The 144,179-nt window shown below is 39.2% G+C and overlaps 9 protein-coding genes across 12 annotated transcripts; 4 read left to right on the plus strand and 5 right to left on the minus strand.

The window, feature by feature from the left end:
* The first annotated feature begins 17,452 nt into the window (after window positions 1-17,452).
* LOC123002440 (uncharacterized) lies at window positions 17,453-30,821 on the plus strand. The gene is made up of 4 exons (XM_070214993.1): window positions 17,453-18,022; window positions 25,974-26,744; window positions 27,648-30,042; window positions 30,355-30,821. The coding sequence occupies exons 1-4, from the start codon at window positions 17,453-17,455 to the stop codon at window positions 30,819-30,821; spliced, it is 4,203 nt and encodes a 1,400-aa protein (XP_070071094.1).
* A 17,660-nt stretch (window positions 30,822-48,481) lies between these two features.
* On the minus strand, window positions 48,482-56,577 carry LOC123002441 (uncharacterized). The gene is made up of 4 exons (XM_044392608.2): window positions 56,401-56,577; window positions 55,783-55,973; window positions 49,958-55,714; window positions 48,482-49,902 (listed from the first exon to the last, which is right to left on the minus strand). The coding sequence occupies exons 1-3, from the start codon at window positions 56,575-56,577 to the stop codon at window positions 50,152-50,154; spliced, it is 5,931 nt and encodes a 1,976-aa protein (XP_044248543.1). The 3' UTR covers window positions 48,482-49,902; window positions 49,958-50,151.
* A 1,517-nt stretch (window positions 56,578-58,094) lies between these two features.
* On the minus strand, window positions 58,095-79,999 carry LOC123002442 (uncharacterized). Of its 2 annotated transcripts, XM_070214394.1 has the most exons (3): window positions 74,633-79,999; window positions 58,598-62,804; window positions 58,095-58,522 (listed from the first exon to the last, which is right to left on the minus strand). In XM_070214394.1, the coding sequence occupies exons 2-3, from the start codon at window positions 59,574-59,576 to the stop codon at window positions 58,293-58,295; spliced, it is 1,209 nt and encodes a 402-aa protein (XP_070070495.1). In that variant the 5' UTR covers window positions 59,577-62,804; window positions 74,633-79,999; the 3' UTR covers window positions 58,095-58,292. The 2 variants fall into 2 exon arrangements, with proteins under 2 accessions (XP_070070495.1, XP_070070494.1); XM_070214393.1 differs by having other exon boundaries at window positions 58,095-62,804; window positions 74,633-79,998.
* Window positions 60,538-63,211, minus strand: LOC138912952 (uncharacterized). Its single transcript, XM_070214994.1, has 2 exons — window positions 62,231-63,211; window positions 60,538-60,864 (listed from the first exon to the last, which is right to left on the minus strand). The coding sequence occupies exons 1-2, from the start codon at window positions 63,209-63,211 to the stop codon at window positions 60,538-60,540; spliced, it is 1,308 nt and encodes a 435-aa protein (XP_070071095.1).
* A 4,498-nt stretch (window positions 80,000-84,497) lies between the features above and the next one.
* LOC108065099 (uncharacterized) lies at window positions 84,498-85,445 on the minus strand (the record flags this gene model as incomplete). The annotated part of the gene is made up of 1 exon (XM_044392549.2): window positions 84,498-85,445. A coding segment is annotated over one exon (855 nt), but the record flags the coding sequence as incomplete, so codon positions are not given.
* A 13,584-nt stretch (window positions 85,446-99,029) lies between these two features.
* LOC138913067 (uncharacterized) lies at window positions 99,030-101,150 on the plus strand. 3 transcript variants are annotated; one of them, XM_070215347.1, is made up of 4 exons: window positions 99,030-99,544; window positions 99,599-100,456; window positions 100,518-100,618; window positions 100,682-101,150. In XM_070215347.1, exons 2-4 carry the CDS (start codon window positions 100,141-100,143, stop codon window positions 100,892-100,894), a joined length of 630 nt encoding a protein of 209 aa, XP_070071448.1. In that variant the 5' UTR covers window positions 99,030-99,544; window positions 99,599-100,140; the 3' UTR covers window positions 100,895-101,150. The 3 variants fall into 3 exon arrangements, with proteins under 3 accessions (XP_070071448.1, XP_070071449.1, XP_070071447.1); XM_070215348.1 differs by having other exon boundaries at window positions 99,030-99,521; XM_070215346.1 differs by having other exon boundaries at window positions 99,032-99,514.
* A 6,132-nt stretch (window positions 101,151-107,282) lies between these two features.
* LOC123002416 (uncharacterized) lies at window positions 107,283-109,078 on the minus strand. The gene is made up of 2 exons (XM_070214995.1): window positions 109,038-109,078; window positions 107,283-108,807 (listed from the first exon to the last, which is right to left on the minus strand). Exons 1-2 carry the CDS (start codon window positions 109,076-109,078, stop codon window positions 107,340-107,342), a joined length of 1,509 nt encoding a protein of 502 aa, XP_070071096.1. The 3' UTR covers window positions 107,283-107,339.
* A 12,829-nt stretch (window positions 109,079-121,907) lies between these two features.
* LOC138912953 (uncharacterized) lies at window positions 121,908-122,771 on the plus strand. Its single transcript, XM_070214996.1, has one exon. It carries the CDS (start codon window positions 121,908-121,910, stop codon window positions 122,769-122,771), a length of 864 nt encoding a protein of 287 aa, XP_070071097.1.
* A 92-nt stretch (window positions 122,772-122,863) lies between these two features.
* Window positions 122,864-124,057, plus strand: LOC138912954 (uncharacterized). Its single transcript, XM_070214997.1, has one exon. It carries the CDS (start codon window positions 122,864-122,866, stop codon window positions 124,055-124,057), a length of 1,194 nt encoding a protein of 397 aa, XP_070071098.1.
* The last annotated feature ends 20,122 nt before the right edge of the window (window positions 124,058-144,179 follow it).

Consider the following 144,179-nt stretch of genomic DNA (forward strand, 5'->3'; position numbering starts at 1 on the left):
TTCAACCTGCGGGCCCGCTGGCATAGCGATAGCCGATGGTTATTGATGCCCAGTGTGGCCAGATGGAGGATCGGCGCGGGAAGTTCAAATTGCTGCAGAGATGCCGACTTGCGCCGTAGAAATACTCGGAGTTGATAGTGTCGAGGGAGCGTCGAGGCAGCAACAATGGAGCAACGAGGGAGCGCCGAGGGAGTCAAGAAGATCATCGCAAGGACACAATGGCTAGGATACACTATCAAACGCCGGAGAGTAGAAGGGAGTTTTCTTAAAAACTTCCCGAAGTAAGGGGGGAATGTGAGGAGTTGAATAACTCCCCACAAATAGCAGCAAACCAGAATAACCGATCGCCGGCCGCATACCAGTTACGGAGAATTAGCGTAGTAGCGGCGCGGCGAAGAGAGAGTGGAGACTTCAAATTGAAGAGAGAGTGGAGACTTCAGATGGAGAGAGAAAACTCTAATGGAGAAAGTTTGGAGAGTGAGAGTCAGGAGAGCGAGGGTGCGGACAGAGAGAGAGAGAGTGGAGACTTCTCCGGCAGAGCGAGAGAGCCGGGTTCAAAAGGAATTAACGGAACAGGCACCGGACTTTGGACTCTGCCGGCGGACTAGGAGGTCAAGTGCCACATCTCCGCAACGGAGCAACACACAAGCGTGCCACATGCACCATCGGGAGCAGCGGGATGGCAGCAGCACGTAGAACTAAAAGCGAAGGCCATGTGTGCAGGATAAGCGGGTCAAACAGGGACCACGGACTTTGGACCCGGAGTGGAGAGATGCCGCGGACAGAGTGCAAAGGGGAAATAACGGTACCCGGATGCCCTATATAAAGCCGCCGGGTGCTGGCAGCTAGATCAGTCGATCACAGTCAGTCGATCAAATCAGTCAATCACGATCAGTCCGTCTATCAAGATCAGTCCAGATAACAAAGTGAGCAAGTCAGCAAGTACAGTGAACTACAAATAAACAACAACAAGTCGCATCGCCGGAAGCAGCGCCGTGGGAGCCTACAAGGAGCAAGATCGCTACGTCGAGACGTTCGGAATTGAATCACCAGGAATCTCCGAGTTGAGACACAGGTAGCCGAGGTCCAGAGGGCGTCACACGGCTAGGTCAAGGCGAACAGAGAACTCCAGAAGAGCCCTACGGTTTGAGACGTGTAATCAAATCCTCGCATATAGCCTGGAGTGTCGAACAGAGTTTGAGTGGTGAAAGCCTGCGACACGAAACGTGAAACTCGGGGAGAAACCTATCTAGACCCAGTGTGCCTTGCCTAAGCGGGTCCTGGCGCGATCAGCCAGAAGGGAGATCGGTCAATCGTTTGTGGTCTCAAGTCGAGAACTCCAGAAGAGCCCTACGGTTTGAGTCGTGTAATCATGGAGCCGCGTGTGTCTGAGAGAGTGTTATAAGTTCAAGTCCACTCACTTACAAGTGAGTGGTGCTGGGTCACTTGGTTCACTTGATCACTTGTAAGGAAAAACAAGTGATACAAGTCAGAGTGAGAGTAAGTGAGAGTGATAGAATTATTAAGCAAGTTAAGTGAGTGATTTTTATTTATTTTAGGGCGAACCCCAAATAGTTCTATAAAAAACTTTGAACCAATTATGTAGAAAGTAAATTTACCTTGAACATGGCAATAAAGAAATCGCGGTTCATACAAGACATTTGGGCTTCACTTTAAATGCCCCTTAAAAACTCGCGGTTCTAACCGTAAAAATCCCTGAGGTGAAATTTATCTTTAGCCGCTCCTTAAGAACTCGCGGTCCACCACATTTTTGTTCGCTTGCAGTCACAAAAGTCGGATATATTTCAATTAACTTCTTATGCCTCAAGAACTCGCGATCCACGGAAGTTTATCTAGTTCTTACCCATCAAAGTTCTTACAAACATATATATCCCCTATTAAAGAAAACTCCCTTGCGTGTTTATGTCCCGCTCAAGATTTCGCGGTCCACGAAAAACCCATCCTACCGAAGACCAAGTTCTTACAATGACAAAAGCTTTTAATAATTTGTTTATTTACTGGACACGTATCAGATTGTCTGATAGGTGCAATCTTTTTATACCCGTTACTTGTAGAGTAAAAGGGTATATTGTTAGTCTTTTTCTGTTCATAGGTCTGGATAGTGTGAAATCAAGTCTGTTTCTGTGAGAGTCGAGTCTTATTCTGTAACGGGTGATAGTTTTAGTGATTCATAATAAAGGATTCGAAAAAAAATTTTTTTTATAATATATAACATAATTTGGTTCTCTTTTTGGCTTGATTTTGAAATGGTGTAGGATTGCTTGTCGGTTGGCTTGAAAATGTTTCGGCCCAAAAGTAGGCAACGGAATTTGGCCAGAACGATTTTGGACGGGGATAAAGTCTCTTGAGCCAAAATTCCGAAATTTCACCAAAGTGGTGAGCGAGGTCGTAGTCAGGGTCTCGACCCGAAGTTAATATTCGTTTAGAGTCACACAAAAATTACCAGTGGATGGAAACAGAAGTAGTGGCAAGTGCAGGAAGATCAAAGTTTTAAAAATTAAAAGAAAATCCAAAAGTACCCAAAATTCCCAGCAATCGCCGTTGCAAGTTGCATACAAACAAAAGAAAACAAGTGCTAAAGTGCCAACCCCTAGTGGGTAAGTTTTTGAGTGCGAGAAGGTGATAAAACGGTGTTTGAACGCCCTAATGTTTTTAGGTGGCACCCGGTTACATAACCCCGGTCCGCCAAAAGCCAGGCTCGGACGTAAGAGGCGTCTGAAGAACAAAGGATAAAGAATTTATATACCCATCAACCGATCAACCAGCACCAGCAGCAGCAGCAATATCCGAGATCCAGCAGAACATAGCGCCGAGAATTTTATTTATTTACATCATCTACATATTTTTTCTACTTTCTACATCTACGTTTATATGTTGTAGAGTAGCCCAGTAGCCAGCGAAATTTAGGCTAGGGTCCATTTACCGGCAATACAGTCCGTAAGCCGTAGGGAAATATAGACCAAGAAAAAAATGAAGTAATAATCCCCGGAAATATACAAAACCAACTCTAATCGCATTTAGAAACTAAAAGTTACGGATTTTACGCGTCAGATCGAATTTTACGCGCAGAAACAGATCGAAGCTGAAATTTAGTTTAAGTAGTTTTAAGAGTATAGTTTGAAGGAAGAGAGAAGGTCAATAACAGGAAAAAATATGCATTAGAGCTGAGCAGTCCCGTCTTCCCATGTACATTTCCCTTCCCTCTCCCATATCTTAACGGCAGAGTACCGTACCGCTGTAGGTTACGAGTAAGGCGAGAGTAACTTAATCGATCTCTTAAGTAGTTGAGGTTCTCTTTCACAGGCCCCCTTCGAGAAGCGCTTCATCGTGGGATACAAAGTGAGTCCATTGTAATGAATCTCAACTACCTTTTTTTTAAATAACACAAAAGTCCAAAGAGACAACAAACATTAAAATTTAACCCCTTACTAAATGCCGTAATAAAAAAAAAAAAAATTAAAGAAACTCCAAATTCCAAAAAATTTCCTCCCCATAAAGCCCAAACCAAAACTTCCTGCTCAATAATATAAAATTTTAAGCCACACATATAATGCCATAATTTTACATACCTACACCAATTATACCCGCTCTCTACATTTGTATTGTTTCACGTAAAATCTAGATGTCATATACATGAGCACTGAAATATTCAGCGATCGCTAACTTTAATTTTTATTCATTAAATTCGCATTTTTAGTTTCAATCTAGATGTTAATCATTTCTTAGGTTCCTAATGAACTTGTCTAGAATTAATTTTTGGCATTTAATAGGATTAGTCTATGTTTAAAAATAAAATTTATAATGTTGTCTAAATTTGAGTAGAGTCAATAGGGAAGCCATGCGTCGTCGAATGTTATCTGTCGTGTAAAGTGTAGTCGCCTTTTAGGGATCGCCATATATATATCTGTTCGATGGTGATCATGGTAGGGAGGGCAAGTCAGCACAAACAACCGCTGGCATAAAGGCACTTCATCCTTGTTCGTCCTTGTCTGTCCTTTGCTAGTCAATAGTCCGGTCCATTAGTCCTGCGGAGATCCTCGTACCCTATAGCACGCGAAGTAATAAGATTTTGTTGTTCGTCTATAGAGCAAGTAGCAGCGTTCCTAAAACCTATCCCCGACCCCCTCTACTGGTAACTCATGCCGGAACCAGCGCGTGCTCAACGTAGGCTACAAATTACACCAGCTCTCGAAACGTAGTTCGCTACAGTATTCTAATATATAACAATAAACTTATTTGGCGCCCAAACGTGTGTGGCCCGATTCTGTCATGGCGACAGATCGATCCGGCAAGGCCAGATCCATAAAAAAAAAAAATATATATATATTTAAAACCGTCAGTAACATCAGACGTTAGTCAAGAGAATCTCCACAGCATTCATCCTCTAGATTAGGTGCGGCGAGGAGTGATTTTTGGATCAAAACTCCTTGCATACTATTAGGCTGCTGGAAAAGTTTTAGCTATTTAGCTTTAACGCCGCTACCTAATTAAACTTACGCATAGGGCGTTGTTTATTGGCTTAATAAATTTGCCATCCCGTCTTTTAGCGTGGGAAGTATTAATTGTTTTGTTGTACTGAAGTCTAATATGGAATTGTACAGAACACTTGTTGCCGGTTGCCTGGTGTATCTGGTATAGTCTGTGTTTTATGCGAAGTTCAGTAATTTCATTAATACAAGATGTTAAATGTAAGATTAAGAGTCTGTTTTCGAGAATCTGAACAATAGGAGCCGGATGTTGCCGTTTTGCCATGCGGTGAACCGATTAAGTAGGTATTTTCGTTAATAGATCGTCATCTGAAATTGATATCTTTCACCTTTCTAGTCAAGTTTTTTTGTAATTTATTTTGTTTTGCGTATTAATCTTTTTGTAGTGGAGTTTTAGGCGGAATTGTACAGAACACTTTTGGCCGTTTGTCTGGTGTGTCTGGTATAGTCTGTATATAATACAAGTTGCAAAAAGTTATTTGATACAAGATGTTAAATGTAAGATTAGTGAATCTGTTACATGGAAATCCAGATATTACAGGAGCCTCTTGTTGCCGTTTGCCTTGAGGTGAACCTTTTTATTGTTTTTGTGTAATAGTTCGTCATCTGAAAACGTCATCTTCCACTTGTAATTCCATTTTATTATTAAAAATGTTTAGAGTCAATAGTATTAAATTTCATTACCGACAGGACTTAGCAGGACAAGGAACTTTACAAAAAGATAGCAGAAAACGATTGCATGGCACCCCAAATTTTGAAAGTTTTATTTTTGATTTTTTCGATTATTTATTTATTTATTTATGTTTTGTTTATTTATTATTTTTGCTTACTATTATTTATTTATTTTATTTATTTATTTTTATTATTAGGTAGATATTTTTTCAATTATTATTGCAAGATTCCGGTGCTGTAGGTCTTGTTGAAATGTCCCTAGCACACAGCACAGAAGATCTAAATAAAATAGTAGAGAACGTTTGTCAGATCTGCGCAAAACCTATTTCCTTTCCGATCCAATTGCTACACGCAAGGTGCGGTCACGATTTTCACCGAAATTGCTTCGCTACAAAAGCGGGGAAAACAAAAATCTGTCCTGTCTGCTCTAGCTCACTATCCTTCGCATCAGCGGAGAATTTAGCAGTTGATACTCCAACTAAACCTTCAGGCTCAAGAACCAAAACTCCAATAGTGCCACTTAACGTAGTAACTAGGTCGAAAGCTAATCAAGGCAAACCACCAGCCGAAATCACAATGTCAAATTCTAATAGTTTAGACCAGGCTCTAGTCCAGACTGGACCGCCAAAGGATTTTCAAACTGCTATGGTCCAAAGTATAAGTCAAGCCATTTCACAGGCTATAGCGGAGGCGATGGCCCAGCAAACAAAAGAGCTTGTTAAATTGGTAGACCAAGAGACCGAAAAGATCACTAAAGCTTTTACAGAAGGACTCAAAAAACGAAATCAAAATCAATTCCCCAATCAGATAGTACTAGATCCGATCGAGAACCTGGCTAATATAGCTCAGCAGATACCACAACATGTAGATTCGATCGAGAACCAGGCTTATGCAGATCAGCAAGAACAACAAAACGTAGATCCGATCGAGAACCAGGCTTATGCAGCTCAGCAAACACCACAAAATTTAGATCGAAGTTTGAGTGGCAATCAGTCGCCTGCCTCAGTCCCGAGTCTGATGAGCTCTGATCAAATTGCCCAAATCATGTGTAGCTGGAAGCTACGCTTCTCAGGAAAAGGCCCAATGACCATCGACGACTTTATATACAGAGTCGAAGCGTTAGCGGGACTAACATTGCAGGGTAATCTTGAGATAATGGCTCAAAACGCTAATATTTTGTTTGAGGGAATTGGGAGCGATTGGTACTGGCGGTATCACAAAAGTGTTTCTGAGGTGCGTTGGTATGAGTTGTGCGCAGCTTTAAAGGGCCAATTTAAGGATAATCTAGCTGATCGAAGTATTAGGGCGGAATTGGAGCAGAGGAAACAACGCGAAAATGAATCGTTTGATAACTTTTATACGGTAATTTCATCGCTCTCAGATAGACTGTCGCAGCCCATGACTGGCCAATCAATGGTAGAAATACTACGGCATAACCTTCTTCCGGAAATACAACGCGGGTTACTGTATGAGTCGGCTAACTCTGTATCAGAATTGAGAAGCCTTGTGAGAGCCCGTGAAATATTAATGAAAAATTTAGGAAAATATTCAGGAACCATACAGCAGCCTTCACAAAAGCGCCATTGCTCGGCAAGTCAATACCAAATAGAACCTAAGCCAGATTTCGTAGGCTCGGATAAAGATCAAGAGTTAGCAGCGATGAATAGGTCTTCTTGGTATTACAATGAGAGAGGGCCTCAGGCAGTGGAAATTACCGACAAGCTGGTATCTCCCTTGTGGCAATAGCTCACCCCAAGTGAGATTTTGGTGGGGGGGAACTGTAGGATTGCTTGTCGGTTGGCTTGAAAATGTTTCGGCCCAAAAGTAGGCAACGGAATTTGGCCAGAACGATTTTGGACGGGGATAAAGTCTCTTGAGCCAAAATTCCGAAATTTCACCAAAGTGGTGAGCGAGGTCGTAGTCAGGGTCTCGACCCGAAGTTAATATTCGTTTAGAGTCACACAAAAATTACCAGTGGATGGAAACAGAAGTAGTGGCAAGTGCAGGAAGATCAAAGTTTTAAAAATTAAAAGAAAATCCAAAAGTACCCAAAATTCCCAGCAATCGCCGTTGCAAGTTGCATACAAACAAAAGAAAACAAGTGCTAAAGTGCCAACCCCTAGTGGGTAAGTTTTTGAGTGCGAGAAGGTGATAAAACGGTGTTTGAACGCCCTAATGTTTTTAGGTGGCACCCGGTTACATAACCCCGGTCCGCCAAAAGCCAGGCTCGGACGTAAGAGGCGTCTGAAGAACAAAGGATAAAGAATTTATATACCCATCAACCGATCAACCAGCACCAGCAGCAGCAGCAATATCCGAGATCCAGCAGAACATAGCGCCGAGAATTTTATTTATTTACATCATCTACATATTTTTTCTACTTTCTACATCTACGTTTATATGTTGTAGAGTAGCCCAGTAGCCAGCGAAATTTAGGCTAGGGTCCATTTACCGGCAATACCGTCCGTAAGCCGTAGGGAAATATAGACCAAGAAAAAAATGAAGTAATAATCCCCGGAAATATACAAAACCAACTCTAATCGCATTTAGAAACTAAAAGTTACGGATTTTACGCGTCAGATCGAATTTTACGCGCAGAAACAGATCGAAGCTGAAATTTAGTTTAAGTAGTTTTAAGAGTATAGTTTGAAGGAAGAGAGAAGGTCAATAACAGGAAAAAATATGCATTAGAGCTGAGCAGTCCCGTCTTCCCATGTACATTTCCCTTCCCTCTCCCATATCTTAACGGCAGAGTACCGTACCGCTGTAGGTTACGAGTAAGGCGAGAGTAACTTAATCGATCTCTTAAGTAGTTGAGGTTCTCTTTCACAGGCCCCCTTCGAGAAGCGCTTCATCGTGGGATACAAAGTGAGTCCATTGTAATGAATCTCAACTACCTTTTTTTTAAATAACACAAAAGTCCAAAGAGACAACAAACATTAAAATTTAACCCCTTACTAAATGCCGTAATAAAAAAAAAAAAAATTAAAGAAACTCCAAATTCCAAAAAATTTCCTCCCCATAAAGCCCAAACCAAAACTTCCTGCTCAATAATATAAAATTTTAAGCCACACATATAATGCCATAATTTTACATACCTACACCAATTATACCCGCTCTCTACATTTGTATTGTTTCACGTAAAATCTAGATGTCATATACATGAGCACTGAAATATTCAGCGATCGCTAACTTTAATTTTTATTCATTAAATTCGCATTTTTAGTTTCAATCTAGATGTTAATCATTTCTTAGGTTCCTAATGAACTTGTCTAGAATTAATTTTTGGCATTTAATAGGATTAGTCTATGTTTAAAAATAAAATTTATAATGTTGTCTAAATTTGAGTAGAGTCAATAGGGAAGCCATGCGTCGTCGAATGTTATCTGTCGTGTAAAGTGTAGTCGCCTTTTAGGGATCGCCATATATATATCTGTTCGATGGTGATCATGGTAGGGAGGGCAAGTCAGCACAAACAACCGCTGGCATAAAGGCACTTCATCCTTGTTCGTCCTTGTCTGTCCTTTGCTAGTCAATAGTCCGGTCCATTAGTCCTGCGGAGATCCTCGTACCCTATAGCACGCGAAGTAATAAGATTTTGTTGTTCGTCTATAGAGCAAGTAGCAGCGTTCCTAAAACCTATCCCCGACCCCCTCTACTGGTAACTCATGCCGGAACCAGCGCGTGCTCAACGTAGGCTACAAATTACACCAGCTCTCGAAACGTAGTTCGCTACAATGGTGCTTCTCTTTTCGGATATTAGCAGCCGAGCCTGGGAAAATGATCTCTCTGAGGATGCACTACTTGCCGGAATACAAAAAATTTCGCAACTGACTTTGAACAATAAAGGGTAGTGTTCCTTGTTTGCCTCCCACCATCTTAACACATCAAAATCCTTTCCAAGGGAAAATTTATGGAATTGGTATTCATAAATTTCCTTTTCGATGTCGTTGTCTTCAGTATGTTCTGAATGCTGTATAAAAGTTGAAAAAATTGAAGATGTATTTGGACTGTCGACTATTTCCGTGTTGTTATGGACCGTAGTTGACATGTGTTTTCTCATAAGTTGCTTTCTTTTTGTTCCGTGGTAAATGTAATTAACTTGTTTGTTGGTAAAAAAAGAGAAAGGTAATGATATTTTGTTATGTGTGGTTCTATAACACTCATAAGAAGCTGTTGGAGCTCCATTTTAAGCTCCCTCGTCAAATCAGTGTCGTTTGAATCGACGTTAAAATTCGCTTTTAAGTTTTCGAGGTGTGGTATGACCATATGGATCGTTGGGTACTTTTCGGCCTCTAGCTCATTGGATGCTGTGTTAATTTGTTTTAAAATTTCGCAGAGTCCCTGGAGGCTAGTAAGGCTTATTCCGTTTAACCTGTTTTTCTGCTTTGCTTCCTTTAGGGTCTCGATTATTGTATCACAGTTTTTTGCAAAAGAAGTCATGGTAAAGTAAACGGTATTCCACCTATTTTGGCAGAAGCTTTTTAAAGTTGCGTTCAGTTCTGTGTTCTTTCCTAATTTTTTGAAGTTTGACTTCACCAAAAGTTCGGAAATTTTTTCTGAATTTGCAATTGCTTTTTCAATAACATTGTTCAGCAAATGGTTTACGCAATGGATATGCTCATTGCTCTGAAAAGCGCTGATCATGTTGGATCCCCGGTCTGTTACGATAACAGCGTTATCTAAATCTAAATCTAAATTAAATTTATTAAGCTGCTCGACCACTCTTGCTTTTACATTAACGCCTACGAGATACATAAAATTTATATATATTTATTTTAAGAAGTTAAATATAAGTTTAATTACCTGTCGCTGATACGTCCATTGACTTAATAGCATGTAACCGACATGTCAGGTTACCGTTTAAGACATATTGGATCGTGACTGATACGTATGATCGTTTCAAAAAACTATCCGTCCATATATCCGAGGTTATTGCATATCCGTTAATTCTAGCTAAGGCTAGTTCATCCGTTACATCCAGGCTTTTTTTTCGTAAATCTTGGCTATGTTTCGCGACAATGTCGTCGGATCAGGTATTATTTTATCTATGTCAAGGTTAGCTCCATATCGAGCTCCAATATCCACAAATGAAGAAAATGATTTTTTTAGCCCACTATCGTTAATGGTTCTAAATGATCTGCAATTTTCCACATTCCATTCGGTGGTTGCTTCGGTTATTCTCTTCTTAAATTCATTGTCCACCTCGACATGGTTAATGGACAAATTCAAGCTTGCGCGTGCTGCAGCGATGTGGCATTTGTGGCGAACAAGATTTGAAGTGCAGTTCGTGAACCGAAAAATGGCATTACACATTCTGCACGCTGCAATGCCAGCAATTAACTGTTCGTTACTGTCCTCCACCAACCCGAAAGTTGACCACACTGCGCTGCGCCCACGTTTATTGCAAATTTTATATTCGCCCGCCTTTAATTTATTTTGGGCCTCAGTTGGACATACCAGCTTTAAAAATATGTATTTTTTAATTTATATTTTATTTCATTTTGACAAAAATATAGCTTACGTTTTCCGAGGAAGCCATTTGAAACATGAACACAACTTATAAGGTCGAAATTATTTAACACACTGAATCAGAACTTTAGAATTTTGTTCACTTACATAAGTTCTACTGACTTACAAGTCATAGAGTTCACTTTCCAAGTGAACCGAGTGGATCAAGTTAACTTGAAAGTGGTCTTGTTGTTTCAAGTCATAGAGTGATAGATCACTTTAAATTCATAGACTTGGCTTGCTTCACTTGAACTTGTTTTTATACCCTTGTAGAGGGTATTATAATTTCAGTCAGATGTTTGCAACGCAGTGAAGGAGACGTTTCCGACCACATAAAGTTTATATATTCTTGATCAGCACCAATAGCCGAGTCTATCTAGCCATGTCCGTCTGTCCATCTGTCCGTTTCTATGCGAACTAGTCTCTCAGTTTTAAAGCTATCGCGATGAAACTTTCCCGAAAGTCTTCTGTCTATTGCAGGTAGTACATATGTCGGAGCGAGCCGGATCGGACCACTATATCTTAAGGCTCCCATAGGAATATTCAAACAAATATAAGAAAATTCATTGTAACTTTGTAGGAAGTAGGCGTTTTGATTCTTGACCACTTAAAAACCAAATTTAAATAAATAGAAACGCTAAATCTGGAATCTCTGGAACTGCACCGAGTGAGCATTACTTTATCTGCAAGGGTATATAAGCTTCGGCTGGCCGAAGGTAGCTTCCTTTCTTGATTCAAGTTGGAGTGACTCAAAATTACAAGTTAACTTATAAGTTCTCACTTAAAAGTCAACTTTTGCAGGGCTCTAGTCTGAACCCCGAGTGAACGAGCCAGAAGGGAGATCGGTCGAGCGTTTGTGGCCTCAAGTGGAGAACTCCATAAGAGCCCTGCGGTTGAGTCGTGTAGTCTCGGATCGGCGTACGACCACGATCCCGAGTACCAGAAGCCACGCCTACGTCCAACCGCGCAGCCAGCATATTCAGGAGCAGAGCGAAGGACGTCGTCAGCGGCGAGCCAGCCAACGCATCGCGACAGATCGCGCTACGAGGAAACGTCGCGGGCGATAAGCCAAAGGGTAAAGCTAGGGCGGAACGTTCGTCTGCGCTAGGCGTAGGAGCGAAGTGAAGCGCACGGCAGCATCCCTGCGAAACTTGGACTGCCAGCGCGACCTGAGCGGGACAGAGCAAGGGACAGGTGGTGGCATCGACAGGAGAGATTCCTTGAGATCGCGGCCTCTGTTCACCCTAGTCTGAGAACGGTGACGCTTCCCTAAACCCGCGCAGCTGATCTCCTGGCGAGTCTAGGGCACTACGAGTAGTCGTCGATACCACGCATCAGTGACGAGCATTGCCAAGCGTCTTCAGGCAGCATCAGTGTCTGCAGGGAGCGTCAGTGTGTTAGGGAGCCGCAAGGATCTTCAGGGAGCTTCGAGTGAAAGCGTCGAGGGAGCTACAAGGAGCTACGGAACCGGAGCGCCCCGTCGACGAGGAGAGCTCCGAGTCATCAAGGCGACCAGGAGTCGTCGACGCCCACGAGTGGCGATACCAAGATCACTGTACTATCACGCTCGCAATAAACCCACTAAGAACCCGTGAATTCTGTGCTTTCTCACTGATCTACTGGGCGGTCACGTCTATATAAATTTGGTGGGACGAACACACAACCTTACTGAGCTAGCCGCACGAATCTCGTAGCGAGCAGACCTAAATAATCAGTTCGTTACAGTGTGTATAAATATGGGGCTGCCACACATGGTAGTAATGTGATCGGAAAATTGCAGTTTCGGATCCATATAGACTCCAAGGGCGTCAGCATGCGTTTTTCTATCTAAAACACAACCGCTCAAAGTATAAGTTGAATAGTGAGGGCTGACACGAAAAAAGGTCATTAGTTTACTCTTAGAACCATTTAAATTTAAGTCATTATTCATGCACCATGTTTTAAATGCATTGAGATCGGACTGTAAAGCTAAACTTTGTGCGGGATCATTAAATGGCAGGCACAACTTAACGTCATCTGCGTATATAAGTACACGTGAGTTCGTTAGGACTTGATGAAGGTCATTTATAAATAATGTAAACCAATTTTCTTGTGGTACACCGGACGTAACTCGGCTTAGGGATGAATAAGAGTTTTTAAAAATGACCCTTTGAGTCCTACCATTCAAATAACTTAAGATCCACCTAAGAAGATCATCAAGAAACCCTAAGAGGTCCAATTTTCGTACTTAAATCGGATGGTTTACAAAATCAAACGCCCTACTAAAATCAGTGTAAACCACATCAGCCTGACGATTTTTTCTAAAACCATTTAACACAAATGAAGTAAACTCCAAAAGGTTGGTTGTTGTTGACCTATGTTTTATATACCCGTCACTCGGCTAAAGGGAATGCGAGGGAGATGGATATATAAAATTTGTTTAATTGCGTATAACTTCTTAATGAATGGTCCGACGAAAAATGTCTTCTACATTTATAAATATAAATAGTATAAATATACACAACAAAATTATATTTATACTTCTCCGAAATCTTTAAAGGTGTGGGCAACAGACACATTTTAAAATCGTTAGTGGGCGATTGTGCGCGTTAGAGGGGGCGTGGCGCTCGGCTGAAATAAACTTGCGCTGCGTAGGAAGCCCAAGAATATGTGCGGAAAATATCAACATACTAGCATTTTTAGTTTCCGAGATCTCAGCGTTCATACGGACGGACAGACAGACGAACATGGCTAGATCGACTCGGCTAGTGACCCTGATCAAGAATATATATACCTTATAGGGTCGGAACCGCTCCCTTCTCCCTGTTACATACTTTTGCACGAAAACAATATACTCTTTACTCTACGAGTAACAGGCATAAAAAAACCAATATTTGCACAGTGCAATATAATGCACCAATTGAGCAATTCAATGGAAAAATATAGCGGTCAGTAAAGCAGCGAGAGACAGATATGCAGCCGAGAGCTGAGCAAGGGGAAATGAGAACTTGGTTGGGAACACTTAGGTACGAAAATAAGAACCCGGAAGCACGGAGAAGTCAGTCAGACTTTCAGATACGGCCGGCAATAATACCAATCGAGCCCCAAGAATAAAACTATCAGTTCGACGGGAAGTTCGAGGCACAACATGAAACCTTGTTTCGCTGTTCCAGAAGATTCTGTTTAAGAACCAAACAAAAATGGGATCAAAATTGTCGAAAGCGGAAGGAAACAATGTCGAAGTGGTAGACCACAAGGACAAGATCGTGAAAGTATTTAACGTCTTGTATCTAATCGCCGTGTTACTAGTGCTCCTTATAGTCCTCCGAGGACTTCGAATGTACAAGAAATCAGTACAACGTCGTCGGGATCATGGACACGAACTAGAGAGGATCGTAACCGCCGACTCCACTGGCCTGAAAGAAGTGCAGAACAATAAAATAAAAACCAAAACAAATGCAGTAACGCTAAAAATAACCAGAGGAATTAAACGACATTTTAGTTGGTTTAAAATTAAAGAATCATTTGGATCATACAACCAATTATTTTTATACCCGTTAATCGTAGAGTAAAAGGGTATATTGTATTCGTGCAAAAGTATGGAACAGCTAGGAGGAAGCGTTTCCGACCCCATAAGGTATATATTAAAGATTATTCCCCTTGACAGAGAAAAACACGTTCGACCTGGTTGAGTAAATATCCGTAAGTGATGGACCTTTATTTGATAACGTTAATGATGGTACGTGATACAATATCGTGATATATCGATATAAAGTATAATGTTAAGAGTTTACAGTGCTGTTTCAATACCCTTCCTCAATGTATGAACAACTATTATACATTTAATATAGAGCTCGCCATGCTTTTGTTTTTGCAGATTTTTAGTTAATATGTCTGTAATCATCTGACTAGTTGGAAGATACTGAAGAATAATTTATCCTTCTCTAACAATATCTCGTGCAAAGTGGTACCTGATATGCTTAGATCTTGAATGGTAACAGTATTTTTGGCCAATTTCTGAGCACTTAAATTGTCGGTATGCATGTTTTTGATGTTTTGGAGTCCCCGCAGCCGATCTCCAAGATAAGCCGTCTCAATGAAATCGCCTCCTTGCATGCAGACGACAAAGCCATGTACTCCGCCTCCGTACTGCTGAGTGCCACTTCCAAGATATCGGTCCTCCAGCTAGGTAGAAGACATATCCTGTATGTGATTTCCTATCAGTTTTATCACCGCCCCAGTCTGAGTCCACATATCCAGATAATGGCTCCTTAAAATTCCTGTAATGCAACTTTAAATCATTTGTTGATGCCAAATATCGAAGAACATGCTTCACTCCTGTCCAATGCTCAATGTGGGGATCCATATTACGTTGAGCCAATTTAGATATTGAATGTAATATATTTGGTCTTGTGCACAGATCCAGCCACATGATTTCACCTATGGCCTTTTGGTATCCTGCTCGTTCATCTTTTTGCATCCATCCTTGTCGCATGAAACTTTAAAACCTGCATCAAATGCCGTGCCGATAAATCAAATTTTAAATATTTTGGCTTTGACTCAAAGTAATATCTCCTAATTCGCCTTCTCGTTTAATTTCCATACCAAGGAACATGTGTTACTTTCCTTGGGGGGCACAGTCAAACGATTGAGAGATTTTGCTTTTAATGTTTATCAGATCTTCCTTGTCTTGGCAGGCCATGATCAGATCGTCCACGTATACCAGAATAAGGGATAAATGGGGTCCATCTGTGTTCATATATAGACAAGGCTCGTTTTTACATGAACTAAAACCAATACCACGATGAACTTCATCCAACTTGTAGTTCCACCCTCTTCCCGATTGCTTCAAACCATAAATCACCTTCATAGCAAAAGCACTCCGGCAAAACAAAGTGGACAATGTGCAGAATGTTCTGGAAACAGTCGATGAGGCAAACGAAGAAGCGAACAACGAACCAGAAGGAGGAGCAAGAAGCTGCAAAGTCAAACGAAGAAGCGAACGACGATGAAGAAGCAGAGAAATCAAACGGAGAAGCGAATAACGAAAGATAAGAAGAAGAGTCAAACGAAGCGGCGAACGGCGAGCAAAGGAAAGGGAAATCGAACGAGAAAACAAACGACGAGTCAGAGCAAACAAATGAATCATTCTCGGCGTATTTTAACAGCAAAAACTGTCTAACGGACTTTAGATGTCATAGCGCGAGTTGGTTGATTACAGCATCCACGGTATACCGGATCGTCAAATTCGTACAAGTGCCAACATGACGTGCTTTAAAATGAAGGATGACCTGCTGTCGGCACTACTACACGTAAATTTAGTTGCTCCAAAAATAGAAGGAGTCACTAACAGCGCTGGAAAGGTTGAGAACCAAGTTTTCCGGTGATACAATTGTAATTGCTTGGGGCACATCGCCTCAGATTGCCGTAAGCCAACACGAGAAGTTGGAGCCTGCTTTGTGTGCGGAAAAATGGGTTACCTTGCCGCAGCCTGTGACCAAAAAAAGAAGACATCAGCCCCAGCTATCCGCAAAGATGATTACGTAAGATATTTAAGTATAGAAATAAAGGGTAGCATTAATAAATCGTTTTTTATAGAATGCCTGTTAGACTCGGGAAGTCCAATCAGTTTTATTAAAAGATTTTATGTTCCGGCTAGCGTTAAATTGAAGCCAGCGCCTCCAGCCACGTATATTGGTTTGAACTCCAGTAAATTAATTATGTTTGGAAAGATTTTTGTGTTAATTATAATTTATAATAAAAGACTAATTTATAATAAGACTTGAAATGTTAGTCGTCCAGGATGATTCTATAAATGAATGAGTAATATTGGGTAGGGACTTTTTAAATGCCAGCGGCGCTTCCATTGTCTGGAAGGCAGTTGAGTTAGGCCTAAGAAAGGAAAGCACAAACGAGAGTACATACATGTTAAAAAAAGCTGTTCTTGTATTCGGACGTGTTTTTCGACGCTCCTCCTTCACATCGTGTTTTTCCTGTGAAAACCTATTCCGTTCTAATCAGATTTTGAACATTTTGTCAGTAACCCTGCAATCTTGTTTAATTCGTGCTATTCGGTTAATGTAAATGGACAGTGACTTTACTATTTGCAAAATAAATTTGTAAACAAAATATTTTTGCTACTGCTCTGTTTTGCCAGCGTTACCGCAAAACCCATAGTTTGTGTTGTTGTTGAAACGACTCTCTCTGTGTCTGCCGCGAACATCCACGAGAACCTACTCTGTGTTGCCAGCGGTACCGCTAAGCCTACAGTTTGTGTTGTTGGTTTGTAACCACTCTCCCTGTGTTTACGCGAACGTGCAATCGGTGCATTTCGCTCTGTGCGGTTCTTCAGCGCCTATCAGTCCGCTCTCTGCCCGACTCCCGCGCTGCTCTTCGACTGCTGTATCCGACTGCTCTTTGCTCTGCCCTGTTGCTGCAGCTCTGCTTTGCCCTGCCGCTGCTGCGCTGTTCTGCCCTGCTGTTGCTGTGCTGCTCTGCCTGGCTGCTACGCTGATCTTCGATCGTTTGCATCGGACTGCTCTTTGCCTTGCTGCTGCTATTTACGCTGTTAAATCAAGATGACTTTGTGTTGCGCTTCTTCGTGTGCGTTTAACAACAAAATTACCGCTCGTCAACCGTTGGTTTGTTGCTGGATCTGCGACAACTTGGCGCACCCTATCTGTGTTGAGCTGGGGCGCTCAAGCGGCCAAATCGTAGACAAGCTAAAGCTACGGGTTGGCCTTAACTGGACGTGTCCGAGCTGTAGACACATTGAAGTAGACATGAAATCGTTTATGCGGCAAACCCATCTGGAGTTCCAAGCTCTGTCAACTGGATTTCGTGAGCTTTATGATAAGTTCAATGCCGCGGAATCCCACTTTAAAAATCTTAAAATGCTAAGTGTTCCCCATTGTTCTAACGCGGATAATTGCTCCCTACCTAATAACAATTTAACTGTTCCAGAGTCTGCCGCCCTTAAGCGATTGAGCCCTATTTCAAGGAAATTGATGGACTTCAATCGAGCTGCTCCCCACCTCTCGACCGAGGATGAATCGCTCGATTCAGACGCAATTCCTCACCCCTCTTCCCAGACGGAAGTTCGGGGCGATTTGGATCCAGGCGTTTGCGATCATGCTGATGCTGGCGAGAGGGATGGGGTATCCGCTGATATCGACCATATGGCTGCTGGAACTTCATTGGCTGCACAAACCGTTGCCCCTGTGATGGCTCTGCTGGCTATTCCCCGACGTCCATCCACTGTTCCATCTTCTGCACCCGTTACTCTGGCGGCCTTGGCTCCAAAGAAGTGTATCTTTGTGTCGAGACTGTTAGCTTCTGCAACCGAGAATGATGTGAGACATCATATTGTCACGAGACTCTCCCTTACCGATCCCAGTGCTGTCGGCATCACCAAATTTAATTTTAAACTCAAAAGGGATTACTCTTCCTTTAAAATTCATGTTCCGGATGGGCTGTTTAGTAAAATTATTTGTTCGAGTTTTTGGCCAGAAAATACTATTGTGCATGAGTACTTGAAAAAAGACAATTCCACAGTTAGAACCTCTGCTGCTTCGCGTAATGTTTCAACGGTTTCAAAAAACTAGAATTCTTGATTCACTATCAAAATGTTCGAGGTTTGCTAAGTAAGCTCTCCAAACTATTTCTAGATAGTACTACTTTTTATGCAAATGTTATTGCTTTCTCCGAAACCTGGCTAAACTCGACTGTAAATGATAGTGAAATCTTGTCTAAAAACTACGTTATTTATAGAAATGATCGTCCGTGTCGTCGTGGTGGTGGGGTCCTTATTGCGGTTAAATCCAACTTGACTTCAGAGCTTATTAACTGTCCTAACTCCTCAAGTATTTAGTATTTAGTAATTTATTTCTGTCAAACTCTCCCTTCCAAAGTCTAATATGATAATTACCTGCTCTTACATGCCTCCAGGGTCTGAATTAGACATGTATTTACTCCACCTGTCTGCAATACGTTATGTATCTTCGTTGGCTGGCGATAATGATCACCTTATTGTTCTTGGTGACTTTAACCTCCCAAATGTCTCTTGGTTCCAGAGTAATGACTCGATATTAATGACTCCCAGAACTCAAAATGACTTTATTGAAGGCCTCATTGAACTATCTTTGCTTCAGATAAATTGGATTTCCAATCACAATGAACGAATCTTAGACTTGACTTTTGTATCTGATAACTGCGACGCCGCTGTGTCTCGTGTTCCTCCTCTATCTCTCCCTGAAGATAATCATCATCCCACCCTCCAGTTATCTTTAAATGGTGTTTTTCACTCTGCGAGAGCTTCAGCAAGGCCACAGCTAAGATTTTGCTTTAGAAAAACTAATTATTCGCAGCTTTTGCATTCGTTATCTATAACTGATTGGTCATGCCTAACAGATTTCCCTGTTGCGGATGGTGTGGCGTATTTCTATGGTGTCCTTTATAGTTTGTTTGATAAATATGTACCCCTTTTTAGTGGTAAAACTCCTTACAGCTCTCCGTGGTTTACTCGCCAGCTTTCTTATCTTAAGAATAAAAAATCCAGACTCTTTAAACGATTCAAACAAACTGGCTTGCAGACGGACTTTGCCAAATATTCGGTAGCCAAATCAGACTACTTAAAGCATAATTCTGAATGCTACAATAACTATCTAGCTCGCTGTAAAAATGACTTTAAAATTAATCCAAAACTATTTTATTCATTTGTGAATGCCAAACGAAAGTCTCAATCCTTTCCTCCCTCCTTGTTTTTTAATTCTGCTGTTGCTTCCGATGAAAATGGTATTTCTAATTTATTTGCTGATTTTTTCCAATCAACTTATACCAATGCTGACAGCAGTAAAGATTTTAACTATCCTCATTCTCTACCTCATCTGGACTCAATCTTTAATCCGGTTATTCTCGAAGCCGATGTTCTGCAGGGCTTAATCGCTTTGAAACTCTCCTTTTCAGCAGGACCAGATATGGTTCCTAGCTGTATTTTAAAAAATTGTGCAAATTTTCTTTCCAGTCCTCTAACAATCCTTTTTAATATGTCTATAAATCAATGTAATTTTCCATCTGCTTGGAAGGAATCTTTCATTGTTCCGCTGTTTAAAAAAGGTAATAGGTCCGATATTGCTAACTATCGGGGGATTGCAAAGCTTAGTGCTATTCCTAAATTATTCGAAAAATTAATAACTAGTCAATTGCAGCATCAATGTAGGTCGCTTATTTCGCCATGTCAACATGGCTTCACCAGGTGCCGATCTACTACCACCAATTTGCTTGAGTTTACCTCATTAGTAAACCGTGGCTTTCTCCATAAGCAACAAACAGATGTTATTTATACGGATTTTTCCAAAGCATTTGACACGGTAAACCACTGCGTACTTATAAAAAAACTTAATCTTATGGGGTTCCCTCCAAAGTTGTTAGCGTGGTTACTTTCATACCTCACAGACCGATGTCAGAGGGTGAAATATAATGATATAACGTCCAAAACTATAAATGTTACCTCTGGTGTACCTCAAGGAAGTCATTTGGGACCCTTATTATTTGGCTTGTTGATTAACGACTTACCTCAAGTTATTAAGTCCGCCACTGTTTTAATGTTTGCTGACGACGTTAAACTGTGTTTGTCGATGTCATTACCGGATTCTTGTTCTCGTCTTCAACTAGATCCTGACTATTTACAGACTTGGTGCAAACTCAATAATTTATATCTTAACTATTCTAAATGTAATGTTATGACCTTTTATCGTCGTGATCCGTCTTTGTATTCGTACTCCATTGACAGCAATGTCCTTCACCGTATTTCTACTATACAACACCTGGGAGTTTTGTTTGAGCATAAACTTTGTTTTAATGATCACATATCACTAATTTGTAATAAAGCTAGGAGCCTTTTAGCCTTTACGAAGCGTTGGTCTAAGGAGTTTGATGACCCGTATACAACCAAGCTTTTATATGTATCTCTTGTTCGCCCATCGTTAGAGTATTGTTCATGTATATGGTCACCGCAGACGTTAACTTGCCAAAATATGTTAGAGTCCGTTCAAAAGCAGTTTTTGTTATTTGCTCTAAGAGGTTTTAACTGGGACGCTGGCCGTCGGTTGCCATCCTATAATGCCAGATTGCGTTTACTAGACATGCCCACCCTGATCAACCGTAGGATTTGTCACGGTGTTATGTTTATACACAAGTTAATAAATGGTGATGTCGACTCCTCCTTTCTCCTTAGTTCCCTAAACTGGAATGTGCCATGCAGGACAATTCGCCGGTATCGGCCTTTGTCTCTGCCATTTTGCAGGACAAATTTTGCCCTTAATGACCCTTTCCGTGTTCTTTGTGAAAAATATAATGATCTCAGTCACGTCTTGTTGTATGGAGTCTCTTCAGTGTCTAATTATAATAAGTTATTATTGTTATTGTCCTCAAATATGTAATTCAACGTGCCTATGTGGTTTGGCGTTTCTAGTTCTAAAATACAAAATATTATAAATGTTTTACAAGCAGTCCATTGCTTAATAAAAATACAAAAAAAAAATACAATACAAACGAGAGGACAAGTATAAATGATTCAAATTATATTGATAAATCAGATTATAGAAACGAATTCTTTGGGAAAATTTGTGTGATTGAATATGAGCAGTGTTGGGACTTACCTAGATACTTTTACCTAGGTACGTACCTAGGTACAATTTAGTGGTACCTTTTACCTTACCTAGGTATAAAAATAATTGAGTACCTTTTACCTTACCTAGCTACATATTTTTATATACCTTTGGAATTATTAAGGTACTTACATAGGTATTAAACATTGCTCTGATTTAAAATAGCCAAATCTGACTGCGACACTGTAGTATCGTTTCATTTACTGTGTTTATACGATGCCGAATCCGCTATCATTTCACGCTTTCGGCCGATTCGTGCTTGTATAAACGCCATTTCGTGAATTCGGCAACACACGAAAGTTGACTATGATTTCAGCCCAAAAGCATGATTTGGTGATAAGCAATATGGTAACTCTGTAAAAAATTATCGACGTTGCCAGATCGCTAGAAATTGAAGGCCTTTTATAGGCTATTTCTCTAATCAGTAGTATTAAAAATTAGATTTTTTACCGGTCCGGCATCCCTATCAGCTGAGAGTGAATAAAAGCATGAATTCTCTGCTGTCGTATAAACATGGGCTATTTCTATATCGCGCTTTAAAGAAATCGTGATTTCTATCGTATAAACATAGTAATTGTATCGTTTCGTTTCGAAATTGTAATAGTCGGAACGCAGCATTAAAAGTCATTGGAATTCAGCCGTTCTATTGTTTGTTTTGTGAAGTTAAAACTAATCGCAGTCAATAATTCTACATACGGAATTTTTGCGCGCCAAATATGTACATGAGGGTTTCATAAATACATTAATGAAGTGATACGTGCATACAATTATTCATGCCGAGTGTTTTAAAAATATATACACAAAATTATAACATTTAAATTTAAATGAAATGAAAAGATATTGTTTGAATAAGACGACTAAAAACTGAAAACTAGTCTAATTTTAAGTTTAAATAATTACATTGAATAAAACAAAAAAATTATAAAAAATAAAAAAACAATATATTTACCTTTTACCTTTACCTAGGTACTGGGAAATTGAATTTTTGACCAATACTTTTTACCTTACCTAGGTAAAAAAACACAGTACCTTTCCCAACACTAAATATGAATCTAACGAAGAGAACATAAATGTGGGGATGAACTTAAATATAAATGATAAGATTACTGTTTAGTAAATATTACACTGAAGCTTTTCGACTAATAGTGCCGGAAACAAGGTGCGAAATGAAAATAACGATAAATGATGCCAAGCCATTTAGCTGCAGCCCCAGACGCCTTTCTTATGCTGAAAAGAATGAGTTGCAAAAGATTTTGGATGAGTACATTGTTAAAGGGTGTATCAGACCAAGCGAGTCTGAATTCGTGTCACCAATGGTGTTAGTGAAGAAAGCGTCGGGCGAACTTAGAATGTGTATTGATTTCAGAAAGTTAAACAAGTTAACAGCAAAAGGCAGTTATCCAATCCCTTTGATAGATGACTTACTGGATCAAATGACAGATAAACAATGGTTTACAAAGCTAGACTTAAAGAATGGGTTTTACCATGTTTTTATGCAAGATGAGTCGGTGAAGTTTATTTCGTTTAGAACACCTTTGGGCAAGTTCGAGTTCCTAATGATGCCATTTGGCCTGAAAAACGCGCCGTCTACGTTCCAGAGGTTTCTAAATAAAATTTTTAGTGGTCTGATAAGAGAAGCAAAGGTTATCGTGTACTTAGACGACATAATGATTGCGACAAAGAATATAAAGAGCCTTATAGAAATCTTAAAATAAGTATACGATAGACTAACGAGAAATAATTTGGAATTAAAGCTAAGTAAGTGTGAGTTTTTTCAAATGGAAATTAAATATCTATGGTAAACGGTTAATGGGTACGGCATCAAAGCAGATGGAAAGGGCATAGCGGCGGTTAAAAATTGTCCTGTTCCTTGGAAAACTAGTAAGGTACAAAGCTTTTTAGGACTTTGTTCATCCTTTCGCAGGTTTATCAAAGACTTCTCTATAGTTGCGAAACCATTATACGACGTGACGAAGAAAACGAAAAATTTTCTGTTTGAAGTTTTCAAAGTAAAGTTAATAGACTCCCCTTCACTGCGACGCGAGTTCAATCGGTTTCGGTTCAATCTTGATGCAAAAGAAAAAAGATGGGCGGTTTCATCCAGTGTTTTATTTTTCCAAGCGCACTACGGACGCTTAATCGAGGTATCACAGCTTCGAGGTAGAAACGCTAGCAATAATTTATTCACTAAAACGTTTTAGGGTATACCTTCACGGTAAAAGTTTTAAAATCGTCACGGATTGCAATTCTATTAAATTTACGTTGACAAAAAAGGAAATAAACTCCAGAATAGCACGATGGGCCTTAGAGTTGGAAAACTATGATTATATACTAGAACATAGATCTGGGGTAAGAATGCAACATGTAGATGCACTCAGCAGATGCGCTAATATATTGGTGATAGGTACAAATTCGTTCGAAGAAAATTTGATTATATGACAGAGTAAGGATGAAAATATTTAGGGTGTTCAATTGCGTTGCAAACTTTGTAAAGTGTAAAAGTGTAAATCAATTCCAACAACAATTTCTATACAAACAAATTTAAAAGGCCTACTTTTGAAAACTATTTTGTATAGAAATTGTTGTTGGAATTGCCTTACACTTTTACACTTTACAACGTTTGCAACGCAATTGAACACCCTAATTGTAAAAATTAAAAAAACTTCTAGAAGAAACTAAACACAAACTGTACGAAATGCGAAAAGGAATTTTTTATCGGAAATATCACGTACTCTTTAAATACCATAATGGACTCGGACATGTAGGTTGTTTTGAAAACATATTGGTTTCCAAAGTTAAAGGAAAAGATAGGACAACATATTTAAAATTGCTTAGAGTGTATTGCATTTACGGCCAAGGGCAAACACAAAGGCTATTTACATAACATTCAGAAGACAACAAAACCTTTTAAACAGTTACATATTGATCCTCTAGGCCCAGTCACGACGAAAGATAAGAAATCAAGACATATTCTAGTAATTGTTGATAGCTACACAAAGTTTGTAAGACTGTTCTCTACAAAGACCACAAAATCTACTGAAGCGATGACGGCACTGGAAAACTATTGCAGATCATATAGTGCCCCTAAATGTATAGTCTCTAATCGAAGATCCTGTTTTACCTCCTCAGAATTTTCAAATTTTTTTTTTTTTTTACCGTATGCATTTTATTGGATTTATTGGAGTTATTGGATCTTCTCTGAATTGAGACTAACAATAAGTATATAAAATCTTAAATTAAATAGCTATCTAACAGTCAAGATGACTGACGCGAGATTAAGGGGCTCTAATAACTAATGCTAAGCTGGAAGGTTTCGTTGCAATCGGGTCCGGTATGAGACCCTGGCTAGGCCCCTGGCGAGTTGGTTTGGATGAGAAGTTAGCTTGTAGAGCCCTGCAAAAGTTGACTTTTAAGTGAGAACTTATAAGTTAACTTGTAATTTTGAGTCACTCTAACTTGAAAAAACAAGTTCAAGTGAAGCAAGCCAAGTCTATGAATTTAAAGTGATCTATCACTCTATGACTGGAAACAACAAGTCCACTTTCAAGTTAACTTGGTCCACTCGGTTCACTTGGAAATGTTAAAGTGAACTCTATGACTTATAAGTCAGTAGAACGTTTGTAAGTGAACAAAATTCTGAAGTTCTGATTCAGTGTGTTAGATAAATTCGACTGTTCGGAGCAGAGCGCCAGCGCCTAGTCATGCGCGCATAGGTGTACGACGGCACCTGCAGCGCTCTTTGCTTATCTTTTGTCGCCGTCTCTCTCATTCTCCTAAAGCTGTCGCTTATCTATTCAGCGACTACTTTGTAGGCCTGCATATATATATTAATAGCGTGGAGCCAACTTTAACACAGTCCGTTTGCCGCTCCGAATAAATGATATACATATAATAGAACCTATTCGTGCGTTTTTATTTATAACTAAAATATGGGTGGCATATTCGTTGTTTTCCCCACAAACATTTGGTGACCCCGACGTGATAGCAGTTTTTATCGGAGTCTGCAACTCGGTCTCGCGATTGTTTAATATAGTTTAAACAAACGCTTTGTTTCGCTGTCGTTTTCGTGCATTCGGTCACAAACACACGAACATACATTTGTGCATATAAAGGTGCACAGCCGGCCGTTTGATTTTTTGTGCATTTCGCGCTGTGAAAAAACACCAAAACTGTTGTGCAAATAATACTTAGCCAGTGTATCGTTGGTAAAAGCGCATATTACATATATATATGTACATATAGCCATACATACATTCGTTGCCAGTTACATAAATCCGCTGTTGCTAGGCAGGCAATTTATCGGCAAGAACAACAACAACCAAGTTAAAGGTTCCGTTGCATCTCGGCGACGGTTGTTAACCTCTACATTTTCGCGGTAAAAAATATAAGGTGTTTCGTGCCTCTAACGCGGTCGGACATTTTATTTTATTATCTTTTTTTCTTGTGATCAAAATAAAAATGCCTGATACGGAAAACTCGGTTCGGGCTCAAAATGAATCCACAAGTGACGTTGCGGCAAATTAACTCGATGAAATTTTATTTAAACCCTGAGGCGATTAATCAGTTTGACGAAGCTGATTTGCTAGCGCGAATGGAATGGATCAATTCCGTAAACCAGGCATTTGATTCTGCGCAGACATCGTTGGAAAGACTGGATTTTAAAGAGATCTCGAGCGACCATCGGAATGAATTTGCCGAGGCTTTCATGGATGTGAAGGCGAAACTAAATCGAGGCTTGGCTGCTCATCGCAAGTCGCAATTGCCGGCTTCAAACGTTGCAAACTTAACATCTATTGATCTCACTAATAATGCGGATCTCTCTTTTCGATCTAGGAAGCCCCGGTTTCCAAATATGGAAATTCCTCGTTTTCATGGATCCTACTCTGAGTGGCCCGAATTTCTTGCGACTTTCAATACGGTCATCGGAAATGATGATGAGCTAAGTGACATTGAAAAACTACAATATTTGCGTTCGAGTTTGGGCGGCGTGGCCCTGGAAACCATACGCTCGCTCGAACCCTCGAATGCTAATTACAAAGAGGCTATGAATTTGCTGGTTAATCGATTTGATAATAAAGTTTTACACTTTCAGGCACACGTTCAGGCAATATTTGGTTTAAAGGGTGTCGAGAAGGGATCGTCGAAGGGTCTTCGGGAGCTCAGTGATTGCATGAATTCGCATCTGCGAGCAATTCGAACCCTGGCCACTACGCAACAAATTTTGGATGGACTTTTAATTCACATCGTCACTCGGAAACTGGATCAGAGGACGCGGGAAAAATGGAAAGATGATTTGTCAATAACTGAGCTGTCCACCTGGGATGCTATGGAGTCGTTTTTGGAAAAGAGATGCAGGATGATGGAAAACTTGGATCAAGCCTTGGTAACCCAAACACCAGACCAGCAGGTGGGAAAAAACTTGCACAAATATAACCAAAATGCACTTATTGCTGCTGCTACTAACTCAAATCATTTGATATGTTTATTTTGCGATGCACGGGATCATTATTTGCCAAAGTGTTCTCGATTTTTAAATTTGAGTCCGAATCTTCGATATAGAGAAGCAAAGAAGTTGCACCTTTGCCTCAACTGTTTGCGCAAGGGACATAGTTTGCAGCAATGCAAGTCGACTCATTGCAAATATTGTCGTATGAAGCACCATTCATTATTACACATGAACCATGACCCATCCGCAACATCCGCCTCATTTTCATCTCCATCATGCGATCCATCCTCGAGCTCTCAGCCATTGCCATCTACGTCATTAGCATTAGTATCATGTTCGCATACATTATCGCATCCTAATCGTCATGTACTAAGCCCTCCACCCAAAACCTCAAATATTTTGCCGATCGACTACGTGTTGCTTCCAACTGCTATTATCTACGTTAGGAATAGAATTGGAGCATTTATGCCTTGCCGAGCAATTTTAGATTCGGCTTCCCAGCTTAACTTCATAACCTCTCGTTTAGCTAGCCAACTAAATTTGAATCATAGAAGATCGCAAACCTCGATTTCTGGGATAGGAGAATCTTCCATGATCTCTGATAAGACTGTCGACATTCTTGCGCAATCACGGGATGCAAGCTATCGTGCGGCATTCACAGCGGTTGTGACTCACAGGTTTACTGATTATCAGCCCCATTTCAGTATAAATGCAGTATCATGGAGGATACCGCAAAACATTTCGCTCGCGGATCCTCATTTCAATCAATCACAACGAATTGACCTTTTACTTGGCGCTGGGTTGTTTTTCGAAATAATTTCTACGGGACAAATTCATTTGGATAGGGCTTTGCCAACTCTTCAGAACACCAAACTTGGTTGGATAGTCTCTGGAGGGTTATCATCGAGTATGCCAACTCATAAATCAGTTTTGCAAGCCAGCATCAAGGACCCAGCTGACCATTCCGATGACACACTTGCCGCCATAGTAAAGCGTTTTTGGGAAATTGAGGACTTCACTTCGTCTAAGCCATCTTTATTGCCGGAAGACTTGCGATGTGAACAGCTTTTTACTGAAAATTTCACTAGGCTTGGAAACGGCCAATACTCTGTTCGTCTCTGGTCCACTTCCGGATTTGAATCTCTAGGTGATTCTTATTGCCTGGCTCGTCGTCGCTTCAAGAGTTTGGAAGCTAAACTAGATAGAAACCCAGCCCTGAAAGCTCAATACTCAGCATTTTTGAAGGAGTATATTGATTTAGGTCACATGGAGATTTATGGAGATATCTGCAAGATGTACCGTTGCGTGCGTCTTTCGTACCCGGATGACTTTTTGCAGTGCATCGTTTGGAGAGAGAACTCCACAGAAGAGTTGAGCGTTTTTAAATTGAACACGGTCACCTATGGAGCCAAGCCAGCTGCCTTCTTGGCTATAAGGGCCATGCATCAACTCTCTTACGATGAGGAGGAATCATTTCCTATTGGATCAAAAATTGTTCGTAGAGATTTCTATGTGGATGATTTAATATCTGGTGGGGACACAGTTGAAGAGGTGAGAGAAATTCGTCGTCAGGTGAAGGAACTACTGTCGCGAGGCCACTTTCCAATCCGCAAATGGTGTTCGAATGAGTCATCAGCCCTGGAAGGAGAGTCTGAATGCGACAAGGAGCAGCTAATCAAATTTCACGATGGATCGGATGTCGCCAAGGCATTGGGACTAGTCTGGGATCCATCTTCTGATCAACTCCTATTTAATTTTTCTCAACTGCCAATTAACCAACGACCCACTAAGCGGGTTGCATTGTCAACGATTGCCAAATTCTATGACCCACTCGGTTTAATAACTCCAATTATCACAAAATGTAAGATTTTTCTGCAATCACTATGGAGTGCGAACGTGGATTGGGATGACGCACTGCCAGAGCCCATTCTTTCGTCATGGGGGGAGTTGACCTCACAGTTATCGGTCGTACAGAACTTTAAATTTCCACGATTCGTACTGCAACCAAGAGCCGCCGTTGAGTTGCATGGATTCTGCGATGCTAGCATGTCAGCTTATGGGGCGTGTCTATACTTGCGATCGGAGACCAATGGAGAATCGAAAGTTCATCTGCTTTGTGCCAAGTCAAGGGTAGCTTTATTGAAGGCCTTAACAATTCCAAGGTTAGAACTTTCCGCAGCGCTTTTATTGGCTGAGCTTATAGTAAACGTCAAGGAAGCCATAGATTTCGATTGCACCTTTCATTGCTGGTCGGACTCGTCTATAGTGTTGGCGTGGATTCGGCAACCTCCGAGGGAGTTTAATGTTTTCGTATCAAATAGAATCGCGAAAATTCAGGAGATGACGAAAGATATGACTTGGCATCACGTTCCTACAAACTTGAATCCGGCAGACGTCGTATCGCGAGGATGTACCCCGAGAGAATTGTTGGAACATTCTCTTTGGGCTAACGGGCCTCCATTCCTTCTGCAAAGTTCGTCGAATTGGCCGTCCCTGCTAGACTCTGTAAAGGATCTTCCAGAGCGCCGTTCTGTGACGCTGATTGGGACCGTTTGCATAGACAGTTTATCAAACTGCAAATTCCTCAACTCTTTCGATAAGTTGCAGCGCGTATTTGCATACATTTTTCGGTTCATTTCAAACTGCAGAGCCAAATCTGCGCCGTTAAAAGGTCATCTTTCGGTAGAGGAGATCAACTCTGGGACTGTACTTCTTTTAAGGGGCATTCAACAGGTTAACTTGCCGAAGGAGTACATATCTCTTTGCCAGGGCAAGCCCTTTCCACAGAAAAGCAAGCTGGTCTCACATAGACCTGTACTCGGCTCCGATGGGTTACTTCGCGTTGGTGGAAGGCTGCAGAACTCAAACTTGGACTATGATACGAGGCATCCGATACTGTTGCCCAAGGATCATCCAGTCACCAAGGCGATCATTGTTTACTATCATGAGAAATATTTGCATGCAGGATCGCAGGCGCTGCTTGTCGCATTACGGCAAAGGTACTGGCCGATTGGAGGCCGCAAATTCGTCGCCAGCGTTATCAACAAATGTGTCCGATGTTTCAGAATGAAGCCTGTTACTTGGGAGCACGTCATGGGTAGCCTGCCAGCAAATAGAGTGCAGCCCAATCCGGCCTTTCATACCACAGGAGTGGACTATTGTGGGCCATTCTATCATAAGGCAGAGGTCAGAAATAAGGCACCCCACAAGTGCTATATCGCCGTCTTTGTCTTTGTCATCAGCCTAAGAGGCAGTCCTCGTACCATTTGAAGCGACAATGCTACCAACTTTGTCGGTGCAAAGAGCGAGCTTGCCGAGCTGAAAGAGCTCTTTTTGAGCGAGCAGCACACAAGATCGATATCTTCAGTCTGCTTAGCCGATGGGATCGATTGGAGGTTCATCCCTCCGCGTGCCCCGCACTTCGGTGGCTTATGGGAGGCTGCTGTGAAATCAGCTAAATTTCAATTCTACAGAGTCGTCGGTGCATCCATCTTAGCCATCGATGAATTAAGAACTCTTGCATATGAGATTTCTGCCATCCTTAACTCACGTCCACTCTGTCCAATTTCAGAAAATGCTGAAAACCTTGAGGTGCTAACACCGGCGCATTTCCTAAAGGGTTCCAGCTTCACTAAGTTTCCTGAGCCTGACATTACTTATCTTCGCGAAGGCTGCCTCAGCAGATTGCAGCGTGTGACTCAGATGCAGCAACATTTCTGGAAAAGATGGAGCAGCGAGTATTTAACCCTTCTACAAGAGAGAAGCAAGTGGCGCGTCGAAACGTCTAACATCAAGGTTGGAAGTATAGTTTTGCTGAAGGAGGACAACGTTCCACCCTTGAGATGGCAGCTTGGGCGCATCGAGGAAGTCATACCCGGCGGGGACGGAGTCATCAGAGTAGCTATGGTCCGTGTAGCTACGAGTCTGATCAAGCGAGCCGTCGCCAAACTAGCCGTTCTGCCCATCGATTCCGAGATAGTTGGAACCTTACCTCTTCCAACGGGGAGAGTATGTTCGGAGCAGAGCGCCAGCGCCTAGTCATGCGCGCATAGGTGTACGACGGCACCTGCAGCGCTCTTTGCTTATCTTTTGTCGCCGTCTCTCTCATTCTCCTAAAGCTGTCGCTTATCTATTCAGCGACTACTTTGTAGGCCTGCATATATATATTAATAGCGTGGAGCCAACTTTGCCGTTGCCGTTTGCCGCTCCGAATAAATGATATACATATAATAGAACCTATTCGTGCGTTTTTACTTATAACTAAAATAAGGGTGGCATATTCGTTGTTTTCCCCACAAACATCGACCTTATAAGTTGTGTTCATGTTTCAAATGGCTTCCTCGGAAAACGTAAGCTATATTTCTGTTAAAATGAAATAAAATATAAATTAAAGAATACATATTTTTAAAGCTGGTATGTCCAACTGAGGCCCAAAATAAATTGAAGGCGGGCGAATAAAAAATTCGCAATAAACGTGGGTGCAGCGCAGTGTGGTCAACTTTCGGGTTGGTGGAGGACAGTAACGAACAGTTAATTGCCGGCATTGCAGCGTGCAGAAAGTGTAATGCCATTTTTCGGTACACGAACTGCACCTCAAATCTTGTTCGCCACAAATGCCATATCGCTGCAGCACGCGTAAGCTCGAATTTGTCCATTAACCATGTCGAGGTGGACAATGACTTTAAGAAGAGAATAACCGAAGCAGCCACCGAATGGACTGTGGAAAATTGCAGATTGTTTAGAACCATTAACGATAGTGGGCTAAAAAAATTATTTTCTTCATTTGTGGATATTGGAGCTCGATATGGACCTAACCTTGACAAGTAGTGCATCCTCAGAGAGATCATTTTCCCAGGCTCGGTTGCTAATATCCGAAAAGAGAAGCACCATTTCAAAATCAAGCGAAAAAGTGAACCAAATTATGTTTCTAAATTCCAATTTAAAAAAATATTTCTTTCGAATCCTTTACTATGTATCACTAAAACTATTACCCGTTACAGAATAAGACTCGACTCTCACAGAAACAGACTTGATCTCACACTATCCAGAACTATGAACAGAAAAAGACTAACAATATACCCTTTTACTCTACGATTAACGGGTATAAAAAGATTGACCCTATCAGACAATCTGATGCTTGCCCAGTAAATAAACAAACTATTCAAAGCTTTTGTCATTCTAAGACCTTGGACTTCGGTAGGATGTTAGGAGTAAATGGTTTTTTCGTGGACCGCGAAATCTTGAGCGGGACATAAACACGCAAGTGAGTTTTCTTTACCGCGAGTTTTTAAGGAGCGGCTAAAGATAAATTTCACCTCAGGGATTTCTACGGTTAGATACAAACAGTCCTTCGGTGAACCGCGAGTTTTTAAGGGGCATTTAAAGTGGAGCCCAAATGTCTTGTATGAACCGCGATTTCTTTATTGACATGTTCAAGGTAAATTTACTTTCTACATAATTGGTTCAAAGTTTTTTATGGAACTATTGGGGTTCGCCGTAAAAGAAATAAAAATCACTCAATTAATTTGCTTAATAATTCTATCACTCTCATTACTCTCACTCTGACTTGTATCACTTGTTTTTCCTTACGAGTGATCAAGTGAACCAAGTGACCCAGCACCACTCACTTGAATCTAACTTGTAAGTTTTTTTTTTTGTGTTTTAAATCATCTCATGGATAATAGAGCTGTTGGTCGCAACAACACTGCCGCATAGACCAGATAATGGTGGTTTGAAGGTGTATGCGCGATACACCCACGTCGACTTCGCTGTTATCGATATTAATCGTAGACGTTCTCAATGTTCGAATGTCAGTGATGCTCAAAAGGATTCCTCCAGAATGTTGCTCTCAAAGTCGCGATAACATCAGATGTATAGGTGGTTGATACAAGACCACAGAAGGTGGTCTGCAAAAACTTCCTTGAGCTGAGTTTGACAGGTGGTTATCAGGCCAATAGGCCAGTGTTTCTAATTAATTATAAAGTGGTAGATTTCAAAAATTAAAATTTGCAGTGTTTATAAATATGGCCAACTCTCTGAGATGGAGTGGTTCTTTTTTTTCTAGTAAACTAGTTAGGTTATTATAGTAGTTAAAAATTTTAAATTTAGTTCTGATGTTAGTTAGTTTTTGGCAGGTATCACAGAGATTTGAGTTAGTAACTTTTATTCTATTTAAGAACACTTTACCATACGTATGATCTACCATTAATCTATTTAGGACTTTAATACTTTTGGCTTTCCACTTGAGGTTGAAATGCCATGGCTTTACGGGAATTTCAGGAAATACTTTAATAAGGTTAGACCCTTTGTTTGTACATTTGCTTTCCGTGGATAGAACATTCCAACCCCTGTCCAAATATCCAGTTATTATTTCACTGTATATGGCCTTCACTTCCTCCCTAGAGTATTCTTCCTTGTTTTTCTCTAGTATTTTCTCTTTTACATTAACTTTCCTTGAGAAATAGAAATAAGTTCGAATTTTAGTGTTCTCAAAAAAGAAACTGAAATCCCTAATGGTACTCGTGTAGCTTGTATCAGCCAGGGAACCTTTGAAAAGGGATGGGTTCATAGATTTTACCTTAAAAAGCTCCTTCGCCGTAAGGAACTTTGCACGAAAAACTGGGGGCATCACACCCGAAATAAGAAAGATTTCATGTTTACTAGTTCCTGGTGGAACCCCAACACATCTTCTTAGCACACTTGCCTGAGCAATTTCTAAGTTCCTGCTTGCCCCAATACCCATATTCGCAGACTCGTTATTGCATATTTCAGCTTGGAACGAACGAAAGATTTGAAAAGATTAGTGCTTATTCTCGCCTTAAGACCTGATTTGATGGTTGTTGCATACTGGATAATTCTTTTACTCTTTTTGGTGTCATCTTTTACCTTCCTTACATGATCAGTAAGCGACATTTTAGCGAATAGAACTCTCCCCAAAAAAAGAATTTTCATGTGATTTGGAATTGGAACATTTTCAATAGTCACTTCAACTACTCGTGTGCGTCCTTTGCCTATATTAACTATAGCAGATTTGCTAGGGTTAAAAGAGAACCCTAAGTCATGACATAGCAAATTAAAATCTATAAGTTTACTTTGTAGATTATCTACAGTTCTATTGAAATTCTGGCCTGAGGAGATTATTACAAAATCGTCCGCAAATTGCATTACTTGGGTCTGGCTATTGCATATTTGATGTAATCTTTTCGTGTAAATGTTGAAAAGAATAGGGGACAGGCACGATCCCTGCGGAATGCCACCACTGACAGTTTGAACTGCTTCTCCTAATTTCAATATCCTTTTTGACAAGAAACTGAGGCACCAGTCGATTAAAACCCTTGGATAGTTCTCACTTTCCATTATCACTTTTAAAGAGTTTACATTGACGCAATTGTAGGCATTTGATAAGTCTACAACCGCCATGATTACGCATTGTTTTATCATTTTCTTTGATGCTATTGCATTTATCACATCATTTATGCACATCGATGCAGATTTACCCTTTTGATAAGCGTACGATCTATAAGGTAACACTTCGTTATCCATAGTAAACTTTTCCAGTCTCATTTTAACAAGGCTGTTTACTGTTTTCGCCAACACAGAGATGAGAGATATTGGCCTGAAATTTTCAACATTTGTCAAGTCCTTGTCCTTTTTTGGAATAGGTGTAACCTTGATACTTCTCCATTCCTTTGGAAAATTACAGTTGGCCACTAGGTCATTATAGAACGTAACCAGCTCTTTTTTGGCTTCGAGGTTTAGTGCGTTGAGCATACTGTACGTTATTTTGTCCAGGCCACCGGCAGTTTTCTTAGGTTTACTTAAAACATGCTCAAGCTCATCTATAGAGAAACTTGGACTATCATTGTTTTTCGTGGCAATCAAACTCTCATCCACAACTTGATTCTCCAAAGGTATTTGGTTTTTCAAAAAAACCAAATATTGATTTGATTTATCTAAGTCAAATTTCTCAGGAGGATTTTCTTGACAATTTTTAAGATTTTCGAGAAAATGCCACGCTGATCTGGTGCTGGGACTTGTATTTAGTTCTGTAATTTTCCTAAGGTAACTAGTCTTTTTAGCTATTTTTACAGCTTTTTTCCATTTCAACTTATAGTTGATAGCCTCAACGTAGTTTTCATACGAAGGCGATGAACACGCGGTTTTCTGTTTGCTTGTAAAAATTCTAAAAATAATCATTAAATCTTCAGTCCACCAGTACTTAGGAGTCCTATTTTCCTGAACTATGTATGTTGCTTCTTAAATCTCTTTATTTATGTTTTTTGTTAAAGTTTCAATGCTACCATTATTTACTAATTTATAAAGATTTCTTTCTAGCCTTTTTTTGGATAAAAATTGTTTTGGAGATCTAAAATCTTCAGCAATCTTAAAAGTAATTGGATGATGATGACTACCACCTAAGTATATAGATTCACACAACCATTCACTACACTGAATCCCTTTAACAAAAGTTAGATCTAGTACCGATCCTTGAGCAGCATCTATATTTCTCCTAAAGGTAGGGCTACCATTGTTTAATAGCAAGAAACCAGCATTGTTTGCATTAAAAAATCACCCTTGCTACTGTCGATATAATCACCAAAGGATGTAGACCTGGCATTGAAATCTCCTGCAATAACTACTTTGTCGAAAGGATCTAGTTTTTCAATTAGATTGGTGATTTCATTTTGAAAAATAGGAAGTGATAGTTGAGGCTCAAAATATACCGATGCACTTTTGATGTTACTGCTTTTTTTGGACAAGTTTGCAACAATAATGTCACAATTTGTTTCATAAATGAATCTTTTGACATTAACATCCGCGATTGCCACTCCTCCATAACCATCGTCTCGGTGTTTTTCTAGTAACGTGAAATTTACTATTTTCCTAAAGCTTAGGTCATGAGAAAAGACTTCTGCTAAGAAGGCTACATGTATATCTTCGTTGTTCAAGAATATTATTTTATTGATATTATAGATAAGTTTCTTTCAACTGTGTCAACTGGTTTTCTTCTTTCTTTAGTTGTTTTTTTTACATAGTTGTTTGTATGAAAATCTACTTGTGTTGATGTTGGTGATTCTTCGTTCAAATTTACTTTATACCCTAACTTGTTGATGAATTGATAATATCTATCTTCATCGGTGAAAGTTGGATATGTCGGAATATGATCGCTAGTATTATTGGTGTATGAATCCAAATGAAAATGAGGCTGCTGTACAGGAATCGTTGGTTTTAATATAATTCGACTGGCATAACTGTGCTTTTTCAGTACTCCATTTACTTTTGCATCCTTGTTTTGCACAGCTTCCTCTTTCTGATTGAGAGCCGGAAAATTCTCCTCATAATTGTCAAACCTTGAGTAGTTTTGTTGAATGGCGTATTTACTCAATACCTCTTTTCTCGCAATCTTTTTAATGGTCATAATTTTCATTATGTCCATTTCTTTCTCCCAAACTGAACATATTCTCCGATCTTTGGCTGAATGATTTTTCGCATTGCATAGAATGCACTTTAGGGTTGAACAGGCACCCTGACAGTCCTGTGCACCACACTTAATACACCGTCCTACAGACTTGCATCTATCGGAAGTTTGATTAAGACGTCCACATTTAAAACATTGGCGAATCTTAGGTATGTAGTGGCTTATTTTCAGGGAACAGACACCAAAAAGAGAGATTTTTTCAGGCAACTCTACACCATCAAAACCAATTTTGACTGTTTCAGTAGGAACTAGTTTGTGAAAAAGATTGTATAAAAAGATTGACCCTATCAGACAATCTGATGCTTGCCCAGTAAATAAACAAACTATTCAAAGCTTTTGTCATTCTAAGAACTTGGACTTCGGTAGGATGTTAGGAGTAAATGGTTCTTTCGTGGACCGCGAAATCTTGAGCGGGACATAAACACGCAAGTGAGTTTTCTTTACCGCGAGTTTTTAAGGAGCGGCTAAAGATAAATTTCACCTCAGGGATTTCTACGGTTAGATACAAACAGTCCTTCGGTGAACCGCGAGTTTTTAAGGGGCATTTAAAGTGGAGCCCAAATGTCTTGTATGAACCGCGATTTCTTTATTGACATGTTCAAGGTAAATTTACTTTCTACATAATTGGTTCAAAGTTTTTTATGGAACTATTGGGGTTCGCCGTAAAAGAAATAAAAATCACTCAATTAATTTGCTTAATAATTCTATCACTCTCATTACTCTCACTCTGACTTGTATCACTTGTTTTTCCTTACGAGTGATCAAGTGAACCAAGTGACCCAGCACCACTCACTTGAATCTAACTTGTAAGTTTTTTTTTTTGTGTTTTAAATCATCTCATGGATAATAGAGCTGTTGGTCGCAACAACACTGCCGCATAGACCAGATAATGGTGGTTTGAAGGTGTATGCGCGATACACCCACGTCGACTTCGCTGTTATCGATATTAATCGTAGACGTTCTCAATGTTCGAATGTCAGTGATGCTCAAAAGGATTCCTCCAGAATGTTGCTCTCAAAGTCGCGATAACATCAGATGTATAGGTGGTTGATACAAGACCACAGAAGGTGGTCTGCAAAAACTTCCTTGAGCTGAGTTTGACAGGTGGTTATCAGGCCAATAGGCCAGTGTTTCTAATTAATTATAAAGTGGTAGATTTCAAAAATTAAAATTTGCAGTGTTTTTTAGTATGGCCAACTCTCTGAGATGGAGTGGTTCTTTTTTTTCTAGTAAACTAGTTAGGTTATTATAGTAGTTAAAAATTTTAAATTTAGTTCTGATGTTAGTTAGTTTTTGGCAGGTATCACAGAGATTTCAGTTAGTAACTTTTATTCTATTTAAGAACACTTTACCATACGTATGATCTACCATTAATCTATTTAGGACTTTAATACTTTTGGCTTTCCACTTGAGGTTGAAATGCCATGGCTTTACGGGAATTTCAGGAAATACTTTAATAAGGTTAGACCCTTTGTTTGTACATTTGCTTTCCGTGGATAGAACATTCCAACCCCTGTCCAAATATCCAGTTATTATTTCACTGTATATGGCCTTCACTTCCTCCCTAGAGTATTCTTCCTTGTTTTTCTCTAGTATTTTCTCTTTTACATTAACTTTCCTTGAGAAATAGAAATAAGTTCGAATTTTAGTGTTCTCAAAAAAGAAACTGAAATCCCTAATGGTACTCGTGTAGCTTGTATCAGCCAGGGAACCTTTGAAAAGGGATGGGTTCATAGATTTTACCTTAAAAAGCTCCTTCGCCGTAAGGAACTTTGCACGAAAAACTGGGGGCATCACACCCGAAATAAGAAAGATTTCATGTTTACTAGTTCCTGGTGGAACCCCAACACATCTTCTTAGCACACTTGCCTGAGCAATTTCTAAGTTCCTGCTTGCCCCAATACCCATATTCGCAGACTCGTTATTGCATATTTCAGCTTGGAACGAACGAAAGATTTGAAAAGATTAGTGCTTATTCTCGCCTTAAGACCTGATTTGATGGTTGTTGCATACTGGATAATTCTTTTACTCTTTTTGGTGTCATCTTTTACCTTCCTTACATGATCAGTAAGCGACATTTTAGCGAATAGAACTCTCCCCAAAAAAAGAATTTTCATGTGATTTGGAATTGGAACATTTTCAATAGTCACTTCAACTACTCGTGTGCGTCCTTTGCCTATATTAACTATAGCAGATTTGCTAGGGTTAAAAGAGAACCCTAAGTCATGACATAGCAAATTAAAATCTATAAGTTTACTTTGTAGATTATCTACAGTTCTATTGAAATTCTGGCCTGAGGAGATTATTACAAAATCGTCCGCAAATTGCATTACTTGGGTCTGGCCATTGCATATTTGATGTAATCTTTTCGTGTAAATGTTGAAAAGAATAGGGGACAGGCACGATCCCTGCGGAATGCCACCACTGACAGTTTGAACTGCTTCTCCTAATTTCAATATCCTTTTTGACAAGAAACTGAGGCACCAGTCGATTAAAACCCTTGGATAGTTCTCACTTTCCATTATCACTTTTAAAGAGTTTACATTGACGCAATTGTAGGCATTTGATAAGTCTACAACCGCCATGATTACGCATTGTTTTATCATTTTCTTTGATGCTATTGCATTTATCACATCATTTATGCACATCGATGCAGATTTACCCTTTTGATAAGCGTACGATCTATAAGGTAACACTTCGTTATCCATAGTAAACTTTTCCAGTCTCATTTTAACAAGGCTGTTTACTGTTTTCGCCAACACAGAGATGAGAGATATTGGCCTGAAATTTTCAACATTTGTCAAGTCCTTGTCCTTTTTTGGAATAGGTGTAACCTTGATACTTCTCCATTCCTTTGGAAAATTACAGTTGGCCACTAGGTCATTATAGAACGTAACCAGCTCTTTTTTGGCTTCGAGGTTTAGTGCGTTGAGCATACTGTACGTTATTTTGTCCAGGCCACCGGCAGTTTTCTTAGGTTTACTTAAAACATGCTCAAGCTCATCTATAGAGAAACTTGGACTATCATTGTTTTTCGTGGCAATCAAACTCTCATCCACAACTTGATTCTCCAAAGAGTCAAAATCTGCCAAGTGGGCCACCCCTGTTCCGAAGGTCCGATTTTCATCGAACTTTTTTACTTTTCCGGTTCACAACGAAAATATAAGAACTTCATTTGAACGGTTTTGCGAAATTTTGAGTTTTACCGGAGTTATAGGGGTCAAAACATGGCATTTTTGACACTTTTTCGAAAAAGTTGCACTCAGTCAAAAATTCATAACTTCGGAACGGTAAGAGATATCTTTATGATGTTTTCACTAATCGCTCAAGAATTATTATGGCTTTCCATAAAAAAATTTAAACAAAAATTAAAAATTTTTTTTCTTAAAAATAAATCAACATTTTTTTTTAGTTTTTATTTTTTTCAGTGTTCTTCACCAGCTATAGAGTTTAAAACCATTTGAAAATGAAGTTTGATTCATTACGAAAAAGATCAAAAAAAAAAAAAGAGGGGCCCGGACAAAGGTTTTTCGCAATATCGATTTGAAGAAGGGCGCACAGCGGTTTCCCATACAAAACGACAAAAAGTCCCCCATTGACAGCTGTAGTCGGCTGACGCTACGCTCGCTACGGCATGTGTTGACCAGCCAGTTTTCACGAGCAAGCCGTTTTTGTATGGAAAACCGCTATGCGCCCTTCTTCAAATCGATATTGCGAAAAACCTTTGTCCGGGCCCCTCTTTTTTTTTTTTTGATCTTTTTCGTAATGAATCAAACTTCATTTTCAAATGGTTTTAAACTCTATAGCTGGTGAAGAACACTGAAAAAAATAAAAACTAAAAAAAAATGTTGATTTATTTTTAAGAAAAAAAATTTTTAATTTTTTTTTAAATTTTTTTATGGAAAGCCATAATAATTCTTGAGCGATTAGTGAAAACATCATAAAGATATCTCTTACCGTTCCGAAGTTATGAATTTTTGACTGAGTGCAACTTTTTCGAAAAAGTGTCAAAAATGCCGTGTTTTGACCCCTATAACTCCGGTAAAACTCAAAATTTCGCAAAACCGTTCAAATGAAGTTCTTATATTTTCGTTGTGAACCGGAAAAGTAAAAAAGTTCGATGAAAATCGGACCTTCGGAACAGGGGTGGCCCACTTGGCAGATTTTGACTCCAAAGGTATTTGGTTTTTCAAAAAAACCAAATATTGATTTGATTTATCTAAGTCAAATTTCTCAGGAGGATTTTCTTGACAATTTTTAAGATTTTTGAGAAAACGCCACGCTGATCTGGTGTTGGGACTTGTATTTAGTTCTGTAATTTTCCTAAGGTAACTAGTCTTTTTAGCTATTTTTACAGCTTTTTTCCATTTCAACTTATAGTTGATAGCCTCAACGTAGTTTTCATACGAAGGCGATGAACACGCGGTTTTCTGTTTGCTTGTAAAAATTCTAAAAATAATCATTAAATCTTCAGTCCACCAGTACTTAGGAGTCCTATTTTCCTGAACTATGTATGTTGCTTCTTAAATCTCTTTATTTATGTTTTTTGTTAAAGTTTCAATGCTACCATTATTTACTAATTTATTAAGATTTCTTTCTAGCCTTTTTTTGGATAAAAATTGTTTTGGAGATCTAAAATCTTCAGCAATCTTAAAAGTAATTGGATGATGATGACCTAAGTATATAGATTCACACAACCATTCACTACACTGAATCCCTTTAACAAAAGTTAGATCTAGTACCGATCCTTGAGCAGCATCTATATTTCTCCTAAAGGTAGGGCTACCATTGTTTAATAGCAAGAAACCAGCATTGTTTGCATTAAAAAATCACCCTTGCTACTGTCGATATAATCACCAAAGGATGTAGACCTGGCATTGAAATCTCCTGCAATAACTACTTTGTCGAAAGGATCTAGTTTTTCAATTAGATTGGTGATTTCATTTTGAAAAATAGGAAGTGATAGTTGAGGCTCAAAATATACCGATGCACTTTTGATGTTACTGCTTTTTTTGGACAAGTTTGCAACAATAATGTCACAATTTGTTTCATAAATGAATCTTTTGACATTAACATCCGCGATTGCCACTCCTCCATAACCATCGTCTCGGTGTTTTTCTAGTAACGTGAAATTTACTATTTTCCTAAAGCTTAGGTCATGAGAAAAGACTTCTGCTAAGAAGGCTACATGTATATCTTCGTTGTTCAAGAATATTATTTTATTGATATTATAGATAAGTTTCTTTCAACTGTGTCAACTGGTTTTCTTCTTTCTTTAGTTGTTTTTTTTACATAGTTGTTTGTATGAAAATCGACTTGTGTTGATGTTGGTGATTCTTCGTTCAAATTTACTTTATACCCTAACTTGTTGATGAATTGATAATATCTATCTTCATCGGTGAAAGTTGGATATGTCGGAATATGATCGCTAGTATTATTGGTGTATGAATCCAAATGAAAATGAGGCTGCTGTACAGGAATCGTTGGTTTTAATATAATTCGACTGGCATAACTGTGCTTTTTCAGTACTCCATTTACTTTTGCATCCTTGTTTTGCACAGCTTCCTCTTTCTGATTGAGAGCCGGAAAATTCTCCTCATAATTGTCAAACCTTGAGTAGTTTTGTTGAATGGCGTACTTACTCAATACCTCTTTTCTCGCAATCTTTTTAATGGTCATAATTTTCATTATGTCCATTTCTTTCTCCCAAACTGAACATATTCTCCGATCTTTGGCTGAATGATTTTTCGCATTGCATAGAATGCACTTTAGGGTTGAACAGGCACCCTGACAGTCCTGTGCACCACACTTAATACACCGTCCTACAGACTTGCATCTATCGGAAGTTTGATTAAGACGTCCACATTTAAAACATTGGCGAATCTTAGGTATGTAGTGGCTTACTTTCAGGGAACAGACACCAAAAAGAGAGATTTTTTCAGGCAACTCTACACCATCAAAACCAATTTTGACTGTTTCAGTAGGAACTAGTTTGTGAAACCCTGCATATTGTCATTAATAGCTTTCTCGCGCCTGACCAAACGTTCAACAAAATTAATCTTAATCGGCGAAAAAACATTTTCCAAAATTTCCTGATCAGAAAAACCAGTTGAAACTCCTTTGATTATCCCCCACGATTCGACAAAATTCCTTGGAATGAAAGCTACAATGCTCATCTTTTTCAATTCTTCATTTTTTACAAAGGAATTTGCCCCCTTTGCGTTTTTGAAATACATCTTACACAGGTGCGGCGATAGAGCAACAATTTCCCTAAAATCATAAATTTTGATATGCCTTATTTTTTCATAAAGAAATAGACCACTTTTAGCTCTCACATTTTCAAAAAGACTGCTGTCCTTGGTTGAGACAAGCACCGCAGCTTCACCAATATGATACGTATTGTACAAGAAATTACGACGTTCAGTTTGATTTTTACCTTTACTACCAATTTCAATAGTATTATTTGTTAGTTTGGAAATATCGTTAGTTTCATTAGTGCATATTTTCTCTTTTCTTTGTCCTGCACTGTCAGAACCAGCTGCCATCGTTTGGTCAGAGTCACTTTCATAGTCCTTAGGGTTGCTGCTCTTTGCAATCATATTTTCCCCACCATGACCTTGCACAAAATTTAAGCTATCAATTCGCACTTTTTTGTTTGAAAGTTCAACTTCTGTATATTTATGAAGCAGGCCCTCCTTGTTCAAGCTGGATAGCTTTACCTTATCACAATTTCTTTTGCTAACTCTACCGTTATTTAGATCTCCATCAGGAGGTTTCAATTTCGCGGCTGCCGGCTGACCGGCCTCCGCCATTTTACTTGCTGGTTTTACCAGCCTGCCAAAAATTAACTACTCACCAGAATAATTATTTAAGGAAAGGTCCTTGTCAAAAAAAGAAAGGAGAAACGGTCTCGCACACTTCAAAAACTAGTAATCAATCACTTTTTGTTTAGCCTTTTCGCTAGCAAGGAAAAGAAAAGAAGAAGACTTTTCACTGTCCAATTTGCAAAACACAACCGGTCTCGCTTGGAGTTGAAAAGGATGTGCTAACTTGTAAGTGAGTGGACTTGAACTTATAGCACTCTATTTTAAAAAACTGACTTGTTTCTCAATTCAAGTGGACTCATGCAGGGCTCTATTAGCTTGGTGTGGTAGGACGCTTTTTGTTTTGATTTTTCGTCTTTTACGGGCAGAATGCCAAGATCTCTGTGGATGTTGTCGTTCCGAACATACCAAGGTGCCCCAGTGATAGTTCTCAAGATTTTTGATTGTGCTCGCTGGATAGTGTCGATGTTGCTGCTGCTCGCGTTTCCCCACAACTGGGAGCCGTATGTCCAGACTGGCTTAAGCGTTGAATTGTAGAGCAGGACCTTGAAGTCCAGGCAAATTTGCTAAAGACTCGAAATACAGCTCATTCACACTTCGCCTGAGGCGAGTCGAATAAAATATAATAAATCGAAGCATTAGTCCAATGCTTGCAAAATTGTCAGATTCAGAACCGAGTTGGAGTTTTGAAAGAGTACTAAGAGAAATTGAGTTTGCAATAAATAAATGTGATGTTACTCGGAGTTGGCCATAGAGGTAGTTTAGTTGATTGCCTTAGAGAAAATTTGCGAGAAGGACAAAAGGAAAGCAGAACAATTGAAAATAAAAGAGAGAACGCTCGCGAAAGAGAAGCTAGTTACCAGTCGAGGGTCGAACGTTTGATGATGGGTGATAACGAAGTTAATTGAGTTGTGTAGATTTGATGATGACCAAGATGATAATGAACAAGATTTGGATTAGAAGTTGTTTTCTTTTATTGAAGTTGCGTAACACATATAGTTGCGATTTCAGTTGGCTGGAAGGATGATCCGGTTAGGGGTATTCTCTCGTCGTTGTCCTCGGTTCGCTCAAGAATTCTGAGAAGAGTCTTTCTTCTCTTTGCCTTTGTTTGCTGGGTGGGTTGTGAGGTTGTATATATATATGAAGGTATTGGAGTTTGGAAGAGTGAAAGACTGTATTGCTTGCTTGTCAGTGACGAACTGATTTTTAATATTTCGGAATAAAAATTCATAACCTACGCTGCACACAGGCAGCACTTATATATAACACAATTCGTTTATATATTGCTTATGTATATGTGCCTCAAGTGTTTGTTGCTCCGTCGCCGCTTCTATATTCTGCCTACGCTGTATTTCTTCGGCCGCTGTCGCTTATACCCGGATGCCAACTTGTCGGCTTGCATATTATAACTCGGACAAACACTGGCCTATTTTTAATGGGTGCGGAGTGCGGGGGCGTTTGGCAGCCCGCAACCAATTTATGCTTGCATATACTTATGACTTACATATACTTGAAGGGGTGCGGGGAGTTGGTTATCAATAACTCCTCCACTCCCCAACAGACCGAAGTGACGGCCAAAACAATTGACTTTTGGGCGGAACGACTGCTTGTGGTAAGGTAGGTGTTAAAATAATTTTTTGTTTTTACTTAATTACTATTATGCTTAAGACTAACAAGATTATGATAATATACATGGTAAATATAAAATAATTATGCTTTTGTGTTCTTACTTGGAAGTTTTGTAATTGTTTTTGATTTTCTAATCCCGACAAATGGATTCTACTTAGGTTTGGGACGATATGGGTTTTGTTTATAATTATATTATTATTTTCAAAGGTCTGTATCCTCAATTGGTTATTAAAGAATTTGTTGTCATTTTCAAATGTGAGGTTGTTTATTTTAACAGAGCAATTTTCGTAGTTAACAAGGATTGACCCCCCGATAGCTGGTTGTATTCCACAGTCCGTTTGCAGTTTTCCTTGGGGGGCATTAAATATAAATATGGGCACTTCCACCAAAAGGTCCACCAAGCCAAAAACCTTGAAACTTGAATAAAACATATTTCCACATGATTTTGCCCCTATATTAGTTTCTAATTAGTTGGTTACTGAGCTTAACTACAAATTTGGAGTATAGTTTGATTATTTTTATGACAAACCCCACAAATATACGCAAAAATCAGTTTTTGGCTATTTTTTTGTTATATTTTGGACCCGTCTTCAGTTGTGAATTTAACCATTAGGAATGCTAATATGTGACATTTTTCTGTACTGAATGCTTCATTTAAATGTTAAACTATTAGGTTAAAAGCAAAACAGCCAGTAATTGAGGGATAGAGGTAAAGAAATACACTTTACCAAACGCTAAGAAAAAATGTCCCGAGCGACATGTCCAGAGCGAATGTGGTTGAAACTGTATGAAACAAAAATGGCAAACCATTTTTGAGTAAAACCAAAACCATTTCACAGCGACATATTTGGACAACATTCTAAAAAAAATCGCATTCAAATATTCCACCAGAATTCGCTAAATTCTAGTGTTAAATGAACTTCCCCGAAAATAACTTATATTTTTGTCCCGAGCGAACACGGCAGATTTTTAACGATATCTTAAGAATTAAAAGTGGTACAAAATCAAGATATTTACAAAAAATAGAGCTTGGGAAGAGTGAAAAGGAAAGCCCATTATTAAAAATAAAATCCATTTTTTTCCATTTTTTTTTCCACTTTAAAGGTGTGCCAATGTCCCGAGCGACAGTATGGAAGTGCCCATGCCCGGATCAAAAATTCGTCTTTCAAACTCCATAATTTCCACATTAAAAGTGGGTTTTCTTTCTTTTAATATATTATTAAACTATTAAACTGATTGGGCTGATCGCAATAAAAAATTAATCTTATTCTTATACACTTGTCCTTAAATTGGTACACCTTCTCTTCTCTAAATGCTATAAAACTAGGACTATATTATTTATCAATAAACGTAGTACTAACCTAGCGAATTCAAACTTATCGATCTCCACTATGGGTATCCTAATTTTAAAGTATATCTTATTTCCTACACTCTCTGAACTTGTCCTCAACACAGAATACATGGGTTCTACTGAGTCCAATGTAATATTCCGTTTTTCTAAAATGTCTCTTATAAGTCCTAACTCCTGTTTTCCTAAAATAAATTTCGGAAGGATATTTCATTTTGATAGCAACATACTCTCGGCTATATTATTAATTATAACTAATCCTATTCATTTTTTGAATGATTTTTATTTCTACGTTTTCCTCTTTCAACTCCTTATAAACTGAATTTTGAGCATACTTAATATAATCATTTATTCCCTGCTGCTCCGTATTTATGAATTTAGTTATATTGTTAAATCTATCTATCAAATTGTTATTTAATATTACTTGGTCATTAGACATCTTTAAAAACGCATCTTCCTTAACCCTGATACCCTGAAATTCTCTTTCTATGTTTTTTTGATCCTCTTCATCCATATTGCCTGTTACCGTTTTTACCATGCTACCTAATCCATTAATTAATCCCCTCCTGCTTCTTTTTATTGGCATAACTATTCTTATCCTATCAATAACTTCTCCTATTTTATTATCGAACATCCTCAGCGTTTGTTTTGTTTCACTATTCGCTTCCCGTTTTAATAGAGCTACAGTGTCATTAAACTGTTGAATTGTCGCTGAGATATCCGTTAAATCGACAGTTTGCGTGATTTGACGATAAGTGTTAATAATTCGCTTCCCCCAAATCTATTTTGGCGACGAGTTGTCCATTTTCTAAAGTTTGGGTCCTGATTGACTGAGTTATTGCCCTCAGCATCCTGTAAATATTAGGTCACAACAAGTTAATCATTAGTATTTATTAGTTTCCTGATTTTAGATTTGTGTATTTTTTGTTGCCTTTCGGTGATTAATGTTACCCCCTTATCTTCATGTACTTTGTGTTTCGTAAACCTTGGCGTGGTCTTATCCCTTCTGTTCTCTTTCCTAAATATCGTATCCCCACTTCTAAGTTGGATTGGATCACTTCTTCCTTTATTCAATCTTTCCGTTCTTTTTCTCTTTTCCTGTTCCAGCTTTTCTTTTACTTGATCGTATAATGTTGCATGAAATTCGTTTAATTTTTTGATATAGTCATGTTCGTCCCTAAATTCCACTGCTTTATTAAATAAGTGTGTCCTTCCCGTGAACAATTCAAATTGCGTCAACTTGGTAGTTGAATGAACAGCATTATTGTATGCTAATAGGGTCTCCGCTAATACTTCCTCATTCTTTCTACGAACATTCAATATTATCCTATATGTTTCAGTCAGTGTTGAATGAAGACGTTCCATTGTGGAATTACTAGATGACTGCTGAAATGACGTGTAGTGGAGTTCTATACCGTATTGTTTACAAAATTCCTTCACTAATTTGTTAGCAAATTCTGCCCCCTGATAACATACAATTTTTTTTGGTATGCCGTACAATGACAAGTATGTAGGTACAATCTCAAACGCCGACGCAAACTTTGTCAGTTTGTCTATTAATGTCAACATCGTTTTGTTGTTAATGAAATACAAATCGATGTGGATAACATCCAATGGGTATTTCGGAATTAGAGCCCTGCATGGGTATACAAAATGGGTTATTTGGGTACCCAAACCAAATTTCAGGTCAAGTAGGTCAGGCTTTCTTTTAAAAATGTACCTACCCAACCTGACCCCAAAATTTTCGGGTCGTTTGGGTTTGGGTAAAATTTGACCCATTTACCCAAATACCCAAGCCCAAACGACCCAAGTCAAATGGGTTTTAGAGCCCTGCATGAATCATTCAATTTTTGTTTTATAATAGTATGCCATAAAATTTCTGATTTGTTTAATTAAATTCTATGTGAAATAAATTGAATGTTGTTCTAATTCATTTCGAATTGAATGAATCGAATGAAATATTTTATGTATTTTTGTAATTTTTCAGATATTTTTTGTGTTTTTTTTTGAGAACAAAAAGTGGAAAATTTTTAACAAATCAATGTTAACTGCATAGTAAATAAAATTCAGGCAGATTTAATCACAAAATAATGGCCCTTTCTTTCTCAAAATAAATTGTCGTTTGAATTATTTACATTTATATTTTTCATTTTTGTTTATATTAGGAAAAGTAAAGGTGCTAGAAATTAATAAGTTACGTCAAATTAAAGCTTAATATGTGTACTAAATGTTAAAATTAAAATGAAAATTAAAATAAAAATTAAAATTTTTACGAATTTTTTTAAGACGTTTTTTTAAGCTCTAAAGTTGCGGAAAATATTTGTACGCATACTTTTTCTGGCAAGTGTAATTTCATATTCATATTCTGCTAATTGCAACCTCCATCTCACCAGTTTTGACGATGGCTCCTTCACACTGTTTAACCAAACTATCGGCCTATGGTCCGTTATTATACTGAACTTTCTCCCAAATAAATACGGCCTAAAATATTTGACTGCCCATATTATTGCTAACATCACCTTTTCTGTTGCTGAATAATTGATTTCTGAAGTGTTCAAAGTACAACTCGCATAGCAAATAGGTTTATCGCTACCCACAGGGCCTTGAGACAAAGTCGCCCCCAACGCGAAATTACTCGCGTCTGTTGTCAAATAAATAAAATAAAATAAAATAGTAAAATAGGGTCGTTGCATAATAGCGATTTGCAGGGTTCAAAGCTTTTCCTGTACTCCTGGCTAATCTCTACATTTTTCTTTCCTTTTAGTTGGTTAAATGGTTTTGTTATTCTTGCAAAGTCTTTTGTGAGTTTTCGGTAATAGTTGGAAGTTGATATTTTTTAATCACCTCAATTTTCTTCTGGTTTGGTTTAATTCCGTCTGAAGTCACTATATGTCCTACGATTTACAGTCGCAACCTTCGTATAAGCCGGTCGTGTTTTTCTGTTGCTCCAGAATCTTTTGTTTATTTGAGTGATAAAATTTTAAATTTAATTGCTAAATTAGCCTACAAGTTCTGTGGTTCCTAAACTCCTACTGTTATAATCATATCCGTGATCGGACAGTTTATATAAACGTGTTTAATTTATAAACAAACCAAATATAAACATCAGCCAGCAAACAATAACAAAGCGTCTGCTTTGTCACAGCAAGTATTGTGTTGTTGTTTCTATTCTCCCGCTCTCCTGCTGTACGCCTCTCAAAGCTGCCGGTCCGTTACCACTCTAACGGCACTTTTCCCGCTCTCGGCTTTGTGCGTGTCGCCTAAACTCACCGATCAGTGCAAGCCCTCCTGCTAACTTACGCTCTTACGAACGTTTTAGCTTACTGCTCTTTATTCCGCTGCTCTCCAAGCGTTGCCTTAATCTTTCGCCGCTCTTACTTTGCTCTGCACAGTGACCTGAGTGCATTCAAAAATGAGTCTATCCTGCTCAGCCAAAAAATGCGAGTTCAACGGCGTTATTGCTGGCGAAACTTATTTGTTGTGCTGGCTATGTGAGAATACTGCGCATTGTAAGTGCGCCGGTGTCGGCGTATATGGTCGTATTGGTGATCTTATTTCCAAAAGAATTGGATTTCTTTGGACCTGCTCCGCGTGCCGTGAGATTACGGACGAGATGCGTTCCTTCATGCGGCAAACTCGGACTGGCTTCAGGGAGATCAAAAAGCTTTTTAGTCACCTTCACGAGAAGCTGATAGCCGTTGAGTCCCAGTTTAATGGGCTTGACGCCGACCGAAAGAGATCCCCTGGGAGTTGCCTTTAACGTTGCTTAGCCAACACCGAAACAAGAAAGCCAGTCTTGTAGCGTAGAACAATAGCATAAACAAACGACAATGTTTTATTCTGTATGAAATACATATATCAGATTTAACCTATTTTCACAATCAGTTTTACATACCGCAGTCTCGCCTCCCAGTCTCTTTGATCTCTCCAATCGGAATAAATCTGAGCGGGAGATTCTGGCTTACAATTCACCATTTAGTGTGACCGCATTTAGCTTTACATATAATCTCTCTAACGATTTACAACATCGATGACAAATACTGAAATACTTGGCGCTACATTTAAATTTACTAAATCTTGAGCGTTATGTTAATCCGTTCCACGACATCCCCACCCCGGTGAAGCAACTGCATTCACCACATCCAGAATAGCCAATCTGGAGATGGGACGCATGATTAACTTAGCTCGATCGCCATTGGTAGTGCGCACCGCCTCTCGTCGTGGTACTCCATCCGCTCCTGGGTACACTTCCTCCACGACGCCTTTCCTCCATTCTCGACGAGGGATGGCCGGATCACAGATGTACACGAGATTCCCTGGGCGCATAGGCTCGACATGCTCGCACCATTTCTCCCTGCGAACAAGCGTTGGTAGATACTCATGTACCCAACGTTTCCAAAATCTGTCTCTCATCATCCGTGCGATACGCCACTGCTTCCTAGAAGCGCACTTGACAGGCTGCTCTCCGCGATCCCCAGGAAGGTCCGGAACATTAGCCACTCCTCTTAGCAGATCGTTGGGCGTTAGCGGTGCCTCGTGATCCACAGTGACTGGAAGGTGGGTAAGCGGACGAGAATTAACAATATTCTCCGCCCCAATAAGAAAGCTCTCCAAGACGTGTTCTTTAGGAGCCACCTCCTTCACAGTATGCGCGAGCACCTTCTTCACACATTGGACCATCCTTTCCCAGATGCCGCCGGCAGCTGGGTTCGCGGGACAGTTAAAGATCCATTCGATTCCTTTGGATGACAGCTCATCCTGGATCTTTTCTGGTTCGAAGACTTCATCGAACTTTCTGGCCTCACGATCTGCTCCAATAAAGTTCTTTCCATTGTCGCTCCTCAATCTGACCACCGGTCCACGGCGGCACATAAAATTCCTCATAGCGATGATGCAGGAATCTGTTGACAAATCGTGGGCTATCTCCAGGTGGACAGCCCTGGTGGTTAGACAAGTAAAGAGTGCGACCCACCTCTTCTCAGTGCGACGTCCAATCGTCACAAACAGCGGACCAAAGTAGTCCAAGCCAGTATACTTGAATGGCCATCCATTCGGCTCCAGCCGGTCCTCTGGCAACGGACCCATTAATGGCGGAATTGGTCGTACTCTCCGGAGTTTGCATACGTTACAGGTCGCCATAACACTCCGTAAAACTCTCCTTAAATTGGTTATCCAGAACCTGGTCCGGATCTCGCTTATGGTCGCGTCTAGATTCTGGTGCTTCATCTTCCTGTGGTAGTGACGAACTATCATCTCCGCCAGTGCGTGTTTGTGCGACAGTATGATCGGGCGCCGGGCGTTGAATGGGACGCATTCGGCGGCATCAATCCGTCCACACGCTCGTATGATTCCATCGTGGTCGACGTAAGGGGATAGTCCTCGTAACTGACTGCCTTTCGCCACTGCCTTTCCTTGAACTTCATCTGCAAACGTATCAGCCTGGGCGCGCTGGATCAGTTTCCGTTCTGCCTCCGCGCACTCAGTAGCTGTAATACCGTAGGCCTCACTCTCGTCACTCAATCCACGGCACCGTCGTATGAACCTGAGGATCCACGCTGTGGTCCTGACCAATCGATTATAATTCGAAAATCTCTGCAAAGATATAAACTCGTTGGCAATTACCAGTGTAAACTCACACGGCATCTCTTCTTCTGCGGAGTGTGGACTGTCGCGATCACTTGGAGATGGCTTGGGCCACTGTTCTTCCGACTCCCGCAGAAATGATGGCCCGCTCATCCACCTTGCCCCTTGGCTAAGGTCCACATGGCGCTGTGGCCTCGTCGCGTCATCTGCCACGTTTTCGGCAGACGGTATCCACCTCCATTGAGACACCTCCGTTGACTCTAAGATCTCCGCCACCCGGTTTCCAACGAACTGCTTATACCGCCGGTGGGTGCTGCTTATCCAGTGTAGCACGGTCTTAGAGTCAGTCCATAGCACGCATCTGCTGATCGATACGTCGTGCTCTCGTCTTACGGTGTCCATCAGCCTGGTTCCTAATACAGCTGCTTGGAGCTCCAGGCGCGGGATCGTCATCGTCTTCATCGGGGCGCATTTCGTTTTGGAACACACGAAATAGGACCGCACATCATTGTTGTCATAAGTCGCCCTCCAGAATGCAACTGCTGCGAACGCCGATTGGCTGGAGTCCACAAACACATGTAGCTGCAGTTCACGTACGCATCCCGTGCCAAAGTAGTAGCGTGGACAGCGGAAATCTCTCACGTAATCCATTTCCAGCCTCCAGCTTTCAAACGCTTTGGCTAACTCATCCGGCAACGGCTCGTCCCACTGAACTCCTCTCCGCCAAATCTCACGCATCAATAATTTGGCGGTTACCATGAAGCAGCTCAAGAATCCTATCGGGTCAAATGTTGACATAACCAGACTTAGGAATTCTCTCTTGGTGGGTGCACGTTCTCCGGTCATCACGCTGCTGGGAACCCTGTGGTACTTTACGCTGAATTTAAAGTCATCCGTCGCTGGGTGCCAGTACATGCCTAATATTTTCTCCTCCGCTTCATTCCATTCAACGTTCTTATTGGATCCTAGTGGGTTCAAAGCCTTGACCACACTTTCCGAACTTGATGAGAAGCGGCACAAATCGAATCCGGCCTCAGCATGAATTTTCCTTACTCGTTCTGATACAGCGATAGCTTCTTTCTCGTCCGAGAAACTATCCACGTAGTCATCTACATAGTGATACTCATTGATGGCCTGAACCGCGCGAGGATCTGCTTGTGCGTATCTTGAAGCGTTTATGGTCTTCACATGATGCGCTGAGCACGGCGAACAAGCGGCTCCGAACGTCATCACTACCATTTCGTACAGATCTGGATCTCGACGGTCATCTCCATTCCTCCACAGGAATCTCTGGGCGCATCTATCCTGGGGCTGTATCAGCACCTGATGAAACATCTCCTTTATGTCTGCGCAGACCCCGACTGCTCCTTCCCGAAAATGGAAGAGCACGGCTGGCAGAGACTTGAACTGTTGTGGGCCTTTGAGTAGAACCGAGTTCAAAGATGTATTGCCCACTTTGGCTGCGGCATCGAAGACTAGACGGATTTTTCCGGGCTTGTTTGGGTTCTCGACCCCGAAGTGCGGCAGGTACCAGATCTTGTCCCGGTTATCGCCTGCCACTTCCTGCTGCTCCAGGCGTCGTGCGTAACCCTTGTTGACGTAGTCCTCCATGATCGACTTGTAGGCCCGTGCAAAGCTGTCATCCCGTCTCATCTTCCTTTCAATGCCGACAAGTCTTTTGAGTGCCATTTTATAGCTGTCTGGCAGGCTCACTTTATCATCTTTCCACAGCAATCCAGTTTGGTATCGTTCGCCCACTCGCCTAGTCGTCTCGTTCAGGATTCCCAAAGCCCGTGCGTCGCCACTAGCTGCGACTGGTGGCGCCGGCTTCACTCCGAAATTCTCAATTTCGAAATAGTCGCTGACCATCTTCTCGAGATGATCATACTGTGGGACGGCTAGGAGGCACGATCTTTGCATTGGTGAACTCATCTGACTTCTTACAGGTCCAAAAACCACCCATCCTAGTTTGGTGGCGGCTGCATAGGGTCCTCCTGCTCCGAAGCTCCTATTTTGCATAGGTATTCCTAGGTGCGCATGGTCTAGTCCAATTAAAATCCTCGGGACCGCATTACGATACGGTTTCATAGGCAGGCGTGCAGAAGCCTTCGCCGCTTTGACATCTTCCCGACGCAGACTTTGCATCGGAAGATTGAGGTTAGAGACCGCATACACATTTTTCAAAGCATGGCGTTTCGGTCTGCCCACTCCACTAATCTGGAGGCTGACCATTTTTGTGTTCTCTTTCGCTGACTTGCCACCGAACCATTGAATGTTGAGCTGCCGACTCTCGCCTTTTAGGTTTAGGCTTCGAGTGAGCTCCTCGTCGATCAGGGTCACGGACGAACCTTCGTCGAACAGCGCGTAGGTATCCAGCTGCGTATCCTCCCCGAACAGCGTCACGGGCAAAATACGGAATAGTAAGTGTCCTCCATCCGGATCGACGCAACTTAGGTTCCGATGTGGCAATCCACTCCCGTCACTTGGCTGACGGCCTTCGTCCCGCTTGCGCCATGCATCCTGCGTCTGTGCAGATGCCGTAAGCGGACTTCTCTGGGCCAGATCATCTGGCTGATGTACTTGCGTGTCCACCTTCCTCCTGTCAGCGCCCGCATGTACCATGCGACCGCGATCGCTCCTTTCATTTGGCCATGGTCGACCGTGGAGTTGCGATGGCCGTGTGGGGTTGCCCACCCAGTCATGCAGGAGGTAGTGATGCCTCATCTGGCATCCGTAGACGTTGCACTTCCCGTTTCTCTTGCAGAACCTGGACATGTGACCGCTCTCCAGGCACGAGAAACAAATCCGATGCTTTCTTACATACTCCATACGGGCAGTCGGAGTAGCGTGGTTGAAATCCTTACAGTCCTTGATCGTGTGTTGCTCCTCGCAAATTGGGCAACTCCTGGGGTGATCTTCAAATAGATCCTGATCCTTCTGACTGGTGCTGGCGTGCAATACCCTACGCTTAGGATCCTTGCTGTCGCCGCTCGTAATAGTGCACACTAATTTAGCGAGTTCGTTTAGCCATTCGCTTAAGTGCGCGACAGTTGGGTAGCACCCTATTACGGCGGCGTGCCTGGCCCAATCCAACCTTTTGCTCAGTGGTAGCTTGGCGATCAGCTCTTCCATCAAGGTAGGATTTCCTAGGTGCTGCTCCCCGTTCGGTCTTGACTGTAGAAACGCTGCGAGATTGCTGACCAGTGTTGCAAACGGCACGATCTTTATTATATTGTGTTCTTGGATCGGCTGCACCTCTCGCACGCTTTCCAGTTGGCTACGTATCAGTTGCTCCGGGCGTCCATATCGGAAACGTAGCTGATCCATTACAGCCTGAACGTTATTCGGGTGTATAAGCAGCGACTTGACAGATGCTCGCGCTTCACCCTTCAGGGCTTTCACTAGCCTCTGGTTGTTCTCCAACGCAGTACAATTATACGCCGCCGTCGTCTCCGTGAACGCGCATTGGAATATTGGCCATTCCTCAGGCTGACCTTCGAACTCTGGAAGATCAGGCAGTCTGCGCGGCGTCCATCCAATTAACGGGCTCGGCGAAGCTATTCCGTATGAACCAGTTGATTGCGGGGGTACCATCAGGTTGCGAAGAGGTTCCCGCGGTGCTTGCATGTAGCTTAGTGCTGGCTGCACAGTAGCCGTCACGCAGCATGGTGTGGAATAGCTCAACGTTGTACTGTTTGTACTGAGTGTGACTTGTTGCCCTATTGCCAGATTTCCACTCGATTGTGGCGGCAGGTTTCCACTCAATAATGGCGGCAACTGTTCATGTAAAAATGGCGTTACTGACTCAGCCAAATTCGGTGCCAGATTTCCACTCAACAATGGCGGCAGATTTCCACTCAAGTTCTGCCCTGGCGTTCCGCTCAAACATGGCGGCGCATTCGCCGCACCGCTCGCTCCTATACCGCTTGATCCGTTTCTAACGGGATCCCTCGCGGCTGCATCTTGCCCTTCACCTGACCTCGCCTTTTGAAGCTCCCTTTCCAAGGTAGCGATCCTCTCCATCAGCGCCGCAAACTTATCGGTTGTGGTGTCCGTATCCTGGCCTGATCTATCAAGCTTTGGAGCACCACCAGATTAATCCCGGTTGCTTTGGAGTGCGTGGCCGCTGCAGCTCACCGCCCGATAAGGCCGGCGCATTCTTCGGAGTGCCGGATGATGTGGTCGCGGTGGTCGTAGTTGCAGTTGCGGTAGCTCCCGTCTGTCCAATTCGGGGGCTCCGCCGGGGTGAATGTGAAGTCGGCATTGCACGATAAAGGAGTGCGAATAAAAGAAATGACGCCGACCGAAAGAGATCCCCTGGGAGTTGCCTTTAACGTTGCTTAGCCAACACCGAAACAAGAAAGCCAGTCTTGTAGCGTAGAACAATAGCATAAACAAACGACGATGTTTTATTCTGTATGAAATACATATATCAGATTTAACCTATTTTCACAATCAGTTTTACATACCGCAGTCTCGCCTCCCAGTCTCTTTGATCTCTCCAATCGGAATAAATCTGAGCGGGAGATTCTGGCTTACAATTCACCATTTAGTGTGACCGCATTTAGCTTTACATATAATCTCTCTAACGATTTACAACATCGATGACAAATACTGAAATACTTGGCGCTACATTTAAATTTACTAAATCTTGAGCGTTATGTTAATCCGTTCCACGACAGGGCTAAAAATAATTAAGGAAACTCCAAAAAAGATTTCTTCTCCTCCAACTGGCCAATTAATGAACCATCTTACTCCTACTATTCCACCCTCATCCGTGAGGGATCCTGGCTCCTCCAATAGCTCACTAATGTACGCTTCATTAGTTTCTGCCAATGCCAGCGAAATCGATACAAACTGCGTATCATCAAATAACCTTGTGCCTCCTATGCCGGGTCCTTTATTATTATGCCCTACCAGGGATTCAGCCATGTCTCCTACTAGATTGGCAATTCCTGCTCCAGTGCTTAATTTTGTAACTCCTGATCCCTGGCTCTCATCCTGGTGCCGTACAGTTCAACCTTCCACAATCCGCCAACGCGATACCGTCGGTATCCTCCGTTATAACGGCACCGCCAGTATCCTCTGGTCAAGTAACGTCGGTTGTACATAATGTACATAATGGTCCTGGTTCCTCCAAAAGAAATCGCAGGCCCCTCCTGGCTGCGGTTAATAATGGTCATCCAGCAGGCGTAAACCGTAGACGCCTCGAAGCTGTAGCGCCACAAGCAATCATGCCAAAGAAGGCCATTTTTGTGTCTCGTCTAAGGCCTGATACTACCATTGACGAAATTAATGGTCACCTAAGCGATGAGCTCCAAGCCTCTCCTGAAAACTTTGTTGTTATAAAATTTAATTTTGCTTACAAAAGAAAAGTTTCATCATTTAAAATAATTCTGCCTGATACACATTTTTCCCGTGCTTTAAATCCTGCACTATGGCCAGTTAATACGATTGTTCACGAGTTTGATCGGAAAGAACCATCTATAAATACAAGTCCGTCAGTTCCAAAAAACTAGATTTTGTATTACATTATCAAAATGTCCGTGGCCTTCTCAGTAAGCTGTCTAGATTGCATACTGACAGCGCTGCCTTCAATTCCAGCGTTATTGCCTTTACTGAGACTTGGCTAAATCCCACGGTATCTGATAATGAAATACTTACCAATAATTTTTTCCTCTATAGACGTGACCGTCCCTCTAAACGAGGTGGTGGTGTCCTAACCGCAGTAAAGTCTGAAATATCATCCCAAGTAGTATCCATTCCCAATGTTGGTGATATTGAATTCATGTCAGTCAAGATATGTCTTCCTAACTGCAACATATTTGTAACCTGCTCCTATATTCCTCCATGCTCTGAGGCTCCGATCTTTATGCGACACCTCTCCGCTATCCAGAATATCTCCTCATATGCCTCTGACTCAGACCATCTTATAATATTGGGTGACTTTAATATTCCGTACCTATCCTGGTCTCCTTGTGTCGATCTAATTGCCCTCGTTCCTGGTGATCAAAATGATTTTGTCGACGGTCTTATTGACTTATCTCTTGGTCAAGTTAACTCAATCTCCAATGCGAATGGAAGATTTTTAGATCTTATTTTTGTGTCTGACCTTTGTGATGCCATTGTCACACGTACCTCTCCATTGACCACTCCTGAGGACTCTCATCATCCTACACTCCAACTATCCATTAGTGGCATTTTTCGTGTACCCAATTCCTTTGAGGCCCCATTGCGGACTCGTTGCTTTCGGCATGTTAATTATTTGCAAATGTCGAGATCCCTATCTTCAGTGGATTGGTCTTGCCTTGATAGTCTTCATCTTGATGCGGTCATTTCAACTTTTTATAATGTCCTTTATTCCATAATTGATGAACTAGTCCTGTTTGTGGGGAAAACAACGAATATGCCACCCTTATTTTAGTTATAAATAAAAACGCACGAATAGGTTCTATTATATGTATATCATTTATTCGGAGCGGCAAACGGACTGTGTTAAAGTTGGCTCCACGCTATTAATATATATATGCAGGCCTACAAAGTAGTCGCTGAATAGATAAGCGACAGCTTTAGGAGAATGAGAGAGACGGCGACAAAAGATAAGCAAAGAGCGCTGCAGGTGCCGTCGTACACCTATGCGCGCATGACTAGGCGCTGGCGCTCTGCTCCGAACATACTCTCCCCGTTGGAAGAGGTAAGGTTCCAACTATCTCGGAATCGATGGGCAGAACGGCTAGTTTGGCGACGGCTCGCTTGATCAGACTCGTAGCTACACGGACCATAGCTACTCTGATGACTCCGTCCCCGCCGGGTATGACTTCCTCGATGCGCCCAAGCTGCCATCTCAAGGGTGGAACGTTGTCCTCCTTCAGCAAAACTATACTTCCAACCTTGATGTTAGACGTTTCGACGCGCCACTTGCTTCTCTCTTGTAGAAGGGTTAAATACTCACTGCTCCATCTTTTCCAGAAATGTTGCTGCATCTGAGTCACACGCTGCCATCTGCTGAGGCAGCCTTCGCGAAGATGAGTAATGTCAGGCTCAGGAAACTTAGTGAAGCTGGAACCCTTTAGGAAATGCGCCGGTGTTAGCACCTCAAGGTTTTCAGCATTTTCTGAAATTGGACAGAGTGGACGTGAGTTAAGGATGGCAGAAATCTCATATGCAAGAGTTCTTAATTCATCGATGGCTAAGATGGATGCACCGACGACTCTGTAGAAGTGAAATTTAGCTGATTTCACAGCAGCCTCCCATAAGCCACCGAAGTGCGGGGCACGCGGAGGGATGAACTTCCAATCGATCCCATCGGCTAAGCAGACTGAAGATATTGATCTTGTGTGCTGCTCGCTCAAAAAGAGCTCTTTCAGCTCGGCAAGCTCGCTCTTTGCACCGACAAAGTTGGTAGCATTGTCGCTCCAAATGGTACGAGGACTGCCTCTTAGGCTGATGAATCTCCTCAGCGCTGCGATGAAAGAATCCGTAGTGAGATCCTGGACCACTTCCAAATGAGCGGCCTTCGTGGAAAAGCAGACAAAGACGGCGATATAGCACTTGTGGGGTGCCTTATTTCTGACCTCTGCCTTATGATAGAATGGCCCACAACAGTCCACTCCTGTGGTATGAAAGGCCGGATTGGGCTGCACTCTATTTGCTGGCAGGCTACCCATGACGTGCTCCCAAGTAACAGGCTTCATTCTAAAACATCGGACACATTTGTTGATAACGCTGGCGACGAATTTGCGGCCTCCAATCGGCCAGTACCTTTGCCGTAATGATAAGCAGCGCCTGCGATCCTGCATGCAAATATTTCTCATGATAGTAAACAATGATCGCCTTGGTGACTGGATGATCCTTGGGCAACAGTATCGGATGCCTCGTATCATAGTCCAAGTTTGAGTTCTGCAGCCTTCCACCAACGCGAAGTAACCCATCGGAGCCGAGTACAGGTCTATGTGAGACCAGCTTGCTTTTCTGTGGAAAGGGCTTGCCCTGGCAAAGAGATACGTACTCCTTCGGCAAGTTAACCTGTTGAATGCCCCTTAAAAGAAGTACAGTCCCAGAGTTGATCTCCTCTACCGAAAGATGACCTTTTAACGGCGCAGATTTGGCCCTGCAGTTTGAAATGAACCGATAAATGTATGCAAATACGCGCTGCAACTTATCGAAAGAGTTGAGGAATTTGCAGTTTGATAAACTGTCTATGCAAACGGTCCCAATCAGCGCCACAGAACGGCGCTCTGGAAGATCCTTTACAGAGTCTAGCAGGGACGGCCAATTCGACGAACTTTGCAGAAGGAATGGAGGCCCGTTAGCCCAAAGAGAATGTTCCAACAATTCTCTCGGGGTACATCCTCGCGATACGACGTCTGCCGGATTCAAGTTTGTAGGAACGTGATGCCAAGTCATTACTTTCATCATCTCCTGAATTTTCGCGATTCTATTTGATACGAAAACATTAAACTCCCTCGGAGGTTGCCGAATCCACGCCAACACAATAGACGAGTCCGACCAGCAATGAAAGGTGCAATCGAAATCTATGGCTTCCTTGACGTTTACTATTAGCTCAGCCAATAAAAAATTAAAAAAATTAAATAGGAGTTGATCAGAAGATGGATCCCAGACTAGTCCCAATGCCTTGGCGACATCCGATCCATCGTGAAATTTGATTAGCTGCTCCTTGTCGCATTCAGACTCTCCTTACAGGGCTGATGACTCATTCGAACACCATTTGCGGATTGGAAAGTGGCCTCGCGACAGTAGTTCCTTCACCTGACGACGAATTTCTCTCACCTCTTCAACTGAGTCCCCACCAGATATTAAATCATCCACATAGAAATCTCTACGAACAAATTTTGATCCAATAGGAAATGATTCCTCTTCATCGTAAGAGAGTTAATGCATGGCCCTTATAGCCAAGAAGGCAGCTGGCTTGGTTCCATAGGTCACCGTGTTCAATTTAAAAACGCTCAACTCTTCTCTGGAGTTCTCTCTCCAAACAATGCACTGCAAAAAGTCATCCGGGTACGAAAGACGCACGCAACGGTACATCTTGCAGATATCTCCACAAAGGGCAACTTTAAAAAATCGAAAGCGAAGCAGTATATTGAAGATTTTTTGTTGAATTGTTGGTCCTGCCAGAAGTAAGTCGTTCAGAGAGCTACCAGAGGTTGACTTGGCAGATCCATCAAAAACGACGCGAAGCTTCGTAGTCGTGCTCTCCTGCTTATGTACGCAATGGTGGGGCAAAAAGAATTGTGTTTCTGACGGTTCCTTTGCTACAAGAGACATGTGACCTAAATCAATATACTCCTTCAAAAATGCTGAGTATTGAGCTTTCAGGGCTGGGTTTCTATCTAGTTTAGCTTCCAAACTCTTGAAGCGACGACGAGCCAGGCAATAAGAATCACCTAGAGATTCAAATCCGGAAGTGGACCAGAGACGAACAGAGTATTGGCCGTTTCCAAGCCTAGTGAAATTTTCAGTAAAAAGCTGTTTACAACGCAAGTCTTCCGGCAATAAAGATGGCTTAGACGAAGTGAAGTCCTCAATTTCCCAAAAACGCTTTACTATGGCGGCAAGTGTGTCATCGGAATGGTCAGCTGGGTCCTTGATGCTGGCTTGCAAAACTGATTTATGAGTTGGCATACTCGATGATAACCCTCCAGAGACTATCCAACCAAGTTTGGTGTTCTGAAGAGTTGGCAAAGCCCTATCCAAATGAATTTGTCCCGTAGAAATTATTTCGAAAAACAACCCAGCGCCAAGTAAAAGGTCAATTCGTTGTGATTGATTGAAATGAGGATCCGCGAGCGAAATGTTTTGCGGTATCCTCCATGATACTGCATTTATACTGAAATGGGGCTGATAATCAGTAATCCTGTAAGTCACAACCGCTGTGAATGCCGCACGATAGCTTGCATCCCGTGATTGCGCAAGAATGTCGACAGTCTTATCAGAGATCATGGAAGATTCTCCTATCCCAGAAATCGAGGTTTGCGATCTTCTATGATTCAAATTTAGTTGGCTAGCTAAACGAGAGGTTATGAAGTTAAGCTGGGAAGCCGAATCTAAAATTGCTCGGCAAGGCATAAATGCTCCAATTCTATTCCTAACGTAGATAATAGCAGTTGGAAGCAACACGTAGTCGATCGGCAAAATATTTGAGGTTTTGGGTGGAGGGCTTAGTACATGACGATTAGGATGCGATAATGTATGCGAACATGATACTAATGCTGATGACGTAGATGGCAATGGCTGAGAGCTCGAGGATGGATGGAGATGAAAATGAGGCGGATGTTGCGGATGGGTCATGGTTCATGTGTAATAATGAATGGTGCTTCATACGACAATATTTGCAATGAGTCGACTTGCATTGCTGCAAACTATGTCCCTTGCGCAAACAGTTGAGGCAAAGGTGCAACTTCTTTGCTTCTCTATATCGAAGATTCGGACTCAAATTTAAAAATCGAGAACACTTTGGCAAATAATGATCCCGTGCATCGCAAAATAAACATATCAAATGATTTGAGTTAGTAGCAGCAGCAATAAGTGCATTTTGGTTATATTTGTGCAAGTTTTTTCCCACCTGCTGGCCTGGTGTTTGGGTTACCAAGGCGTGATCCAAGTTTTCCATCATCCTGCATCTCTTTTCCAAAAACGACTCCATAGCATCCCAGGTGGACAGCTCAGTTATTGATAAATCATCTTTCCATTTTTCCCGCGTCCTCTGATCCAGTTTCCGAGTGACGATGTGAATTAAAAGTCCATCCAAAATTTGTTGCGTAGTGGCCAGGGTTCGAATTGCTCGCAGATGTGAATTCATGCAATCACTGAGCTCCCGAAGACCCTTCGACGATCCCTTCTCGACACCCTTTAAACCAAATATTGCCTGAACGTGTGCCTGAAAGTGTAAAACATTATTATCAAATCGATTAACCAGCAAATTCATAGCCTCTTTGTAATTAGCATTCGAGGGTTCGAGCGAGCGTATGGTTTCCAGGGCCACGCCGCCCAAACTCGAACGCAAATATTGTAGTTTTTCAATGTCACTTAGCTCATCATCATTTCCGATGACCGTATTGAAAGTCGCAAGAAATTCGGGCCACTCAGAGTAGGATCCATGAAAACGAGGAATTTCCATATTTGGAAACCGGGGCTTCCTAGATCGAAAAGAGAGATCCGCATTATTAGTGAGATCAATAGATGTTAAGTTTGCAACGTTTGAAGCCGGCAATTGCGACTTGCGATGAGCAGCCAAGCCTCGATTTAGTTTCGCCTTCACATCCATGAAAGCCTCGGCAAATTCAATCCGATGGTCGCTCGAGATCTCTGCAAAATCCAGTCTTTCCAACGATGTCTGCGCAGAATCAAATGCCTGGTTTACGGAATTGATCCATTCCATTCGCGCTAGCAAATCAGCTTCGTCAAACTGATTAATCGCCTCAGGGTTTAAATAAAATTTCATCGAGTTAATTTGCCGCAGAGTAGATTGGGCTTTGACTCGGTAGTAGTCAACGTCACTTGTGGATTCATTTTGAGCCCGAACCGAGTTTTCCGTATCAGGCATTTTTATTTTGATCACAAGAAAAAAAGATATATATGATGGACGTTGATGCACTACGAGAAGTACAAACAAGTGGCCCAACGACACCAAGCACGTGCTTGTTACGCGCGGGGCCCTTTTGTAAATTTGGGCAAAAATGCGAGTTCGCGAGGAAGAATACATCAAACCCATAAAGACGGGACCAATAATGAAAAAAAAAAACATGCAGTTAGGAGTGAAGCAAATGAGTTAAAATGTTAGTTTTTAATACCGGGATAGAAGTTGATGTGCAAATTAAATGATAAAGAACATTATAGTTATTACATAGAACGCGAAAGAGCTCGTGCAGACCAAAATTTGATGTACATCGAGGTAAATTAAGAGGATGATAATTACGTGTTAGTCTAACGGGAACATTAAAAGTTAGGCGGCTAACAAGCTCTACAGAATCAATATCACCTCTTATAAGATTATGCATAACAAGAAAGGAAGCTACCTTCGGCCAGCCGAAGCTTATATACCCTTGTAGATAAAAGAATACTCACTCGGTGCAGTTCCAGGGATTCCAGATTCAGCGTTTCGATTTATTTCAATTTTGTTTTTAAGTAGTCAAGAATCAAAACGCCTACTTCCTACAAAGTTACAATGAATTTTCTTATATTTGTTTGGGAGCCTTAAGATATAGTGGTCCGATCCGGCTGGCTCCGACATATGTACTACCTGCAATAGAAAGAAGACCTTCGGGAAAGTTTCATCGCGATAGCTTTAAAACTGAGAGACTAGTTCGCATAGAAACGGACAGACAGACAGACGGACAGACGGACAGACGGACAGACGGACAGACGGACATGGCTAGATAGACTCGGCTATTGGTGCTGATCAAGAATATATATACTTTATGTGGTCGGAAACGTCTCCTTCACTGCGTTGCAAACATCTGACTGAAATTATAATACCCTCTACAAGGGTATAAAAATGGTACCAAGCATTTTTCTACGATTTGCAAGTGTCGGTAAATTAAGCAATAATAATCTACTCTGGTAGGAAGGTAGCCTTACGTTTTGATCCCAGTTCAAACTACGAAGGGCAAAAAGGAGAACTTTTTTTTGTACCGATTCTATACGGTCAATGTGGACTTGGTATTGTGGGCTCCAAACCGAAGAACAATATTCCAATATAGGACGGACAAGGGAGGTAAATAATAATTTGGTTATATACGGGTCATCAAATTCTTTTGACCAACGCTTTATAAACCCAAGAACACTCATAGCTTTATTGACTGTCGACATTATGTGGCAGTCAAATTTAAGCTTCGGGTCCAGAAGAACGCCTAAATCATTTACTGAATATATACGGTCAAGTGGCAAATTCTGAAGCGAATAACTTATAAAGGTAGGGGTGACCCTATAAAAGGTCATTACGTTGCATTTTAGGCAGTTCAAATTTAAGAGGTTATACTCACACCATACTTGAAATTGATCAATGTCTGATTGTAAGCCAAAACCAGACTCTATATTATTATATGTCAAACAAAGCTTAACATCATCCGCATACATTAGTACACGAGAATGTGTTACAATAGAGGGAAGATCGTTAATAAACAAAGTAAACAGCAAAGGGCCCAAATGACTACCCTGAGGTACTCCAGATGTCACATGGATCGTTTTTGAAACAGCGTTCTTAAATATAACCCTCTGAGTCCTCCCATTCAAATAGCTTGAAATCCAAGTTAATAGATTACATGGAAACCCAAGCAAATCTAATTTGAATAAAAGAAGAGAGTGGTTAACAGAGTCAAAGGCTTTACTGAAATCTGTATATACAACGTCAGTCTGCATTTTTTTGTTAAATCCATTTATTACAATTGATGACAATTCAAGTAGGTTGGTGGTAGTCGATCTTCGCTTAACAAAACCGTGCTGACACGGTGATATTAGCGAGGAACATAAATGTTGCAAATGAGAAGTGATAATACGTTCAAAGGCTTTTGGAATAGCCGACAATTTAGAAATACCTCTATAATTCTGGGCATCCGCCTTCGCACCCTTTTTGTGAAGTGGAATAATAAAAGAATCCTTCCAGATAGTTGGAAAAACTGATGATGAAATAGACAATTGAAAAAGTTTAAAAATAGGTTTGCAGATGGTTGATGCACAAAACTTAAGCACACACCCAGGAAGTCCATCAGGACCGGGAGAATAAGTTGGCGTTGTTGATGTTAAATCTCTTAAGAGAGAACTTTCGGTAATTATAGGGGAAAAAATACAATTTGCACTATTTAAGGGATTACGGTAATTTGATTCTGACCATGAAGAAGAGCTATAAGTAGTTTGGAAAAAGTCAAAGAATAAATCAGCAATTTCAGAGTCAGTCGATGCCTCCATTGAGTTAAATCGAACCGATGAAGGCAAAGCTGATGACTTACGCTTTGCGTTGACAAAGTTATAAAATTGCTTCGGATCATTTGTAAATTCAAATTTACAACGATTTAAATACATGGAATAGCAATGACTGTTAAGAACATTAAAATCAGATCGAGCCACCACATATTTCGAAAAATCAGATGGCTTACCCGATTTTTTATACTTTTTATAAGTGTTTGTTTTAAGATTTTTTAGTCTTTGAAGTGCATTTGTAAACCTGGGGGGCCTGTTCGGCTTGGGAGGAAGCCTATCAGGAACGCATTCATTAAAAAAAGTGTTTAGAACGCTATAGAAAAGTTCCGTTGCACTTTCGATGTCCACACAGTTATAAAGATCTGTCCAATCGTATTGCGAAATCATTAAATTAAGTTTATTATAGTCACATTTCCGAAAACATCTCATTTTAGTTGGAGAAACTAAAGGAGAGAGGGTATCAAGGTAGGGGAGGCAAATTGTCAATTCCATAGTTGGATGGTATCGGTCTTCTGGTACCACAAGAGCGTCAATTCTAGATACTGTGACTTCAGACGGCTCTGAAACAAACACAAGATCTAATTGTCTATTTAATGAATTTCGTATAAAGCTAACCTGCTGTAACGATAATTCTAAAAGGCCATCCACAAAATCATGGGTGGATAAAGGTAAAGCGACAAGTGAGTCAGAAGGGGGGGACCAAGATATATCAGGGAGATTAAAGTCACCCAAAACAATGAAAAAGTCTCTATTGGAAAAAAAGGATAAAATTGATTTAATAGCAGATAGATGTTGCTCATAAATTATTAGGTCAGAGCCAGGCGGAATATACGAACATGTAATAAAAATAGACAAGGTTTGCAGGGAAACTTTCACACAAACAAATTCAATGTCATTAGAGGCATAAGAGTAAATTCTCTCAGAACTTATGGTGGAGGTGACGGCAATTAAAACGCCGCCCCCCCTACGGGAAAGGCGATCGGTTCTGTAGGTATTAAAATTGGTAGACAGAACTTCAGAGTCTGTTATCTCTGGTTTCAGCCAAGTTTCAGTAAAAGCTAAGATATCGTCCGTAAATGCCGAGGAGTCAGCATAAAGCTTTGGTAGCTTCATGTTAAGTCCTCTAACATTTTGGTAAGCCAATAATAAACTTTTCAGTTTTTTGGCACCGTGGAAGGCCTATTATTTGTTCTCGGTTTATTAGGAACAAATTCTTTTATAACCAGATCATCATTAAGCCAGAAGCTTTCAGAAAGCAGTTCTTTAAACACATCAGGCGGAGCAAAAATTTTGAAAGACGATATCCTACGGGCGTATGAAAATCGAAATTGTTCAACCGCAATATCCTCGGATGGGAATTTTTCACGAATGAATTCCAAAACATCCTCAGATGTGGTATCAGGCGTAAATCTTGAAACAAATAGTTGCTTCCTGTGTGGAACAACTGAGAGTTTCTTACGCCCCCCAGCAGCAGTCTGAACCTCACTCAGCTGAGAGCCAAAAGCGGCACCTACTGTACATCTGGGTACAACTGAGAGATTTTTACGCCCCCCAGCAGCAGCCTGAACCTCATTCGGCTGAGCGACAGAAGCGGCGCCCACTGTACCTATGGGTATGGTCGGCCCCAGATTGGTTGATTCCGCCGGATCTGGAGCCTGACTTTCAGATACAGTGGCTACAGGGACAGGGACTACACCTGAACTAGCAGTATCCATTTTCACAGGTGGTTTACTTACCCCTGTGTCACCAGAAACTGCAGCAGCTACCAAATTTGGATTTATAGTGGGTTCAACACTCGCCTTTACTGTCGTAGAGCTAGCTTTTTTGCGTTTGGGCGACTCGGTTAATAATTATACCCGTTACTCGTAGAGTAAAAGGGTATATTGTATTCGTGCAAAAGTATGTAACAGGTAGAAGGAAGCGTTTCCGACCCCATAAAGTATATATATTCTTGATCAGGATCACTAGCCGAGTCGATCTAGCCATGTCCGTCTGTCCGTCTGTCCGTCTGTCTGTCTGTCTGTCTGTCTGTCTGTCTGTCCGTCTGTCCGTATGAACGCTGAGATCTCGGAAACTATAAAAGCTAGAAGATTGACATTTTGCATGCAGATTCTAGGAGTTCCTACGCAGCGCAAGTTTGTTTCAAAAGGGTGCCACGCCCCCTCTAACGCCCACAATCGCATATATACGATTTTAAAAATTTCAATATTTTGGAAAAGTAAAAATGCAGTTTTATTGTGTTTATCAATACCTATCGAAATGTAGAAGAAATTTTTTAAATCGGACCATTCGTTAAAAAGTTACGGCGGATCAAAGTTTTTCTCCATCTCTTTCGCACTCCCTTTAGCTGAGTAACGGGTATCTGATAGTCGGGGCACCCGACTATAGCGTTCTCTCTTGTTTTTTATTATTAAATTGTTCACATACGGAATTAAATCCATCATTGAGCTGTTTAAAAACTCGTGAAAGATTACATAGGCCGTCTCGAGTCTGCCTCATAAAGCTGCTCATCTCAACTGCCAAATCCCTGCAGTGCTCACATACCCACATGAGACCAATCCGCATTTCAATAAAGTCTTTAACTCTGCCAGTAAATCCTGCACATTTAGAATGCATCATTGCTTCGCAAAGCCAACAGTAAACAAAAGGGTCATTAGATGCAGTCCTACAATTTTTCTTAGTACAGATAAGAGTCATTATAAGAAAAATATGTTCGAGAATAAAGAGAATAAAATAAAAAGTATTTAAAAGTATAAAAAAAATACCTCAAGTAAATTTGGCACTGGGATCAAATTCCAAAACCACAAATTCACAAAAACACAAAAAGTATAAGAGCGCGAGATCGCGAATTAAATCGAAAGAGAGCGCGAGAGAAAAGTCTTCTATCGACTGAGCGTGGCTTGTGGGGCACCAAAACAACTCAACGCACGAACAGTTAGATGTAAAGCAAGCAAGAGAGAGAGAGACTATGAAAATAGGTCTACAAGAAATTCGGCAGGTTCAGAGAGAGTAAAATTACAGTTATAATAGAGCGGCAGAGAGAGAGAGTAAGAGTAAAAGAGAGAATATAAGAGCCAATTTAGAGAGTGCAAATTACACTAACAAAGCCAAGATATTAAATAAATCAAATGGAAATGTTAAAATAACTATAACCACGTACCCGTAATCTGGGAGATCTATGAAAATCACTAACACGATTGTTAGGCTAAACTTTGTTAGTAAATAAACACAAAATACTTGCGGAAATAACACAATATAAAACAAAAACTCAGAGCACAATGGTAAACACAACCGTTCACAAGCGACGCTAAATGTTAATTTATGTCCGACCGCGTTAGAGGCACGAAACACCTTATATTTTTTACCGCGAAAATGTAGAGGTTAACAACCGTCGCCGAGATGCAACGGAACCTTTAACTTGGTTGTTGTTATTCTTGCCGATAAATTGCCTGCCTAGCAACAGCGGATTTATGTAACTGGCAACGAATGTATGTATGGCTATATGTACATATATATATGTAATATGCGCTTTTACCAACGATACACTGGCTAAGTATTATTTGCACAACAGTTTTGGTGTTTTTTCACAGCGCGAAATGCACAAAAAATCAAACGGCCGGCTGTGCACCTTTATATGCACAAATGTATGTTCGTGTGTTTGTGACCGAATGCACGAAAACGACAGCGAAACAAAGCGTTTGTTTAAACTATATTAAACAATCGCGAGACCGAGTTGCAGACTCCGATAAAAACTGCGATCACGTCGGGGTCACCAAATGTTTGTGGGGAAAACAACGAATATGCCACCCTTATTTTAGTTATAAATAAAAACGCACGAATAGGTTCTATTATATGTATATCATTTATTCGGAGCGGCAAACGGACTGTGTTAAAGTTGGCTCCACGCTATTAATATATATATGCAGGCCTACAAAGGACTTCAGTCTGATTTTTCCAAATACAGCGTTGCTAAATCCAACTACTTCCTGCATAATTGTGAATGTTATAACAGCTACCTCCTACGCTGTAAAAACGAATTTCGCAGCAATCCTAAATTATTTTACTCCTTCGTCAACTCAAAGCGCAAAGCCAACAAATTGCCTCCATCACTACAGCTAAATAATGTAACTGCATCGAATGATCAAGATATTGGCAACCTGTTTGCGGACTTTTTCCAATCCACCTATTGCAAAAATAATACCAGAATCAATTGTAGCTACTCCTACCAGCTACCCCACACTGACGCCATTTTCAGCCCTCTAATTGATGAAGCAGAAGTTCTACGTAGCCTATCCACGATTAAATTATCATTCTCTGCGGGTCCCGATATGGTTCCAAGCTGTGTCCTCAAACATTGCGCCATACCACTTGCAGTTCCATTAACTATGATTTTTCATCAGTCGATTGCTACCGGCACATTTCCATCTATGTGAAAAGAATCCTTTCTTATTCCGCTACATAAAAAAGGTAGTAAATCTGATATCAGCAACTATCGCGGCATAGCCAATCTTAGTGCTATTCCTAAGCTCTTTGAAAAACTTATTTGCGATCAACTGCAGCACCAGTGTCGCTCCTTAAAATCCTCTAAACAGCATGGTTTCACAAAGTGCCGGTCTACAACAACTAACCTGCTTGAGTTTACGACCTTCATTAGTCAAGGCTTTAAATCCACAATGCAAACTGATGTAATCTTTACTGACTTTAGTAAAGCCTTCGATTCGGTCAACAATGAGCTACTGCTCCACAAGCTCCTCCTCCTCGGATTTCCTCCAACTCTTCTGACATGGCTTCGTTCTTATTTAACAAATCGTAACCAGAAGGTCCAGTACAACAGCATTTATTCAAAAGCTGTTTCCGTATATTCGGGTGTACCACACGGCAGTCACCTCAGTCCTTTACTATTTGGCTTATTTATCAATGATCTTTCTCAAGTAATTGAGTTCTCCAAAGTACTTATGTTTGCGGATGATGTCAAGTTGTGTATGCATCTGACCTCACCTAGTTCCTACATGCAGCTCCAGCTCGACTTAAATAACCTTCAATCCTGGTGCCTAGTCAACAAGCTACTGCTTAATCCAGATAAATGTAAATCCATGTCATTTTATCGATCCAATCCATATATTTGTACATACTCAATAGATCACTCTGCACTTGAACGCATTCATACTGTTCTTGATCTGTTCTTGTCCTATTTGACCACAAGATTTGTTTTTATCGCCACGTCAGTACCATCTCCAATAAAGCTAAATGCTTATTAGCATTCATAAAACGCTGGTCTAAGGAATTTGATGGCCCTTTCACCACTAAACTCCTTTACGTCTCTTTAATTCGTCCTACACTTGAGTACTGCTCCAGTGTTTGGTCTCCACAATATGAGCACTATCAAAATATGATAGAATCCGTCCAAAAGCAATTTCTCCTTTTTGCACTACGAGGCTTAAACTGGGAGGAGGGACGCCGTTTGCCTTCTTATAGAGACAGGTTGCGCCTCTTGGATCTACCTACCTTAAAGGATCGTCGGACCTGTTATGGTGTGATATTACTTCACAAACTCATCAGTGGCGCCGTCGACTCAGTTGATCTGTTAGCCACCCTCAATTTGAACGTTCCTTGCAGAGCTACTCGCCGATTCCGCCCATTAGCACTTCCTGTGTGCAGGTCAAACTACTCCCGTTTCGACCCCTTCCGAATCCTATGTGATAACTATAATGAACTTTATCACCTCATATCCTATGAGTGCTCTGCCAAGGCTAATTCGCTAAAAGTCATTGCGTTCCTTTCTTCATCGACTTAATAAGTTCTCCTACGTTACAATAAAATTATTGTTTGTTTTTTAAATTTATGATGTATATATATTAAGTCTTTTGAGCAGTACATTGCTTTAAATAAACAAATACAAATACAAATCTATCTCTTTCTTTAGAAACTCCCACTGATGTAAAGGCGGTCTTTTGTACGTCCTCCGGTGTCATCTCTATCTGATGGTACCCGCTTTTTAAATCTAAACTCGAAAAATATTTTGCTCTACCTATCGAATCCAAGACCTCATTAATTAATGGCAAGGGGTATTTGTCTTTAATTGTTTTGTCATTGAACTTCCGAAAATCTACTACCATTCTCCACTTCTTTTCCCCCGACGCGTCTAATTTCTTTGGCACCAACCATACCGGTGCGCTCCACGGTGAACAGCTATTCTGAATAACCTCTTGCTCCAGCAATTCGTTAATTTGCCTTTTAATTTCCTTATTCTCCCCCTGTGAATTCCGAAATCATCCTTACATACACTGCCTCCTGATCCGTCAGCTTAATATTATGCTTGATCTCATTTGTAAATGACAGTTTTTCTCCTTCGACGTTTAAAATGTCCAGATATTGTGAACACAACTTTAGTATCTGTTCCTTTTCTTCCTTATTAAGAGGGTCGATTCTAATTTTTAATTTCCTTATTTTCTCATTGTCTTCTGGTTGTGAAATCGTGAAATTAAATACTTCAAATTGTTCTATCTTATCTCTGCCCGTAAACTCTAGTGATTTTTCAAAAAAAAATATTGCCTCTTCATCTCCTTTGTAAATCAATCCCTTTTTTGCTTTTAAACCCTTTGCTTTATAGATACCACCTGACAAATATAGTTCATCGTGTAATTTAATTGTATATATTATGAATTCCCCTGCTTCTATCGATACTGGCACCTCGATCATCATCCTCGTCATTCCCTGTATTTTTCTTACCCTAGGTCCTCCTTTCGGTTCCCTTATCATAGGAATAACTGCCTTTCCTGTTATCAATTTTCCAATTCCGCAATCAACTTGTGCTCCTACTTTGCACAAAAAATCTATCCCCAACAAGCCATCGAACTGTGGTAAAATTCGAGCCAATAGAAATGTGAAAGCCCCCTCTTGTTGAAATTCCTCAAATAGTTGATATTTTACTACTTTTTTACCCCTACAACATCAATGCTCTTTGGTATATCAGTCTGATGTTCCACCGGTATTAATTCTGGATCAATAAAAGAACATTGAGCACCTGTGTCTATCAAAAATCTTAGCGATCTCCCGAACGGGGACTTAATTAATATATAAGGCAACTCTTCACCTAATCCTGATCTATCATTTGTGTCAAGGCTATTAACCGAAATTTTTGAGTCTCTCCACCTTGTTCATTCTCCCCTGTATTGACATTATTGATTCTCTGCGAACTTGCCGTGTTCGTCCTCGTGGTCTCCGACGGTCCAGATGTAATAGCCCTGTAGCTACCTGGTTAAGAGTTCGCACCGTTTTGATTCCTATTAAAGATCCTATTCCCAAAGCCTCCATTGTTCTGCCCCATCTCTGACCATAATTATTAAATGAATTTGTGTAATTGTTATTTCTTCTGTTTCCAACATTACCATTGAACCCCCTATTATATCCTTGGTTGAATCTGCTGTTATTTGCTACCTGCGGCTTATCTACCGCCAGGTTTCTATCCCTTAAATATTTGTCTCTCAGCTATTTTGCCACCTCGTGGGCTTCTCGCAAAGTCTCTGGATCTTGATTTTCCACTCTTACCTGCAACTGTCCTCTCAAACCAGCAATAAGCCTTTCAATACAGTTTCTTTCTACCTTTTTTCTCCTTCTTTACCATTATTTTCTTATTTTTTCTTCTCTCTTAACAATTCTTATCAATCCTGTCCTTATGTTCGCGATCTCCTCGTATAATTTTCTAAGGGCAACCCCTTAGGTCATCCATTAAGTCATCTTCATCCCTCTTGTCCGAAAAATGTTGAATTAATTATGCTTTCAACATTGAATTGGCCTGACCCAGAATTTTATTCCGAATTGCTCCTAATAATACATCCCCATATGGCATATTATCTTTATCCCTAATCATCACCATCACCAACACCTTTCAACCTGTTCAATGAAATTATTTGGTTCTACTTATCCACTATAAGTTTGCAAGGCTTTTATAATCATTAACCTATCTGTCAGCGGAATTACTCTTTGCTTAGAGGTCCTACTTGACATTAATGTTTATTCTGGTCCACTAAATATGCGTTTGCCAATGTATCAACAATACTTCTTATTATTATCGGATTCCGATACTACTCCGATTTATATTTGAGAAATTCGTAATTTTTCTCTTCACAACTACAGGGTCGTTCCCTAGCCTCGTTTTCAAGTGGAATTTTTTTTTTATCCTCCTTTTTCTCTTTTTGTTTATGTCATTCTCTACTTCAAGTGGGCCGTTGTTATACTAGGGGTCGTAATGTGTATAGGAATTTGATTTTTGGGTTTGCTTTTTCTGAGGTCGTAATTGTTTTTGAATTTGAGGGTTCAAGGGTTTCTTGCAGCTATGTGTTATTTGTTAAAATTTATGGGTGTCTTAAAATTAATGTTCGTTTATTAAGCTCTTTGAACTAGGTCTTCAATATTTTTCTTTTTGTTTTCTGTATATATGGTAGTGCTATTTCTCCAAACTTAATACTATGAGTATTTCGGCTGCTAGTGACAACGTGGAACTTAGTATGCGTAGTTTTTTCTTCCTCTCTTTCTTTCCGCTCTGCCCAATGCAGTTGGAGAAAATTCTCTAATTTCTAGCACGGTTCTTCTTTGCAACAAAATCAAGTTTTAATATTTTTCTCTCTCTCTTTGTATAATTATTTCACTTCTCTTCGCTGCGGGTGTATCCTCCGTTCTGCCCAGTGCAGTAGGGGAAACTTTATTAGTTTCTAGCACGGCTTACACCTCCTTGATTTTCAACTTTTTTTTTCTGGGTATACTTTTAGGTTTTATGGATTTTTACTACACATTCTAGGTTTGGGCACTATTCGACCGATATACTCTCGGCACCTCAGGCTACCTGTACAAAAGTGCACTGAACGAATAGTACACTGCTATCCAAGTCTCTGCGTCCACAACCTTGCTCTTTCAATTTTTATGCTTCTTCAATAATTTTCCTGACTTTTGTTCTCTTTTTATCTTTTCACTTTTTCTTTCTGTCTTAACTTTTTTCTTTTTTTCTGCTAACCACACACATTAATTTTTACTTTGTCACTGACGTACTCACATCAATAAAATGATTGCTCCTTGAAGGTTCTTCATCATTGGCACTTCTTCCTGTCCAATGTTGAGTCCGGCTGCGCCAGCTACCAGTCGAGGGTCGAACGTTTGATGATGGGTGGTAACGAAGTAAGTTGAGTTGTGTAGATTTGATGATGACCAAGATGATAATGAATAAGATTTGGATTAGAAGTTGTTTTCTTTTATTGAAGTTGCGTAACATATGTAGTTGCGATTTCAGTTGGCTGGAAGGATGATCCTGTTAGGGGTCATCTCTCGACGTTGTCCTCGGCTCGCTCAAGAATTCTGAGAAGAGTCTTTCTTCTCTTTGCCTTTGTTTGCTGGATGAGTTGTGAGGTTGTATATGAATATGAAGGTATTTGAATTTGGAAGAGTGAAAGACTGTATTGCTTGCTTGTCAGTGACGAACTGATTTTTAATATTTCGGAATAAGAATTCATAACCTACGCTGCACACAGGCAGCACTTATATATAATACAATTCGTTTATATATTGCTTATGTATGTAAGGTGGCTTCGGTACAATCAGTTCACAAGTTGGCACACCCATCCTTGACACACACCACCCATCATTCCCACGCCTTGCTAATATGCTAAATTTGGACAGCTGAGAAGTTTGCAGCGCCGAAGAAGACAAGAGAAGAGAGTCGATAAGTAGTCACAGAAGCAAGTCGAAGAAGCCAGTCGCAGAAGTCGTAATAAAGTTGAAAGTTGTCAAAAGTAGTCGCGAATTTCTGTCGGTCATTTGAAATCTGTATTAACATCATTTACCTGTTCGGCTATATACTTAATCGTATTCATATTAAATAAACCTATAATCTTATAATAAATCTTACATAGTGCTCAACCGATCCGAGCAGCCAGTTAAATGAACTATGTGCAACTATTAACTCTTTGTGAAATTGTTTAAGAAGTTGTGAAATTATGATGAGAACAAATAAAAAGAAGAAAAATACTGCGCAAAAGAATAATTCTACGACATCAAAAAAGAATCCAGAAAAACTTAACGAAGATGTGCAAAACAGCACATTTCAATTAAATAGAAGGAGCATTGGCGAAAGAACATTCAATATAGGCGATCAAAGTAGTGAAAAAGAGACAACTATTGCAGAGCTCAAGCCGATACATACACAATCTCAACTTGACGAAAGTTTGCCATTAAAATCGGACGAAATTGACCAAGAATTTGCAGACAAAATGAGCAATATAGACTTTGAAAATTCACACACATTTGTGAACAACGGTGACTTGGCCAAACTAATGAAAATGATTGCAGAAAAATGTGAAATTGGTGAAAATAAAAGTGGTGTTTCGGAGGAAAGCTTTGCGAAAGTGGTTCCTAATTTTGACGGTGTCTCGATCCCCATTAGGCAATGGTTGGTGAGTTTTGACGAAAATGCAGAAGCTTACGAATTAAACGAGAAGCAAAAATACGTCAACGCCAGAAACAAAATGAATGGAACAGCTAAATTGTTCCTCGAAACGGTTGCAGTATCAAACTATGAAGATTTGTGTGAAGTTTTAATTGACGAATTCGAAAAACAGTTGAGTAGTGCGGAAATTCACAAAATGCTTAGAAACCGAAAGAAACGTGCGTCGGAAAATTTCCATGAATATGTTCTCCAGACGCGAAAGATTGCAGCACTGGGTCATATCGAGGATCAGTCGATAATAAGCTATATCGTAGATGGCTTAGAGGTGCGTGATGACTTAAAATTTCCACTGTATAGTTCGACGTCATTTAAGGAGCTCAGAACTCGGTTTGAGTTGGCAGAGTCGGTTGCTAAAAGCAATTCGTTCAAACGTAAGCCGAACTTCGATCGCGCTGAAAAACAGGAAAATCCATTTAACCGAAAGCAGCAACTGTGGGTCCGCTGACCATAAGATAGCTGAGTGTAAGGGCGACCTAAAATGCTTCAAGTGCAACGGTCTGGGCCATATTGCCAAACATTGTCCAGACGTAAAGTCCAATGTGAATTTCGTGTTCAAAGAAAATCGCGTTAAGGAGATGCAAATCGGGAAAAATAAAATGATGTGCTTGATTGACACTGGAGCAGACGTTTCATTGATGCGCAAAGACAAATTTACAAAGGCGTTCGGTAATCGTGTACTACAAAAATCTTTTCTAAAGCTGTTCGGTTTAGGCAAAGTCGCAACCTCAGTGCTGGGTGAATTTTGGGACGCGGTTGAAGTTGATGGACTTACAACTACGCACACGTTTCTAGTTGTTCCGGACGCAAACCTTAAAGTTGACGTATTGATACGATTTCCTACATAAATTCACTATAACTCTAACTAGCAGGGGTTATACCTTTGTGGCGACACAGATGCAAAATAATGAAGAACCCTTCCAGTCAAATGTATTCAACGTGGTAAGCTCTACCGAAGATTTTGATATAAACCTAAATCCCAAACATGCGACTGCTGTGAAAGAAATGATATACAACTTCAAGCCGAAAAGTAACCCTGAAGAATGCCCAATAAAACTAAGTATCATACCAAAGGACATCATTGTCTTCCGTGAAAGTCCACGTCGCTTGTCGATCCCTGAGCGAGAATTTGTTAGGAAACAAGTAGAGGAATGGCTAAGCAGCCATTGCTAACGTAGCAAGCAAGGTAGTTCTGGCCAAAAAGAAAGAAGGAACGTACAGATTATGCGTAGACTATCGCAAATTGAACACTCTTGTTTTGAAAGATAGATTCCCCGTTTCCATCGTAGAGGAGGTCTTAGAGAAGATGCAAGCAGCCAAATTTTTTACAGTAATGGACCTAAGAAACGGTTTTTTCCATGTTGCAGTTGACGAGCAATGCCGAAAATATACGGCATTTGTTACAAAGGAAGGTCTTTACGAATTTAACAGAGCTCCTTTCGGATTCTGTAATTCACCGGCCGTCTTCGTTCGACATGTTAACTATATCTTCCAGATGTTAATAAATGATGGCATAATGGAGATATACATAGATAACATAGTTGTGTTTGGTGATTCGGCGGAGCAATGCCTTAAAAACATGCAGATCGTCTTAAAACAGGGTGAATAGTTTGGCTTGGAAATCAACTGGTCAAAATGCCAATTTTTGATGGAGAAGATAAGCTTTTTGGGACACGAAATAGAAAACGGACATGTTGGGCCAGGCCAGGAAAAAATAAAACCTGTGCAAAATTTTCCAATACCCAAAAATATAAGAGGAGTACAGGCATTTCTTGGACTGACGGGGTATTTCCGAAAATTTATCCGAGAGTACGCATTAATGGCAAGACCACTCACTGAACTCCTAAAGAAAGACGCAGAATTTAAAATCGATAGTTTGCAGATTCGAGCTGTAGAAAACCTGAAGGCGTCTTTAACAAGCGAGCATTCAAACAGAATGCAAAGACTCAGCTGCACGTAGACTCGTCGAAGGATGGTTTTGGGGCAAAACTTTTCCAGCAGCATGACAACAAGTGGCACCCTGTTATGTACTGGAGCAAGAAGACAACACCGCAGGAGGAAAAATTACACAGCTTCTTCTTAGAAGTGAAAGCCGCCTATTTAGCAAACAAAAAGATGAGGCATTATCTTATGGGGATCGAATTCGATCTCATCACTGATTGTGCTGCCTTTAAAATGACAACAACAAAGAAAAACGTCCCTCGTGAAGTAGTACAGTGGCTTATGTACCTTCAAGACTTTTCCTTCAAAATAGAACATCGTGCTGGCACCATAATGAAGTATGTAGACAGTCTAAGGGCCGGTTTCTCGAGTCCCTGTCAAAGTCCCTTATAGCTATCTGTTCGAAAAACTTAAATACCAGATAAACTGTTCGTAAAAGCAAATCCGCTTTCTCGACTGCTTTAATTCATCTGAACGAGAACAATTACGGAGTGCTGTTAACGCACAGAATTGTGCTGTGAAGCGCAAAAAATGGCGTGCTTCGATTATTTTATCAACTTTTTGGGTATAATTTAAAGGAAAAGTCAGCTGTAATTTCGTTTCTTCTTCATAGTTGGCTTTGGAAAATCAGCTGTAATTCTATCGAGCCGAAAACGCTTAACAGGGACTCCGAGTCCCTGTCAAAGTTAACTTTCACATTGGTGCTCGAGAAAGCCAAAATGCCTTAGCAGGGACTTTATCTGTTCGAGAAATGTTAGCCGGCACTCGAGAAACCGGCCCTTAGTCGATTCCCAGTCATGATCGTCACGTCAGAAGTCCAGTCGCAAATACTAAGGGCGCAGAAAAATGATGAACACCTATCAGCGGTAGCAGAGATCCTAAAGGAGAAACCTTATGCGCAATACACAATGAAAAATAACTTAATTTACAAACAGGTTGCCGGAGCAGAAGTGCTTGCTATTCCAAAGTGTATGGAAAAGGAAATTATTCGAACTGCTCTTAATTTTGGTCACATGGGATCAGAGAAAACAAAGCATGCAATTCAACAGGAGTACTTCATACCTCATTTAGACAAAAAAGTGACTGAAGTTATTGCAAATTGCATCGAGTGTATAACCCACAATAGAAAACTCGAAAACAAGAAGATTGCTTGCATTGCATAGACAAGGGAGATAAGCCGTTATCAACCCTCCACGTCGATCATCTAGGATCCTTAGATATAACGGCAAAGAAGTACAAGTACATATTCGCAGTTATTGATGGCTTTTCAAAATATACCTGGATATATCCCACTAAATCGACTGACGCTCATGAAGTCATAAAACATCTCAATTCATGGGTAGCCATTTTTGGAATCCCTCAGCGTATCATCAGCGACAAGGGGACTGCTCTCGACAAGGAGTTCTGTGCTGACGGAAAGATTGAACACATCGAAAATACCACAGGGATCCCCAGAGGAAATGGGCAGATTGAAAGAGTCAACAGGATCATCATTTCAGTATTGGCCAAAATGTCTACCGCCGGGCCATCGAAGTGGTATCAATACACTTCTCAGGTGCAACGGGCGATCAACGCGCTCGTTCACTCTTCAACAAAATTTACTCCATTTGAAATTTTGTTTGGAGTTAAGATGAGAAATGAGTCAGATGCAGATTTGGTCAACATCCTTCAGGAGGAACTACTGTCAGGCGTTCAAGACGAGCGCAACCGAATAAGAACAGAAGCTAGAAACCAGATCGAAAAAGCGCAACGGAACTTTGACAAAAAAAGGAAAGGCCACCACGGATATCAATTAGGTGACTTAGTCGCTATTAGAGTAACTCAATTCGTCAACGGGGAAAAGCTGTCAAACAAGTTTAAAGGACCTTACGAAGTCATCAACGTAAAGCGGAACGGTCGATATGACGTTCAAAAATCTGAAGAGTTCCAAGGCCCAAATCAGACATCAACCGCTGCTGATTCCATGAAATTGTGGCGTTACTTTGGTTGTAGCGAAGACGAAGACGACGAGGACGAAGTATCATCTGGGTCAGATGATGATCAGGATGGCCGAGTGTAAGGTGGCATCGGTACAATCACCTCACAAGTTGGCACACCCATCCTTGACACACACCACCCATCATTCCCACCCCTTGCTAATATGCTAAATTTGGACAGATGATAAGTTTGCAGTGCCGAAGAAGACAAGAGGAGAGAGTCGAGAAGTAGTCACAGAAGCAAGTCGAAGAAGCCAGTCGCAGAAGTCGTAATAAAGTTGAAAGTTGTCAAAAGTAGTCGCGAATTTCTGTCGGTCATTTGAGATCTGTACTAACATCATTTACCTGTTCGGCTATATACTTAATCGTATTCATATTAAATATACCTATAATCTTATAACAAATCTTACATGTATATGTGCCTCAAGTGTTTGTCGCTCCGTCGCCGCTTCTATATGCTGCCTACGCCGTATTTCTTCCGCCGCTGTCGCTTATACCGGGATGCCAACTTGTCGGCTTGCATATTATAACTCGGACAAACACTGGCCTATTTTTAATGGATGCGGGGTGCGGGGTGTTTGGCAGCCCGCAACCAACTTATGCTTGCTAGTTTGCAGATGACTTATTCTTGAAGGGGTGCGGGGAGTTGGTTATCGGTAACTAGCTCAGTTACAAAACTATAATGAGACGACGAAAAATAGCAAACGATTGAAAGCAACAAAATATGAGCAAGGAGATTATGTTGTAGTAAAGAATTTTGATTGTCACACGGGAGTTTCAAAGAAACTTGTTCCGAAGTTTAACACGACCTTTTAAGATAGTCAAGTCGTAAGGAAATGATCGGTATGTACCAATATGTATATGGTACCGATTTTTTAAAGTGTTGTTCACGCAAAAAGGACGTTTCATTTCGGGAGGCAAGTTTAAGGGGCAGTTTTCTCCAGATTTCCATATCTCGCTCGCTTGCACTGCCCTTTGCTCTCCCTTCAACTCTCCCGTAACTCTCCGCTCCGCTCTGGAGCTTATAAGCTCAGTTAGGCTTAAGAGAAGAGATACTTATAGAAAAAAAAATTAAATTTTTTTTTATTCCTTAAATTGGTAGAATAACTCTCTCCCATGAAAGTTTCACGAAGAAATTCTACCTATTTTAAAACTTATACCAGGATGACGGCACCTACCTTCCTTGTGCAGTAGATATATTCCATTACTTTAAATGCCTCTTTCTCGAAACCACGTTTTCCTCAGCTGCGGATCGTGTATCTCAAAAAGTAATGCCTCGATCATTATGCTGCTTTTACAGAAATGTTTGTAATAAAATTGGCCACTGTCTGAACCTACTTAGGGCCGTTTTCTCGTCCGTCCTGCAAAGTAAAATTTAGCTAATGGAAGGATAAATTTATCTCGGTGGGAAATCGTTTTTCGTTTTCTCGTCCGTCATTTAAAACTCCAAATAAAAGGCGCACTAATTTGAGACTAGGTGGCAGCCCCACAACAGAAGAGTTAACTAATTGTCAAAAATTAATCGAAAAACTATCGAAAAGTACCATAAAACAGTCATACTAACAGCTAATGATATAAACAATATAAAAAAAATTATGCCGATTAACAGGAGAGCGTGTAATCTATGGCTCCAATGACTTTCGGAAACTTGGCTATTGAAGATCTTCAATACGCAGGTACTTCATAAATTGTTTTGAAAAAGACGTTATAGCAAAAGAAACTTCCTTAACAATCGCCAACAGTTATAAGAAAACTGTCACTTGCGTAGAATCTAAGTTATTATGCAATAATGGGTTTTGACTATATGGAATTTGTAAAATCAAATAAATGCACTTACTTCTTTACTTTAGATTCAAGTCGCAAAACATTTTTTTGAAAAACAAATAGCACCGCTTTTTCGCAAGCGAACCCTTTTAACCAATTCTTCATCACTGTTGGTAGTATATGTTGAAGTAATTTCTTTGGTCTTGATATCTGCGCCGATAGGTTCGCACTTCAGACAAATCGCTCGGAAATTCATTTTAAAATAAACTTGATGACTTAAGCAATTTTGATTAATATTTAACTTAAATGGAATCACCTGTTTTCAAATGAAGAGTGGAACCAGATTGACAACGCTCAAATGTCTGGCAACACTTGCGCACAATCCAACCGCACAAATTTTGCACGGCGGATGAAGTACCGAGACAAAACTTGTCGCTACCTGCGCTAACATAAGGACGAGTAAACCATTTTTTGTTTATCGCTCCGTTATCCCGGGACGAGAAAACGGCCCTTAATGTAGAAATTTGTCCGTTTAAGTATTAAGTATTAAGTATTTAAGCATATTTAACTTTGAAAGAGTGCCAAAACCATAGTTTTAGAGATATTCTATGTAAGTCAGGTTCAGACAGTTTCTACATTATTTCTTAACAAAATAATCTTAGTTTCATAAAAATCGGATCGACCTGTCCGCCCACGGCCGTCATTTTGAAAGATAAAAGCAAAATAAAAATTGGTTAAAATTATATAAGAACAATGTAATCAACATGCCAAGTTACGAAATCCCAGCACAACTCCTTATTGGTTAAAAAAAATCACGAAAAACTTGAAAAAATTACAGTTCTATATATTTATATGTATATATACAGTGGTTCACAGCTTATTTCAACCAGTCTACACCAAAAACTTTAACAGCCCATAAAAACTAAACAAAACATGTTATCAAAATAATTTAAACGCAGAATACATCTATGATGATACACATTAGTGTATAATAATATTTTATAAATATTTTTTATGAATTAATTACAAAAAAAGCCCAAAAAAAAGTCCACAGCTTATTTCAACCAGTTACCATAATAAATTAACATAGTGGCCAATTACTTTTTTTTTAAATTTGGCATGACTACCCTTTTGTTTACCAACAATTTAAAGTTAACTTTACATGGATACAATGCCTTTTGTTGTTGTTGCCAAGTAAAAACTTGTCTCGACCCTTGGGAAGGACTTTTAAAATAGTTTCGTCTAAAAATATTGTGTTTTCTAACATTTTTTCGTTAAGTGGACTTCCAATTTTGTTTTGTGGTAATGTTAAGACACATTTAATTCATAATCATTAGCTTTCGACAGCTCTGGATGAGCTGAATCTGCGAAAAAATATGCACTTCCCATGGGTCATTTCTTTAGTTAAATCAAAAATTAATTTATATTTCAAAATCCTTGCAGTTTTTAATTCATTTATCCTTTTGAATGTGAAGATGAACTCAAATCTTAATCGCGGAGTAAAAAAAAAGAAATTATGGAAGGACCTGTTTGACACTTATAGGCCCAAAACAATTAGCGTTCGCCGCTAGGCTTACAGCTCATTTGGACACACACGAGAAACTCACTTATTAGTGTCCTTAGTATGTTTGAAAAAATGTATTTGACAGAAATACTTGAATTTTGATACATTTGAGTCGGAAAAATATATCTAAGCGGGGAAAATCCCAATGACGAGCCTAAATTGGGATTTGAAAAATTAAAATTGCAATCTGAAACAAAAAAATATGGTTTTTCTAAATTCGCATAAAAAATATATATCTTGGAAATGATGAAAAGGAACAAAAATGTTTCTTCGGGTAAATTAAGTTGGTTATGAGATGGACAATCTTGGATAGTTAAGTTTTTTTATAGGATGAAGAAGACAGCCAAAACCGCGATACAAAATTTCAAATAATTAAAATTCATACTTATTGGACAACAAAAAATTTAAGAAAATTATTTTCTAACTCCCCCAGTACACATTTAAAAACGTGTAAAGTTGCACGTTGTTCTTTTAAGCCGTTCTTGAGATATACTAATTTGAAGTTGGAGAACATTTTTTAAGTTCTTAACTTCAAAAATTCATAGCGCCCACAAATGGACACCAAAAAATGGACAAAAAAAAATCACAGATGATAACCAAGGCAAACTCATCAAAGTAACTGAGTTTGAAGAAAATCTACCCATATATTTTTTAAATATTTTTCATTTATTTTGCATATTTTATGTTTTTGGAATTGATCTATCTTTATCCTATAAAAAGTATGCAAATATGAAAAATCCGAGGTCTACTGATTTATATACAAAAACAAATTCATAGAAATCTAGCTAAAGTTCGTGGTACAAGTGCATATAACCTTTAATGCTTTTTCAAAGACAATGCCTCTGCAGTTTTTATTCACCCAAAAAGTCAAAATTTATTAAAACATTTTCCAACAAACAATTATAATATCATTAAGGGAAATCCGACAATGCTAACGAATTCACTCGATCGGGAAAACGAAAAGTTGTTGATTTAAACTAGGCGATTCGCAATTTGCTTATTTGGTGCAAACGTATAGTTTATCTAAAATATAAGTAAAGATATATATAAATATTTTTTACTTTTATCTGGATACTTCGGTTCTTATTTTTGACAAATATATTAGTGTACAATAATCAAGGTACATCAATCAAGGTTAATTAAAGCAGTAATGTGGAACACTAAAAAGAGGTTTCAATTATTTTTTTACAAATTTAATATCAATAAATTTATTTTAATTATACAAAAGCCAAATTTGATACAATACAAAAGTGTTTATCTAATATATCAATTAATGCATTTTTTTAAGTTCGCCAATAAATATTGCTTCCAAGTCTGCTACCATCTTAGCATCATCTAATTTTCCTAACTCCATAGGCAAAAGATGTTCACTTTGCTTAACATTGCAATTGGATAGTGCTAAGTCAGTCCTTTTATCGAAACTTTCTGGGTTATCGGTCTTTACAGAGTGGAAGCACTCTTCAGATACTTCTTTCAAGTTTTGAACTGAGAACTCTGCAGTTATTTCCTTTAACGGATTTGTATTTTTTTCCTTAAAATATTTCTCGTTATTTAATGAATTATCAATAAACCCAATGATATTTTCGTTATAAGCGTTATTAATAATCATGTTAGGGGATATTTCATTAGAACTATCATTCTTTCTAAATGGTGGGTTACCAGCATCGTCACTAGTTTGTAAAATAACGCATTCCTTAATGGTTTGATTAACTGTTTTGTTTCTATCGTTAATGTTTGACTGGGCAATGTCTATAAGTTCTAAATGTTTAGAACTTTTAAAATTTGATTTGTTTGGATGGCAGAATGGTATGCAATTTAAATTTTCATCACCCTGTTTAAATTGAATACCCGTCTTGTGAGGATGCAGCATAAGTTCTAAAGCTTTAATTGTCCAACTTCTCCGTAGTTCAATGCTGTTTTCAAATAATTGTGATTCGTTTAAAAGAGACATAATTATTTCCGAAGGCGCAGGGCATCCATAGTTTCGCGATTTCAACAACACTGCGAATGATTTGTAAACTTCCAAGGGACAATTCCAGATGTTTCGCAAAGATGATATTTTGGTCGGTTCTGAATGTATAAAAATACAAATTCCCAATATGGTGTTATGAACGTCCTGTAAAAATTAAAATATAATAAAACTGATTTTTTTTCTATGTGAATAATACTTTCCTTTAAAAGTTGCTTATTTAGCAAATGACCAGACGATGATAACAATTGTTGCAGGCAAAAATGAGCTTGATACAGTAGCATGCTATTATCTTCATTTCCAAATGACATCTCTAACATCGAAACTATTTTTTTAGCTGAACATTTGGTTTTTAAAATAGCTTCCCCTCGCTTGATTGGATTCGTAAATAAATGTATAATATAAATGAAATGTATAAATGAATTAATAAATGTAAATAAACGTAATATGTAATGTTCTATATAAAATACTTACACATATTAATGAAGTTTTTTTTCGCGGAACTAAGTCATCCAATATTTCCTTAATAAGAGGCTCCGAAATAATTTCGCAGTGGCTTCCTTCTTGTAGGGTAGAGCACCACAATGCTATTACTCTATACACAATTAGGCGTATATTGCTATAAATGTAAAAGTTGATAATTTAGAATTTACATGAAGAAAAAAATGCAAAGCATTCATTAATTTTGTGTTGTTTTTTTTCTTTGTAGATTAACATTCTAAGATTATACAAAAAAAGTTTTAAGTCAATCGGAAATAACCTAAGAAGTGAGGTTTAAAAAGGTATTATTAAAATTAAAAAAAAAAACAAGAGAGAACGCTATAGTCGGGTTGGTGTCCCGACTATCTAATACCCGTCTCTCAGCTAAAGGGAGTGCGACGCTGTACTCGGGTTGGTGTCCCGACTATCTAATAACCGTAACTCAGCTAAAGGGAGTGCGAGGGAGATAGATATATAAACAATTTTGATTGCGTATAACTTTTTAATGAATGGTCCGATTTACATTTCGATAGGTATATTTACACAACAAAATTGCATTTATACTTCTCGAGTATAAATGTGTCGCAGGACACGTTTTAAAATCATTAGTGGGCGATTGTGGGCGTTAGAGGGGGCGTGGCGCTCGGCTGAAATAAACTTGCGCTGCGTAGGAAGCCCAAGAATATGTGTGGGAAATCTCAACTTTCTAGCTTTTGTAGTTTCCGAGATCTTAGCGTTTATACAGACGGACAGACAGACAGACGGACATGGCTAGATCGACTAGGCTAGTAACCCTGATCAAGAATATATATACTTTATGGGGTAGGAAACGCTTCCTTCTACCTGTTACATCCCTGCAGGAAAAATGCGAACTAGTCTGAAAAACAACTAGTAATACAACTAAAATAAAGCAACCGGAATTTGTCTGAATGCATTTGGACTACACAGGGTCTAGAAAATTTTTGCTAGTCGAAAAAATTATTAATACAAAACTAGTAAAAAAGAAACTTGTCTTGGACTAGTACCTTTCTGACAAAAAAAAACCTTAAAAATATGTAACTGGTAGAACAAATACATGTTAGGGTCTAGTTAAAATGCAACTGGAATTTAACTAGTTGCAAATGAAACACATTTGATCCAAAAATATAGCCTAGAGCGTAAATGTCTTGGGAAATTTAGCACTAAATAAATCAAACACTCGAGGTCCTCGGTTCATTCCCCAGTCTCTGTACACTTTTTTTTGTTTTTTGTTTGCTAGGTTATGCTTTAGTTTTTTTTTAAACTTTGTTTAATCTGTCTGAGGCAATATATATGTGAAAAATCACTGTTTTTTAATTATGTCACACTAAAATTCATAAACCTTGTTAGGGCATCAGTTAGTGTGTCTACAATCCAAAGGTCCCGGGTTCAATTTCTAGAGAGGGCGACTTGCCTCAAAAAATGTAAGTTTGTTTTAATTCCATTTAATTATCATTTACTGTATTTGATTACATAATAATTATCAGAAATTCTCTAAGGACCGCGCCTAATAATTGGATACTAAATTAGGAGAGCGTCAAGTTAGGCATCGTCAAGTACTAGTGAAATCCAATCACTTGATGGTTTAGAGATTAATTTTAGTTTTTTCGTGAAAATATTTTTTTCAGTGTAGTTTAACAGCTGTAACCGTAAATTGGTTAACAGTAACTAGTGCAAAACTAGTAGCAAATGGACTAGTTGTTTCTGACGACAAGCACATGAAAAATGGACCACTTCGTTACAAGGAAATGGACATAACTTTAACTAGTTAACCTTCTTGACCCAACTAGTATATTAATGGTCCAAAACTGATTCCGTTTCCTGCAGGGATACTTTTGCACGAATACAATATACCATTTTACTCTACGAGGTATAATACTTTTTGATTTTGGTCTGTTAAAAAAATATCTAAAGTTGAAAAATGTAAGAATAACTTCTCAGAGGGCGGGCTTTTTTCTGTTTTTAAACGTAAAGTAAAAACAGAATGAAAAATCCGTAAAGTTTACCGAAGTGATCACCGCAAAACGACTTTTTTAAGTTATCTAGCTGTTACATGTTACACGTTTAAGTGCGTTTTTCTCTATATTACGGTTTGATCTTCGGCATTTCTAATCGGCTCAACCGATCGATTTCCAACTTCAGTCAGAAGTTGGCAAGGCAGTTAAAGATACGTTTCCGACCATAAAGTATATATATTCTTGACCAGCATCACTAGACGATCCGATCTAGCCAAGTCCATCTGTCCGTCCGTCTGTCCGTCCGTACATCCGTTGTGAAGCTATCGGGATGAAACATTCCCAAAAGGTATCTTTCTATTGCTGGTAGTATTAAGTCCGAACCAACCGGATCGGACAACTATATCTATATCCCATAGGAAACATCGAAAAAATAATGACAAAAAATTATAGCTTCAATGTTTTTTTGCATAAAACCTAAAATAAAATATTTTAAAATAATTATTTAATAATTTTTAAAATAAAATTATTTTAATATTCATGAATTTAGAAATGACAAGAAAGGAAGCTACCTTCGGCCAGCCGAGGCTTATATACCCTTGCAGATAAAGTAAATACCTATAGTTTAATGCTCACTCGGTGCAGTTCCAGGGATTCCAGATTAACCGTTTCTTTTTAAATTTTGTTTTTAAGTTGTCAAGAATCGAAACGCCTACTTCCTACAAAGTTACAATGAATTTTCTTATATTTGTTTGAATGTTCCTATGGGAGCCTTAAGATATAGTGGTCCGATCCGGCTACCTGCAATAGAAATAAGACTTTCGGGAAAGTTTCATCGCGATAGCTTTAAAACTGAGAGAGAAACGCATAGAAACGCACAGACGGACAGACACACAGACGGACATGGCTAGATAGACTCGGCTTTTGGTGCTGATCAAGAATATATATACTTTATGTGGTTCGAAACGTCTCCTTCACTGCGTTGCAAACATCTGACTAAAATTATAATACCCTCTGTCCCGACGGACAGACGGACATGGCTAGATGGACTCGGCTATTGATGCTGATCAAGAATATATATACTTTATGTGGTCGGAAACGTCTCCTTCACTGCGTTGCAAACATCTGACTGAAATTATAATACCCTCTACAAGGGTATAAAAATATCAACTTCATATTCTCGGAAATATCAACTTGATATGTTCGAAATATCAACGTTGCATTAATTAATATCGGCCCAAATTTGATATGAAATAATGTTAACTTGAGTGCAATTTCATATCAATTTTTTTTTCTTTGTGGTAGAAGCTGCCAGCTGCCAGTATTGACAGCTGATGGAAGAACAAACGGACGACTACGACTTCGACTAGTACTCGTTAACCAGGGAAATGCAACGTGCCCTTTCTTCCTCCGGGAGGGACCACATGAAGATCAAGGAGTTGATGGAACGGCAACAAAAACAAAATTAATCCTTTAGCAACTATGTATCCGATATGCATAATTTGCATTTGCATTTCAGATTGCAAAACTAGCTACACAGAAAAAAATATGACAATATCGAATTGATAAGTGTTGGTTATTTTGATCTTTTTTAAGATCAAGTTTTGTCATATCATTCTAACATAAAATAATTTATTATTTTAATCTTATTTCATATTATTTGTTGGAAAAAATATTTATAATTTATATGAAATCATATAACACTGATATGATAAAATATCAAAAATTTTTAGGAATTGCCCTAATCGGTAGCCTAGGGGACTAAAGCGTGCGGATTGTATGTTATGTAAGCGTATAGTCGGAAGTGTGTGTTCAGTCCCACGTCGAGGCGGAAGTTCTTTGCGTCTTTTTATTTTTTTTTTACTCAATAATATTCATTCAGCGCCTCATGTGATGCTCCCCTGGCGCAGCTAGTAGAGTGTTTGACTGCAAAGGGGTCAGGTTGATATTTTCGAAATATCAATGCTGCATAAATTAATATCGTCCCAAATTTGATATGAAATTGTTACGGTGGCAAAATGGCAAGGATGCCGAGGCTCGCTTTACGAACTAGATTTCTTTAAATGCGGCAGAGCATCATATCCATATCATGACATCCGAAAAAAATCCCTGCTTTACTAAATTGTCGCTCCTGTGAGAGGATAGGAATTGATGCAGACGCTCACCCAGCGGCTTTTCCGCGGAATCCGACAGGCCATACCGGTTCAACCGGGCGGACCAGTGTAGTCACATTCCCGTAAAGACAACCATTCTCTCCCCATAAGAGCCTAAAACAACGAGAGAGGGTGTAACGAACCGATTTTAACTGATTGATCGCTACGTAAACGACGCGACTAGCTCAGAGATATTGTGTGTTCGTGACTGCCCGTGACCCAAGAAAATGCGAGATATTCGATTGAGGCAAATCTGAAAACTTTATTTTTTCTGTTCGCTGGAATTGGTTTCTTCCGGCTGTTGCTCCTCGTCGACTCCTGCGGCGTCGTTCCTCAACGGCTTCCCTCCAGTTTCACCCGGATTATAAGACGAAAAAAAAGTCTGCACAACCTTCCATTCGGGCTCCAACTCCAGAATAATCGTGAGACCACCTGTGTCCCCAGACTACCAGGAGTCGGTCTGGCTCTAGCCTGAGAAACGAATGGCCCGACAGGTCAAATACGAGGATTCAGCCCTGTCGCCAGTCCACCGTAACCCCGACGCCTGGTACAAACTCTTTATCCGCTCTCACCTTGCCGGTAACTCGTCCTGATCTCGTCCTGATCCAATCTCTGCGTCCTGCAGAGCTCACCGTTGCAGTCTCAGCCTTGTCCTAGCGCCTTGACTCTGGTATCTTGATCTGGGTGTAGAGCACTCGGCCGTGTACTCTCACGGCCACGCACTCGATTAAATCCTCGCACTTGTATTCTTGGTCTCTTGGTAACTTGTCGCACGTATACTTCTGCTCGCGTATCTTGGTTGACTGTCCTGACTACTCCGGCTGTCAGCGTCGCGTTTTCTGGCAAACACGTCCCGTGCCTCCTGACGGCTCAAATTGCCGCGCTTACTTCATCTGACTGCCTCGGGAATTTTAAGACTCCTAACAAGGGAATATGAACTGGCCCAGAATATAAAGACAATAGGACACGGGACCAACGGAAGATCCAGAAGCAGCAGAATATCGCAAGCTCAAGCAGAAAGTAGTAGACACGGTTCAAAGCGTACAAAGCGATAACCGTTTCTTTGCCAAAACCAAAGTCGACGGAAATAATAATAGCGTTAGTGGATACAGGCGCTAGTTCGAATTATATTGGCAGAGGAGCGGAAGCATTCTTAAGGAACCGGTAGGACGCTAAGCGAAGAATGTGTGCGCACAGCTAGTGGCGGCGAAACTCGAGTAGTCAGAGCAATAACTCTATCGGTGGAATTGGAAGGAGTTACCAAGGACCTGGAATTTCTGATAGTACCAGGTCTGACGCAACGTTTTTATTTCGGTATTAACATCTGGGATACGTTTGGCATAACATTCCTTGGTCAGTGCGGACGCGATTTTGCAGCCATCGAAGCACAACCGGAGTGCGGCTTAATGACCGGAGACTTGGATATGAACGACACTCATGTGGCTTATAAGCCACATCCGTGTTATCGCCAGAACAACACAGTCAAATCACATCATGTCTTAATAATAGTTTAGGAAAGACGAGCTTGGGGCAACATGTAATAGAACCCTGCAGGAAACGGAATCAGTTTTGGACCATTAATATAACGAGGTGGTCCATTTTTCAGATGCTTGTCGTCGGAAACAATTAGTCCATTTGCTTCTAGTTTTGCACTAGTTACTGTTAACCAATTTACGGTTACAGCTGTTAAACTACACTGAAAAAATATTTTAACGAAAAAACTAAAAATTAATCTCTAAACCATCAAGTGATTGAATTTCACTAGTACTTGACGATGCCTAACTTGACGCTCTCCTAATTTAGTATCCAATCAATTAGAGAATTTCTGATAAATATTATGTAATCAAATACAGTAAATGATAATTAAATGGAATTAAATCAAACTTACTTTTTTTGAGGCAAGTCGCCCTCTCTAGGACTTGAACCCGGGACCTTTGGATTTGTAGACACACTAACTGATTGAGCCATACACGCATCACATTTTGTATTGCCCTAACAACCATAAATTGGTTAACAGTCACTAGTGCAAAACTAGTAGCAAACGGACTAGTTGTTTCCGACGACAAGCATATGAAAAATGGACCACTTCGTTACAAGGAAATGGACATAACTTTAACTAGTTAACCTTCTTGACCCAACTAGTATTTTAATAATCCAAAACTGATTCTGTTTCCTGCAGGGTACCGACAAGACAAAAATAAGACTACTAAAACCAAGTTTGATTGAAGTACTTTTTTGTATTATCTAGACTTTATTTTACATTTTATATGTTTGTGCCTTCGTTAAATTCAACATTTTTAACCACTTTGGAATTTAGGCTTTAAATAAATATAAATATATTTTTCATCTTTGTCGAGCTTCTGCGATGCCACTACTCATCCAATCATATTGATCTGCACGGCAAAGTTAAGCTCTGATCTATTGACTTTAAAATAAAACTAAAACTGGCCCAACCGAAAAAAAACAAGAGAGAACGCTATAGTCGGGTTGGTGTCCCGACTATCTAATACCCGTCACTCAGCTAAAGGGAGTGCGAACGCTGTACTCGGGTTGGTGTCCCGACTAATAATCGTAACTCAGCTAAAGGGAGTGCGAGGGAGATAGATATATAAATTTTGATTGCGTGTAACTTTTTAATGAATGGTCCGATTTGAAAAATGTCTTCTACATTTCGATAGGTATAAATATACACAACAAAATTGCATTTTTACTTTTCGGAAATCTTTAAAGATGTGGGCGCAGGACCCATTTTAAAATCGTTAGTGGGCGATTGTGGGCGTTAGAGGGGGAGTGGCGCTCGGCTAAAATAAACTTGCGCTGCGTAGGAAGCCCAAGAATATGTGTGGGAAATCTCAACCTTCTAGCTTTTGTAGTTGCTGAGATCTCAGCGTTCATACAGACAGACAGACGGACAGACAGACGGACAGACGGACAGAAGGACATGGCTAGATCGACTCGGCTGGTGATCCTGATCAAGAATATATATAGTTTATAGGGTCGGAAACGCTTCCTTCTACCTGTTACACACTTTTGCAAGAATCTAATATACCCTTTTACTCTACGAGTAACGGGTATAATAAGTGCTATTTTTGTGATCTAGGGGTCCAACACTAACAGAATTTGTTATCAATTGCTCGGAAGCACACCAAGAATATTATTTTGTAAACTAGTGTTATTTGTAAAAAAAAATATAAGAATACCAGATAACATTTACTGCTGCAGTTTTATTGTTGTTTTTAATATTGACGTCAGTTTAATTTAATTTTAAAAAAAATTGCACTTTGACCATTTTTTTTTTTAAGTTGGGGTATTATCTTATTACTTCTTTCTTTTCCTTATCGAAAATAACCTTTCCGTAAATTATATATAAAAAAATGTATTTTTTTTGTTTGTAAATAGGATGGTTTACGCCAAACGCTGTTGGATTTGGCTACGTTGAAATTTCGAATCCAATTTTTTCAGAAATATGCTCAGTAAATGTAAGTAACTTTCCGCTTTTACACATTTAAAAAATATTGATTTTTGGGGAAGTTTCATTAAAGAACAAATCGTTCGTCACATTACCCTACATTTTTTGAAAGTGCAAAAAAAGAAGGGTTCACGCCAAACGCTGCGTTAGAATTTCGAATCCAAATTTTACAGGGATATGCTCAGTAGACGTAAGCAACTTTCTGCGTTTACACTTTTGAAAAATATTGATTTCTAGAAAAGTTACGTTCAAAAAACGAATCGTTCGTCACCTTACCCTACACTCCACTATTATTTTCTTAAATTAGAGATACCGCAAGTACCAGAGCTGATGGACTATAGGCACAGTGGCAACTTACGTATGCTTAGAAAAGCTTCATTTATCGAAATAAAATGGTGGCAGGCCTGGACACCGAACCATATCACATTTTGTCGGCCTGTGTAATATATTAAATTGCGCGCAGTGTTTACTGAAGGTTTTTTAGAACACCAGAGGCTGCATTAAAAACTTGAGCTTTAAGCGCCATCAGTTGAATAAATTACGAACCAATTTCCGTCAATGTCAAATTAGTGAAAATAGTCTCATTGTGTTCGAAACGATTTATTGGACATTGCACTATGGGAAAAAAGTCAATTTTTTTGGCATAAAATCAACTTATTTTACAAATTATTTTTATTATTTATTTATTTTTTTTAAATATATTTTGTGAATTTACATACCCTAATTAGCCAAGAACAGTTATCAAAGATTTTTTACTAACAACACTATAGTGTTGATAAGCGAACAAAGTCAGCTCTTCGATTGACTTTTTCACTAATTAGTGAAAAATCTTTGCAAACTTTCAGTGCTTATTTTGTGGAGCAACAAAATGGTTTATTATTTCTGATCATGTCAAATCGTAGCAAAGGTATTTATAAATGTATCTTAGATTACATGTTTTGATTATTATGGATTGTTGTCCAACTGTGAACTGTTTTAAATGTGCATCTTTTTAGCTTAAAACTAACAAGTTTGTTTGTGTTCCGTGGTGTACAACTTATAAATGGCACAAAGTTGCAAAAAGGTAAAAACGCAAAGTTATTACCAAATGTATCCTTAATATCGCAAAACTAATCATTTTTGCAATTTTTTGCACGTTTTTTCAAAAAAATTACTTAAATACAGCAACTTATAAACATAAAAAAAATATTTTTTTAAATAAAAAAACAATCTAAGTGGCTTTCATTAATCTTAAAAATTAAATTCATGGAAAGGGGCAAGTCAAGTGAAAATCCTGGCTGCAAAGGACTCAAATATAAAGAAGCTGGACCCACGTTAAAGCTAAAATTGGCATCTGCTCTTAGATAATATTTCACTTTTCTTGTACATGTCAGCAATTTTTTTTTTTGACAAATTTTAAAAATTAACGTAAACCAAAATTATTTTACCGTCTTACCAAAACAAATACAAATTTTTTTAAATCCCTGCCAATTAATTTGAATATGCGGCGTGGGCGGTGGATGAAAGCAATGGTCCGATTCAAAAAGCAACAAAAACCGAAATAACAGCTTTATCTTAATAGTATATATACAAAATTTCTAAATTGTATCTCTAAAACTAGAGTTTATGCCAAAAAAATAGACTTTTTTCCCATAGTGCATTGGTCGCTCGCGAGATTTTTAAAAAAATTATTTTCTGAAGGCAAATTTCATGCCCAACGCGTTTCTCTTACTAAATATTTGTTGGTCTTCAATCTTCGTGGTTTTCTTCGAAGATTCCTTTTGTGGTAAAAGTAGTAGAGGATACCTTATGATAAGACATGGTCTATATTTTATTTCTTATAACTTCTGCATGTTGGTAGAAATATTGGTCATAGTCGCAATATTGGTTGGGCCCATGGTCGAATCTGTAAGCGAGAGCTCGATGAGCCAGATTGCAGTCAAACTGAGCAAACGGGCATAAGTAGAGGTTAAGGGCGGCAAAACAAGATTTTCACAACGCAAACTTTTTAAGAAATAATAGAATAATAACCCAGGAAGAAAAACTTACAAAAATTTGGACCTCCGCGTCAAAAAGCCGCACATTTAATAGCAAAGAAATGTTTGAAAAAATACCACAACAAATCTATAGATCGAAAGATTAGTGTCCAAAGAGTCCAATAAAATTTGATGTAAATTATCTCTTTTACCCTATACCGTTAACAGCGAATGTAAGTTTCGTACTATTAACGGGTTTTAGGCGTGTATTTTTAACGAAGCCATGCTAGCATGTTTGAATTTTTTCCAAAATTTTTCATCTTTGACAAAGTGTAGCTTCTAAACTGATGAATGGTTGTGATAAACCGATTTCGGACATCAAATACTCATTTTACAGGTAACAGAATGCCCTCTAACTTTCTTAAACACACAGCATTGTGTTTTTACAATGTAAAGTCAAGTTACAAATTAAAAAGGTGTCAAACACGTTTTTACACCTAAAAAAATTGGTAACATACAAACAATTTTAAGTGCCCTTTTCTTAATAAGAAAAATGTACCTTACCGAAAAACAATGGTTTCCTTAAGTTCGTATTTCATCGATTTTTTTTTTAAACTGGTATTATTGCCACAGTACTGGGGCTAGACTAGTTTAAAAAGTATGTTGACCTATTGCAACGTTCCTCGAAGGCTTTGCAATTGACTTCAAATTGATGTAGGAAAAAGGTTATAGCCAAAAGAGCAGCCTTTCCGATGATACCATGTCGGGCTGAGGCCTTTTTGTATATGGGCACTTCCACCAAAAGGTCCACCAAGCCAAAAAACTTAAAACTTGAAAAAAACATATTTCCACATGATTTTGCCGCCATATTAGATTCTAATTAGTTGGATCCTGAGCTAAACTAAAAATTTGGAGTATAGTTTGATTATTTTTATGACAAACCCCAATAATATACACAAAAGTTAGATTTTGGCTATTTTTTTGTTATTTTTTGGACCTGTCTTCTGTTGATAATTTATCCTATAGGAATGCTAATATGTGACATTTTTCTGTACTGAATGCCTTATTCACATGCTAAACTATTAAGTTAAAAGCAAAACATCCAGCAATTGGGAGATAGAGATTTGAGATAGATTTGAAAATTTGATATGACGTTCATCACATCGATATAAAAAACTTTTGTTCTACCACTTTTGGAAAAACTCGCTAGTTTAGCGGGAAAACAGCTATAAATAGCTAATATTCGGAAAGCCGTAACTTCTAAAGCTACAGACTTGTGCTGCATCTCGTTTGAAAGGTATTTTTAAATGCTATAAACGCCTTCTATATGGGCACTTCCAAAAAAAAGTCCACCAAGCCAAAAACCTTGAAACTTGAATAAAACATATTTCCACATGATTTTGCCCCGATATTAGTTTCTAATTAGTTGGATACTGAGCTTAGCTACAAATTTGGAGTATAGTTTGATTATTTTTATGACAAACCCCACCAATATACGCAAAAATCAGTTTTTGGCTATTTTTTTGTTATTTTCTGGACCTGTCTTCTGTTGTAAATTTATCCTATAGGAATGCTAATATGTGATATTTTTCTGTACTGTTTGCTTCATTCACATGCTAAACTATTAAGTTAAAAGCAAAACATCCAGCAATTGAGAGATAGAGGTAAAGAAATCCGCTTTACAAAACAGTCGGAAAAAATGTCCCGAGCGACATGTCCCGAGCGAATGTGGTTGAAACTGCATAAAAAAAAAACGGAAAGAATTTTTGGGTAAAACCAAAAGCATTTCACAGCGACATGTTTGAACAACATTCTAAAAAAAATCGCATTCAAATATTCCATCAGAATTAGCTAATTTGTGGTGTTGTATGAACTTCCCCGAAATCCACTTCTATTTTTGTCCCGAGCGAATACGGCAGTTTTTTACCGATATCTTAAAAACTAAAAGTGGTACAAAATTAAGATTTTTACCAAAAATAGAGCTTGGGAAGAGTGAAAAGAAAAGCCCATAATTAAAATTAAAATCCATTGTTTTACAATTTTTTTTCAACTTTAAAGGTGTGCAAATGTCCCGAGCGACATTTTGGAAGTGCCCATATGCAATATGTGTAAATGTAATAGTTAAAAAGATATGAACAAAAGACAATTTTTTAAAACTTTTTTTTTAGTTTTTTTTTTATTTTTCTCAAAAACGGCTCTAACGATTTTCTTTAAAACTTTAAACTGCTCTCTCAAGGGCTAAGATTCCTTAAATTTTGGTATATAACAAATTACTGTAAAAAGTCACGTTTAAAAGTTATTTTTATACGAAAATAGCCACTTTTGCCACCTCGAACTACTAACGCTCCCTGAGTATTGAATTTTGTGTGAGGGTATCCGAACTGTATTTTAGGGTCATGGAATCAGTAAATTTGCACTTAAGAGTTCCATATAGGAATCTTTTTTCTACGACTTTTGGAAAAAGCCGCTACTTTACCGGAAAAAAGCTAAAAATAGCTCAATTTCGTTAGTTTGTAAGTTCTACATTACTAAAGGTACAGACATGTGCTATACCTCGTTTAAAAGGTATCTTTAAATATTTCAACGCCTTTTTAACTTAATTCGTTGAAATACAATTGACCAATTTAAATTTAAATGGTTATATTAGCACCTATGAGAGCAAAATTAAACAAACAAAAACTTCTGATATCAAATAAAAACACTGCTAAACGAGGTAAAAAACTAGTGACGATCGCACCTTCAACGTACAAAAGTTCTGATATCAACTTTTTGGACGAAAAATGATTTTAGATGCAACTAAATAAGTACGCTACCTAAAACTTATTCATTCGGCACGCTACAACAGAAAACTTTCGTGTAGATATTAAATATTTGCTAAAGCGGGCCGAACTTATTCCATATAGTCAAAAACAAATATTACAGGGAAACGACAATATAGTCATGGGTTAACACCTCTTAGATTATACGCAAGTGGCAGTTTTCTTATAACTCTTGGCGATTGTTAAGGAAGTTTCTTTTGCTATAACGACTTTTTCAAAACAATTTATGAAGTACTCGCGTATTGAAGATCTTCAATAGCCAAGTTTCCGAAAGTCACTGGAGCCATAGATTGCACGCATGTGAGAATTCATTCTCCCGGAGGCGATTCCGAAGATACCGGTTCTACAAGAATTGTCTCCTGTTCATCGGTATAATTTTTATCGCGAAACTTTTTTTCTGCCGACATTGTTTTTTTATTAGTTTAAAATTTTGGTTATATTATTAGCTGTTAGTATGACTGTTTTATGGTATTTTTCGATAGTTTTTCGATTAATTTTTGACAATTAGTTAACTCTTCTGTTGTGGGGCTGCCACATAGTCTCAAATTAGTGCGCCTTTTATTTGGAGTTTTAAATGACGGACGAGAAAACGAAAACCAATTTGCCACCGGGATAAATTTATCCTTCCATTAGCTTCCATTGCAGGACGGACGAGAAAACGGCCCTATGTGCTGTGATTTCAAGTGCGTTGTTTTAAATTCAATAAATTATGGGTATTCCCCATCCGATCCGTTTGCTGGATTGCACTCGAGACAGAAGGATTTTTGGAACAGGTTGACGCAGCTCGATCGGAACATTAAGAAAGATAGACAAGCCCGAAAATCAAAAGTTTGGATAAGCCCTGCATGGGTATACAAAATGTGTTATTTGGGTACCCAAACCAAATTTCAGGTCAAGTAGGTCAGGCTTTCTTTTAAAATATTACCTACCCAACCTGACCGCAAAATTTTCAGGTCGTTTGGGTTTGGGTAAAATTTTACCCATTTACCGAAACCCATTTTCCGAACATAGCAACTTTGCCTTATCGCGACAGCCAACGAATGGTGTCCAAAGCGCGCAGAGCACCCAACAGAACGCCGCATCCCGTTTATCTGTTTTGTCTCAACAGCACAGCCTAGCACCCAGCTCAACGGCTTCTAACGAGACGTAACTCCTCAGCGCAGTTGCCACACATCGAAATCCATCCACCACGATTCTCGCCACGGCCCTAAACCGAACTGTCAACGACCAAACGGGACAATCTGTTTTGGCCAGAGCGTTGATTGACCATGGCTCGGAAGGAACACTTATCAACGAAAGCGTTGTACAGGCGCTGGGTCTCTCACACACCCCCATATCTGCGGAAATAACAGGGATCGGCGATTTCTCTCACAACGGTACCAAGTTTGTCTTAAGCTCGATTTCAGGTTCCCAGTTCACATCGTTTTTATCCACTGCATTTATTCTCCGTACATTTACAGGGCACCTTTCAAAATCGAAATATCGACACCTTAAGGATTGCAACTCGCCGATAAATTTTTCCCAATCCGGTAGTATCGACGTGCTTGTGGGCGTTTTTCCGGATTGTTTTTGGACCAGTGACGGAATCCATGACACACACCATCACTGTCCATTGTAACGTCCCGAATTGGAGCATCAAATCCATTAGGATTTTCAACGGCCGTGATAGTCATGTCAAAGATTCTCCTCAAGGACTTATGGAGTTTTCGTATGACTGACGGCACTTATAATGCACTCGATTGGGATGACAGAATCTTTGGCCGAGCGTTAGCAGCGATACCTCGAACAGCTTCCAGAAGCTCAACACATTCAAGTAACACGCAAGGTGATCTTGCTTCAATTGCATATGTTCTTTGATGGATCGTCCCTCGCGTGTGCAGTATGTGCCTACCTTCAAGAACACCAAAAAAGCCTCTCACCATACCATGGACCATAAGTGGAGCTCTCGGGAGAAGTTCTGGCTAACAAACTCGCCTCATTGATCCAGCAACAACTTCCTCAGATGCGTGTCGCAGCGCTACCGGTCAGACGCCATGATCGTACTTCACTGGATATATGGAGATCCATGCAGGTGGAAGACTTCTGTAGCAAATCGAATTGGCATTATTCAAGAGGTCAGCTCTTCTCCACAGTGGGGTCATACGCCACTCAGGACAATCCTGCTGATTGTGCAATGCGCGATCTAACACCACTACAGCTAGCGCAGTATAAACTCTGGTGGAGCGGCCCAGACTGGTTGCCAAGACCCGAAGGTCATTGGCCAAGGTACTCCTACATCTCCAGATCCGATCACAATCTGCGAAGAACGGGCGGGAAAGGTTATACACGCCCACACCTGTTCATCCACTACTCATTCATCGATTAATTTTCGTCATACAGTCGTCTTAAAAATCGCTCATCTCAACCCTATGCATGGGGGAGTGCAACTTACACGTGCGATCACCCAGCAGCAGTTTTGGATCATTAATGGCAACCAAGCGGTAAAAGGAGTTCTTGGACAGTGTGTGGCTTGCTTTTAACATCGCCCTTATCCCTCTCGTCAGTTTATGGGACTCCCATTATGGGAGATCATCCATATCATCGCGTTAACACCTGGATGGCTCAGCGATTTTAATGGAGTATCGCTCTCTGCTACACAGTTGCCAACGTTGGATTGTAATACCATATATGATCTTTGGGATGATGATCTCAACCTGCCAATACGTATTCGTGCGGAATTACTGCGCAGGGTTCTTAATCCTACGGCTGTGGAGTGAAGAAGACTGTTGCTGCTGCTGCTGATTTCACTCTCCCTGATTACCGCCAGGCATCCAAGGCAAGAGTTCCAGGAAATTCACCTCGCCGTCATAGAATTTTCTTTCAAAATATATCTGGAATGAAAACCAAAACCCAATCTGTCTTCATGAACACATCCAATAGTGATTATGATGTAATCATATTGGTAAAAACCTAGCCCATCCTAACTTTAGCGCTATCGTAAGGACATAGACTTCAGCAGAATGCAGTGCGATAGAGGTGGTGGTGTCATTGTGGCTGCAAACCATACTTTCTGCTGCATAGCCGTTAAACTTGAAAACGAAGACTCACTTCTGGACCAGCTGGTAGCGATTTTACGCTTTATCAGGCACATATGAATAATATTTCCAGCATAAATAACAGTTTAGTTGACGGTGTGGGTAGATTTTGACAGGAGATTTTAACTTAGGATCTGTTGTATGGACATTAGGGTGGACTTCTTTAAGGTGAACTGAGCTCAGCATCTTAAATGGTAGGTTTCTGTGTCCAATAAATTTATGCGAAAACAGAAAAATTTTATTTCATCGTTTAGGCGGTGCGCAATGGCCCTAAAGTTTCACTAAAAATTAAGTGTAAAACTAGGAATTTACCCCATTTCATTTCTTGTCAGATTTTAACATGTCAACTTTTTGGTTTCGCTTAAATAAAAGAGTCAAGTAGAAATTTATTTCATGAATATTATCAGTTGGACGTAGCCTAGCCAGTAGAGCTTTTGTCTCCGAACAAATATGACCGAGTTCGATCCCCGACTCACGATTTTTTTTTTTGTGACTCACAATAAAATAGAGATTCTATTTTTCAATTTTGAAGACTAACTATTACTTTTGCGTCCGCCAATAAAAATGTTCGTCAGAGAAATGCTGGCTTAGGATACAACGATATTGACTCTTATTTTTCAGAGACCGTAATATTTATATGTTGTACTCTAAAAGTCCTTGATTATTCGTTATTATTGTTATTTTTAGGTTGTAATTGTCTCAACGACTTCAGATACTTTTTAAAATACTGTCAAAATATAAAATTAAGTCTACGGCATCTAGATAAATCTGAAAAATGCGTAATAAACTTTAAAGCCGTTGCGCACAGACTAAAACTAATTATTTTTTACTTTTTCTTTCTTTTATGGATTAAGGATACAAAAAAGCCATATATTAAGGGTTAAGAGCATGGCCTTAGAAATTTCATACAAAATAAGTCCACCCAGTCCAGCCACACGAAATTATTGTCATTGACGATTGTTATAGTATGGGACTCACCCAAATAAATAATCTCTAAAGATTATAAAATGAAAGACCGATTTTTAGGGGGATACGACCACAGCCTAAACCATAAGAGCTAGAGCAGCCAAATTTTTTCACAGTATTCCATTGGGGGCGTAGGCGCCCACTAAGGTCCGTCATGTCCCCCCAGTGGCCCCAAACAGCTCCAATATCCCTATTTAGAGCAAAAAATCATTAGATTTACTTAAGCTTAACTTCTAAAGTGGTTGGAATTTCGAAATTTTGATTTTGCAGAATTTTAGGCCTTGAAAGGGCCTAATTAGAAATCTAAAAGAAATTTCGATATCCCCCAAATTTTGGGGGCTACATTTAAAATTAACTTTTCGATTTAAAAAATCTAAACCGCTGCTCCGATCGAGATGATTTTTTGGTAAATGGTTATTCTATGGCCCAAATGCTTAAGTTTAATTTTTTAAGTTTTTAACATTTTTTTAAAGTATTTTTAACGAATTTATTTAGATTTCCTAAGTTATTGCGTTGCATTTTGTGGGAGCCTGCCGAGAGAGCGAAACCCAGAGAGCGGATGGCAAGAGAGCGATGGCCGAGAGAGCAACAGCCAAGTAAACTGTGGAGGGGGAGGGGTAGTGCTGTGCGGAAGGGGGAGGGGAAAAGGGCAATTTAATTTAAAATTTGTTTTGAATTTCAAAAACTTAAACTGGTGTTCCGATCAATATGATTTTCGATCAATAGTCAGTCTTGTAGATCAAATGCTTAGGTTTTATTTATTTCTTTGAAATTTTTTTTTTGCAGTTATTAATTTTGATTGGGGAACAACTTTGCATCCAAACAATTTTGTTTTAAGCCCCAGAAATAAAGTTAAAAATTTGACTTTCGAAAAAAATTGTCTAATTTGCCCACTTTTCAAAGGGTGCTTAATGGGTTAAGAAAATTTTTGTGTCATTTAAACGGAATTGAAGTGCTCTTTCCTTAGGTGCCAAAATGTTTATATTATAAGTTCAAAATATGAGTACAGTTAACCTTCAAATTTGTGAAAATACTTTTGACTAGGGTTGAACACATTTAGGGTGTTCAATTGCGTTGCAAACGTTGTAAAGTGTAAAAGTGTAAGGCAGTTCCAACAACAATTTCTATACAAAAAAATGTTCAAAAGTAGGCCTTTAAAACTATTTTGTATAGAAATTGTTGTTGGAATTGATATACACTTTTACACTTTACAAAGTTTGCAACGCAATTGAACACCCTAAATGTGTGTTTATGTTTCTACTTGAAAGTCGATAATGTGCTTAAGTACTTATAAAATTATTCATTTCCTTTCAGCCAATGCAAAATATGACGAGTTTTAATTTAATTATCAATCAAATGTGGAATCGGATAATAATAAGTTACTTCGCTACTTTTGCATATCCCTGCCAGTAGCCTTCTGAATCTCTCTCTTGAAGGATCTTCCACAAAGATTGTTTACACAAAGGTTTTCAAAAAACGCGCAAATAAAACTAAATTTCCTAACTCCAAACTAATTTTAAGCGAACGAAGTCGCTCCGGGTATAGCTAGTATCTTTAATTAATTGCATAGGCTACTAGATTTAATTTTTATACCCTTGCAGAGGGTATTATGATTTCAGTCAGAAGTTTGCAACGCAGTGAAGGAGACGGTTCCGACCCCATAAAGTATATATATTCTTGATCAGCATCACTAGACGAGTCGATCTAGCCATGTCCGTCTGTCCGTCTGTCCGTCTGTCTGTTTCTACGCAAACTAGTCTCTCAGTTTTTGAGCTATCGGGACAAAACTTTCGCAAAAGTTTTCTTTCTATTGCAGGTAGTATATATGTCGGAGCCGACCGGATCGGACAACTATATCTTATAGCTCCCAATATTATTTTTTAAATATTTCGAATTAAATATTTAAAAAATCGGATCACTTTATTATATAGCTGCCATAGGAACGGTCGAAAAATTAAATGGACAGACAGACAGATAGAAAAATCTGCCTCAATGGTAGGGTTTTTGATATTTAAAAAAATTTTGGGTATTGCATAAATACTTACATAACTTGATTTCGGTTTTCTGCTAATGGCATTGATTTTGTCCTTTCGAGGGCATCCACTAAGATATTTAAAACAATCCGAAAGTCCATTCTGAGGTGTGTATAACATCTTTAAATAAGCAAATAAAAGAATATTTATAAAAATATATACCAATCCAAAACGATTGCGTTAAAGTAAAGTGGATTTTTGGCCTACATTTTCTACATAAAACGAAAATGATCGCTATCTTAACTCGACTAGTTGACATATTAACTATTGGTCCGGTCTCAACAATTTTTGGAGTTCCGATAGTTGTTCAATATCAGATACCCGTTACTCAAAGCGTTATAGTAGGGAATCAAACCGAATCTAATTTCGGTTCCAGTTCCGGTACTGTTCCCATACCGAATATGTATAGAAAGAAAGTGTATTTATTGACGAGTGGAATAATTTTTCGTCACAAATGTTAACTTCAGAACTTTTGTATGTTGAAAGTGCGATCGTCACTAGTTTATTACTTCGTTAAGAGGGGTTTTATTTGAAATCAGAAGTTTTTGATTACACTAGTTTACAGCAAAAAAAGGAAAGCCTTAAGACCAATTTTTTTGATTAGTTTTGAGTTGCTAATTACGATGAACAAATTTAAAAAAATTCCCAAAGAACCGTTCTGAAGATATTCGCAAATTAATAGAGGTACAACCTGTGAAAGTTCAAAAACAGTTTCATTTCTGGCGTTTTTTTGTTATAGCTAGTTTTTATTTACTTAAAAAAAATACACATAAAAATGTATAAAATATTTTGAGCTTTCAGATCTAAAGGCCTCTTTGTTGTTAACAAGTTAAGGCCATATATTTTCAAAGGGAGTGCAAATTCTAGGAGATATGAATTTTTTTGTTAAACAACCCAACCCAACAATAACAACAACGACTAATAGCTTCATCTATTGCCTTTAAAATAGTGTAAGTTACAAGTTTATTGGTCTAATGGTTTTTGAGATCTGTTAGGTTTTATAAAAGAAGGTCCGAAAATGTGGATTTTTGCGAATATCTTCAGAAGGGTTCTTTGGGATTTTTTTTAATTTGTTCAGCGTGATAAGCAACTCATAACTAATCAAAACCAAGAGAGAACGCTATAGTCAGGTGCGCCGACTATCAGATACCCGTTACTCAGCTAAAGGGAGTGCGAAGGAGATAGAGATAAAAACTTTGATCCGCCGTAACTTTTTAACGAATGGTCCGATTTAAAAAATGTCTTTTACATTTCGAAAGGTATTGATAAACACAATAAAACTGCATTTTTACTTTTCCGAAATATTGAAATTTTTAAAATCGGATATAAGCGATTGTGGGCGTTAGAGGGGGCGTGGCACCCTTTTGAAACAAACTTGCGCTGCGTAGGAACACCTAGAATCTGCATGCAAAATGTCATTCTTCTACACTCATAAAAATTAATTTCTAAATTTTGGAAATCTCGTCATTGAATCGGCCTACCTTTGAAAATAGAAAAAAAATTTGTTATTAGAAAATTTTCCTTTGAATACAGAAAACCTTTCTTGATGGAAAAAATTCAAGAAAGAATTTTTCTTAAAAATAGAAAAATGAAAATCTCATATGTTTGTTTTGCCGTCGCAGCCAAAACATTTTTGTACGTATTTAAGGACAAAATCACCTTTGAATATATGAATAAAATGACCTTAGAATATAGAAAAGTAGCCATTGACTTCCTTCGGCTGGCGAATGTTAACGACAAGAAAAACGAAGTTGGACGAAGGGTCGACTACTACCCGGCTACCGTACCGACTTCTCTGATCACCCGAGCCTCAGGTCAGTTGTGAAAAAAATTCGTAAGTGATGGACGTGATTTTCAAGCGGATAAGAGGTGAAGCCTTTTTTAAATATTCAAAGGTGGTAACCCACTTCGATCGTTGACTAAGACAGCGATTTCACTGCTGATGATTGTAGTTGGCTACTACATGAAACATGCATGTACAGTGAAGCCTCTTCGCTCCTTTTTGTGTGTTGGCATAATGCCGACGTCTTGGACTTCTTTAAGTCTAAGCCGGCATGACCTCGAGTTTGCTAGAAACTTCTCTATAACGAAAAAAGGTCGTATCAAAAAAGCCAAACTTTGGACAAAAAACGGTCAACACGCCGTAAAAGGCTGCTATATGGAAGCCTAAAAATATGCAGTAATGCATATTCTTCACACTCTGCCACGGAACTCTGATAGAGATCAAAGACAGAACAAAGTCCAACACACACTAAGGGCTTGATCAGCTTTTCGAAGTTTACCGATCTGGCGACGCTATAATTCTCAACCAGTTATAGCGCGGCTTACATGGTAACCCATTTCGATCGTTGACTAAGACAGCGATTTCACTGCTGATGATTGTAGTTGGCTACTACATGAAACATGCATGTACAGTGAAGCCTCTTCGCTCCTTTTTGTGTGTTGGCATAATGCCGACGTCTTGGACTTCTTGAAGTCTAAGCCGGCATGACCTCGAGTTTGCTAAAAACTTCTCTAAAACGAAAAAAGGTCGTATCAAAAAAGCCAAACTTTGGACAACAAACGGTCAACACGCCGTAAAAGGCTGCTATATGGAAGCCTAAAAATATGCAGTAATGCATATTCTTCACAATCTGCCACGGAACTCTGATAGAGATCAAAGACAGAACAAAGTCCAACACACACTAAGGGCTTGATCAGCTTTTCGAAGTTTACCGATCTGGCGACGCTATAATTCTCAACCAGTTATAGCGCGGCTTACATGGTAACCCACTTCGATCGTTGACTAAGACAGCGATTTCACTGCTGATGATTGTAGTTGGCTACTACATGAAACATGCATGTACAGTGAAGCCTCTTCGCTCCTTTTTGTGTGTTGGCATAATGCCGACGTCTTGGACTTCTTGAAGTCTAAGCCGGCATGACCTCGAGTTTGCTAAAAACTTCTCGGTATGTAAATATATAATTTTTTGTATAGCGCGCGTACAATTGTATGTATGTAGGTTAGGTTAGGACGGCTGCTAGACTATAGCCTGGCACACTTAGACCTCTGTGGGTCCATTGTGGTACCGTATGATCTCTATTTTTGGGTCCCCTATCCGTTAAGGGTCAGCCTGTAGGTTGGTCGATCAGCAAGTCCCCCATCCGGAGGATTTAATAAAAGAGCTTAGACTCTTCAGATTAATCTGCGAAATTTCGGTCAGGTCATTTATGAAAGGATATCCTAAGTGTTTCAGTCTAAGCCTGCATAGGGCTGGGCATGAACAGAGTAGGTGTTCCACCGTTTCCTCTTCTTCCTCATCCCTGCAGCTTCTACAGAAGTCATTTTTAGGGGCTTTTAGCCTGCCGGCGTGTGCGCCAACGAGCCAGTGGCCTGTCAGTACTCGAATTAGCATGCCACACTCTGTGCGGCTGAAATTCAGTAGTTCTGATGTTTTCTTATTGTTTATTGCAGGCCATGTCTGGTGAGAGATTCGGCACTGCGGTGTGTTTTGCCAATTGGTGTTGGCTAATTTGCAGAAATGGTTTTTAATAATTAGCTTACAGGTAGCCAAAGGCATGCCAACACTCTCCTTTCCTGGAAGGAGAGGTATGGTGGTGCCTTGCCTGGCTAGCTCGTCTGCTATACAGTTGCCTACGATATCCCGGTGACCCGGAACCCATATAAGGCTGACAGTAAACTGACTAGCCATCTCGTGAAGAGAATTGCGACAGTCGGCTATTGTTCGGGAGTTTGTATTCGTCGAGTATATTGATTTAATAGCCGCTTGGCTATCACTATATATGTTTATGTGCCTGTTCTGGGTGTTTAAGCCCCTTAAACAGACGAGTGCTTCCATTATAGCATACACTTCCGCTTGGAAGACACTGCAGTGGTCAGGAAGTCTGAATGACTGCCTGATCTCTAATTGCTCGGAGTATATGCCTCCACCAACGTGTCCGTCGAGTTTGGAGCCGTCTGTATATATACAGATTGCGTCTATTGAGCCCGGTCGGCCCCGATCCCATGCTTCCCTACCTGGGATCAGAGCTTCGAAGGGCGTGTGTCTGTATTCACGGGTTTTACATAGATCCGTTTTTGGCGGGATCAAATTGTCATGCTGAAGAATCTTAGCGTGACCATACAGTTGGGATTTCCATTGCCCCGTATCCCTTAGTCGAATGGCTGCCGATTTCGCCCTTTCCATGCCTGATAAGTCCAGGCTCTGGAGGTTCAAGATCGCATTCAGCGCTTCGTTTGGGGTAGTTCGAAGGGCTCCACTAATACACAAAGCCGCCATGCGCTCTACTTTGTTAAGGGGAGTTAGGATACATTGTTTGTGTAGAGCGGTCCACCACAGAGTCACTCCATATAGTAGGATTGGCTTGACTACCGCTGTGTATATCCAATTGACGATTTTAGGGGACATACCCCATCTAAGCCCGATTGCTTTTTTACAAGAGTAAAGTGCAATGGTCGCTTTCTTGGTTCTCTCTTGGTTGTTTAAGCCCCATTTAAGACGCTTATCTAATACTAACCCCAAGTATCTTGCGTGATCGCTTAAAGAGAGATTACAGTTGTTTAAAGTGGGTGGGTTGAGTTTTGGGATTTTGTATCTATTTATTTTTCACAGTGAAAATACCTACAGTTGCATCAGCCAAATATCTTGTTTGGCGAAGCTGTAATTTTGTTTTAAAACCTTCTAAGGTAAGAAAAATATGTTGTATTTGTTTGACATACTTATGTATGCTTGTAAATATCTATGCATGTTCGCGGCTCACCCGATCCGAGACCCGATTTTCAACCCTTTCATATTCTGCTCCTCACTCTCGCTCGCTTGACCTACGCGTCGCGACGTTTCTCTCTTCTCCTTCTTAAAACTGTCATTATCTGACCTGCTTACATTCGGTCTCCCTTCGCGCAAAGGACTGTATGTAAATATATATGTATGTATGTACGTGTGTCTCCCGTGCCTCTCTCTCTCTGAAATTCGATTTTCAACCCTTCATTTTCTACCTCGCTTGCTTCTCTCTCTCGGTCGTCTGACCAACGTGTTTGTATTTTGGCTATTATTAATATCACTATGGACGGCAGTCCATGTAGTGACGAAGCGCACCAGGAGAGTGTGCGAAGGCGACTACTATATATACACGAAGAAATGAAAATCTACTGTGATGATCCGATCATAATGAATGATACACCTATCGAAAGGTATTGCGAAAACTAACAGGATTGCATACCAAGACTCTAAGAAAATCAATTGGCTTGGGAGAGAGAGCGGTGAAAGTGAAAAAGTGAAAATTTCGAAATTTGGAGCTGTTGGGGCCGGTGGGGATAAATGCCCCCTCGCAATGTTTTAGTTGTATTCCTTTTAAAAATACCCGCCGAAAAGTTATAGCCAAAATAAGATTTTCTTCGTCTTCCCAAAATAAAAATTTAATTTTGTTTGTCAGTTTGTCGAAAACATGTTTTTTAAGTTTTGAAAATTTGATATGACGTTCATCACATCGATATGAAAAACTTTTGTTCTACTACTTTTGGAAAAACTCGCTAGTTTAGCGGGAAAACAGCTATAAATAGCTAAAATTCGGAAATCCGTAACTTATATACTACTAAAGCTACAGACTTGTGCTGCATCTCGTTTGAAAGGTATTTTTAAATGCTATAAACGCCTTCTATATGCAATTTGTGTAAATGTAATAATTAAAAAAATATGAACAAAAGACAATTTTTAAAAACTTTTTTTTTACCTTTTTTTTATTTTTCTCAAAAACGGCTCTAACGATTTTCTTTAAAACCTTAAACTGTATAGCCCTTGAGATTCCTTAAATTTTGGTATATAACACATTACTGTAAAAAGTCACGTTTAAAAGTTATTTTTATACGAAAATAGCCACTTTTGCCAGCTCGAACAATTAACGCTCCCTGAGTATTGAAATTTGTGGGAGGGTATCCGAACTGTATTTTATGGTTATGGAATCAGTAAATTTGCACTTAAAAGTTCCATATAGGAATCTATTGTTCTACGACTTTTGGAAAAAGCCGCTACTTTAGCGGGAAAAAGCTAAAAATAGCTAAATTTCGTTAGTTTGTAAGTTCTACACTACTAAAGGTACCGACATGTGCTATACCTCGTTTAAAAGGTATTTTGAAATACTTAAACGCCTTTTTAACTTAATTTGTTTAAATACAGTGGCTTACAATTTATGATTGACCAATTTAAGTTTAAATGTATATATTAAATCCTATGAGAGCAAATGTAAACAAACAAAAACTTCTGATATCAAATAAAAACACCTCTTTACGAGGTAAAAAACTAGTGACGATCGCACCTTCAACATACAAAAGTTTTGTAGTAGCCAGCTGGACCAACAAAAATCCTAATGCGTTCCACTGTACTCACAAACCGAGCTGAAAGCAAACGGCACGTTAAACGGCCAGCGCATTTTTTTATTCCATCTCTATATCATTTCCTTATTCACGCAGTACACCGTTTTCGACAAGAAACACGAGGTGCGAAGCGCGAGAACGAAACAGAACAGCTCAGATCAGGCGAGTTTACCGTTTACTCGCCGTGGTGAGTTTTCGGTTCTCCTTTGCCACTGCTGCGCTGGTATGTGTGCGACTCGACTTAAGCGTGGTCGCTGCCGAAAGTTCGTTCCATTTCAACTCGATCGCTACCCAGAGACAGACGTGAAAACAATAAAGTGTGTAATAAACCCAGATTAAAGTCACTCCAGTTGTAGAAGTGTTCGCTCAATATATATCAACGCAATTCAATACATTCTGCTGCAGGTAACTATTAGCGTTGAGAAGGCCGGATAGAGTAAATACTAAAACAATGGTTTTCTGCGTACAAGGTGTGGACTGCAATTCAGGCAGAAGTGGTGTGACGTCATTTTTCTCGGCCCATCGGCGCCGTATTCTATTCACGGTACCGGTGTAGATCGGCGGCAGGTATATTTCTACGGACTTATCGCCCAACGAGCCGCGATATCCGCATCAGCCTGCGAACAGCCACAACCTCGAATCGAGTGCACCACGCACGTGTCCACGAAATACCTGTCGCCGCTACACCAACCGCCACCCCCCTGTTGGGGGATTCATCACGCACACCCCGCTGCGCAAACTTGCCCACGCAGTTCAGCCACCGGATCGGATTGCAAGGCCTAATCAGGAAACCATTGGCCAGCGCCGAATCATTGCCAGCGCCACGCGCGGCATACGGAGACGGTTGGCAGCCCTGATCGGCGCTGCGCGCACCGCCTGCGTACAACGAACGCGACTGGAGGAATCCATCAGCCCTTCATTGGCCACAGTTGCACCGCCACAGGAATTGTTGACAGGACGATCAGTTTTTTTTTGTTAAACCTTTTCTTTTATTTTTTTTATTACTTTCATCTCTCAATTAGTCTTTAGTTAAACATAAACATGTAAATTCAATTCGAATAGCAGCTGTAGGGAATAGTGAGCTGTTTTCAAAGAGAATGCCGCAACAGCTCTCGCTTTTCTAAAAGCGATAACAGTGGCCTCAGATTATGTAAATAGAACCTTGTAAAGTTTCTTTCAGTTTAGATCTTCGTCAACAGCAACGATGGGCCCAGCGTGCTACTGAACGGATGAATGTCATGTGAGTTTTGAACACTTCCTTTTGCTTGATTCCATATATGTATATCTGAACCCCTACATGCCATAAAATTAAATAGCCGATAATTTCGACGCGGTTTTAAAAACCGTATTTTATGTGCTGCTGCCTTTCGTAAATAATTAAATATAGGTCGAATCACAATTATGTTGGGAGTCATGTAAACATTTTTTTTTATTTGAGAATATTGAAGTAAAGTTAACTCAAACCATGGACTCCCAGTCAAACTTTAAGTAAAGGACCGAATAGGGGTCAAGCTATTTTTTTATGAGAATTTTTGAAATATCATCTCCGCGAAGGAAATTGTGAATAAATGTATAATATCATGGAAATAATCATGGAATAAATTTAATAGTCGGATCGTCGCGATTACAGAAATCAATTCGAAGTCATGCACTAGGTAAAATTATATACAGTCTGAATAAGGGGTGATTATATTACGCACGCGTCACCATGTAGGGAGGGTAAAGACATGGGGTTACAACAGCTTACACACCCCAAATTCGTTTTAGATTAGTACCGCTCATCATAATTCCCGTCGTTTTAGCCCACTTCTTAGTCCAATCTGTAGTTTTCCGTAAAGTGCACTTAATTTGTGATGCAGTGTAGCATAGAAGGTCGAAGAAAGAACCCATACCCCATCCGGCGAGCTCAGTCAGAAGAAAAGCAAGAAGTGCACGACCTCTGAGACCCGTATGCACGAGTAAGTGAAATTCGTTTTCGATTCTCACCAACGCACACGCTACAGTTCTGATATCAACATTTGTGACGAAAAATTATTACACTCGTCATTAAATAGACTTTCTAATATTTTCTCATTCGGCACGTTGCAATAGAAAATGCCTGCGAAGGGAAAAAGGCTGGAATAGTTTGCTAGGGCGGGAGAAAATATTAGAAAGTCTATTTAATGACGAGTGTAATAATTTTTCGTCACAAATGTTGATATCAGAACTTTTGTATGTTGAAGGTGCGATCGTCACTAGTTTTTTACCTCGTTAAGAGGTGTTTTTATTTGATTAACATTACATTTCTTCAAAAAAGTTGTTTATCTAAAATCAAATCATTGATATCCCAATAAATCTTTTTTTCTAGATGAGGAAAGTCGAAGAAAATGGATTACCTTAGGTCATATGAAGTTCAACAGACCTTGGGTAATAATAAGGTTTTCTTGAGTCAAAAATGTGTTATTTAAAAATTTTTAAATGTTAAGTGTTAAATATGTTAAATGTAAATACATATAATATGCAAAAGAAAAACCAAGTTACATTTTATTTTTAGGGTTTCAGTGTTAATATAAAACTTCCTTTCAAGAAATATTATTTTTTAAATCAAGAAATAAAATTTCTTGAAGGGAAATTTGAACAAGAAAGAATTTTTCTTGTTTAAAAGGTGCCTTTCTAAAAAACCCTTTCTTGAAACAAGAAATTTAATTTCTTGAAACAAGAAAAAAGCACCTTAGAAACAAGAATCGCCTTTCTTGTTTCAAGAAATATTTTTCTTCTTTTAATGGTGGGTTTCTAAAAAACCATTTCTTGTTTTAAGAAATTTAATTTCTTGTTTCAATAAATATTTTTTCTTGTTTTAAAGGTGCCTTTCAAAAAAACCATTTCTTGAAACAAAGGCGAGGTCACCTTTGGCAAAAATTCAAGAAAGAATTTCCTAGATTTAACGGAAATTCTTCGATTTTTTTTTATGAGTGTAGCTTTTATAGTTTCCGAGATCTCAGCGTTCATACGGACGGACAGACAGACAGACCGACATGGCTATATCGACTCGGCTAGTGACCCTGATCAAGAATATATATACTTTATGGGGTCGGAAATGCTTCCTTCTAGCTGTTACATACTTTTGCACGAATACAATATACCCTTTTACTCTACGAGTAACGGGTATAAAAATTCGTCTCAAGGCTTACCTCGAAAAAAAATTTTAAGTTGTAAACTAGTGTTTTTTACTTTTCCATTATTTACATAAAAATTTAAATTAAATTATTTAATTATTTATTTAAGAATTCCATTAATGGAACGGTTTAAAAAAATTTGAACGATTCCATGACCCTAAAATACAGTTTGGATACGCACATACAATATTTAATGCTCAGGCAGCGTTTAATGTTGTTAGCCGGCAAAAGTGGCTATTTTCGTTTCTAAATAACTTTTTAACGTTATTGTAAGAATGGGGTTTGAAAGATAAAGAGTGTATTTTTTAAAAAACTTTAACATCAAAATAAAACCATGAATCCGTTTGCCTCTGAGACCTCCGGAAAGTTGGCCAGCTTCAGCATTTTTCGAACTTTGAGGTGCTCGTGCTAAGAATTCTTGCGTCGCACAGTGTACGATTTTGCCAATCTAGGGGGACTTAAATCAGTAGGAGTCGAATTTTAAAGATATCGGCTTCAAATTTGGAGTGAATATTCTAGTAAGCCCAAAGATTATTTTGGACATAAAAAAATGGGCGTGGCACTTTTGGGGGCGTTAAAAATTTACAAAAACTGTTTTTTTTTTTAAGATAAAAACCCCAACAAAAATTAAAAAAAAAAATTTCGAAACTTTTAACTATTTAACTTAAAAAATTTTGTTTTTAATTTTTGGAGGCCACTTTTGTTTTTTTTTTTAGAAATTGTTGAATTTTGGTTATATGCTCATGTTTTTAGCTGTAACTTTGAAGTTATAAGCTGAACAGCTGCAAATAAGATTTTATATTAAAGATAATTGATAACAAAAACAAAAAAAAATTTGGTTTATATTTTTAAGATTTTTTTCTATTAAATGGTAACAATTCAAACTTCATGTGTACATCGTCTAGTGGAGACATTCTCAAAAATGTCTTCTTTAGCACTTATCAGCCGTTTTACGGTATGATCAATGAGGGATTGTAAACTTATTTCAGCATAGGATTCTCTTACTTTTATACCAGTAGGATAGCATAACATTTATGACTCCTTAACGAGATCATAACATGGGTATAATTTTGGACAGACAATTTTTGTGGTATTGTACTGGTGCATTAATAATTTACTGTCTATCAGAAGGGCAAGTGCTTGTTCTGTTGAAAGGCGTTTTGCAGTGCTATTAGAAGATAATTTAGCTTTCTTAATTATAGTCCCCGTGGACGGGGGAGCATTTGGTAATTCATTAATTAATTTAGCTGAATCCCGCTTTTCTTTCGCCCGCAAAGCCCGTTCTGCAGCTGATAGCAATTGATCCTCATCTATCGTTGGCAACAATTCTTGGCTTTTCCTTTTTTTGTGTTTTGGGACAACACTCAGAAAAGGCTTTTTGTGACCTCCCTCTTGTACTTGAGGTGGAAACAATGACATCAGTGACATGAAGGCCATTTACATTATGAGCAAAAAACCTGGCTTTATCTCTCCTAGATTTCTCAAATCGGTTTATAAACTCAAAAGACAGTGTTATTTCAATTTGGAGTGATCAATGTCATTGCCAAACACCATCACTGCGTGCTTTACAAGAGCCTCTCGCTGAGTGGTTTTTAATTTTTTTCGACCAAACCTCGAAAAATGCAGCACGGCTTATTTCACTCATTTCTAAATAGAAGGTCTTTGGGCAAAATATGGGCAAGATTTTATTTTAGATTCTGAATCAGAATGAATGCAAGCGAATGATGTATGTTCTGGTTGGATAGAATACAATAGAATAATATAGCTTTTTTTTCCACCAAGAAACAGAAACATGAAAAAATACACTTACTTTTTAACACTTTTTTCAAAAAAGAAAAAAAATTTATGGGCCAAAAAAATATTTTTGTTTTTGAAAGTTTCTGGGAAAAATAACTTTTGGCTGCTCCCACTGATCACGCGATGCAATTGATAGGACTAAACTTTGTCAACTGTTGCTCGCTTCCCAGTGCAATTTTGCATGCATTTCTAAAGTCCAACTTTAAAAACCGTTATCTTCCAAAAAAAATTGTTTGTTTTGTTTTGTGCCTGTATTCGTAATAGTTGAACATTTCTAAAAGTGCTGCTTAAAACTCATCGACCTCAAAAATAGTTCAACTTTTGCTAAAAATCCCGCTAGAATGGCAAAATCTTACACTGTGCGTCGGGGAACTTTTTGGAAAACGCAGTTTAACTTGGGAATTCATAACAAATTCAAAAATATAGCAACCATCGAGGTAAATTTTAGATGTTGCATAGTGTTATTGTTAAAATAAATTTTGTACATTTTTATACCGTTGCAGAGGGTATTATGATTTCAGTCAGAAGTTTGCAATGCAGTGAAGGAGACGTTTCCGACCCCATAAAGTATTTATATTCTTGATCAGCATCACTAGACGAGTCGATCTAGCCATGTCCGTCTGTCCGTCCGTCTGTCCGTCTGTTTCTACGCAAACTAGTCTCTCAGTTTTTGAGCTATCGGAATGAAACTTTCCCAAAAGTCTTCTTTCTATTGCAGGTAGTATACACTACTGGTCAAAATAATAAGTACACACGTTACATCTTCACTTGCTAAGAGATATCTCTATAGTTATTGAGGCCAGACCTCCCAAGCCTTTTTATTTTGAAAGGTTATTCTGTCCTGCAATATTTTAATAAACAATGGATACAGTGAAACCTGTCTATTCCATGTTAGCCATACATTTGTGCGAAAGGTCGGTTTTGGTGTGGTCAAAATAATAAGTACACTTGTGTTACTTATAATTTTTTAAAATATTAAATCTAGAATGGGGCTACGGTTAGTATTTTATCTTAAGTTAGGATCATGTTTATAAGAAGTCTGGGCCAATTGGACGATTCAAAAAGTTTCCAAGCCTGGATTTGGTTACTTCAAAGTCATTATCCATGTTAAAATCTGATTTGCAGCTTAAAAGGAACTTTCCAAAAAATTTCTTTAAAAATACTACTCTTAATAAATAAAATCGATTTGGAAAAAAAGTAGTACTTACACCGTAAAAAATGAGGTAAATTCTTGTCAAAAACCAAAGTTATACGCGGTTTTAATTAAAAAAAAAATAATTAAATTTTAAATTCTTAATTTTTTTTATTTTTTTTTTGATAGTAGATAAAACGACTAAAAAATTAGCTATGTTTCATTAAGATCGGTTGTTTATTGTTATACCCGTTACTCGTAGAGTAAAAGGGTATACTAGATTCGTGCAAAAGTTTGTAACAGCTAGAAGGAAGCGTTTCCGACCCCATAAAGTATATATATTCTTGATCAGGGTCACTAGCCGAGTCGATCTAGCCATGTCCGTCTGTCCGTCTGTCCGTCTGTCTGTCTGTCCGTCTGTATGAACGCTGAGATCTCAGAAACTACAAAAGCTAGAAGGTTGAGATTTCCCACACATATTCTTTGGCTTCCTACGCAGCGCAAGTTTATTTTAGCAGAGCGCCACGCCCCCTCTAACGCCCACAATCGCCCACTAACGATTTCAAAATGGGTCCTGCGCCCACATCTTTAAAAATTTCCGAGAAGTATAAATGCAATTTTGTTGTGTATATTTATACCTATCGAAATGTAGAAGACATTTTTTAAATCGGACCATTCATTAAAAAGTTATACGCAATCAAAAATTATATATCTATCTCCCTCGCACTCCCTTTAGCTAAGTTACGATTATTAGTCGGGACACCAACCCGACACAGCGTTCGCACTCCCTTTAGCTGAGTGACGGGTATTAGATAGTCGGGACAACAACCCGACTATAGCGTTCTCTCTTGTTTATTTTTCAACTAACTTTTTAACTACTAATACACATTTTAGCCAAACTCCTAGTTTTTTTCCGATGGTCTTATAACTTTTTTTGTATAATCCTAAGATGTTAACCTAAAAAAAAAATATTAAAAAAAATGTTTTTTTTTTATTATTAATTCTTAGTTTTATCATTAAAATCTTATAGTAAGATTTACTTACATTTCAATGAGAATTTCCAAAAGTTCCAATAATTTAATGTGCATTTCCGGTAAGAAGGTCACAAAATAAGCATGATCAATTTGCAAGTTATTTCTTTGGTGTCCATTTACTTGAAGTCCATTGTGTATTAAACCCAAGATTTGATGTGTACAAATGTACTTTTTAAATACAAATTGTTCTCTAAAAATAGTTATGTTATGTAAACAGAATGGCCTTAATAAAATGGTACCACGGCTACACAGACAGCTTTTTTAAAAATAAATATCTCAATTGTGCTTCTTCGTGTTCTTTATGATCTTTCATTTGCGTTTGCAAGCAGAAAAACCCTACAATCACGGTTGCCACTTAAAAAAAAAATTTTTAGCCAAAAAAAATTAAAAATTAGCCAATTTGAAAACAAAAAAAGCCAAATTTATACCATATGCGGAAAAATTTAGTTTCGATCTGGCACTGTTGGGTTTCAGACATTAATAACTTTTAAAATTGCAAAATAAAATCCATTATTAAATGAATTAATTCTTTTTCTTTAAGATTAAAATATTTTGTATAGCTATTAGCAAAAAAGAGCCAAATTCAATAAAAATGGGCCAAAGAGCCAATGCAAAAAGCTTGGTTCAACAAAATATATAATTTTTTTCCTTTTTCGTGCAACTTATGAGCTTATGAGTGAAATGGAAATAATTTGTTCACATTTTTAGAGACTTCGATGTAGCCAATGCAGTTTTTAAAAAGGCCTAAAAAAGATTTTCTTACCTTAATGTAATTTTTAAATATTCAATAAGATTAAAAATCCTCCGAAAAGCTTGTGATACCATTTCAAACGGATCTTTTATTTCAAAAGGAAATAAACTGAAGCTGTGTGATTCAGAAGGGCTTTCAATGTTTTCTTTAGAAGTTATCAATATATTGCTTATGAGTTGTTGAAGATTATTAAGTAATAATAACTGGAAATCTCTCCATACTGTTTTATTACAAACGTTTTCATTGCTGCAATTACCCTGTATATTCTGTAACAAAAGCCAACATTCACCAGTTTGATGAATAACATCAACATTACGGTTGTCTATTAGTGACAATAATATCTTTTCAATCGATGATTTTTTTGATTTTATTCCTTTTGGGTAATATTTTAGACAACGCTTGATTGTGTGTAAAGCAGCAAGTGTTTGGCGTTCATTTTCATATATTTCGTTTAAAAATAAACAGTCAAGAACTTTATATAAATATGTTGACAAAAATGCTTTTGATAAACTTCCGTCGCTCTGGATTCTGTCAATTAAAAGTGCTGCAAAAAACAATTAAAACGTGTTCATATATTAAAATATTTTTATATTTATTGTCATATAATCTAGACTTTTCTAATAGAAAATCTCTATGTAGTAGCAAAAATCACACAAAACAGATGACATAAAAATCTAAAAAAAAAAACATAAATATTGTCAAAATGGTTTAAAAATGTGCTTTCCATAATCTTACGGCATGCCCGCATATAACTGCATTTAAATATTTTGGAAATTCAGCCTCTTTCATTAAATCCACAGTATTGACAAACTTTAGATTTGTAAATAAAAAAAAAGACAAGAAAGAACGCTATAGTCGGGTGGGTGTCCCGACTATCTGTTACCCGTCGCTCAGCTATCAGTGCGACGCAGACGGAGATACAAAACTTCGATTGATTTGAAAAATGTCTTCTACATTTTGATAGGCATTAATAAACACCGCCACACATTTTAAAATCATTTATGGCGATTAGTAGAAAGCCCAAGAATCTACATTATTATTACCAACTTTCTAGCTTTTATAGTTTCCGAGATCTCTGCATTCATAGGGACGGGCAAACAGACGGCCTTGCCAAAAAAAATTAAATTTTTTTTCTTGTAGATTAACATCTTAAGATTATACAAAAAAAGTTTTCAGTCAATCGGAAAAAAATGTAGAAGTTAGGCTGTTCGTGAACGCTTGCAGCTTTAATCATCTCTAATATATAGGCGCATTATGCCATCTCTATTCTATTGTATATAATTAATCCTATGTACAAGAAAACATGTATACATACAAAACAAGAGAGAACGCTATAGTCGGGTTGTTGTCCCGACTATCTAATACCCGTCACTCAGCTAAAGGGAGTGCGAACGCTGTGTCGGGTTGGTGTCCCGACTAATAATCGTAACTCAGCTAAAGGGAGTGCGAGGGAGATAGATATATAATTTTTTATTGCGTATAATTTTTTAATGAATAATCCGATTTTAAAAATGTCTTCTACATTTCGATAGGTATAAATATACACAACAAAATTGCATTTATACTTCTCGGAAATCTTTAAAGATGTGGGCGCAGGACCCATTTTAAAATCGTTAGTGGGCGATTGTGGGCGTTAGAGGGGGCGTGGCGCTCTGCTAAAATAAACTTGCGCTGCGTAGGAAACCAAAGAATATGTGTGGGAAATCTCAACCTTCTAGCTTTTGTAGTTTCTGAGATCTTAGCGTTCATACAGACGGACAGACAGACAGACAGACAGACAGACAGACAGACAGACAGACAGACAGACAGACAGACGGACAGACGGACAGACGGACAGACGGACATGGCTAGATCGGCTCGGCTAGTGACCCTGATCAAGAATATATATACTTTATGGGGTCGGAAACGCTTCCTTCTAGCTGTTACATACTTTTGCACGAATCTAGTATACCCTTTTACTCTACGAGTAACGGGTATAAAAATCTCGTTAGTTTCTGGCAACGACGCTAAGACGGCGTCGTTTAATGTCAAATAGGCTTCGCAACTGACAAGAATAAAATTTAATACAGTCCACACACACGCAACTCAACTCGTCTTATTTCTGACCAAATTGTTGGTCCTTCGTTCCTGGATTCTTGGACAGTTAGTGAAGTGCTTTGATTCTCAGGAAAATTGTTTGCTATGGAACAATTAAAAGCATTTATGAAGAGCCGTTCCAGGCTCAAGGCTTACATCACACGTTGTCTCTCATGGGCAGAGCAAGCGGAATCTGCAACACAGACAGAGAACACCACGCGCATACAACTTCTCCACTATGTTTGGAAGGAGTTCATTGAGTTCGGCGATGCCATTGCTGTCCACGAGGAAGTGGAAGGTTACGTCGATCCGGAGATCTATAATGCGATTTACGAAGAAAAGTACCTAAGGGCGATCGCAATTCTCAAAGACAGATGTGATGCTCTACAACCGAGTACATCTACAGGCATTACGAATGGCAGCAACGGTCTGCATTCCAACAACGACGCAATTGTCAATTTGCTGCAACAAAACCAACAACTATTTGAGCGACTGGCTGCAAATCAGGCTAGCTCGAGCACGCCGGTTCAAGTTGGTGGTGACGTCACTTTGGCGAATTTAAGTTAGGTATTCGCTGCAAATTCTAATCAGAGAGAATTGCCAAAAATTCAAATCAAGCGGTTCTCTGGCAACTACACAGAGTGGCCCTCCTTTCAAGACATCTATGAAAACACAATTCATAACAACCAGCATTTGTCCAACACACAGAAGTTCCATTGGATGCGGTCAACCAGATGGGACACGATTGCTGGATCATCTATCTGGCCCTGGAGAAACTTAACGCTGACACGCGGCGCAGGTGGATTGAGCGCAGCATGGACACGGATTCACCAACTCTCGAGGAATTCTTCAAGTTTCTCGATTCTCGTTGCGAGGAACTGGAGCTGAGTAAAAGGAAGCTTGCTACTGGTGGCAAGACAATAACACATGCAGAAAAACCAAAAAGGGTCATACAATCGATGGTTGCGGTCGAAGGCAGTGGCTGCACCAAATGTAATTCTGCAGAACACACTCTGTACAGCTGTCCGCAGTTCTTGGATATGTCCGGGATGCAGAGGCGATCCTTCGTGAAGGAGAAAACACTGTGCTACAACTGCTTGCGACCTGGTCTTGGGGTCAGCAAGTGCAAGTCGACATACAAATGTAGGCAATGCAAGGGAAATCATCACTCCCTTCTTCATGTCCAAGCGAATCCACAGGCTATTGGGAATCTTGCCCAGATAGCAGGGGAGGACGAGCGAAACACAAGCGCGTCCAACAACACATCGGTGACTCCAGTCATTTCGCCCAAGGAGAGGGCATTCAATCGGTTGTATGTGCGCAGGGCACTGCAAAATCTGCACAGGAATCGGAAGTTAAACGAAGCATATTACCAACTGACATGATTTATGTACAAAACGCAAAGGGTGACCACGTAACATGCCGTCAATTATTGGACACGGGCTCAGAGCTTTCCTTCGTATCCGAGCGTTGCATCCAAGCTCTCGGATTGACACGGTCGACATCACGCATCTTGGCTACGGGAATCTCTTTGGTGAAAACAGACACGACCAGGGGATGCAGCACCTTGCACATCAAGTCTCGTATCTCCGAGGATCAGTTGGTTGTCTACGCTCACGTGCTAGGCAGGATCACTTCTTCGCTGGAAGGGCAAAACATCGATGCATCGGCGCACAAGGTTTTCAAGGATCTGCAGTTGGCGGATACTGAATTCAACACAAACTCACCTGTTGACATTCTATTGGGCAGCGAACACGTATGGTCAGTGTTTACAGGACGAAAGAAGTACGACAACAAGGGTAACCTTATCGCCATTTCTTCGGTGTTCGGATGGGTAATAACTTCACTCATCACATCGAGTCCAAGCAACGCTTGTGCACTGACTACAACAGTGGACATAGGCGCCACGCTTCAGAAGTTTTGTGAACTAGAAAACGTTCAAAGCAGCGCAAAACTGGAACCGGAGGATGATCAAGTCGAGAAGCACTTTCTCGCCACTCACAGTCGCGATGAAAACGGGAACTATATCGTGGAACTTCCATTTAACACTGAAAACCCCGAATTCGGAGGGACTTTACAAGGAGCGCTCAAACGCTTTAAATCGGTTGAGCGGCGGCTGCAACAGAACAAGCAGCTGCGTACACAATACGTACACAAATCTGGGGCACATGCGAGAAGTGCCACCCGAGGAAGCTACGAGTTGTTTTCGATGGATCATTTCGCGACGCCAATGGGAAGGCTTTAAATGACACGTTGTTTACAGGGCCCAGTATTCTATTCGCTGTGTGCCTTCGTTTTCGAATGTACAAATTTGCATTCTCATCTGACATCGTAAAAATGTTCCGCCAGATATGGGTCAACGAAAAGCACAGAAAATTCCAGAAAATCGTTTGGAGAGAAGATCCATCCGATCCCATCAAGCATTTCGAATTGTGCACGGTAACCTACGGAACTTCATGCGCACCATTCCTGGCGTTGCGAGTGCTGGAACAACTTGCTATCGATCATCAAGAGGAATACCCAAATGCTTCGAAAATCCTGCTGGAGGATTTTTATGTCGATGACATTCTTACTGGGTCAAACAGTGAGGATGAGCTAGTTCGAAACCGTAACGAGCTGGTTCAGATGATGTCTCGCGCCAACCTTGAGCTCGGGAAATGGGTATCGAATACACCATGTATACAAACGGATAATAGCTACACACAATCTACACAAACGTCATTAGTAAAGGTTCTCGGACTGTACTGGCATCCTGGAAAAGACATTCAAACGTACAATGTCGGTCTAGCTGCAAATCCTGATTGCACAAAGAGACAAGTCTTGTCCGACGTCTCGAGGATATTTGATCCTCTCGGACTCTTGGCACCCATTGTCATTCAATTCAAAATTCTTTTCCAAAAGCTCTGGCTCTTGAATTTGGATTGGATTTGGATTGACCCACTCCCAACTAAACTGGCGGACAACTGGCTGAAGTGGAGAGCAGATCTGGACACTCTTCAAAAATGCCGACTACCACGATTTGTTCCCAACGACCCGGACAACATCGAACTCCACGGATTTTCGGATGCTTCAACCAAGGCGTATGCTGCTGTGGTGTACAGCAGAGTTACAAATGACGATGGATCCATCTCGGTGTCCATTGTGGCTGCGAAAAAAAGGGTGGCTCCACTGAAACAACAATCCTTGCCACGTCTGGAACTTTACGCAGCACTTCTCCTCAACCAACTGATTCGCTCGATCAGATCTGGATTAATCCACAAGAACATAACTGTTTTTGGCTTGTCCGGCTCATCTATAGTGCTCTCCTGGCTATCGTATGCGCCAGTCCAACTGAAGACATTTGTTGGAAACAGAACCTCGGAAATCCTTGCCACGTCTGGAACTTTACGCAGCACTTCTCCTCAACCAACTGACTCGCTCGATCACATCTGGATTACGCCACAAGAACATAACTGTTTTTGGCTGGTCCGGCTCATCAATAGTGCTCTCCTGGCTATCGTATACGCCAGTCCAACTGAAGACATTTGTTAGAAACAGAACCTCGGAAATCCTTACCACGTCTGGAACTTTACGCAGCACTTCTTCTCAGCCAAATGATTCGCTCAATCACATCTGGATTACGCCACAAGAACATAACTGTTTTTGGCTGGTCCGACTCTTTAAAAGTGCTCTCCTGGCTATCGTATGCGCCAGCCCAACTCATGACATTTGTTGGAAACAGAACTTCGAAAATCCTTGACACCATCACGTCGATTCCAAAACGAACCCAGCTGACTGTGCGTCCAGGGGACTGATGGCTGCTGATCTAATCGACTTCCATTTGTGGTGGAATGGGCCTCAATGGCTACGGGACAATGATCAGTACCTGGTAAAGTTAAACGGTTCACGGTTCGGTTTATCTCTTACAGACAAACGCATTCAAGGAGAAGTCAAATCCAACTGTTTGGCTACATTGACAGAAGCAACCCAGATTCATATACTTGATGAATTAATCGACCGAGTCTCTTCTTGGATTAAGCTCGTACACATTGTAGGCTACGTGATGCGGTTTATTCAACGTACTCGAAGTCCATCTCGCGAAAAGGTATCCAGAGCGCTCTCAGTTGACGAGATCAAGGCGGCAAGGACACATCCCAGTGGGCCGATTAGGATATTGGCAAAGCATCCAGTCTATGCTTCAAGGATTCTGGAAAAAATGGCATCAGGAGTATCTGACTACTCTGCAGCAACGTCCAAAATGGACTACCTCAACGCCCAACATCTCCACCGGTAATGTTGTGCTCGTAAAAGAGTCCAATTCACCACCGGCATCCTGGCACATCGCACGGGTTATGGAAACATATCCAGGAAAGGACGTCCTCGTTCGAGCAGTCAAACTGAAGACCCAGACAGGAGAGATGACCAGACCGATCACGAAAGTTGCTGTATTGCCAAACTCAGAAACGGTGTTTCAGGGCGGGCCGGGATGTTCGTGAACGCTTGCAGCTTTAATCATCTCTAATATATAGGCGCATAATGCCATCTCTATTCTATTCTATATACTTTAACCTATGTACAAGAAAACATATATACATACAAAAAATCTCTTTAGTTTCTGGCAACGCCGCTAAGACGGCGTCGTTTAATGTCAAATAGGCTTCGCAACTGACAAGAATAAAATTTAATACAGTCCACACACACGCAACTCAACTCGTCTTATTTCTGACCATAGGCTATAAGTAGTACTAGTAAAATTTTTCTGAAAAAAATAATTATACCCTTTACTCGTAGAGTAAAAGGGTATACTAGATTCGTGCAAAAGTATGTAACAGGTAGAAGGAAGCGTTTCCGACCCTATAAACTATATATATTCTTGATCAGGATCACTAGCCGAGTCGATCTAGCCATGTCCGTCTGTCCGTCTGTCTGTTCGTTCGTATGAACGCTGAGATCTCGGAAACTATAAAAGCTAGAAGATTGACATTTTGCATGCAGATTCTAGGAGTTCCTACGCAGCGCAAGTTTGTTTCAAAAGGGTGCCACGCCCCCTCTAACGCCCACAATCGCTTATATACGATTTTAAAAATTTCAATATTTCGGAAAAGTAAAAATGCAGTTTTATGGTGTTTATCAATACCTATCGAAATTTTTTAAATAGGACCATTCGTTAAAAAGTTACGGCGGATCAAAGATTTTATCTCTATCTCCTTCGCACTTCCTTTAGCTGAGTAACGGGTATCTGATAGTCGGGGCACCCGACTATAGCGTTCTCTCTTGTTTTTGATTTTGAACGGCTTTATAAAATATTTAAATTAAAAAAATAAAAACGAAATGTAAAGGCAAAATGGAAATCCGTCAATTTTTGCACCGCAAAAGCCAAAGTCGAATTTATTAGCTAAAAAACGCATTTTTAACTTTGGAAGATTAAAAAAATTCTATAAAATAAAAAAAATCAATCAAAAAATCAATCAATCCGATCATTTTTGGCGGAGGTACAGTGAACACCGCAAAACGCCTTTTTTCAATAGTGTAGTATAATACCCTCTGCAAGGGTATAAAAATATATACAAAAGGTTTGAATTAAATCCATCTTACCAGTTTTAGGGTAATACTATATATTAGCGGACTCACCCCCGAAATTCGCGAAAAAAATTTTCCTCGATGGACCGCGATTTCTTAAGAATTTACGTGCAAAAAGAACTTGGCGGTCGGCCATGGTTCTTTTGTAATTTAATTTCAAATTTTCCGGTTTTGCTTTAAAAAACAAGGGTGCCTTTCTCATATTTTCAATAAAAGTAATTACGTTTAAATTAGTACCTATAAAATTAATTAATTTTTTAAATAAGTTCCTATAAAGTGTAGAATTTTGTGACATTTTTTTAATTGTATTTTTTGTCTACTGAAAAAACGTATGCAATAATCATGTTATGAGTGGAGCGTGGTCTATAAAGGACATATGATTGTTATCACAATGCTGTATCGAGATTTTAGTGACGGCCAGGAACGATCATAGCCATTAGAGTCCTGCATGAGTGTACTTGAAAGTCAATTTTTAAAATCTGTATCGAGATTTTAGTGACGGCCAGGAACGATCATAGCCATTAGAGTCCTGATTGAGTGTACTTGAAAGTCAATTTTTAAAATCAGTTAACTTGGATCACTTTTTTTATTTAATTTTTTTATAAGGAAAAACAAGTGATTTAATATAAAATAAATAGATATAAAATAATTTCGAATCACCTAAATAATTTGCTAAGTAATTTTATCACTCCCATTCACTTTTATTCTGTGCTTGTATCACTTTTTTTCCCTTACGAGTGATCGAGTGATCCAAGTTAACTCACTTGAACTCACTCACTCTATTTTCAAAAAATGGACTTGTTTGACAATACAAGTGTACTCATGCAGGACTCTAATAGCCATCCAAGGACTCCCACTATTTTTGTGCATTTAAAAAATAAAGTAGTAGAAGAACTGCGCCGCAGGCGAAAAACAAGGATTCTTGTATCGCTGAGAAAAACAAATTCTATCTAGGGGACTTGTTCCCTTTTAATACCAAAATAACAGATTTTTGGAATTTTAAATTAGTCTTATTTTGACAAAAAGGGAAAAGTGTACATATATTCATATATGATTTTTATAGCAAACGTTAGAAAAGCATACTTGTTTTTATAGCAAAACCGGGAACTTTAAATTTCAATTCCAAGAGAACCATGGCCGACCGCCAAGTTATTTTTGCACGTAAATTCTTAAGAAATCGCGGCCCATCGAGGATAATTTTTTCGCGAATTTCGGTGGTGAGTCCGCTTATTTATGGTATTACCCAAGAAAGGAAGCTAGCTTCGGCCAGCCGAAGCTTATATGCCCTTGCAGATAAAGTAAACACCTATAGTTTAATGCTCACTCGGTGCACTTCCAGGGATTCCAGATTCAGCGTGCCTATTTAAATTTTGTTTTTAAGTTGTCAAAAATCAAAACGCCTACTTCCTACAAAGTTACAATGAATTGTCTTATATTTGTTTGAATATTCCTATGGGAGCCTTAAAATATAGTGGTCCGATCCGGCTCGCTCCGACATATGTACTACCTGCAATAGAAAGAAGACTTTCGGAAAAGTTTCATCGCGATAGCTTTAAAACTGAGAGACTAGTTCGCATAGAAACGGACAGACGGACATGGCTAGATGGACTCGGCTATTGGTCCTGATCAAGAATATATATACTTTATGTGGTCGGAAACGTCTCCTTCACTGCGTTGCAAAACATCTGACTGAATTATAAACAAGAGAGAACGCAGTACTAGGGTTGGTGTCCCGACTATCTAATAACCGAACCTCAGATAAAGGGAGTGTGAGGGAGATAGATATATAAACAATTTTGATTGCGTATAACTTTTAAATGAATGGTCCGATTTGAAAAATTTCGACAGGTATAAATATACACAACAAAATTGCATTAATACTTCTCGGAAATCTTTAATGGTGTGGGCGCCAGACACATTTTAAAATCGTTAGTGGGCGATTGTGGGCGTTAGAGGCGGCGTGGCGTTCGGCTGAAATAAACGTGCGCGGCGTAATCTGGGAAATCTTAACCTTCTAGCTTTTGTAGTTTCCGAGATCTCATCGTTCATACGGACGGACAGGCAGACGGACAGACGGACATGGCTATATCGACTCGGCTAGTGACCCTGATCAAGAATATATATACTTTATGGGGTCGGAAACGCTTCCGTCTCCCTGTTACATACTTTTGCACGAATGCAATACGAGGGTGGTCCGATAAGTACTTAGGGCCGGTTTCTCGAGTCCCTGTCAAAGTCCCTGATAGCTATCTGTCCGAAAAACTTAAAGACCAGATAAACTGTTCGTAAAAGCAAATCGGCTTTCTCGACTGCTTTAATTTATCTGAACGAGAAACAATTACAGAGTGCTGTTAACGCACAAAATTGTGCTGTGAAGGGCAAAAAATGGAGTGCTTCGATTATTTCATCAGCTGTTTGGGTATATTTCAAGGGAAAAGTCAGCTGTGATTTCGTTTCTTCTTCTTAGTTGGCTTTGGGAAATCAGCTGTCATTCTATCGAGACGAAAACGCTTAACAGGGACTCAGAGTCCCTGTCAAAGTTAGCTCTCACATTGATGCTCGAGAAAGCCAAAATGCCTTAGCAGGGACCTTATCTGTTCGAGAAATGTTAGCCGGGACTCGAGAAACCGGCCCTTAGACTCATAAAAAAAAACCCAAATGTTGGAAAAGTGGCGATTTAGTTCTCAACATATGAGCAACGATGCTCATACTTCTTTAGCCCGTCTGAAAAATACGTTTTCGCCAGGTCTGCAAATAAGGCCTCTGTGTCGGCGACGACCTCCTCATTCGCAAACTTTTGTAAAGCGAGAGACTTTTTCAAGTTTGGAAAATATGGTGGATGGGATAGCAGTTCGTAGCCCAATTCGACCAATTTGGCCTTGGCGAGGGCGGAAGTGTTTGTAGTCCGGAGTGAGCAAACGCGGCACCCATCGCGCCGACAGCTTTCTCATGCCCAAAATTTCCTGCAGGATATAACCCACGCGGTCTTTTGACATGCGTACTGTCTCAGCTATCTCGCGTATCTTTAATCGGCGGTCTGCCAAAACGAGATCGTGGACTTTTTAGACGTTATCCTCTGTGGTAGCCGTTTTTGGGGTACCCGGGCGAGGCTCATCAAAAATCGACGTGCGACCACGTTGAAACTCGTTAAACCAATTTTTGACGGTCGCCATCGAAGGAGAAGAGTCACCGTACACACCATCCAAGCGCTCTTTGATTTCGCTGCGTGATTTCCCTTCAAAAAAAAAGAATCGAATCACAGACCGATATTGCTCTTTCTCCATTTTTCTAAAATCCGCGGACACGTATAATGCCACACGCTGGCAAAACAAAACTACGAGTCCGATTCGGCTGAAATTTCAACAGTAGCCGTCTACTAGAATGTACTACAGGATAGAAAAGTTTTCTTGCGATAGTGGCGCCATCGGCCGGTGAGGCTAAGTACTTATCGGACTGCCCTCGTATACTAGTGTTAGGTTGCTCATGAGTGGCGTCCACCGATGGCGTCCACTATAAGCTGAACTATTTGGCCGATGAGAACGGTTTCCAGCCCCAGGGCGAACATCTTCCGCAGGTGGAGCACTGATCACGTGATAGCTTTGGACTTTGTTTAAAATAAAACATAAAAGCATAAAACCACCGAATAGCTGGAGGAGGCGGCGACCAGACAATAGAAATTAAATACATAATATAAAAATATAGATAGAAATATATGTGTATATATCTATATATGGCGGGGCATAAATTTTCACCCATCGAAATTGAATTGTATTCTAGGCAGCGAATTAGCATATACATTTGTATCTTCCAAACCCGTTTGGCTGTGTGAACGCTGTATGCGGTAACCGAGTAGCTGCGATCTTCGATCCCCCGATCTCCGATCTCCGCTATCCAATCTGCGTGAGCTGCTGACCAAACCGGTTCAATAAACGCCAAAAAGCACCCAACAAAGGTTGCCAAAAAACAAAAGCAAACAACAATTAAAGAAGCCACAAAGCTGCCAACGAAAGTGAGAACTTCGTGGAAAAAAGGGCATTTTAAGGCAATTAACCCAAGCTCCTCTCATTTATCAATCGTAAACTGCAAAATAATCAGTCCTTTCTCAGCCTAGACATGTCAGTCTACACAAAAAAGAGTTGCTCACTAAACTGAGTGAGTGAACATGTTCCTTCGAACTTGTTCTCATTTGTTCACTTGCTCATTTTTGCTCACTTGTTCCTTTTTGTTCACTTGCTCAGTTTTGCTCTCTTAGGGGTAGTACTCAACCCAACAAAAAGTCGTCCAAAACAAAAACTTCATATGAAACAAAATTTTTTGACGTTGTTTTTCATATGAGGTTTTTTGTTTTGGACGACTTTTTGTTGGGTTGAGTACTAAGCCTTACTTGCTATTTTTTGCTCACTTGTTAAGTTTTGCTCACTTGCTCTTTTTTGTTCACTTGTTCAGTTTCTCTCTGGTGGTTTTTGTTTAAAAATTACGGTCATACAGTCAATCAGCTGTTTTCTCAAAGCGCGCAAACCTGTTCATTCTTCCGTTTATTTTGTTTCAAATACTCAATAAGATGTCGGCTAGAAAATATTTATATATATTTTATATATATTTTGAGGATTTGGGAGACCAGCAGGCCAAGTGCTGTAAGTGCGGCAGGTTGCAAGCGCTGTAAAAAGTGCGCATTCCAAAATAACCACATTTGCTCAGAGGCCTGTTTCGCAAAACAAAATGCAGTGCCTTGACAAGCAGGTGGTTCGCATGATTGCCAACACGCAGACACATTTTAAAATCGTTAGTGGGCGATTGTGGGCGTTAGAGGGGGCGTGGCGCTTGGCTGAAATAAACTTGCGCTGCGTAGGAAGCCCAAGAATATGGGTGGAAAATGTCAACCTTCTAGGTCTAAGGTCCTTTCAGCTGTTACATACTTTTGCACGAATACAATATACCCTTCGGGCAATCACAATAATGGCAATTGAAATCATATTGGATGCTTTGCTCATACCCTAAATTTAATTGTCCAGAAGGCTCTAGACAAATTGGTAGTCTAGAAAAAAAAAATTTCGATTTTTTAAAATTTGTTTCTTGTAGATTAACATCTTAAGAGTATACAAAAAAAAAAGTCAATCGCAGCATAAAAAAAAACCCGCCCTCTAGGAAGCGCTTTTTTAAGCCCAAAGTCGAATTTTTTAGGTGAAAAACGCATTTTTGACTTTGGAAGGGCAAATAAAATTCTTTAAAAAATAAATTTAAAAATCGGTCTTCCCAGGGGGCGGGTTTTTTCTTTTGTTAAGCTAAATGTAAAAGCAGAATGGAAATCCGATAATTTTTGAAGGATATACAGTGGTCACCGCAAAACGTTTTTGTTAATAGTGTTTCATCAATCGCTTTGCCACCGATATATTAGCCGATAGAATCGGCTATAAAAATTAGTGGATGTTATTTAAATGACACTTTATAATATACAATTGGTTTGAATTAAATACATCCAACCAGTTTTTATAGAAAAAATCTACTTGATTTTTTGATGCCATAGACCCCCCCCCCCCCCCCACACACACACACACACACATCATAACAAATCATCGTTTTACCTGGCTCATGACCAAGAGGGGCCATAACCAAACTTTTTTTGTTACATTATAAGACAACAAATCATACACACACACACATCTAAGGAACTCATCCTGGTTGGAGACGCCAACTCACACCACTCACAATGGGGAAGTACAAATACGAACGAAAGGGGTGACTTACTCTATGACTTTCTCCTTCAATCCAACTTATTACTTAATTTGCAACAAAGGTAATTACCCTACTTTTATCACTAGAAATAGGAGGGAAGTTCTAGACATTACCCTGATATCTGATACCCTGTTCAACCATCTTGAAGACTGGAAAGTGGGAACTGAACACTCCTTCTCCGATCACCGTTATGTAGAATTCACAATATCTCTAGAATGTCCTCCTCCAGAGAACATAAGAAATCTAAGACGTACTAACTGGTGTTACTACAAAAAACTCCTCGATATAGACCTAAACACTTCACCGACTCACATACTCGACAGTCATGAACTAGAAAACCTAGTCAACACTTTCACTGACATCTGTGGTGAGGCCTTTAAAAGGCATGCCCAAGCAGAACAGCCAAAACAAAGCACAAACCGCCTTGGTGGAACTCCATCCTGGCGGCCCTTAAAAGCGACTGCAGAAGTCACTTTAACAAAGCTAAGCCAATACAAAAAGGAAATTAGAATATCAAAGCGAAGAGAATGGGTTAACTTTTGCAGTAGCATAGAATCTACAGCGGAGGCTTCCAGGCTCAGAAGAATCTTAGCAAAATCTCCAGCAACCGTTGGATATCTAAAAACCAATGAAGACACTTGGACGGGAAACAGCCAATAAACAACATGCGTATCGTAAAGGTAGATCAACAGACACCGCCCTACACTCCACTATGGGAAAAAAGTTGATTTGTTTGGCATAAACTCTTGTTTTAAAGATACAAATTTGAAATTTTTTATATATACTATTAAGAATAAAGCGCACTTTCGGTTTTTGTTACTTTTTGAATCGGTCCATTGCCTTCATCCACCGCCCACGCCGCATAAAAAAATTATATGGCAGGGATTTTAATTATTTTTTTTTTTATTTGCCAAAAAAAAAAATGTTTTCCATATACAGTTGCGAAAAAAATAATAGCACCACTTCGTCACAGGTTCTTAATATTAAAGAAATATGTGGAAAACGGGGATTTTTATTTAAAAAGTGTTTTTAATTATCTTGATTAGTATTCCACCTATTTGAAAAAATTGATACGGATATCGAAAATATTGTCTACATATAATTTTTTCAGATTTTAAGAAAAAAAGTCAAAAAAAGGCCGAAAAAAATAATAGCACCACTTCCGTTTTCTTTAAATAAAACGTTACGATGCGCTATATTCTTGTGTATAAAGGATATATTTTATGAGATTTGAGTAAAACCAACTTCTCCTGATATCCAGACATCAAATTGATTACCATTTGGCAATACAAGGACATGTGGAAAATTTTCCAAGTCGGAAAAGAAAAATATTCAAAAAAGAAACATATTGGATGGTAAACGGTCATGAAAACCGGTTGGATTGGTTAGGTTTTGGATCATCTTTATTAAGAATGGCATAAACTTTGAAGGATAACACAGAAAAACCGAGTCCTGGCCCATTTTTCCTTTCAAAATGTTATATCACAAAGCACAAAGAATCTTATCAGGGCCAAAACTAAACTAAAACACGTGCTTAAAGTAATAGCGAATATTTTAATAGTTGGATAATGTTTCAATAAACAAATTTATAAAATATGCACTTCAAAAAAAAATCCTCTTCGAAATGCGAAACACATTTACAAGGGCATAGGGCTCGTCAAAAAAAACTTACAAATGAATGCCCGCAAACTTATGAGAATGTGTGAAGGCAAAGTTAAATTGGGTAAGAAGAAATCCTTTTTATAAGTCATGTGTCTTCTAAACAGCTAAATTGACTAAAAAAATGGTACCAAATCATCTATTTATTGAGCATGGACCTAGTATTAACATAGGCTTGTTTTTCCTTCTGGAAGTAAGATCAATACGGATGAATACATCGTTCATGAATCATCCTATGATGTAAATAGTAATACGGTAGTAATTCGTAGCTTAAACTGAATACAAAATACTTCTTAAATGAATCTTTGACCAATAAAATCCGGCCAGGATCACGGTCAGGATAGCAAAGAAAGAGTTCGAAAGTACTCTGTAAGCAATATACATTGACTTGTGTACTCGCTTGACCATATCACAACAAAAAATCTTCGAGTTTTTTTTTAAAGACAGTTTATACATTTAATCTAAAACGTCTTAAATCATTTCCGTAGTAATCATTTCGGTAGTAATTCGTAGCTTAAACTGAATACAAAATACTTCTTAAATGAATCTTTGACCAATAAAATCCGGCCAGGATCACGGTCAGGATAGCAAAGAAAGAGTTCGAAAGTACTCTGTAAGCAATATACATTGACTTGTGTACTCGCTTGACCATATCACAACAAAAAATCTTCGAGTTTTTTTTTAAAGACAGTTTATACAGTTAATCTAAAACGTCTTAAATCATTTCCGAACAAGAAAGGAAGCTAGCTTCGGCAAGCCGAAGCTTATATACCCTTGCAGATCATTCTACTAATTTACAAATCGCAAAAATGTTAAATTTCTTATTATTTCACATTAATTTTTCGATCGTTTCTATCACAGCTATATGATATAGTAGTTCGATCTTTTAAAAATTAAAATCGAAATTCGGAAATATTTCAAAATAGTCATATCCCAGAGTAGAAGGAAATGTAATAAAAACCAACAAAGATATAATTTTTTTCCCATTAATTTCCATTTAATTTTTCGACCGTTCCTATGGCAGCTATATGATATAGTGATCCGATTTAAAAAAACAAAAAAACCGAAATTCAGAAATATATAAAAAAAAATATTCCCGAGAGTAGAAGGTACAATTTCAAAAAACACCGGAGGTAGAATTTTTTTACGTTTTTTTTTTTTGATCCTTCCTATGGGAGCTATAAGATATAGTTGTCCGATCCGGTTGGTTCCGACATATATACTACCTGCAATAGAAATACGACTTTTACGAAAGTTTCATCCCGATAGCTTTAAAACTGAGAGACTAGTTTGCGTAGAAACGGACGGACAGACGGACGGACAGACGGACGGACAGACGGACGGACAGACGGACATGGCTAGATCGACTCGTCTTGTGATGCTGATCAAGAATATATATACTTTATGGGGTCGGAAACGTCTCCTTCACTGCGTTGCAAACTTCTGACTGAAATCATAATACCCTCTGCAAGGGTATAATAAATTTGAAAATATCTCATGACTTTTGGGCCCCAATTCCTTTATAGGTAGGGTCCTGACTTGTTTAATCGATGGTAAGTCATTATATCCAAAAATCGCAAAAGATATTTACACTTTAAACTTAGATTTACTTGTTAGCTACAGCTTAAGTTAGATTAAGTTACCCATTTGTCATTTTTCTACCTTTTATTCTATTTTTAGAGAAGTGGTGCTATTATTTTTTTCGTACGTTTTTCCAGTTTTGCATAGATTTTCTTAAATAAGTCCAGAAACCTTTTATGAAGCTAACATTTTTTTCATATTCAAATTATGTTTAGTCTTACTATTTAAAACCCGTTTTAAAAAGTTAAAAAAGTTAAAAAATGTGAGTAGGGTGACTAGTTAAAATTTTTTTGTGTTAGTGGTGCTATTATTTTTTTCGCAGCTGTACAAGAAAAGTGAAATATTATCTATGAGCAGAAGCTAATTTTATGGTGCTGCTTCTTTATATTTGAGCCTTTTGCGGCCAGGTTTATCAAAAATTCTTTGTTCTTTCCATTTTTAAGCTCGATGAAAGACACTTATAAGGTTTTTTTATTTTGAAATTTTTTTTATAAGTTTATAAGTTACTGGACAAAAGTAAGTTTTTAGAAAAAGCGTGCAAAAAGTTGCAAAAATGCTTAGTTTTGCTATATTAAGGATACATTTGGTAATAACTTTGCGTTTTTACCTTTTCTAGTCGATCTAGCTATGTCCGTCTTTCCGTCCGTATGAACGCTGAGATCGCGGAAACTACAAAAGCTAGAAGGTTAAGATTTTCCACACATATTCTTGGGCCTATTACGCAGCGCTAGTTTATTTTAGCCGAGCGCCACGGGTCCTGCGCCCACATCTTTAAAGATTTCCGAGAAGTTTAAATGCAATTTTGTTGTGTAGGGGAGAGGTCTGTAGGTTGAGACAGTCTGTAAGTTGAGACACTCAATTTTCTCAAAACTTTTCCACTAAAAAAATTTTTTTTTATTTTTTGTTTTGTAGTCCTTTTTAGTGACAAAACTTTTGAGGAAAACATTATAAGCCAGGCTCTAGCCAGATTTAAGCTGTGAGAGTCGTGTACCATTTTGCACCAAAAAAGTTTTTGTCTACTTTTTTCAAATTCCATTTAAAACAAGAGGGAACGTTATAGTCGGATGCCCCGACTATCAGATACCCGTCACTCAGGTAAAGGGAGTGCGAGGGAGATGGAGATAGAGATAGAAAACGTTGATCACGCATAACTTTTTAACGAATGGTCTGATTTGAAAAATTTCTTCTACATTTCGATAGGTATTGATAAACACAATAAAACTGCATTTTTACTTTTCCAAAATATTAAAATTTTTAAAATCGTATATAAGCGATGGTGGGCGTTAGAGGGGGCGTGGCACCATTTTGAAGCAAACTTGCGCTGCGTAGGAATTCCTAAAATCTGCATGCAAAATGCCAATCTTCTAGCTTTTATAGTTTCTGAGATCTCAGCGTTCATACAGACAGACAGACGGACAGACGGACAGACAGACGGACAGACGGACATGGCTAGATCGACTCGGCTAGTGATCCTGATCAAGAATATATATACTTTAAGGGGTCGGAAACGCTTCCTTCTCCCTGTTACATACTTTTGCACGAATACAATATACCCTTTTACTCTACGAGTAACGGGTATAATTAATAACGTCCTTAAATTAACTTGGTAAGAGATTTAAAACAATAGTATATTAACTGTTAACTAATTAAAAAAAAGAATCAGCTTAATGTGACAGTCAGAACAAAAGTTATTAATTTGTTCCCGAAACATCCCATTTTGTGTAAGTTGAGACACTTTGAGCGTGTAAGTTGAGACACCCGTTTTTCATACAAAAAGGCCTGAGGCCAACAGAGGTCGCTTTCTGCCTAGTACATTTCTTTGATATTAGGGGAAAAGTGAATGTTCAAAGAGCCTTTTGATTTTGATTGTTATTTGGTCTAAGTTCTTAAAAAATGGATGGGAAATGATTTAGGACGAGCTAAAATTGATTAAATTAACATAAATAAATAGTTCCTTATAGTTTGGAGTACTTTTTGTGTGAGTAGTATTGACTTTAAAAAGTGTCTCAACCTACAGACCTCTTTTTCAAATTGTCATTTTTTGGCACTTTTCAAAAAAAATTATTTTTTAGTTTTCCCAAGGGAAAAAAAATTTTGTTTTTGCTTTATTTTACAGCTAAAAGACTAAGCTTTCGATCGGTACCTAACACGTGAAGTTTCAAAAGCGAATGTCCAAATGGGAGACTAAAAACAAAAGGTGTCTCAACCTACAGACCTCTCCCCTATATTTGTACATATCGAAATGTAGAAGACATTTTTTAAATCGGACCATTCATTAAAAAAGTTATACGCAATCAAAAAAACGTTATATATCTTTCTCCCTCGCACTCCCTTTAGCTAAGGTTCTAATATTAGATAGTCGGGAGACCAACCCGAGCACAGCGTTCACACTCCCTTTAGCTGAGTGACGGGTATTACATAGTCGGGACACCAACCCGACTATAGCGTTTTCTCTTGTTTGAAGCTAAAACAAGAAAGGAATTTAACTTCGGCCAGCCGAAGTTTATATACCCTTGCAGGTATGCCTACCTAAAAAGCCTACTTTCTATAAAGTTTTTTTCTATTATTTTGTTAATTATTCCTATGGCAGCCATAAGATATAGTGGTCCGATAAGTTGATTTTATGCCAAAAAAAAGTTGACTTTTTTCCCATAGTGCACTTCCTAGTATCTTGTATAGAGAGGGGGTTCCATAACAAGGAATACTCTCTGGCAGCCTTCCTAGACATAGAAGGCGCTTTCAACAATGTCACAATGTCACGGAACTAGGCATTCTCCTATAGTGGGACTCATTCACACCATACTCACCAGTAGGGTAGTGTACTCCACTATGGTCTTAATAAATTGTTATTGTTAATAAACTTCTATCACTTCTAGAGGAAGCGAGAACAAAAGAGGTGGCCTATGCGGACGACGTGGTTATCCTAATGCAAGGAAAATTTCCTGAAACGCTCTGCAACCTGATGGAGACAGCCCTATCCACACTCTCAAGACAGTGCGCTGCGGACTGGGTGTAAACCCAGAAAAGACAGAACTACTTCTATTCACAAGGAAGTATAAGCTACCAAGTCTAACTCTCTTAAAACTACACCAAACTCGCCTTACCCTTAGCAACCAAGCAAAGTATTTAGGCGTCATCCTTGACAAGAAACTCTTCTGGACAGAGAACATCGCGGACCGCACACGCAAATAGGCCATAGCACTCTTTGCTTGTAAAAAAGCTATAGGGAGAAAGTGGGGCTTCTCTCCCGTAACAGTTCACTGGCTCTATGAAAACCTCGTCTAGTGGCACTCCCTAGAAAAGAATTGCAACCTAAAGAATCTGCACAAGATTCAAAAAAGCTCAGAACTCTGCATAAGTGGGGCGCTTCGCACAACCGCCACTGAAGCATTGAATACAATTCTGGACCTAGAACCTCTGGACCTGCTTGCCAAAAGCTGGGCAATAGCAACGGCGCTGAAGCTCCGGAAAGCGTCGGCCTGGTTAACAGGCTCATCAGGTCACTCCATTATACTAACAAACCAGCGTTATATACCACACATTACAAACTACGTCCCACCAATAGTCAACTTCGAAAAAAGATACAAGGTTCTCATACCCACCCGCACAGAATTGGATCACCTCCCTCATCAGATCGAGAACGCCTTCAATATATACACGGATGGTTCCAAGCTTAACTTGCAAAGAGGAGGGGGAGTTTTCTCGTCTGAACTAGACATAAGTCTCTTTTCGACTACCAGATCACTGCATTGTCTTCCAAGCGGAAGTGATGGCAATCCAGGACGCCATGTCTTATCTGGATACAACAAAACACTGCAACACAGACATCTTCCCGAAAAGAACCAAAACCCTTTTAAAATGTAACAGGGCAGACATTTCCATCTTAATTGAGATTTTCCACACATATTCTTTGGCTTCCTACGCAGCGCAAGTTTATTTTAGCCGAGCGCCACTCCTCCTCTAACGCCCACAAACGCCCACTAACGATTTTAAAATGGGTCCTGCGCCCACATCTTTAAAGATTTCCGAGAAGTATAAATGCATTTTTCAAATCGGACCATTCCTTAAAAAGTGAAACGCAATCAAAATTTATATATCTATCTCCCTCGCACTCCCTTTAGCTGAGTTACGATTATTAGTCGGGACACCAACCCGAGTGCAGCGTTCGCCCTCCCATTAGGGGCTGTCCATATATTACGTAATCACAATTTCGACGATTTTTGCCCCCCCCCCCCCTTATGTAATCAATTCTTCATACAAAAAAAAAAAAAATTTGTACTAGAGTAATCATTTGGTGGACCCCCCCCCTAGATGAATTCGTAATATATGGACAGCCCCTTAGCTGAGTGACGGGTATTAGATAGTCGGGACACCAACCCGACTATAGCGTTCTCTCTTGTTTTATTTTAAGCTTTGTTTAATCTGTCCGAGGCAATATATATGTGAAAAATCACTGTTTATACCCGTTACTCGTAGAGTAAAAGGGTATATTGTATTCGTGCAAAAGTATGTAACAGCTAGAAGGAAGCGTTTCCGACCCCATAAAGTATATATATTCTTGATCAGGGTCACTAGCCGAGTCGATCTAGCCATGTCCGTCTGTCTGTCTGTCTGTCCGTCTGTCTGTCTGTCTGTCCGTATGAACGCTGAGATCTCAGAAACTACAAAAGCTAGAAGGTTGAGATTTCCCACACATATTCTTGGGCTTCCAACGCAGCGCAAGTTTATTTCAGACGAGCGCCACGCCCCCTCTAACGCCCACAATCGCCCACTAACGATTTTAAAATGTGCCTGGCGGTCACACCTTTAAAGATTTCCGAGAAGTATAAATGCAATTTTATTGTGTATATTTATACCTATCGAAATGTAGAAGATATTTATACCCGTTACTCGTAGAGTAAAAGGGTATACTAGATTCGTGCAAAAGTATGTAACAGCTAGAAGGAAGCGTTTCCGACCCCATAAAGTATATATATTCTTGATCAGGGTCACTAGCCGAGTCGATCTAGCCATGTCCGTCTGTCCGTCTGTCCGTCTGTATGAACGCTGAGATCTCAGAAACTACAAAAGCTAGAAGGTTGAGATTTCCCACACATATTCTTTGGCTTCCTACGCAGCGCAAGTTTATTTTAGCCGAGCGCCACGCCCCCTCTAACGCCCACAATCGCCCACTAACGATTTTAAAATGGGTCCTGCGCCCACATCTTTAAAGATTTCCGAGAAGTATAAATGCAATTTTGTTGTGTATATTTATACCTATCGAAATGTAGAAGACATTTTTCAAATCGAACCATTCATTAAAAAGTTATACGATTTATAAATTGTCAACATATATCTATCTCCCTCGCACTCCCTTTAGCTGAGTTACGATTATTAGTCGGGACACCAACCCGACACAGCGTTCGCACTCCCTTTAGCGGAGTGACGGGTATTAGATAGTCGGGACACCAACCCGACTATAGCGTTCTCTCTTGTTTTTAAATCGGACCATTCATTAAAAAGTTATACGCAATCCAAAAATATATATCCATCTCCCTCGCACTCCCTTTAGCCGAGTGACGGGTATTATATACTCGGGACACAAACCCGACTATAGCGTTCTCTCTTGTTTTGAATTATGTCACACTAAAATTCATAAACCTTGTTAGGGCATTACAAAATGTGATGCGTTTTTGGCTCAATCAGTTAGTGTGTCTACAAATCCAAAGGCCTCGGGTTCAAGTCCTAGAGAGGGCGACTTGCCTCAAAAAAAGTAAGTTTGATTTAATTCCATTTAATTATCATTTACTGTATTTGATTACATAAAATTTATCAGAAATTCTCTAAGATCCGCGTCTTTTAATTGGATACTAAATTAGGAGAGCGTCAAGTTAGGCATCGTCAAGTACTAGTGAAATCCAATCACTTGATGGTTTAGAGATTAATTTTTAGTTTTTTCGTGAAAATATTTTTTTTAGTGTAGTTTAACAGCTGTAACCGTAAATTGGTTAAATAAGACGATGATGACAATTTCCACAGCTAATTGACCCGTCGCATAAGCATTAGTGCCTTAGCTAAGAAGAAGACGGTCCAACCAATCTGAAGATCCTCCTGTTCTTAAGAACTCGCGGGTTGGAAGAATTAACATAAAATCTATGGAAGTTCTTAAATTAATCGAGTTTTTCAAAAACCGCGAATTCTTAGGATAAAGAGGATATATTTGTGTGGATCATACATAACTTAACTAAGAAACCTAATGGTATATTCTATATCGATTTTTCAAAAACCGCGAATTCTTAGGAACAAGAGGATTCATTTGTGTGGATCATACATAACTTAACTAAGAAACCTAATATGTTCTATATTGATTTTTCAAAAACCGCGAATTCTTTAGAGCAAGAGAATTTGTTTTTGTGGATCATACATCTGTAATTTGAAGACCAGAAGAATTCGCATGGGCGGAAGATGTGGAAACAAATGTCGATATATCGTATCCTTTAATTTTAAATATGATACACAAATAACCATCTTGACCTTAAGAATTCCCGACGGGTCGATGAGCTGTGAAAATTGTGATCATCGACTTATTTAAAAATCAATTTTTTTCATTGGGTAACCTTAAACCTGAACTGTTCTACTTGAAACCCATTTGACTTGGGTCGTTTGGGTTTGGGTAAGAATTGACTCACTTACCCAAATATCCAAACCCAAACGACCCAAGTCAAATGGTTTTCAAGTAGGTCGGTTTACTTGTGCAGGGCTCTAATTTATACCTAACAAAGTGCAGAAGACATTTTTCAAATCGGGTCATTAATTAAAAAGTTATGCGCAATCAAAATAAGGTTATATATCCATCTCCGTCGCACTCCCTTTAGCCGAGTGACGGGTATTAGATAGTCGGGAGACGAACCCGACTATAGCGTTCTCTCTTGTTTTTAAAGTGAAATCCATTTTTTATATTTATATTTTTATATTATTTCTAATATAATTCTTAACAAAAATACTAAAACCATTTATAGCAAGATAAGTATTGTCTAATGATGATGTAAAATCATTTAAACTAAATAATTTAATTCTTTAATAACAAAGATAATTGCATAGTGTTTTTCAAAATATTTATCGTATTTAACATTTACCATACAAAAATACGAGAATTGTACTATTCGCTACTGCATACAAATCAAAGATGAAAAAAGTGAAAATTGCTCCCAGTGCGGAAAAGTGCAGAATGTGACTAACACATATGGATTCTGTATTGACAAGGCTACAACATAGACTTGGTCGCACATAAAATAACCTAAAAACTTGTCTAAAACTCTTTCTCAAAACTTTGACCCAAGTTGAAAATTATTTCCCAGAAACCAGCTTAATCTGCAATTGTTAGAGGGCCTATTTTCATGAATTTTTTCACACAATACGGTTAATGTTAGATAAATTATTTTATTATTATATCAAAGTACAACACTTAAACTATATTTTCTGAAATTTTTATTGAAAAAAATTTAAAAACCAGAAAGGAAGCTAGCTTCGGCAAGCCGAAGCTTATATACCCTTGCAGATCATTCTATTAATTTACAAATCGCAAAAATGTTAAATTTCTTATTATTTCACATTAATTTTTCGATCGTTTCTATCACAGCTATATGATATAGTAGTTCGATCTTTTAAAAATTAAAATCGAAATTCGGAAATATTTAAAAATAGTCATATCAAAGAGTAGAAGGGAATGTAATAAAAGCCAACAAAGATATAATTTTTTTCCCATTAATTTCCATTTAATTTTTCGACCGTTCCTATGGCAGCTATATGATATAGTGATCCGATTTAAAAAACAAAAAAAACGAAATTCAGAAATATATAAAAAAAAATATTCCCAAGAGTAGAAGGTAAAATTTCAAAAAACACCGGAGCTAGAATTTTTTTACGTTTTTTTTTTTGATCCTTCCTATGGGAGCTATAAGATATAGTTGTCCGATCCGGTCGGTTCCGACATATATACTACCTGCAATAGAAATACGACTTTTACGAAAGTTTCAGCCCGATAGCTTTAAAACTGAGAGACTAGTTTGCGTAGAAACGGACGGACAGACGGACGGACAGACGGACATGGCTAGATCGACTCGTCTAGTGATGCTGATCAAGAATATATATACTTTATGGGGTCGGAAACGTCTCCTTCACTGCGTTGCAAACTTCTGACTGAAATCATAATACCCTCTGCAAGGGTATAATGAGCCGTCTGCGGCTGTTAAATATTAACATTTTAAGTATAAGGTGTTACTAGCCGAGTCGATATAGCCATGTCTGTCTGTCCGTCTGTCTGTCTGTATGAACGCTGAAATCTCGGAAACTACAAAAGCTAGAAGGTTGGGATTTCCCACACATATTCTTGGGCTTCCTACTCAGCGCAAGTTTATTTTAGCCGAGCGCCCCGCCCCCTCTAACGCCCACAATCGCCCACTAACGATTTTAAAATGTGTCTTGCGCCTACATCTTTAAAGATTTCCGAGAAGTATAAATGCAATTTTGTTGTGTATAAGACATTTTTCAAATCGGACCATTCATTAAAAAGTTATACGCAATGAAAAAAAATGGTTATATATCCTCCCTCGCACTCCCTTTAGCTGAGTGACGGGTATTAGATAGTCGGGGCACGAACCCGACTATAGCGTTCTTTCTTGTTTTGTCTTCAAGACAAGCTCGCCCTAAATTTTACGGTAAAATTGTCCCATATTTATACCCGTTACTCGTAGAGTAAAAGGGTATATTGTATTCGCGTAAAAGTATGCAACAGAGAGAAGGAAGCGTTTCCGACCCCATAAAGTATATATATTCTTGATCAGGATCACTAGCCGAGTCGATCTAGCCACGACCGTCTGTCCGTCTGTCTGTCCGTATGAACGCTGAGATCTCGGAAACTTTGAAAGCTAGAAGATTGGCATTTTGCATGCAGATTTTAGGAGTTCTTACGAAGCGCAAGTTTGTTTCAAAATGGTGCCACGCCCCCTCTAACGCCCACAATCGCTAATGTACAATTTTAAAAATTTTAATATTTTGGAAAAGTAAAAATGCAGTTTTATTGTTTTTATCAATACCTATCGAAATGTAGAAGAAATTTTTCAAATCGGAGCATTCTACTATG

The sequence above is a fragment of the Drosophila takahashii genome, chromosome 3L (genome assembly GCF_030179915.1).
Source record: "Drosophila takahashii strain IR98-3 E-12201 chromosome 3L, DtakHiC1v2, whole genome shotgun sequence".
NCBI classification, from domain to species: domain Eukaryota; kingdom Metazoa; phylum Arthropoda; class Insecta; order Diptera; family Drosophilidae; genus Drosophila; species Drosophila takahashii.

What these genes read in the sequence shown, in the direction of transcription:
- LOC138912952 (XM_070214994.1), bottom strand. Translation starts at nt 63,211, where the DNA reads ATGCCTGATACGGAAAACTCGGTTCGGGCTCAAAATGAATCCACAAGT. An exon ending in CCCAAACACCAGGCCAGCAG is followed by an intron (nt 60,865 to 62,230) that starts GTGGGAAAAAAC and finishes GTACATAAGCAG; the next exon opens with GAGAGCACGACTACGAAGCT.
- LOC123002416 (XM_070214995.1), bottom strand. Translation starts at nt 109,078, where the DNA reads ATGACAGTTTTAAGAAGGAGAAGAGAGAAACGTCGCGACGC. An exon ending in AGAGAGAAACGTCGCGACGC is followed by an intron (nt 108,808 to 109,037) that starts GTAGGTCAAGCG and finishes AAAAATAAATAG; the next exon opens with ATACAAAATCCCAAAACTCA.
- LOC138912953 (XM_070214996.1), top strand. Translation starts at nt 121,908, where the DNA reads ATGATTTATGTACAAAACGCAAAGGGTGACCACGTAACATGCCGTCAA.
- LOC123002440 (XM_070214993.1), top strand. Translation starts at nt 17,453, where the DNA reads ATGAAATCGTTTATGCGGCAAACCCATCTGGAGTTCCAAGCTCTGTCA. An exon ending in CTTCTGCAACCGAGAATGAT is followed by an intron (nt 18,023 to 25,973) that starts GTGAGACATCAT and finishes GATTCTGCGCAG; the next exon opens with ACATCGTTGGAAAGACTGGA. An exon ending in CCCAAACACCAGACCAGCAG is followed by an intron (nt 26,745 to 27,647) that starts GTGGGAAAAAAC and finishes CCAACTCTTCAG; the next exon opens with AACACCAAACTTGGTTGGAT.
- LOC123002441 (XM_044392608.2), bottom strand. Translation starts at nt 56,577, where the DNA reads ATGGCTGAATCCCTGGTAGGGCATAATAATAAAGGACCCGGCATAGGA. An exon ending in ATGAGGGTGGAATAGTAGGA is followed by an intron (nt 55,974 to 56,400) that starts GTAAGATGGTTC and finishes GCAACGTTAAAG; the next exon opens with GCAACTCCCAGGGGATCTCT. An exon ending in TGCGCCGGCCTTATCGGGCG is followed by an intron (nt 55,715 to 55,782) that starts GTGAGCTGCAGC and finishes AAAGCTTGATAG; the next exon opens with ATCAGGCCAGGATACGGACA.
- LOC138913067 (XM_070215347.1), top strand. Translation starts at nt 100,141, where the DNA reads ATGCGTGTCGCAGCGCTACCGGTCAGACGCCATGATCGTACTTCACTG. An exon ending in GCGAAGAACGGGCGGGAAAG is followed by an intron (nt 100,457 to 100,517) that starts GTTATACACGCC and finishes TTCGTCATACAG; the next exon opens with TCGTCTTAAAAATCGCTCAT. An exon ending in TCATTAATGGCAACCAAGCG is followed by an intron (nt 100,619 to 100,681) that starts GTAAAAGGAGTT and finishes CCCTCTCGTCAG; the next exon opens with TTTATGGGACTCCCATTATG.
- LOC123002442 (XM_070214393.1), bottom strand. Translation starts at nt 59,576, where the DNA reads ATGGGTTACTTCGCGTTGGTGGAAGGCTGCAGAACTCAAACTTGGACT.
- LOC138912954 (XM_070214997.1), top strand. Translation starts at nt 122,864, where the DNA reads ATGTTCCGCCAGATATGGGTCAACGAAAAGCACAGAAAATTCCAGAAA.